Raw genomic sequence first — 118,997 nt, 5'->3', positions numbered from 1 at the left:
GTGGGCTACCCCGACGCGCCGGAGTACACGACGATTCCGCCGCTCAGTGGCGAGCTTCCTCACCGTGTCCGCTTGGAGGTCCATGGTTACGTGGGGACTTGCCTCGCTAACATGGCGGTCGAGGCATCTGGAGGCACAGCAGATCACGCCTGTCAGGAGGCAGCCTACTTGATGATGGCCAGACTACGGGAGCGCCACGACTACATCTTCCACGACACGGCGTACCGCTACCACCCCCGTCGAGCCCATGGTGATGGCGTCAGCTCCTTCCGTCCGACAGCTGGCGAGAACGACACCACCTTCGGTCACATGTGTACTGTGATGAGGGGATTGGACAGGATGCACTCGGACCTGCACAAGGCGACCAAGGCCTTGAATGATGGGAAGCTCATGAGGATCGTCGCTCTGAAGGACGAGATAGCGCGCCTGAAGAAGGAGAATGCTCAGTTGAAGGGTCTTCCAGCGCCAGGAGGAGTCCGGATCCGCACTACGCCCCGTAAGAGGACGACTGCACCCGTGCGCATCCAGCTTGCGCCCAGGAACCCACCTCCACCAGCAGCTCCCGCAGCACCTTCAGTTCCGCCCGCAGTTCCTGCAGCTCCAGTTCTAGCTCCCGCGTTCACTCTCTCCTTCGCTCCAGCATCAGCCGCCAGAGGTTCAGCCAGTGGTACCGGAGGTTGGCTGTCTACTACTCCCAGTGGCAGCGGCGAGACTGATCCGTCAGGCTCCAGGAGTCGCTCAGAGGGACCGGGTGACGAGCAGGAGGACGCCTTCGACTCCACCGACCGCAGGAGCCGTTCCGAGCATTAGGCTCGTTTTCCCATTAGTTTATCGATTGTCTAGTTTCTGCTTGTTAGTTTGTGTGTTTAGGTTGCTTGTTTGGGGTCAGTCGACGGTCGATATCATGTGCCTATGATATGGCTGTCTTAATAAGGATTTTTGTTTGCTCTTTTTAAGTGTTTTAATTCAGATCAGAACAATTGCAGTTTTAATTCCTATATAATAAAGCTTAGTTCTTGAGCATCTGTTTTTCTCCTTTTCCCCCGTCTGCTTTCCCCTCCAGATGGTCTACACCAGGACTGGCAACCGCACGACAGGCGAGGGCAGCAACGGTGAAGAACGCGCTGATGGTGTGCACCCCAACAGTGATTCTGGCAATGGTCCGCCACCACTTCCCGAGAATCCGACCCTTGCCCAAGTTATGGCACATCAGACTCAGATGATGGCAGCCATGATGCAGCAGATGCAGCAGCAGCACCAGCAGATGCACCAAAGGATGATGCAGCACGCCGAACAGCAGCACCAGCAGTTTGATCCCCCTCCCCCTCAGTCCAAGTTGCCGGAGTTTCTACGGGTCAGGCCACCCACCTTCTCCAGCACCACCAACCCTATGGAGGCGAACGACTGGCTCCATGCGATAGAGAAGAAGCTGAATCTCCTGCAGTGCAATGATCAGGAGAAGGTCGCTTTCGCCACACACCAGCTTCAGGGTCCTGCGTCAGCTTGGTGGGACAACCACATGGCCACCCGCCCACCGGGTACTGAAGTTACATGGGCAGAGTTCTGCCGTAGCTTCAGGAAGGCACAGGTGCCCGACGGGGTCGTGGCACAAAAGAAGAGGGAATTCCGGGCGCTCCATCAGGGCAACAGGACTGTGACAGAGTACCTCCATGAGTTCAATCGCCTCGCGCGATATGCACCAGAGGATGTCCGCACCGACGCTGAGAAGCAGGAGAAGTTCATGGCGGGTTTGGATGACGAGTTGACCAACCAACTGATATCCGGGGACTACGCTGACTTTGAAAGGTTGGTTGACAAGGCAATCCGTCAGGAGGATCAGCGCAACAAAATGGACAGGAAAAGAAAGGCGGCGCAGTTCCGGTCCAACCAAGGTAGTCAGCACCGACCGCGCCTCACTCCCGGACAGCAGGGTGGACCTACCACCATGATCGTCCGTCAGCACCGCCCGTTCAACTCCAGCAACTTCCACCAGGGCACTAGTGGCAGTCAGAACCACCATGGAAGTCAGCCCAACCGCGGTACAGCTCCACGCCCACCGATGGCACCGGCACAGTCAGGCCAGCCCGCACAAGCCAAGAAGGAGACGGGAGCAAAACCAGGGTCCTGCTTCAACTGTGGCGAGCTTGGCCACTTCGCTGACAAATGCCCGAAGCCCAGGCGTGCCGGACCAAGGTTTATCCAGGCTCGTGTCAACCACGCATCTGCGGAGGAGGCACAAGCAGCACCAGAGGTCGTACTGGGTACGTTTCCTGTTAACTCAATCCCTGCAACAGTACTTTTTGATTCTGGTGCAACGCATTCTTTCATCTCCAAGAAATTTGTCGGGATGCATGGGTTAATAAGAGAGGAACTTAGCACACCGATGCGGGTTCATACCCCAGGGAATAGCTCCACTTCGGTTCAATTCAGCCCTTCTATAACAATAGAAATTCAAAGGTCACCGTTTCTAGCCAACCTCATTCTTCTCGAATCCAAAGACCTAGATGTCATTCTTGGGATGGATTGGCTGACCAAGTTTAAGGGGGTCATTGATTGTGCGAATCGCACAGTCACCCTGACCAATGAGAAAGGAGAAACCGTGGTGTACAAATCTCTAGTCTCGCCAAAGAAAGGAGCCTCGTTGAATCAGATTGAGACGGAAATCCCAGTGGACGCCGAAGAGAAGAACTTGAGAAAATTGGAGGACATACCCATAGTCTGCGAGTATCCAGAGGTGTTCCCCGAAGACCTCACCACCATGCCACCCAAGAGGGAGATTGAATTCCGGATTGATTTGGCACCAGGAACCGCTCCAATCTATAAGAGACCGTACAGAATGGCGGCCAACGAATTAGCGGAGGTCAAGAAGCAAGTTGATGAACAGCTGCAGAAAGGGTACATACGACCAAGCACTTCACCTTGGGGCGCTCCGGTCATTTTTGTGGAGAAAAAGGATAAGACAAAGAGGATGTGCGTCGATTATCGCGCACTTAACGAGGTCACAATCAAGAATAAATATCCTTTGCCGCGAATCGACGATTTATTTGATCAACTGAAAGGAGCTAAAGTGTTCTCTAAGATAGACCTGCGATCAGGCTACCACCAGTTGAGAATCCGGGAAGAGGATATTCCGAAGACGGCCTTCACCACTCGGTACGGGCTATATGAGTGCACGGTTATGTCCTTCGGACTTACTAACACACCCGCATTCTTCATGAATCTGATGAACAAAGTGTTCATGGAATTTCTGGACAAGTTTGTTGTGGTATTCATCGACGACATTCTTATCTATTCAAAGTCCGAGGAAGAACATGAACAACATCTCCGTCTAGTACTCGAGAAGTTGAAGGAGCACCAGCTATACGCCAAGTTCAGCAAGTGTGACTTCTGGTTGATGGAAGTTAAATTTCTGGGCCATGTCATTACAGCTCAGGGTGTAGCAGTTGATCCATCGAATGTGGAGTCAGTTACCAAGTGGACCCCACCGAAGACAGTGTCGCAGATTCGAAGTTTTCTAGGACTGGCTGGTTATTACCGTCGTTTCATCGAAAACTTCTCAAGAATCGCCCGACCCATGACTCAGTTGCTTAAGAAAGACGAGAAGTTTAAATGGACAGCTGGGTGCGACAAGAGCTTTGAGGAGCTCAAAAGGAAATTAGTATCCGCACCGGTTTTGATCCTGCCCGACCAGACGAAAGACTTCCAAGTCTATTGCGATGCATCCCGTCACGGACTTGGATGTGTCCTAATGCAAGAGGGCAGAGTGGTTGCATATGCCTCGCGGCAGTTGCGTCCACACGAAGGAAATTATCCAACTCATGACTTGGAATTGGCAGCAGTGGTCCATGCTTTGAAGATCTGGAGGCACTATCTGATCGGCAACCGCTGCGAAGTATATACGGACCATAAAAGTCTGAAATACATCTTCACCCAACCAGACCTAAACCTTCGACAACGAAGATGGTTGGAACTAATCAAAGACTATGACATGAGTATTCACTACCACCCGGGTAAAGCCAATGTGGTGGCAGACGCTTTAAGCCGGAAAAGTTACTGCACTGCTCTATGCATCGAGGGCATGTGTAAGGAATTGCGACAGGAGCTTGAACATCTCAACATGGGAATTGTTGAACACGGGTTCGTAGCCGCTCTGGAGGCACGGCCTACGCTCGTGGATCAAGTTAGAGCCGCTCAAGTAAATGATCCGGAAATAGCAGAACTGAAAAAGAACATGAGAGTCGGAAAGGCTCGGGATTTCCTTGAGGATGAGCATGGCACAATCTGGATGGGAGAAAGATTGTGTGTACCGGACGACAAGGAATTGAAGGATCTGATACTTACCGAAGCTCATCAGACCCAGTACTCCATTCATCCAGGCAGCACTAAAATGTATCAAGACCTCAAAGAGAAATTTTGGTGGGTCAGCATGAGGAGAGAAATAGCTGAATTCGTCGCACTCTGCGATGTTTGCCAACGAGTGAAAGCAGAGCACCAAAGACCAGCAGGTTTACTCCAACCTCTCCAAATCCCGGAATGGAAATGGGAGGAGATTGGAATGGACTTTATAACAGGACTGCCCCGGACATCATCGGGACATGATTCAATCTGGGTAGTCGTGGATCGACTCACCAAGGTGGCTCACTTGATACCAGTACATACCACCTATACGGGAAAGAGATTGGCAGAATTGTACCTCGCAAGGATCATGTGTTTGCATGGGGTACCCAAGAAGATAGTATCCGACCGAGGTAGTCAGTTCACCTCAAAGTTCTGGCAGAAGCTGCAGGAAGAATTGGGGACCCGTTTAAACTTCAGCACGGCCTATCACCCGCAAACTGATGGTCAGACCGAGCGTGTCAATCAAATCTTGGAGGATATGTTGAGAGCTTGCGCTCTTGATTTTGGTGGAGCCTGGGACAAAAGCTTACCATATGCGGAATTCTCGTACAACAACAGCTACCAGGCCAGTCTACAGATGGCACCGTTTGAAGCTCTATACGGCCGGAAGTGCCGCACACCTCTTTTCTGGGATCAGACAGGCGAACGTCAACTGTTCGGAACAGAAGTATTAGCGGAAGCAGAAGAGAAAGTCAGAATCATCAGGGAGAGATTGAGGATTGCTCAGTCTCGACAGAAGAGCTACGCGGATAACCGTCGAAGGGAGCTAACTTTTGAGGCCGGAGACTACGTGTATCTTCGTGTCACTCCGCTCCGGGGAGTACACCGTTTCCAGACGAAAGGCAAGTTGGCACCACGCTTCGTGGGACCATACAAAATCTTGGAACGAAGGGGAGAAGTTGCTTATCAGCTAGAACTTCCATCCAATATGATCGGCATCCATGACGTGTTCCACGTTTCCCAGTTAAAGAAGTGCTTAAGGGTACCTGAAGAGCAGGCTGATTCGGAACACATCGATATCCAGGAGGACCTGACTTATGTGGAGAAGCCGGTTCGCATACTTGGTACCAGTGAAAGGAGAACCAGAAACAAGGTCACCCGGTTTTGCCGAGTTCAGTGGAGTCATCATTCGGAAGAGGAAGCGACCTGGGAAAGGGAAGATGAGTTGAAAGCCGCCCATCCGTACCTATTCACCAGCTCCTCCGAATCTCGGGGCCGAGATTCCGCTTAAGGGGGGTAGGTTTGTCACACCCCGAAGTTTTCCTCCCAAGCCAAATTGTAAATTACAAATGACCCCAAGAAAATGCAGAGGAAATCAGGATAAAACCCTAAGAAAACAATGCAAACAATAATCGGATTTGACATGTGGAATTTTTCTTGAATTCTACATGTCGAAATGCATTAACAGGATTTTTAGTGGAATTTTCAGAGCTCTAGAAATAATTTTAACCAATTAAAAATCACTAAAGTGCAATTTTTAATTCCAGGGAAAATCCTTTTCCTTTTTCTTTTTCTTTTCCCTCCCTTTTTCCTCCTTTCTCTTTTCGGATGGGCCGCCGGCCCATTCCCCTCCTTCCTCCCCCTCCTCCTTGCTGGGCCGGCCGCAGGCCGAGGGCCCAGCCTGGCAGCCGCCGCCCGCCTCCTCTCTCGGGGTCGCCGATAGGTGGGGCCCACCTGTCGGGTCCTTCCCCCACCTCCCGCCGATCCCGGCGCGCCGCCGCGCCGAAACCGCCGCCGCGCCCACGCCTCCGTCTCTCCCGGGCCACGTCGGCCACGCCCGCGCGTGCGCCGCGTCTCCCACGCCCTTTCCCCTCTCCCTCCCGTTCGCGCCCGCGCCCGAGATGGCCGGGATTCGAAAACCGAATCCCGCCTCTCTCTCCTCCCCACTCCCCCACGTCGGCCGTCGAATCCCGCCGCTCCCGGCCACGTCCGGCTCCCTCTCCCCCTTTTTAAGCATCGCCGTCCCCCTCTCTCGCTTTTTCCCCATTTCGCCGATCTCTCCCGAGCTCCCCATCGCCTCCGCGCCGTGCAACCACCCGCCGCCGCCGCTTTTGCTACTCCGGCCGCCGCTAGCCGCCGCTAGGCTCGTCGCCGTCTCGCGCCGTCGCCGCCGTTAGCTTCGCGGGGTCGAGATCTACCTCGGCCGCCCCTTCCCCGTCGAGGTTCGCCGCCGGAGACCCATCCCCGTCGTGTGCCGGCAAGTGGCACCATGGCCGCCGCCTTCGGCCGGCGCTCTCGCCCTCCCACGCTCTTTCCTCTCTCTCTAATCCCTCTCCTTTTGTTCGTTAGGAGGTTCCGGAGCTCGTCCCGCCGTCGTCGTCGTCCTCCGTCGGCCGCCGTCGTCGACCGTTGTCGGTGAGGCTTCCCCCTCCTCTTTCTCCTTTTCCCCGTACCGTGTAGCCGCGTGCGCGCCGCTTAGCCGCGTAGCCGCCGCTCCTCCTCTAGCCGCCGCTCCCCGCCGCCGGTCGGTCGCCTTCGGTCGCCGCCTTGCGCCGCTGCCGCATGCGTGCCGCCGCCGTGTGAGCGCCGCGCCGCCGGCGCCATGGTCGCCGCCGCCTCGCGCCGCGCCCGCGCGCCCCGGCCGCGAGGTCCCGCCGCCGTCCGATCTACCCTTGGGTAGATCGGGGCCGTCGGTTCGGCCGCCACGTGGCGCCGCCGCCCCTCCTTTCCCCCGTGCCGCTGACCCGTGGGCCCGCGCGCCGCCACCCCCTTTCTCTCTCTCCCGGTCGCTGACCGGTGGGCCCCGCCTGTCGGCGCCGCGCCCCCTCGCTGACGTCAGCCCTGGTTAATGTCACGTCCTGATAAATTCATCCCGAAATAAAAATCATTCTCTAAAAGGAATAATAGAATTAATTAAAATTCGAAAAGAAATTGGCAAACACTAAAATACGTACAAGAAAAATTCAAATGTGGCCCGGAGAATTTTTGTTAAATTCTCCTTGGTCTAAAAAGAGCCCTCAAATTTTAGTGGAATTTTCAGAGCACAAATAATAATTGAGAAGAAATAAACAAAGTGGAAAAGGTTTATAAAAAAAGAAAATCCTAAAAGAAGTTCTTTTTCCCCCCCTTCCCTCTTGGGCCGGCTCGGCCCACTTCTCCCTCCCTCTCTCTCTCTCCTCCCCCGCGGCCCATCGGCCTCCCCGCGCGCGCGCGCCGCTGACAGGCGGGCCCGCCCGCCACTCTCGCTGACGGGTGGGGCCCACCTGTCATCGCCTTCCTCCCGCTTCGCCCGCCGCCGCGCCCGTGCCCTAGCGCCGCCGCCGCGGCGGATTGCGCCGCATCCCGCCGTCCCCGCGCGCATTAAAGAGAGGGGAATCACTCCCCGTGATTCCCTCTCCCGTTTCCCCCGTTTTCCCCTCTCTCTCTCCCTCGGATTCGTCCGATTTCCTTCCCGCATTCATCGCCGGCGCATCTATGGCGGCCGAAATCTCCGCGACCGATTCCTCCCTCTCCGGCCGCTCTTTCCTTCCCCCGGCGCTATTTAAACGTTGCCCGAGCTCCGCTCTTCCGTTTCCGCCGCTCGCCGCTCGCTCTCGCCGTCGGATTCGTGCTCGCGCCGTGCTCCGCTCTCTCCGCCATCGCCGCCAAGCTCCGTTCCGCCGCCGCCGCCGCTCCGGACTTCCTCCTTACTCGGCGACACCTCCGTCCGCTTCGCCGTGTTGCCGCCGACCCCGTCCGCCGCTCCGCTCCGTCCGCCGACCGTCGGAGCGCCGTCGCCATCGTCATCCCGAGCCGCGCCGCCGTCTTCCTCCGCTCCGGCCGCCGTTCTCGTCGTCGTCGTTGTCCCGGGGTGAGCCGAGGACCGCCGTTCGCCTTCCCCCTTCCCTCCTCTCTCTCGGGCGCCGCTCCGCCGCGCCGGTGGTCGCCGGCGGTGACCATCGGGGCGCGGGCGCGCCGCTCCCGTCGGCCGCGCCGGCGAGGCCGCCCTCGGGCGCGCCCTCGCGGCTGCCAAGTGGGCCCGGCCGTCAGCCGCCCGCGCCCGCGGGTGCGGCTGACGCGCGGGACCCACGGCGCCGACCGCCGCCAGCCGCGTGCGCCCGGTCCACCGTGGACCGTGGGGCTGACGCGTGGGCCCCACTTCCCGTGGACCCGGTCCGCGCGTCCCCTCCCTCGGCTGACGCAATAAATAGGATTTTTAATTGAAAATTAAATGAAGAAATTCGCAAATATCCATTTAAAGAGCATATAAACTTCAAATGGCCATATCTTGGCCATTTGAACTCGGAATTGGACCGTTCAAGTCTCTAATTTTTCCTTAAGAAGTCAAGAACCTATTTTTGTGCTTTGTTCCTGCTTGTTGTATGGAGTTTATTAGAGTAAAAGCCTTTTCTTTTCCGTTGGTCGTGTAGACGCTGCAGCTTCGGAAGATCCGCTCTTCGCGGAAGTTGAAGCCGGCGTTTGGGAAAGCGAGCAAGGCAAGTCACATCATCCTTGAGCATATTGAATCCCAGTTTATAAAATTATTTTGATTTAAATTAATGCATTACCGCTTTATTTAAATTCCCGCGTTATCACTGTTTTATTTAGCCCTACCTATTTACCTTTGTTATGACCTTATTATTATTGCTATTGTTATTATTACCTTGTCCACCCTAGAATAAACAAAACCCTAACTAGTGGACATTATATTCATGGTTCCACTAGTATGAATTTAGGTAGATGCTTCGCTGATTAATTAGGCAACATTAGGAGGTTTTATAACTTTAGACTTTGGGAATTCTCATATCATTTGGACACTTTGGAATTGTTGGATTATGGTGGAATTGGACATACACCTCTCTTCCTCTTTCAAAACCCCTAAAACCTGTTTTCGGTGGGGTTTGGGTGCATGCCAGTTATGGGAAGTAGCACCCCGGCCACTATAAGGATTAAGCTCGGGCCTCTGTTGCAAAGCACTACCGTACTAACCACATGTCTAATGGGTAAGGCTTAACTCGGTGCTCAGTCTAGTCCTGAACAAAAGGACACGGATAGAGATGGATGAAGTCGTTGCGACGATGGATATCTCTGAGGCAAATGAAGGCTACGCGAGCTGCGGCTCGGTAATCGAGATGTCTAGGCAAATGAAGACTACACGGGTCGGTGCCCGTTAGTCGAGATGCCATGGCACTGGACTAGTACGCGGGTGGTCTCACCCCTATGTGTGTGGCGCACCCGGTCTAGATCTTGTTGCTAGGGGCTCAACCCTGGCCTGCCTGTCCCGGGATACCGGCCGTAGGCAGGGTTGGGTCGGTACTTTTGTTCACGGCTAGGATGGGTGAAGGGTTATGTCACATCTTTACGACGGGTTCCAAGGCCATGGAATGCGGAGTAAAGATGTGTCTTGTGGGTAAAGATGTACACCTCTGATCAGAGTAAATCTATTCGAATAGCCGAGCCCTCGGATATGGGCAAGCCGAGCAATGTACCCAAGTCAGTGTTTTAATTCTTAAAATTTGCTCAACAACTAAAATATGGAATGGTTGGCCTGGGTTGGCTTGGGACGAGCTGGAACCCAGGTCGGGTTGCCAGTTCGGTCCGAATCATCGTAGGCCTTGGGTTAAGGCAGGTTCGTGAGGGTTCACGGCCTTGTTTAATAATATTGTGTAGCTCTAGGATCGTCTTTATAAAATAACTTTGGGCAACTAAGTGACTTTTAAATGCTGTTTACTGCAAAACCTAACCCCTATATTATTATCTCCTTGTACCCCCTTGCATTAATCATGCATCCGCCGGTGTGGCTTGCTGAGTACTGTGGTTGTACTCATTCTTGCTCAATCCTTCCCCTCTTCAGTAAGAGAAGCTTTGGAGAAGATGTCTTAGGTGGAGTCCTGGCTTATACCCCAGTTGAGCGCCTGTGAAGATGGAGCCGTAGGCCCGCTAGTCCGCTGCTGTTTATTTTTGATTGTCAGGCCTTAAGTGCCTTTGTAATAATGTAAATATTATCGATATAATAAAGATGTGTCTTTTATATCATGTTTGTGTGGTGTACCCCGGCTTTTCCTGGGACGGGGATTAATACACTAGCGTTCGGGAAAAGGAAATTTTCCCGGTCGCGACAAGCTGGTATCAGAGCCATCTCGACTGTAGGATAAGCCAAGTGGATAAAACCTAAGGACATATTTTATAAATAAAACTATTTGCGAAAGTTCCTCTTTTTCTCCTTCCCCTAATGCTATTTGCAAAAGGTTTACTCTTTTCTTTCTTCGGATTTCAACTAAGTACTAGATGGTCAGCTTTGCGAAGAAGAAGATGTCGTCAGTCGTTTGCCGAAGCTCCGGAAGACTGCAGGATCCGCTAGCGAAGCGAAGGAAGCAGTGAAGCCAGCTGTGAAGCAGGAGTGAAGATCTTGGAGAACCCGTCGCAGAACCTAAGCCACCCTCTAGTGTTTCGTTTGTCGTGTGTTTCCTTGCTTGTGTGTGTAGCGCGTGGTTTGCATCGGTGGGTGGTGATGTAACCATGATAGGTTGTTTGCTTAATCAACTTGCAGAATAAGCCTAACATACATCATAACAGCAAAAGACTTAGATCTGTTAAGGTCCTATCCTTAGTTTCTAATCTGTCTCTCCCCTTTGTTTTCCCTCTCTCCCTCTCCAAACCTTTGCAACAGATGGCTGACAATGAGAAAGGCAATAAGGTCAGAAGTCAGGACATTGGTACCTCAAGCTCCCGAGTGAATGAAGCACCAGACACCAGTTGTGTGACACTAGTCCAACACCTGATTAACCAGAACCGATTGCTTATAGAGATACTACAGCAGCACCAGACGCCAATTCTGAACTTGAGTCAAATACAACCTCAAGTACAGTTGGAGGCAGTCCAAGCACTCACACCACAAGTCAGCGCACCGCCAACATCCCAGAAGGCCCCTCATGCCATGCCACATGTTGACCCAAAAGAAGCAAGTATCATCTGTTTTATGTGTGATGAGCAAGGGCACTACGCAAGGAACTGTCCTCAGCAGAAAAGAAAAGCACCAATGCGAACCGAAGATGAAGTCCGTAAGATGATCATTACCAGCACAGAATGGCCTCCACCAGGAATGACAAAACATCAGAGAAGAAATTCCTTCCGAGGTGCACAACAGTTGACAGAGCATCTTTTAGCTAATGGAGGTAGAGTGTCTGATAGTGAAGATTCAGATCAAGTCTCCTCAGATGATGAAGATGCGAAGTCTCCCCAAGATTTTAACCAGAATAAAATAGAACTTAAGGCATGCTCTCGTTGTGGAGAAATCGGTCATGTTGCCAGCTCGTGTGCCTTTACATGCGTTCGTTGTGAGGAAGACCATCCACCCGATAGGTGCCCTATGAGCAGGATCACTTGTTTCTTGTGTGAAGGAACTGATCATGTACCAAAAGATTGTCAACTCAGTTTTCTGCTGACGAAGAAGATGGCCGACCAACACGCCCATTCTAATGGAGAGAAGCATCAAGGAAGCACAAATCCTCGCCAAGATTACAGTTTCAGCCTAACTCCAGTGCCAGGACAGAGGAAACAAAATGAGAAAAGAAAATGCCGAGTCCGGGAAGATATCCGTTGCTTCAATTGTCAAGGAATGGGTCATTTCGCCGACAAGTGCCCAAAACCGAGAAACATAGCTGCCGGCACGTCAGTCCACGCAACTCCCTGCAATCAGCAGCTTGCTCCTCAACGAATTGTCATCCATGCATCCCGAAGCAGTCCTTTAGCCCGCGTTGCAACAACTCCAATTCCAATGAGTGCACTACCACAAGGTGTCAATGCTCAATTTCAGCCCCAGCCACCAGCTGACAAGACAGAGGCCAGTATCTGCGTTGTACCTTTGGAAGTTCCAATACAGCAGCTGAGAAATCAAGTACAAGATGAAGAACCCGAGTGTAAGAAAGTTATTGTTTGTTACAACTGCAGTGAAGAAGGGCATTACTCCAAAAACTGTCCCCAACCAAGGCAAAATCGACCTCCACATTACCGCCAATTTACACGAAGCAGACATTCCAATCGTATTGTGGTCACGGGAGCAAACGCCGTACCCGTAAGGCCTCGTGTTAATCAGAACCCATAGCAGAAACAATGCACCAATGCTCCTCCTGCTGCACCTGACTCTGCAATAAATCATAGCAACCATTCTCTGCACCGACAGCCTCAGCAAAGAATTGTCGTCGATGGAAGAAGTTGTGTCCCTCCCCTACCTACCCCAGGCCGAGCCAAGAGCAATCAACCTCCGGAGGGCGATACCAAGCAGAAGACCGTCATCCGCTTCAACCAGCAATCAGAAGGAAGCTTCTCCTGTGAATGATAGCATTATGCAGTCCTGTCACATCATCACAGAACCAATCAAGGATGCAGTCACTAGAACAATGCCAGCTATATCTCTCCAGAATCAAAATGAGTATCCATGTTTGTGATTTTCAGTTCGCTACTTGTCACTGTAACCGGGAGTTTGCAGCAATCATGTAATAAATAAATATATTTATGTCTATAAACAGTGAGTTTGTTATGTTTATGGAAGATTCATGTTGAGGATGCAATGTACTGATGTTAAGCACCTTCCCTTTTTGTTTAAGGCAGTGCCTTGTATTTGTGTAATCAGGGAGAAATGTGTAATACAGACAAGTTCTAAGAGGATTCTTTTGAAAGATGCGGATATGTGATCATGTGTATAATTGTTTACTGACAAAGGAGACCTAGGGTCTCGTGTCAGAGGAACTATATTCTAACCTCGAGTCAATAACCAACCTGTGGATGGAAAAGAAAAACAATTAAACTGTGTTGGGTTAAAAAGCCAACGAGACAGTAGTTGAGGATAGGAGTTTGGATACGCCTTTTACAGATCAAGATAAGGATTGTTGGATGAAACCCATAAGGGTACCTGCCATGCCTCTACATTGATAAGTTCGGATATACCTGCAAACAGTTAAGAAGATCCAGGAGACATCAATGTTTGAGAACATAGTAGTCGATGGTTGGTAATTAGTCTATCAAGTATCAGAAGAGGGTCAAAGGTGGTATGGCAGAAGAACAATTTGGATGCTCCCCACCTCGAGGAAGCACTAAGGATGATCATCGGCAATTAAACCCTAGTGGTATAGATACAAATAGCAGGCAATGTATTTCCCTGAAGGTAGTCAGTACAGCTTTTTGACGAACCACATCAAGGTTTCACCGAAAGGCAGCAAGCCAAAGGACCTCATCGTCCCCAGAAGCGTCCGCAATCCACATTAAAGAATACCACCTGTTAGAGATAGGCCGAAAGATGATTGATAAAAGAGATTGGCAAAGATGTTCTCTAGCATGAAAGAAGTAGGCCGAAAGGTGATTGATAAACAGAAACATGTTCTGCATCGCTCAAGGAAGACCCCTAATTGTAATTGCCCCGCAACAGTCACCTTGTCATTAAGTAAGCAAGATGACCTAGGTAAAAGTGTTTCTATGAAGGCAAAGAGTGAAATCTTCAACTCGGTATCAGATGCTACACGGAGTGAAAAATGCAAGCACCGGTTACCAGGCAACGCCATGTCCTGGGAGATGATCCAATGGGAAAGAACACATCAAGGTTAAATGTGTAAAGGAATACGTTGAATGCTAACTGAGGACCACATGAAGATAATAATAGGAAGTAAACTGAATGTAAAGAAAGTGAATCCAAGTTGCTTGTTCGTAAGAGCTATTCCCAGTTATGAACCAAGTGATATGTTCGAAGATAATCTACAGAGGTCAGATTAAAATCACATCTAACAACGAAGCCTCAGGTCTGGCAAGATAATGATTAGACAATAACAAATCCCGCAGTAAAGCCATTTGGAGAAGACGTCAAAGTATGTTAAGTGGGATAAATTGGTTCTCTTGGGAAGCATAACTTATAGTTAGAGTGGTTGACCCTTGCATCGAATAGCCGAAGTACCTAGCACCGGAGACCAGGAAAGCTAATATGAGACAGTTGATGGCAAGTTAGAAGTGAATGACAAGCATGATATTCTTATGATGACAAACATAGTATCCTAGTAATGACAAGCTAGTGTTGACGCATGACGTGAAGTGGTAACTTGTCTGAGGTTGACTCCGAAGATATGAATCATGAGAAGTTCCGGAACGGAAGCATCACTGAACTACCGCAACCTAGTCTGAGTCAGCCAAAAGGTGCGCCCTGGTCCAAGTCAGGTGAAGAGAAGATTCCATCCGCAACAGGAGGTCAAGCCAAGCAGTTCCGAGTGGTAAAGTTTTGCTGGAAGTTTGTCAAGACGCAACGAAAGAAGTCAGACAAGAAGAGAAGACCGCCCAATCTATCTTCTTGCTAGCCTCCTCGAATCTCGGGGACGAGATTCTTGTAAGGGGGGTGGATTTGTCACGTCCTGATAAATTCATCCCGAAATAAAAATCATTCTCTAAAAGGAATAATAGAATTAATTAAAATTCGAAAAGAAATTGGCAAACACTAAAATACGTACAAGAAAAATTCAAATGTGGCCCGGAGAATTTTTGTTAAATTCTCCTTGGTCTAAAAAGAGCCCTCAAATTTTAGTGGAATTTTCAGAGCACAAATAATAATTGAGAAGAAATAAACAAAGTGGAAAAGGTTTATAAAAAAAGAAAATCCTAAAAGAAGTTCTTTTTCCCCCCCCTTCCCTCTTGGGCCGGCTCGGCCCACTTCTCCCTCCCTCTCTCTCTCTCCTCCCCCGCGGCCCATCGGCCTCCCCGCGCGCGCGCGCCGCTGACAGGCGGGCCCGCCCGCCACTCTCGCTGACGGGTGGGGCCCACCTGTCATCGCCTTCCTCCCGCTTCGCCCGCCGCCGCGCCCGTGCCCTAGCGCCGCCGCCGCGGCGGATTGCGCCGCATCCCGCCGTCCCCGCGCGCATTAAAGAGAGGGGAATCACTCCCCGTGATTCCCTCTCCCGTTTCCCCCGTTTTCCCCTCTCTCTCTCCCTCGGATTCGTCCGATTTCCTTCCCGCATTCATCGCCGGCGCATCTATGGCGGCCGAAATCTCCGCGACCGATTCCTCCCTCTCCGGCCGCTCTTTCCTTCCCCCGGCGCTATTTAAACGTTGCCCGAGCTCCGCTCTTCCGTTTCCGCCGCTCGCCGCTCGCTCTCGCCGTCGGATTCGTGCTCGCGCCGTGCTCCGCTCTCTCCGCCATCGCCGCCAAGCTCCGTTCCGCCGCCGCCGCCGCTCCGGACTTCCTCCTTACTCGGCGACACCTCCGTCCGCTTCGCCGTGTTGCCGCCGACCCCGTCCGCCGCTCCGCTCCGTCCGCCGACCGTCGGAGCGCCGTCGCCATCGTCATCCCGAGCCGCGCCGCCGTCTTCCTCCGCTCCGGCCGCCGTTCTCGTCGTCGTCGTTGTCCCGGGGTGAGCCGAGGACCGCCATTCGCCTTCCCCCTTCCCTCCTCTCTCTCGGGCGCCGCTCCGCCGCGCCGGTGGTCGCCGGCGGTGACCATCGGGGCGCGGGCGCGCCGCTCCCGTCGGCCGCGCCGGCGAGGCCGCCCTCGGGCGCGCCCTCGCGGCTGCCAAGTGGGCCCGGCCGTCAGCCGCCCGCGCCCGCGGGTGCGGCTGACGCGCGGGACCCACGGCGCCGACCGCCGCCAGCCGCGTGCGCCCGGTCCACCGTGGACCGTGGGGCTGACGCGTGGGCCCCACTTCCCGTGGACCCGGTCCGCGCGTCCCCTCCCTCGGCTGACGCAATAAATAGGATTTTTAATTGAAAATTAAATGAAGAAATTCGCAAATATCCATTTAAAGAGCATATAAACTTCAAATGGCCATATCTTGGCCATTTGAACTCGGAATTGGACCGTTCAAGTCTCTAATTTTTCCTTAAGAAGTCAAGAACCTATTTTTGTGCTTTGTTCCTGCTTGTTGTATGGAGTTTATTAGAGTAAAAGCCTTTTCTTTTCCGTTGGTCGTGTAGACGCTGCAGCTTCGGAAGATCCGCTCTTCGCGGAAGTTGAAGCCGGCGTTTGGGAAAGCGAGCAAGGCAAGTCACATCATCCTTGAGCATATTGAATCCCAGTTTATAAAATTATTTTGATTTAAATTAATGCATTACCGCTTTATTTAAATTCCCGCGTTATCACTGTTTTATTTAGCCCTACCTATTTACCTTTGTTATGACCTTATTATTATTGCTATTGTTATTATTACCTTGTCCACCCTAGAATAAACAAAACCCTAACTAGTGGACATTATATTCATGGTTCCACTAGTATGAATTTAGGTAGATGCTTCGCTGATTAATTAGGCAACATTAGGAGGTTTTATAACTTTAGACTTTGGGAATTCTCATATCATTTGGACACTTTGGAATTGTTGGATTATGGTGGAATTGGACATACACCTCTCTTCCTCTTTCAAAACCCCTAAAACCTGTTTTCGGTGGGGTTTGGGTGCATGCCAGTTATGGGAAGTAGCACCCCGGCCACTATAAGGATTAAGCTCGGGCCTCTGTTGCAAAGCACTACCGTACTAACCACATGTCTAATGGGTAAGGCTTAACTCGGTGCTCAGTCTAGTCCTGAACAAAAGGACACGGATAGAGATGGATGAAGTCGTTGCGACGATGGATATCTCTGAGGCAAATGAAGGCTACGCGAGCTGCGGCTCGGTAATCGAGATGTCTAGGCAAATGAAGACTACACGGGTCGGTGCCCGTTAGTCGAGATGCCATGGCACTGGACTAGTACGCGGGTGGTCTCACCCCTATGTGTGTGGCGCACCCGGTCTAGATCTTGTTGCTAGGGGCTCAACCCTGGCCTGCCTGTCCCGGGATACCGGCCGTAGGCAGGGTTGGGTCGGTACTTTTGTTCACGGCTAGGATGGGTGAAGGGTTATGTCACATCTTTACGACGGGTTCCAAGGCCATGGAATGCGGAGTAAAGATGTGTCTTGTGGGTAAAGATGTACACCTCTGATCAGAGTAAATCTATTCGAATAGCCGAGCCCTCGGATATGGGCAAGCCGAGCAATGTACCCAAGTCAGTGTTTTAATTCTTAAAATTTGCTCAACAACTAAAATATGGAATGGTTGGCCTGGGTTGGCTTGGGACGAGCTGGAACCCAGGTCGGGTTGCCAGTTCGGTCCGAATCATCGTAGGCCTTGGGTTAAGGCAGGTTCGTGAGGGTTCACGGCCTTGTTTAATAATATTGTGTAGCTCTAGGATCGTCTTTATAAAATAACTTTGGGCAACTAAGTGACTTTTAAATGCTGTTTACTGCAAAACCTAACCCCTATATTATTATCTCCTTGTACCCCCTTGCATTAATCATGCATCCGCCGGTGTGGCTTGCTGAGTACTGTGGTTGTACTCATTCTTGCTCAATCCTTCCCCTCTTCAGTAAGAGAAGCTTTGGAGAAGATGTCTTAGGTGGAGTCCTGGCTTATACCCCAGTTGAGCGCCTGTGAAGATGGAGCCGTAGGCCCGCTAGTCCGCTGCTGTTTATTTTTGATTGTCAGGCCTTAAGTGCCTTTGTAATAATGTAAATATTATCGATATAATAAAGATGTGTCTTTTATATCATGTTTGTGTGGTGTACCCCGGCTTTTCCTGGGACGGGGATTAATACACTAGCGTTCGGGAAAAGGAAATTTTCCCGGTCGCGACAGTTAATATTGCGCAATAAATTATTTAAGGATTTCTTTTATAGTAATAAACACAGTGAATCTTCTAAAATTCATATCTAATTCATCCGAGCTCCGTTTAATCCCATTCAAGTCTCAGTAAATCAAGAAAAATGTGTAGAATCCATTAAAAATGGTTTTGTTCTCTGTTTCAGTAGTCTTATAGCCTGTTTGCAATGTTTGCTTTGTATGTCGCTAGATTCCGATCCCTCCGACGCTCCGGTGTACTTCGAGATAGTCGCCGAGGTTCCCCCAGCAGCAGAGCAAGGCAAGTCATGCTTGTCACTTGAACATGTTGATCCCATATTGCAAATGCTCTATTGTTTCCTTTCAAATATTGCATTGTTTTATAATATTACTATGGGATGGTTACCTATTGTTACAGCCATGCTTTTTGGATACCATGCTCCTTTGTTAGCTTGGGTTATAACATGATTAGAGTTTGGACTAGGAATTGCTTAGCCTTGCTTAGTTCAACTAGATCACAATGGGGAAAATCATATTAATGTTTAGACTGTTAGTTCTAATGGTAATGTTGGTTTAATACCACCGCTCTGGTGTTGGTTAAATAAAATGAACCACATGGTGGGCTGTGGGTGCATGGTTTTGCTAGTCGCACCCATGGCAGTTAAGGACCGGTTCGCGGGATGCCCTGGAAGAATTTATCGTACTTACCACAAGCCAGCGTGGGCAACGGCTGGGCTTGTAGTGTAGCTTTCCTCTAGTCGACGCATCCAGGCAAGGGTGGGCGTGATGGAGCGGGGCGGGCCCTGCGACGGCCTCTGTCGCTTCCGGATTCACCTAGGCACGAGAGGGGACTGCCCGTTGCCCGCTGGGGACGGGGGTGAAACCTGAGGTGTGGTGTGCTTGGCTAGAGGGGGTTATGCGAAGGGTCCTGTCACGGCCTCTTTCCGGTATGTCGTGGTGGCATGTCGGCGCACGGAAACGTGTCGTGGGGCTGTGTCTTGTGGGTACAGTTGTACACCTCTGATCAGAGTAAAACTATTCGAATAGCCGTGCCCGCGGTTATGGGCGGTCAACCAGATTCACCGTGATTAGTCTCACCCTAGTGTAATCGGTTGAATTTGGATAGTTTAGGTGGATGGTTGGGCCTGTCGCAACGTGGGTTAGCGTTGGACAGCGGATGTTTAATACTGCTTAATTATTACAACTGTTTTCGCATTCAATTCCTGCTTATAAATGCCAGTATTTATGCAAATGAACCTGCTTAGCTATCCCTTGTTAAATCCCTGCATCATACCTCTATTCCGGTATGACTTGCTGAGTACAGTGGGTAGTACTCAGTCTTGCTCTACTTTTCCCCCCAACCTCAGAGCTCGAGTATGTGTCCGATGGCGGGTTCTCCGAGGAGTAGGCTTCGTCCGTGCCGTCGAGGATGCCTGTGGAGTGGTGTTCCCGCTGCAGTTCAAGTCAAGGATTAGCTCCAGTTATCTTTTGTTTTCCGCTGCATTTCTGTAAGACCTTTATAATGTTTGTAAGACGTGGATCTGTATGTCAACATTGTCGTTTGTGTACCCCGGCTGGTCCTGGACGGGGGTTTTAATACACATTCTGCTTGGAATTCTATTCGGGAATTTCTGGGCGTGACACCCTAGCTAGTAAATAATTATATACTAAGTCTAATTACAAATAAAATAATCTTATATTAAAACTCAAATAATATTACATGCTAAGACTAAAGTAGTCATGTATATGCTAAGTGTTTCGTGCGTATATGCTAAGTCTAATTAAGACTACAATAGTCAATTGCTACTTGTCGCACCAATTCCGTAGTCAATAATTACATACTAAGTCTAATTACAAATAAAGTAATATTATATTAAAACTCAAATAATATTACATGCTAAGACTAAAATAGTCATGTATGCTAAGTGTTTCGTGCGTATATGCTAAGTCTAATTAAGACTACAATAGTCAATTGCTAGGAGTCGCACCAATTCCGTAGTCAATAATGTCATACTAAGTCTAATTTGCAATAAAATAATCTTATATTAAAACTCAAATAATATTAGAACACTACACAATCTTATATGATAAGTCTAATTACAGGTCTAATAATCTTAATTAATTGCATTACAAATATAACAATCATTTATATTATTACGTCACTTGCCTGCTCCAATTCCTTCTAGGGCTAGCTCTTCCACTCAGGCTTGACGGACGACTCCGACAACACGTCTTTTCTGCAAGATACAAAAAGATGTATTAGGATAAATGCGAAGTAACATATATATATATATATATATATATATATATATATATATATATATATATATATATATATATATATATATATATATATATATATATATATATATATATATATATATATATATATATATATATATATATATATATATATATATATATATATATATATATATATATATATATATATATATATATATATATATATATATATATATATATATATATATATATATATATATATATATATATATATATATTGCATTTCACGTTAACGTTCGTCCTCGTTCGTTCGCTCGTTCACGTTCCCTAGCTCGTTCACGTTCGTTCGCTCGTTCTCATTCACGTTCGTTCGCTTGTTCTCATTCACGTTCGTTCCCTCGTTCTCGCTTGTCTTCGTTCGATCGTTCTCGTTCTCGCTCTCGTTCGTTCGATCGTTCTCGTTCTTGTTCACGTTCTCGCGGCAACGTACGTTGACGTGTTCGTTCTCGCTCTCGTTCGTTCGATCGTTCTCGTTCTCGTTCACGTTGTCGCGGCAACGTACGTTGACGTGTTCGTTCTCGCTCTCGTTCGTTCGATCGTTCTCGTTCTCGTTCGTTAACGGCGGTGTGGCGGCATCGGGGTGGCGGTTGGCGCGGCGGCGTGGCGGCGGCGGCGGCGGCGTGGCGACGGCGGCGGCGGCGTAGCGTTGCGGGGCCGTGGCGGCGGCGGCGTGGCGTGGCGGCGGCAGCGTGGCGTGGCGTGGCGGCGGCGGCGTGGCGTGGCGTGGCGGCGGCGGCGTGGCGTGGCGCCGGCGGCGGCGGCGTGGCAGTGGCATGCGGCGGCGGCGTTGCGCGGCGGCGAAGGCGGCGGCGTGGCGCGTCGTCGTCGTGGCGCGGCGTCTCGTGGCGGGCGGCGCGACGGAGAGAGATCGAGATCGGAGAGATCGAGATGCATGAAAGGAGATCTGGCGGCGGCGGCTCTCACCCCAGAGATGCGGCGGCAGCGGAGGAGGCGGAGGCGGCGGCGAGGACGACGAGCTCGAGACGACGGCGAGATACGGCGGCGTCGGCGCGGGGATTTGCCCTAGGCAGTGGCGGCGAAGGAGAGAGGCCGAGAGAGATCGATCGGCCGAAAACGTCTAAGTGTTGGTGAAGAAGACGAGGGCGCACCGGGAATATATATACCCCCGGATCTTTACTCCCGGTTGTTCTCAACAACCGGGACTAAAGATATCTTTAGTCCCGGTTGTTGAGAACAACCGGGAGTAAAGAAAAGATCTTTACTCCCGGTTGTTGAGAACAACCGGGACAAAATATTTACTCCCGGTTGTTGAGAACAACCGGGAGTAAAGAAAAGATATTTACTCCCGGTTGTTCTCAACAACCGGGACTAAAGATATCTTTAGTCCCGGTTGTTCTCAACAACCGGGAGTAAATATCTTTTCCCGCTATTTCGAAATTCTTTTTAAACCCGGTTAGGGTTAAGAACCGGGACTAAAGATTATAGCACTGCATATGATTTTCGCTTACATATGTGTTTATAAAATAGAAGTTAATGCATTAACATTATTTAAAGTACAAAGATTAATGACAATTACTTCGAAAAATTATTTTTGTCTGTAATAAATTAAGTGGATAAATCGTAATAAGCAAATATAATTAATAAAAATTCCAATAATCATATATACTTAGCATATATATGAATGATATTATTATATTGGTAAAAACTCTAATTAAGATATGTATGTACATACTGCATGATTTAAAATTAATAAAAATTGTAATCATCATATGTACTTAGCGTAGGAATTATATTAAATTAAATGCTAAAAACTCTAATTAACATATGTAAATGCCACATGCATGATTTAAACCTTTTAAAAATTCGAATAGTCATATATAAGTAGCATATGAAAGATAGTAAATTAAATTGTGAAAAACTCTAATATATGAATGATAGTTTTAAAAATATATTAAATTTAATACTTTTAAAAATTCTCCAGTCAATTATAATTAGCATATGAATGATAGTAAATTAAATGTTAAAAACTCTAATTAACATATGAAATTGCCACTTGCGTGATTTAAAACTTTTAAAAATCCTCTAGTCAATTATAATTAGCATATGAATGCTAGTAAATTAAATGTTAAAAACTCTAATTAACATACATATGAAATTGCCACCTGTGTGATTTAAAACTTTTAAAAATTGTAAGTATCACATATAACTAGCATATACATGATTTAAACTTGTTGAAACCTCTAATAATCGTGCGTAATTAACATATGCCATACATCAATTGATTTATATGGATAATCAATACATCCAAAATAGTTTACATCGTGTACACAATAATTACGGCACGTACTTTCTCCTCACTATTGTTCCCTCCTTATGATCGCTGCGTGAGTAAGGGGTGTCTTCATTTGATAGGAGGATGCTAGGGTCAATCGTCACCGTGAAAGGGGGTTGCCCATCCAACTGATCGTAATCCTCGTCAGTCTTGTCCTCAACTCCGACGATTTTTCTTTTGCCTGGGAGAACCACTTGACGCTTAGGCTCATCAGGCCCTCTGCCCTTCTTTCCTTTGCTAGACATGTCCTTCACGAAAAAGACTTGCGTTACATCATTGGCAAGGACAAAAGGTTCGTCCGAGTATCCAACCTTGTTAAGGTCAACAGTTGTCATCCCACTGTCATCAATCATTACGCCTCCACCAGTCAACCTAACCCATTGGCACCGGAACAGAGGAACCTTGAGAGGACCATAGTCAAGTTCCCATATGTCCTCAATGGCACCGTAATACGTGGCAGTTGTTCCATCGTGTCCCATGGCATCGACACGAACAGCGCTGTTTTGGTTCGTGCTCTTCATGTCTTGGGCTCTCGTGTAGAATGTGTACCCATTGATCTCATATCCCTGGAATGTCGCGATCGACCCAGACGGTCCCCTCGCCAGGAAGGCAAGTTGTTGGTTGATCAACTCGTTACCCATGAGATGTTGTCGTAGCCACGCGGGGAAAGTATCAATGTGATGCCGTGTAATCCATGCATCGGACTTACCGATGTTCCTGGCGCAAACTAGAGCCAAGTGCTCCTCGATGTAAGGAGCTACCAATGAAGAGTGTTGCAGAACAGTGAAATGGGCTTTACGGAATAAATTGTTGTCTACCGTCGTTATTGCTTTCCTTCCGAGAGTTCCCTTTCCCCGTAGTCTCCCTTCATGGCGTGATTCAGGTACCTCGATTGGGCGAAGGTCTTCGATAAATTCTACGCAAAATTCGATGACCTCCTCTGTTCCATAACCCTTGGCGATGCTTGCCTCTGGACGAGCACGGTTACGAACATACTTCTTCAGAACGCCCATGTACCTCTCGAAAGGAAACATGTTGTGTAGGTACATAGGCCCGAGAATACGGATCTCTTTCACAAGGTGACAAAGCAGATGCGTCATTATATTGAAAAATGAAGGTGGAAATATCAACTCAAAACTGACGAGACATTGCACCACTTCATTCTGAAGGGCTTCTAATCTATCCGGATCGATGACCTTTTGCGAAATTGCGTTCATGAATGCACATATCTTTGTTATTGTTGCCCGGACATTGTCTGGAAGGATACCCCTTATTACAACTGGTAGCAGTTGTGTCATCAACACGTGACAGTCATGAGACTTTAGGTTTGTGAACTTCTTCTCCTTCGTGCTTATTATTCGCTTGATATTCGTGGAGTATCCAGACGGTACCTTTATGCTCTCCAAGCATTCAAACATACTTTCCTGCTCTGCCTTGCTAAGAGTGTAGCTGGCTGGACTCAAGTAATGGCTTCCTTTCTCCTTTGGTTCCGGGTGAAGGTCGCCGCGTTGTTCCATATGCTTCAGATCATTACGTGCTTCCAGTGTATCTTTCGACTTTCCGTATACACCTAGGAAGCCAAGAAGGTTTACGCAAAGGTTCTTAGTGAGGTGCATCACGTCGATTGAGTGGCGTACGTCCAAGAATTCCCAATATGGTAACTCCCAAAATATAGAGTTCTTTTTCCACATCGCCGCGTGACCATCTTCGCTCTCTATATGCTGGCTTCCAGGCCCCTTTCCGAACACTACTTTAAGATCTTTAACCATAGCAAACACTGTTTTCCCGCTGCGATGTTTAGGCTTCGTACGGTGGTCGGCCTTATGTTCGAAGTGCTTGCCTTTCTTCCGTACCGGGTGGTTTGCTGCAAGGAATCGACGATGACCCATGTATATAACCTTCCTACAGTGGTTAAGATACGTACTTTCTGTTTCATCCATACAGTGAGTGCAAGCCTTGTACCCCTTGTTGGACTGTCCGGATAGGTTGCTAAGTGCAGGCCAATCGTTGATGGTTACGAACAGCAGCGCTCGTAGGTTAAACTCCTCCTGTTTGTCCTCGTCCCACACGGGGACACCTTCCTTCTTCCACAACTGTTTAAGATCTTCGACCAGTGGTCTTAGGTACACGTCGATGTCGTTACCAGGTTGCTTGGGGCCTTGAATAATAATTGGCATCATTATGTACTTCCTCTTCATGCATAGCCAGGGGGGGAGGTTGTAGATACACATCGTAACGGGCCAAGTGCTATGGCCGCTGCTCATCTCTCCAAAAGGATTCATGCCATCCGTACTCAAACCAAACCGTATGTTTCGTGCGTCCTTTCCAAATTCTTTAAATTTTCTGTCGATGTTTCGCCATTGCGAACCATCGGCGGGGTGTCTCAGCATCCCGTCCTGTTGACGCTCTTCAGCGTGCCATCGCAACATTCTAGCATTCCCCTTGTTCCTGAACAAACGCCTTAGCCGTGGTATTATAGGGAAATACCACATCACCTTAGCAGGAATTCTCTTCTTTCTTAGCTGCCCGTCAACTTCTCCTGGATCGTCCCGTCTAATCTTGTATCGTAGTGCTTTGCAAACAGGGCATGCTTCTAGGTTCTCATACTCCTCACCGCGATATAGGATACAATCGTTCGGACATGCGTGAATCTTATGAACTTCCAGTCCTAACGGGCAGACTATCTTCTTAGCCTCGTACGTTGTCTCGGGCAATTTGTTTCCCCCCGGAAGAATGTTCTTGACGAGTTTCAATAAATCGCCAAATGCCTTGTCACTAACCCCATTTTTTGCCTTCCATTGCAACAACTCCAGAGTGGTATCTAACTTTTTGTGCCCCTGCTCGCAACCTGGGTACAACGAAGTTCTGTGGTCCTCCAACATCTTGTCCAATTTATGGGCCTCCTTTTCACTTTCGCAGTCTTCCCTAGCGTCCTGCAACATCTGACCAAGATCATCCGCAACGTCGTTACCATCAGCAGCTATTTCCTCCTCGCCCATTTGATTTCCTTCAAATCCAACATACTGAGCAAAGTCCGGAATATTGTCGTCTTCCACTTCATCTTCTTCCATTTCAACACCTTGCTCTCCGTGGGATGTCCAACAATTATAGCTTGGCATGAACCCCGACTCAAACAAGTGGAAATGAATAGTCCTGGATGCAGAATACTCCTTCTGATTCTTACACTTATTGCATGGACAACAAATAAAACCCATTTGCCTATTAGCTTCGGCCACTCTCAAAAAATAGTGCACGCCGTCAATAAACTCTTTGGACCGCCGGTCAGCGTACATCCATTGCCGATCCATCTACATGAGTCAAAAAAACCGTACACAAATAATTATTCTTACAATAATGACAGTCATACAATAATTATAAGATATCTTTATTCATACAAAAATCATAAAATATTACACCAAATAATTCTTAAAAACTATTTGTAAAGTTTTAAACTAATTTTAATGTGTTTTACTTCTTTTAATTTTCATTTTAGTTTGTTTTCTATTATTTAAGATTAACTTTCACTAGAGTTTTCCTTCTCAACTATTTTATAAAACCTTGTTTAGCAAATGAACTAAATTTCTATATATTCTTTCTTCCCCACACACATTTTCTCTCTCATCAACTTACAACTAAATTTTGGAGACAAAAAAAGTGTGCAAAACATAGGTGCAAATGTAGTATGACAAAAAAAAACATTGGAGGATGAAGTTGCAAACCTTTTAGGCACCTCCGATTTGTATGTAATCACCAAAATAAATTCAATAGAAATTTTGGCATGACCTCCCCTCTTTTTTGAAGAAATTTTGAAGCTTGCTCGGGCAGCTGGAGGAGGAAGAAGACATATATATAGGGGTGGGACTTTAGTCCCGGTTGGTAGCACCAACCGGGGCTAAAGATCACCGGGATCTTTAGTCCCGGTTGGTATTACCAACCGGGACTAAAGTTAAGATCTTTAGTCCCGGTTGGTGATCCCGGGGGGGGCCTGACAGGCCCTGACAGCATTCGAACCGGGACTAAAGATGATCTTTAGTCCCGGTTGGTAACACAAACCGGGACTAAAGATCAAATATGCCCGTTACCCTTTTGAACCGGGACTAAAGATCATCTTTAGCCCCGGTTTTTATTGCATCCGGGACTATTGTGGAAATCGGCCGACCGACGAAAGATGGTTTCTCCACCAGTGACCCACTCACTAATAAGGGCATCACCAGTAGAAAAAAAATTGAAAATATATCTTTTTTTATAATAATTCGCGTTTATATACATGCATGTGACGGAGTTACGAAAATATACCTAACCTGCGGCGCGGCGTGGCGATACGGGAGCGACGCGCAAGCGCAGATTAGAGGCACGGGACTGGTGGCCGGAGCAGTCCCGCAGGTTAGAGGAGCAGGACCGACGCGGTTCCGCATCTCGGGCATGCAGCACCGGCGCAGTCCCGCTGGGCAGCAGAGCGGCACGCGGGCGCAGATTAGAGGCGCGGGACTGGTGGCCGGAGCGGTCCCGCAGGTTAGAGGAGCAGGACCGACGCGGTTCCGCATCTCGGGCATGCAGCACTGGAGCAGTCCTGCTGGGCAGCAGAGCGGCACGCGGTGGAGTGCGGGACGGGCAAGCGGCATCGACTCGGTCCCGCACGCTACGGTGCCGCACACTGGAAGTATGGCACCGCTCTTTATCGCACAGTAAAAGCAAGTTCCCAGATCATATGAGTCCTAGGCTTTTGCGTACAGGAAAAATAAATCCAATCACTCCTAAACTTTTGCGCAAACTAAAAACAAATAGATGCTAAACTTTTGCGCACAGTTAAAACAAATCAACCACTGATTCACGTGAATTGTGCAGGACCTACACGGTCGCGCGGGTTGGAGAAGCAGGACCGACGCGGTCACGCGGGACCGAAGCACTCCTACACTTTGGGAGCACGAGACTGACACTCCCGCATGACCACCCTGTGGGACCGTGCCGCTCCCGCATGGGTGCTGCTTTGCGGTTCTGTCCTCTCTATCCCGCCCACGTGAAGTTGTCTGCCACGATGCCTACTGCTCTTAAGGGTAGACAAAATATGAATCTGTGCCGTCAATACTGTAAGCATAGTGAAAACGTCAATCATGTCGTTTCTTTTCATTTGGAGCTCACACCATAAGAGAAGAGGGAGGGTGGTGCGCCTGCAGAAGATAGAAGAGATGCGCAGAAGAGAGAAGAGATGCTGCTCCTGCAAAAGAGAGAGTAGCATTCTGGAAGAGAGGAGAGTTGCTGCTCCTGCAGAAGGGAGATCTGCACAGAAGAGAAAACATTTTGATGAGCTTGCAGCAAGAGAAGAAATAGAGGTAAATTAGTAATATAAATATTATTAAGTATAGATTTAGTGAAGTCTTATGTATTAGATGTAATTATTAGTGTATTGGATACGTAATAATTTAGACAGTGTGCATATATTACATGTAAATAGTTCGGTTATATGGTAAGTTTAGAAATTTTAGGTACCACTTAAGTTAGAAGTATATATAGTATGAATGTAGTTTGAATATAGAAAAAGTTTAGTATTATATTTTGTTGTACATAAGACGTGCATAAATTTTTTACTAGTGTGTTAGGCAGTAGGGAGAAATGTATATATTTCAAAATTTCTTTAGTTGTATGTACAATATCTGAATGAGATAGAGAAACGAGTAAAAAAATATATTAGTATGAAGATAGAATGGTTTTAGTATTATGATTTCGTGTACAATATAAGGGGAAAATTTTACTAGTATTTAGAGCCGTGCCGCGCGAGTAACTGAAAGTGGTAAGAATTTTTTTTAGTGCAGTGTACCATTTGAGAGTGAATAAGACAAATGAAAGAATACAATTTAGAGGTAATTTGCATGACGGTTGGGATTATTATAAATAGTATGGATTTTGCAAAATTTATTATTGAAATATCTTCATTATTTTGAAGGTTATAAGTGTGAACGTGGTGCATTAAATTTAGAAATTACAAGTTCAGAGAAGGAGGGGAAATAAATAGGAGATATAGAGGTAAGCATGTATATATTTTTATGTGTTTAAATTTGGTAATTATTATTATGTTTTTAAATTTGCTGTCATCTCTAGCAAAATTATTTTAGTATTATGTTTTATTGTACATAATACATGGATAAATTTCAATAGTATTTAGAGCCGCGCCACACGGAAAATAATATGTAAAAAAATTGGAATACATTAATATGTAGCCATGAACCATTTGTTACATTTGGATAGTAATAATATAATATTTTAATTGTTGCTTAACCTTTGAAATACCAAATTAAAAGTCAATTAAGGGATTCATTAAATGTGCAAATAATTTAGGGAATAAAATTTTCTTAAAAAATCATGGCGCGAGTTAATTTTCTGAAATTCTCCATGAACTAAAATACTCTATGGAATTTTCGAAGCTATATTGGTAATTTTAAAAGTGTAATAACAATTTCAGAAATTATTGAAAACATAAAAGCAAAGAAAATACCTCAATTAGTATTGGGCTGATTTCAACCCATTTGAGGAGGGTGTAGGAAAGTGGATAAAATCAGCCCACCTATTGGACTCTAGTCTTTGGTGATTTTAGCCCATTTTGATTTCAGCTCACTAGCTGATGAGTGTAGGAAATGGGCCGAAATCAGCCCAACAGTGATGGAGGGATTTGACGGAAAAGCTAATTGGCGCGTACGCGCCACCGGCGCGCACGCCGGCCCACTCGGCCCATCTTCGGAGCGCACGCGCTGGCCCTCACGGGTGCTTTTTTTTTTTTTTTTTGCAAGCGTCGCGTTTCTTTCTCTATTTTTTTTCTTGTTGACTATCGCACGCGTGTAGGAGTCAAGATTTAAAACTTTCAACTCAAGATTTTTTGAAATTTTAAACTCAGATTTAAAAACTTTTAACTCGGATTTGAAAACTTTCAAGTCGGATTTAAAAACTTTTAACTCGGTTTTGAAAATTTTCAACTTGGATTTAAAAGCTTTTAATTCAAGATTTAAAAACTTTCAACTTGGATTTGAAAATTTTCAAGTCGGATTTAAAAACTTTCAAGTCGAATTTGAAAACATTCAACTTGGATTTAAAAACTTTCAAGTCGAATTTGAAAACTTTCCACTTGGATTTGAAAACTTTCAACTCGGATTTAAAAACTTTCAATTCATACTTGAAAACTTTCAACTCGGATTTGAAAACTTTCAATTCAGACTTGAAAACTTTCAATTCGGATTTAAAAACTTTCAACTGAAGATTTGAAACTTTCAACTTAAATTTAAAAAAATTCAAGTCAAGATTTGAAAACTTAACTCGGGTTTGAAAACTTTTAACTTAAATTTAAAAACTTTCACCTTAAAATTCAAAATATTTGACTTAAATTTGAAAACTTCCATATCAAAATTCAAAACATTCAAAAAAAATACGCATGCTCACAATTAAAAAAAACTGAAAAGAAAATAGAAAAAAAGAAAACAGTGGCGTCAAAATAGGAGATTGAGAAAAAAAAAGAGAAAAAAGGAAATGCGTCAAAATAGGAGATTGAAAAAAAAGAAAAATGAAGGGACGCTAGTTGGCGCGCGCCAGCTCCTTTCCTGGCACGCATGCGCGCCCTAGCAACCCCCGAGATTTGATTTGTTTTTCATTTAAACTAATTCCTAAAATGATGTTTGCGATGTAAAAATTAATTGGTCGAACAATGGTCGAGGGCAACACTCGATATTGTTAACGAATCCAGACCGTACGACTGTCGTACATACGCGTTGTACATGTTGTGGTACACTGCACAAACATGTGTACGCCTTGTGACAATAGGGAATCCAGATATTTCTAAAATGGCTGACGTGGACGCGCTGTACCCTATGCAGTCAGCGCCAGTTACCCATCTGACGGTAACATATTATGCACTAAATTTTTAATGGAAACAATAATCTTACCGCAACCTGTAATCATTGTAATATTTATTTTCGTAGGGCGATATTGCAGAGGAACTATATGCTGACACAACCTCACTGTGGGAGAAGCTGTGTGACAATATAGCTAGGTCCCGCGAGGACATGATGTCTGCTCTGGACCGAATGCAATGGAAATTCAAACGTATTATGCGGGCGGCATCGTGTAGGCATGCATCAGAAGTCCACTATCCCATAGGACACAGGTTTACAGACCCCCTACCGGAACGACCATCTACCTCTTCTAGGCCTTCCACTTCTAGGGCTTCCACATCGGCAAAACCCTCAGCTTCCACACGTCCTAGGCCGTCGGCAAGGCCTGTAGCACCGTCTATGATAATCTGACCAAACAATGCAGGTAAAGCCTATTATGATACAAATAGTTTTCGAGCATACTACTTGTTAATTCGTAGTAAATAAATGATTCTTTACAGGTAGCACGCATGTGGTTAGGCCTATACCAACTACAACAGGAGGATCACAGTGGCATCAAGGGTTCACATCGGTACCAGATAGAAACTATTTCACAAAATATTTTTACACAGATGACTTACTAACATGTACTACTGTATATAGTCAAGCATTCACACGCCTCTAATAAACCTGTTACAAGATATGTATATGAAAACATATGAATTATATTAGGTGCACGAATTATTTTTAATCATTATAGTTATGGCAACCTTTCTCTAAATTAAACTAAAAGCTCTACGTATTATTATGAAAATTGTCCAAAAATTTAGCTCTTTTTCATGCACAATTTTTTAAGTACAAGTGGCCTAACTTATAGAATTAATTGTTGTACCCAATGCTAATTTAATTTAGGGACTTAAAAGTACAATACACACTATTTTTATGGACTAATTTTTGGAATATACCAAAATTAGGTGGTGGTTTTGCCTTTTGTTTTCTGAACAAAACTGGTGCTATTTTTGAATTTGAAAGTGCATCTAGGCCCCTAATGATTTTGGTGATTAATTACAATGCGATTAGAGAGGACTAACATTTTTATTTAAGCAAATGTGAAGGTTGTTATGTCCTCAATGAGTTAGCGTAATGCATATCCCGCCGAATACGTTGATGTGATGTGATGCGGCAAATGAGCAAATGGTATTTTGTACGTTTTCGTTTCCTTGAGTTAATAGGAAAGCCGCACTATTAAGAGGGATGATGCATTGACATACGAGGAGTGATCAAAGTGCTCAAAATCTATTTTTAAAAAAGTGTTTCTCAGTTTGGTGTGTTCTGGATTTTTTTGGAGTTTTCCGAAACTCATTTTCGGACTTTCCGAAAACACATAGAACCAGATTTTCGCTAAATTTTCGGATATGTCCGAAAGTGATTTTCGGACTTTCCGAAAAAGACTGCGAAGGCAAAAGTGGTTCCGTATATTTTCGGACTTGTCCGAAACTGATTTTCGGACAGTAGAGTCAATTTCGCTTCTGTATATTATCGGACTTGTCCGAAAGTTATTTTCGGACTTTTCCGAGAACATCCAGAAGGATGTTGTTGGTACTGGAAATTTTCGGACTTGTCCGAAAAGTTTTCGGAATGTCCGAAAAATCCTTCGTTGACTTTGCTGTTGGTGCTGAGCTGGAATTTTCGGACATGTCCGAAAATCTTTCGGAATATCCGAAAATCTCAATTATTGTGCATAACGGGCAGAATCTGGGCTGTGGCTATAAATAGCCCCCTCCCCTCACTTGTGAGGGCTGCTGGTTCCATTCCAATCATTTGTGCCCTTGGCTTGCTCTCTCTCTTGCACTTTTGAGCCTTGTTTTCTTGTTTCTCCTCTCACCCGTGTTCGATTTGGATTTGGTGTGTGTGTGAGAGTTGTGGATTCGAGTTTGTGGGAGTGCTTGTTGTTGACTTCGTGAAGATTTGTGAGCACTTTCATCATCTCTGGGAGTTCTTTGCTTCATTTGTTATTCTTGGAGGTTGAGGACTCCTAGGCGGCTAGGTGTCGCTCCCGAGCCACCGATCTACTTGTGGTTGGCCAGGAGAAGTTTGTGAAGGTCGGATCTCACCTCCGAAAGGGAAGAGATACCCTTAGTGGAAGGAGGAGTGCTTAGTGCAACCTCTTAAGGAAAGGGTTAGCTAAGACCCGGCTCTTAGTGAGCTCCTCAACGGAGAGTAGAATCCCCTCAAGGATTCGAACTTCGGGAACAACCTTGTGAGCTTCATCTTTGGTGACTTTACTTCCTCCCTCTCCACTAGCTTTGCTTGTTTGAGCCGCTACAGGTCTAGTTGCTGTTTGTGCTAGCATATTCTTGTTGTAGGCAGCTAGATCTAGGATTTACTTTGCTGTTTGTGCTGACTTCGAAAATTTTCGGATATATCCGAAAATTTCGGAAATATCCGAAAATTACTGCTTCCGCTTTTAATTGAATTTTTGAATTAGCCTATTCACCCCCCTTTAGGCCTAATTGACACTTTCAGAATTCAATATTCACCTATAGAGATTATTGTAGGTAGTACATCAGTGATCCCTTCTATTCCGCATGCAAGTACCACTAGTGAATGGCAGGGAGGGTTTGCGCGGTTCGCAGGATCCAGCCAAATGGTTCCCTCGATGCGTATAGAAGATGGAAGCTCGTAGTTCCTTGTAGGGTACACAACGTTTTTCGGTAGTTCAATAAACACACATGTTAATATTCATCATTTTGTAATTTACTGAGTCACAAACATATTTGCTTATTTTTGCAGGTGTACCTTAAGTTAACATGCCCATGTTTCCAACGGGTATGAACGATCAGTGGCATGAAGTTTCCACATACAACACTAGTTCATACATAATGTGTTTTATTTTTGACGATCTTTATGTTGCTATATTAAATTAGCGCTACACCTACAGGGGATGTACCAAATGTCCATAAATAAAAGCGCACAACCACAAGGACCAAGCTTTTTTTTGGAGATGTTAGGCCAAGGAGATTGTTTGTTAAGTCAACCACCTATCATGCAACCACAAACAACAGGTACAAATTATAATTTACTACAAAATATTTTAGTTCCAGTATGTGTGTACACTACAACTTTGGATTCAATGTTTTGTAGGAATGTACACCGCCGAACAAATGATGGGATATGCTGGCAGCACACAGTCATACGGAGAACCATGTAGCTACGGTTGGGGGTCGTCAATAGCACAGCACTAGTTAGGACCGTCGCAGCTTGATGACCCGCTTCCAATAACTCAGCCGACCCAAGATTACGGGCACGTTGATTTCAGCGGTGTTGAGGTGGCATGTAGGTTTGTCCGTGAGCGACATTCACCTGAAAGATTATCGTTGTCAGGACGCAGATCTCTAGCTGGTGCTAGAAGAAAGGGAAAGAAAAAAGACACTACCACATCAAGAAATTTCGATGATGAGGCTAATGAGTAGAATGATTTTATATTTTGCTTGTTCGAACTAATCTGTAATGTTGTGTGTTAAAACTTTTTCATGTGTCAGCTATGTTTCTAAATAAATAAATTCGAAATATTTACCTGCCTTTCCTTCACGAACACTTCCAAATATTTACCTTTACACAACACTTCAGTGGGTTTGAATGCTTGGCGAATTCACGACATTATCTTATGGTAAGCCGGCCCCCAATACGCACCATAAATCATCGCGTTCTCAGTTCATACCACAAGATAGGGCCTGTGAATTTGCCAAGCGCACTAACCTATTGAAGTTTACACCAATGATAAACTCTACGAATATGAGTTACATGCTATACTTGAGTCTGCTTCTTTCGTTTCGTAACGTTCCTTTTATAGGCACTCGACGAGTAGGCTCTATAACCAGACAACAAAAAATTTTCGGCAGGCAACACGTGAAAAAAAAATCTAGGACTAGAGGAGAGAATCACTCTCTCCTTTGTTTGTGCCTGAGGATGTCACATGGAGCCAGAGCCATGGGATAAAATAACTTTCGGCGGATAAAAATAACTTTTGGTACGGTCCCGCGCAATGGAGATGCGGAGAGCGTGCGATCTCGCGTGTTAGGAAAGCGGCACCGAAGCCCCAAGGGACCGGCTCGGTGCCGCAGCTTGGTAGTGCGGGACCGCTTTGGTCCCAGGCCACCACTCTGCGTGACCGGCCACGCCGGCAGCCGGTCCCGCGGGCTACAGGAACGCGCACAGCCACCGCATGGGACCAACTCGGTACCGCAGCCCTGGTCTGCGCGACCCAACCGGTCCCGCACTCCCATGCTGTGGTACCGTGCTCCCGTGCCGCCGGTCTGCGGTATCGTCTCGCTCCTGCATCCGGCATCTCCAACTCGCGGAATAGGTATATTTTTGATATACCTCACCACCCATGTATATAAACGCAAATTATGAAAAAAAATATATTTTCAAATTTAACACATCACCAGTATACTTTGGCCTTTTTTTAATAGATAATACCGTTATTTTTAAATACATGTTTGACCATTCATCCTATTCAAAATTTTGATGTAAACGTATAAAATGTAAATCATGATTAAAGTATTTTAAGTGATAAAATGACTTGCAATGAAAAAAAATAATAATTACTTAATTTTTTAAATAAGATGAATGGTCCAACGTGTGATAAAAAATTAACGGCGTCATCTATTAAAAAAATAGAGGTAGTATATGATAAAAATGATTCATATAGATGGACCACATACATAAACTTTAACTATACCCAATCCTCACATATATAAATACAAGATAGCATTAGAAAAAAAGAAAAAAGTAGAGATAAATAATATTATTTATTTCATATGGATAGTCTATGTGCATATGTATATCTTTTATTATTTTCTTTATATGGACTAGTCGCATAATAGTGGTTGAGTGAAATATCATATTACTTATGGAATATTTTTGCACCACATTGTGGATGTCATAAGAGTTTCCTTCGTCCATCCCATAAGATAAGACATTTCACCTTTTTCTTTCCTATAATATAAGATAATTTAATATGTTAGTAGCCACGTCAACTAGTTCTAATTTAATTTTTATTTATCTTACATTCAACGATCCATCCCCCATGACCAACACATATTTAATGGGAGAATTCTACTTTCTTTTGTTACTATCTTAATCTCTCTAAAAAAAATAGAATAATCTCTTGTATAGTGGGACGAAGGTAGTTAAAGAACATTCCCAATGTGCATGTAAAGGTGGCATTAACCAATAATTAACTTATTAGTACAACTTCATACATACAAAGGTGTGTTTAAAACTGAATTATTTTTATTTCAGCCAGATTTCTTTTTTCTAGGATGGACTTCTCATGTTTGATGAAGTTTATAAAAAAAGTAGAAAGATATACAATACCAAAATAGTTTCATTAAATTCACCATTGAATATATACTTTATAGTATATTTATTTTGTGTTAAAAATGCTACTATATTTTTCTATAATGTTAGATAAACATTAAAAAAGTTTGATTTAAGACAAACCAAAATAAGTTATTATATTATAAAACAGAGGAGTATATGCATCTTGAGTCTCTTTCTTATTGATATACACAACACTAATCGAGAAAATGTTTTTTTCCTCCTCAAGGGATGACTCTTTTTTCTTTCTTCAAATACATGCAAAAGTTATAATAAGTCGTGAAAAATTACCAATATTGGTACAATATATATCTATTACCATAGAAAGTTTCAAATACAAATGTGGGAGGAAAAAAAATCTAATCTATGCTCTGAACGTATTCCCTCCGTCCTATAATATAAGGGATTTTGAGTTTTTGCTTGCAACATTTGACCACTCGTCTTATTCAAATTTTTTTGAAATTATTATTTATTTTATTTGTGACTTACTTTATTATCTATAGTACTTTAAGCACAACTTTTTATTTTTTATATTTGCAAAAAAAATTAAATAAGACAAGTGATCAAATGTTACGAGAAAAACTCAAAATCGCTTATATTGTGAGATGGATTCTTACATTGTGAGATGGAGGGAGTACTTATTTGTGTTCTCACTCTGGAGTCTAGAGTTTCATTTAGATTTGAGTCAGTGGCGGAGCCAGTACTGTCGTAAAGCGCGAGGGACTGGGACCAACCGATTTATGTACGTGCCGGCAGCTAACGACAATGGAGACGGCAGCAGCAGAGCCCGAGCGGCTGCCCGACCTGCCCAGGAGCTATCTCCGCCACTGATTTGAGTTCTTGTGGCTGTGGAAAGCTGAGGGAGAGGCCAACGCACTACACTTCGGATTCGGATTTGGCGTGTTGGATTGGCGTGGCGAGCTCCCCGATGAAGCCGACGAGCCTCTTCAGCTCCATCGCCGACGAGCCACCCTCGGCGACGTCCCTCCTCAACTGCCGCGCCACCGACTGAGCCGACGCCCTGATCTCGCCGGACTCCATCGCCTCCCTCACCATCCTCGCCACGACGGCGGCGTCGCACACGTCCTTCATGTCCAGCCCCGTCCTCCACACGCCGCCCACGAACCGGCTGTTGATCTGCTGGTCGGTGAAGAACGGCCAGCACACCGTCGGCACGCCCTCGACGGCGGCCTCCAGCGTCGAGTTCCAGCCGGCGTGCGTCAGGAAGCACCCCACGGCGCGGTGGCGCAGCACGTCCCGCTGCGGCGCCCACCCCACGACGCGCGCCTTGCTGTCTCCCGCCGCCGCCGTGACAGATTCTTGGAGGTCGGCGTGCCGCCGCCTCGCCGTGACCATGTCCGGCCGGAGCACCCAGAGGAACGGGTTGCCGGCGGCGACGAGCCCGGACAGGAACTCCGTGAACTGCTCCGGCGAGATGACGGTGAGGCTCCCCAGGCTGACGTACACGACGGACCGGTCGGCTTGGCAGTCGAGCCACGCCATGCAGCCATCGTCCGCGCGCCACAGGCTGGTGGCCGCCGCCGGGGCGGGCGACATGGCGTGGAGAGGACCGACGGCGAAGACGTCGCGCATGCGCGGCGCGATGTGCGCCAGCGCTGGCGCCTCCAGCGACGCGGCGGTGTTGAGTATCAACGCACGTGCCTTGCTGCAGTGCACGGCGGCGTCGGCCAGACGTCCCAGCAGGGCCGCGGCGTCGTCGTTGTTGTTGGCACCGTGATGGCGGCAAGGACTCGGGAGATCTCGCCGGCGTAGGAATCCCTCCATGCCCGGAACGCCACGCACCGGCTCGTCGAGGTCGCCGCCCGGAGGGAACGGCAGCTCGCCGAGCTCGACAAGCCTCGGCACGGACATGTACGCCAAGAAGCTACACGCGCTCGCCGTGCGGAAGGCCAGCGCGGGCACGCCGAGCTCCTCGGCGACGTCGATGGCGAACGGCAGGAGGGCGTCCGCCACGACGGTGGTCACCGGCGGGAAGGCGCCGCCGCCAGCTGCGTCCGCGGGGACCAGCTGCGACGACGAGGCGAGCAGAGCACGGTACGCGGCGCGGCCAGCCGTATGGAGGGAGCGGCTGATCTCCCCGAGGTTGGCCACCGTGCGGGGGTGGTCGTCGGGGAGGCCGTCCGTGACGGACATGAACCGGAGCCATGGCGAGGCCACCGCGGCGGCGGCGGCGGCGCCAAGGCGGCGGAGGTTGTAGTCGGTGTGGAGGAAGGTGACGTGGACGCCGGCGCCGGCGAGCGCCACGGCGAGGTGGAGCATGACGTTGAGGTGGCCCTGAATCGGCCACGGGAACACGAGGACGTGCGCCGGCGCCGGCGCCGTGCCCATCGCCGGTGCGCCGCGACTCCTCGGTGCTCTCTGGCACTCTGCTCAGTCACAGGCTCGCTGGCACACGGCTCGGTAGTTGGAGATTTGGAGCCTTGGATTTGGAGGCGTTGGCAAAGAAACGAACAGTTTGTGGAACACATGCACATGCATTGATAAATTGCACCACTGTACCAATGTCGGGTAACTACTTTGATCTGGAAATGTCCGCTCATTATTTTTATGTCACTGAGATGGTTATGAGAAAAATTAAAAATATTTGAGAAGATGTATTAGCATGTGATATATCACTTCACAAATATGTAAGTTTAAATTCAACTTTTACATCTCGCAACGAAAAAAATAAATTAAACTACAACTAGTTAACATATATTCACAATCAAATTTGTTTTTCTCGTTGTGATATGTAGATGTTGAATTTTAACTTGCATGTTTATGGAGTGGTATATCACATGTTCATACATTTTCTTAATTTTTCATAACTATTTAAGTGATACGCAAACAACGAAGGGTATCCCTCGAGAGTTTAAAATCCACTGCCTACCATTGTCCCCTTGATTAAGTCCTTTTTAAGGAAGCAACATTTGTTTGTCACTGTCAGAACAGCTAGATAACAATTATCATCTCTCGTGTCATCTAATTTTGAGAAAAAAAGACTTATAAAGGCACCCATGTGGCCATATATGCCCTGGGACCGGACATAGCTTTTGGACATCCCTGGACCGATTTGGCCCTGGAGCTTGGTCCGTCTGGCCTTGTCCAAAAGGGCTAGCCAACCTTCTGGACCAGCCCAGACCGACTGGCCCAGTATCTCGGTCTGTCCAACCTCCAAAGAAAAGCAAGGGACCAAAGCCAAAACAAAGATACCCTCATACATATGCACTAATATGGTATTTTGACCACTTCTTTGCGAGGATTACTATCCCTCTTGATAGTACACTAGTACAACAAAGCTAGAAAGAAAACCTAGCAAAGTTGAGTACCCAACATGTCAATCAATAAAAACAAAACGCTAGATTTATCAACTTCATCTTGGTTTTTTTGTGCCATCAATTTTAATCTGCCATAATCACCCTTGGCATACACATCTTGTTGTCCTAACTCAAATTATCCCATTCAAATCAAATAAAATAGTTAGTCCACAACTTATCGTTAATTACCAAAATTAACAACAGGGGCTTGATGCTTCAGCATCCAAGTTGTACAATATGAGAACATATTTTGATATCATGTAATCAAATTTGGGAAAAAAGAGAAAATTTCTCAAACCTACAGATACTATGACTAAACTATCACAAATCTGTAGATTTAACTCGAGAGAATCTATTAAATACCACTGATTTTGTTCGAGTTCAATGAGTACCATCGACATTGTCGCTTTCTAAAATATACCGACGACTTTTTCAATTGTTCTACAATACGCTATTGGGCTAGGCCTTCTTTTCAAAAATACCCAAAATACCCTTATGGACATATAAGGTTATCTCATTAGAAGTTTCAAGAAAATATAAAAACTTTTATGTCGCCTCCTTACTCAACATGAAAATTTGTATACAAGTTTTAAGTTCTTTACATGTCTATTTTTTAAAAAGAAAATATAATTTATTTTCTATATGCTTTATAAATACTTTTTATTGTTGTTTTTAATATATATCATATTTCATAGACTACATAAGATATTTTTTGTGCTATTATCTCTTGTATAAGGAAATTCTCTCTCATATACCACATAAAAATATTTTTTCTAAAAACTAAATATACCAAAAAAAACTTGAAACTTGTACACAAACTTCCATGTTGTGTAAGGAGGCAACATAAAAGTTTTCATATTTTTTTGAAACTTCTAATGAGATATATCAATTGTTAATCTTATGTCTCTAAGGGTACTTTGGGTATTTTTGGAAAGAAGACCTAGCCCAATGGCGTATTGTAGAACAATTGATAAAGTCGTCGGTATATTATAGAAAGAGACAATGTCGATGGCAAATTATTGAACCCAAACAAATTCAGTGGTATAGAATAGATTCTCTCATTTAAGTTAGTGTATCACACAATTACGTATTTAACAGCAAATTTATCACAAAAGTACACATTTAATATAGAGTGTCACAAAACTATATATTCAGTAATAAAATTATAATGAAACTACAGATTTAGAACCAATCTAGTCACAAAACTACATATTTAGTAATAAAACTATCACAAAACTACAGATTTAGAACCAATTTAGTCACAAAACTACAATGTTTATAGCTCCAATATAACAATGGTGCTAGGGATTTAAATTCTAAAATATGTTGTTTTGTAATATAGTTTGGTCAACATATACCTATAGTTTTGTGAAATTGATTTTTTAAAAAGGAAACAATTGGCATCATACAATCTACAATCTGAGAACAAATTCTGGCATCATTTAGACATGATAGGGTAAAAATGGCACCATATGTACTCATAATGAAAAATTTTCAGCAACAACATCCAGATCAATAACAAATCAACAATTAAGATTACCAAAGCAATGAGTTAAGGGTCTTAGCATATCCAAGTGAATCACAAGCATCCAGGCCAACAACAATTTGAGTATAAAAGTATCAAGTTTCATGGTCGTCTGGACATGATGCACAAAAAGATATTCTTTCCTTCTACTACTCTCATGCATAATCGTGTATTCAAAAGTCAAACAATTAAGATTACATAACATCATTCATTTTTTGCCTTTCCCTCGTGCAGTCTTCTTTATAGTAGAATCTCATAGATGGAAAAACATTGAAAAGATAGATACTCCCTCCATTTCATATTATAAGACTTTCTAGCATTGCCCACATTCATATAGATGGTAATGAATCTAAACACATATATATGCCTAGATTCATTAACATATATATGAATGTGAGCAATGCTAGAAAGTCTTATAATACGAAACGGAGGAAGTATCTCTTATTAGGCCTAGGACTAGCATTGTATTAATAGAATCATTTGCCGCTGTAACACCCCAGGTAACCATGTACCTAGAGTGCCACACCAAAAACACTAAAAACCACTAACTCCCAAAATTATTAGAAATTTCGGTAGAGTCTCCCCTAAAAATACGGACATCCACGACAGGCAGTTATAAGATACTCAATAACGATATAACCCACACAATCCAAACCATCCTAGCTCCATGAATTCCCCGTGAAACTATGGACCGGAACTTTAAATGACCTTTACAAGTTCTACACAAAACTTATGCTAGGCAGAAACATAGTCTAAAACTAAATTTCAGTAGTGTGCAATAATAATGTGTAGTCCAAGGGTGCTACTCCTGTCCCATGCCGATCAATATCATTAGGTACCTAAAAACCAAATTAAACACAAGAGTGAGTAAAGAATACTCAGCAAGTATAATATTGAACTAGTAAAATATACACATGTTTAATGCAAGAAGAAACCAATATGAAACATTTGATTTCTTTTAATTTAATACGAAGGAGGCAAAAAGTAGTAGTTCCCTCCCGAGCAGGTGTGAATATCCTCTTAGCATTACCGGTAAGCCGAGCAAGCGTGATCAGCGCTTCTCAAGGATCATGAATAAAGATCCAAATTGCACTCCCATGGCTACGCATGGTACTTGAATAATGTAAACAAAAAAGATTCAAATTGCACTCCCATGACTACGCATGGTACTTAAATAACGTAAACAAAAACTTCCGGAGAAATGAAACATGAATAACGTCGTGAACTTGAACATAAAGTGAAATATGAATATGTATCATAATACCAAAACCACACAATTGATAATAGGAAGCTTCGAATAATAATTGGGTAAATGAAATCAAACAAAGTAACACAGTTTATCCATCACACAGGTCCGTCTTGTACTTGCCTTAACTCCTTCGATACTCCGACTTAACTCCTCCAACGTTGGAACCCTCCACACCTGTGAAGAAAAACTACGCATAAACCACTATATTCAACTAACGATGGTTACAAGGGATATTTACTAAAATCGAAACCTAGAACATATAAACCTTTTACCGATTTGTATTAAATAACCTATAGTTGTTCCATTACTGTTTTATGCGTAACTCACAAACCGTCTAACGGAAACTAGAAAATAATATAACTTCGGACATCTAGACAAAATTGTATACAACTTTCATGTTGAGCACAAAATCAGATTATGCCTCTGAAAATCCCAGATTAAGGAAAACAAATTGCTGTCCTGATTTCCAGACCCGGTCAGCAGTACTGTTTTTGTTGTTTCTCCCAAACCGTTTATCGGAATTGAGTGAAAACAGCAGCGTTAGAAAGATATCGACGATGACTACAAACTTTATTTATGACAACTAACCTGAATCCCGATGGTTTAATACCAGAATTGAAAATACGGTTTCAGCCTATATTCAAGCACCTCAAAAAATTGCACGAGCAGCTATCAAATCAATTTCTACTTGAATCTTATACTTCCAGGGACTAAAGAGAAGTTGCCTTTGCAGAGGAGGAACGCTACCTTGCGACAAATTTCTCTAATTTGAGAAATCGCTGAAATTTCTCAACGTTGCTCTGCCTTTTCCTTTCCTTCTTCCTCCTGTACAACCTCTCTGTACCCTTCTCTCTGATCAAGCAGCAGCAACAGCAGATTGGCTCAGCACCCAATAGCAGCAGCAACGCAGCCGCAGCAGCACAAGCAGCAGCAACAGCAGATCAGCAACGATAGAAGAAGCAGCAGCAGGAACTCACCGGGAAGAAAGAAAGGAAACACCGGTTGTGATGGATGACCACGGCTGTGGTCTCCGGCTATGGTCGTGGCGGCGATGCAAAGACGGCGGCGGCAACCAGGACGACGGCGGCGGCGGCAAGCGCGCAGGAGCGGTTAGGGCTGGCTGCTAGCGATACTTTTTTTTTCCTTTCTTTTTTTTTCTTCTGTTGGTTAAATAGAGAAAGGCTAATGAAGATCGAACGGCCCACATTAATTCGGTCACCGGGACTTTGTTCGGACTCCGATTACTATAAACTTATAGTCTATTTTGCACTACTCGGCGAGCTCTACGTGTTCACGGTTCCTGATCGCCTATTCGAACAACGGTTTAAAAGTTAAAATTTTGCGCGTTTATTCTAATATTCCCCGAAATATACTAATTCGAAATTCAGAGTATTACAGCCGCGGTCTTTCTTCTTTTTGGTGTGGTGTGCTAGTACCCACTGAAACTGGTTGAACCTAGTAGTCTCCCTTGTTTGGCTATATTTTTCCTGCAAATTTAAAACAGGTAAATAAAAACTGGAAAGGAAATGGACAACATCATAAAACTGAAAACAAGACAGTATATGGGTACTTTTTCTTCATTCAAAGAAAAGTTGGGAGAGATGTTGACCTATCACCCATGACAAGACATCTCTTATGCATTGAACTTTCCACTTAGCTTCGATCCTAGTCTTGCCTTCATGCCTTGTGCTTTCTCAAGAAAACCAATTATCATATTTTTCCTTTCTCGATCTACTTCTCTCTTATTAGAGGTTGCAACAACTTGAACACAAGATCTACTTTTGGCCATTGAGACTTGTCTAGGAATGGTTGAATAACACAAGCGTATGCAAGCCAATAATTGTGCACCGAATGGCAAGTTATATGTCGACAATAGGTACAGTACAATAAACGAGGACGTTCTAAGGCGAGGCATGAGTTTGTTCCTCTAATTTGATCCGGCCAATATACCCAAATAGAATATTCAGCTCACCAGTTGACGTGCTCGTTAATTTATAGTACGTGTATATTGGTTCAGGGTGTGTTGGAAAATGCATTTTTTATGTTGATGAATTAGATATCTCTAATATTACATACGCCTCCATCCCAATATACAGCTATATGTAGAATTCATTAATCCTAAAATTGCTAACTGTACACCTGCTCTCTCATATTAACCAATTTCAAAATCACCTATTTAATTTTATCATCTACATCCTCCTCTCAACTGATCACAGCTACCCATCAATTTATTTTACTATTCTCCTTAATGCCTAAGTCAAACTGTCCTTGTATATATTTTAGAACGGAGGGATAGAATATAAAATTTTGTATATTACTCCCTCTGTTTCAAAATGTTTGACACCGTTAATTTTGTAGTGCGTGTTTTACCATTCGTCTTATTAAAAAAATTTAAGTAATTACTTATTCTTCTCATATCATTTGATTCATTGTTAAATATATTTTCATGTACACATAGTTGTATATATTTCATAAATTTTTTTTAAATAAGACGAACAGTCAAACATGTGCTAAAGAGTCAACGGTGTCAAACATTTTGAAACGGAGGGAGTAGTTTGTAAACTTTATATCTGTAGATAAAATGGAGCAAATGCAATCCCAACTTTGTCATGGCAAAACAACGCTCACAACCTAACTAGGTTAATATTTTTCATCCACCCTACGTACATAGCTGCCGCACGAGCCACGAGCTGGCCGTCGTGCGTCCCGATGTCCCTCGCGCTTTCTGGCTGAGGTATCGGGCAAAATATTTTTGTACGAAATTATTTAAAATTTTAACAAATTTGACTGAATTTGGATAAATTTTGACCAAATTCATAAAGATTAATTTGGAAAAAAAATCCAAAAATCTTGGGCGAGATATTTGCTTGTGGGGGTCTGAGATTAGCGAATTTCAATCCCTGATTACACTCATGCTGACCATTTGGTAGCTACAGGAGACGTATACAATTTTACATGGAGTTTGGATGTACAGCATTAATCGTCTTCCAATGTTTCTTCTCCTGATCATGTGCTAGGCTCTCTCTCTTTTTCTCCATGGTCGGTGAAATTAATCTACTGTATTGCCGCCACACAGCAGCGCTAGTTAAAATTCAGCTACTTGTCCCACTCATGTATCTTCCACTCCGGCAATTGCTGAATGACCATCTGCATAATCAGGGTGTCAAGAACACACACCGTTATTACTGATGTGACTCTGAAAATACAGTAGTGCAATAAACTTTCAAGTACTTGCAAATTTCAAGATCGCCTATTGGTAATGTTCAGAAATTCGTGTGAGAATTATATATTCAGCGTGTAAATTAAAACTGCCAAGGAGCAGCATTAATTTGCAACAATTAAATTATGCATAGAGATCTTGTGAAATGGAGCACAAGACATACCTGTCCAGTTGAATCTGGATTGCCGACAGTAGCCTGGCACGCCAATCTCCATGTCTTTGGTTTCTGAACAATGCATATATTTCAAAAAAGATGTTTATTTTTTTGGGTCATATGAACAGTTGAACACACAGGAAATGAATCAAATACAGTTTGTGATTTGTCATGCGGGGGTAAGTGATGAACAAACCCTTTTCAGCAATTCCTTCTCAACATCAGTTTTGGGGGAAAGCAGTTCACCGCCTTCAACTACCTGAAGAAAAATCAAATGAGTTGAAAAGTCTAATCAGAAGTTGAAAACCAGTATTGGCATTTCTGAATCTCGCCTAGTATAGTACCTCGACGATGCAGGTCCCGCACTCTCCACCTCCCTCGCAGTTGAGCAGAAGCTTATCCTGCAGCAGCAGCAGCATCATCACTAGCAACAGGACAGCACGAAGAGCAAAGCGATGAAGCAATTAATTAACGATAATTAAAAGTTAAGCGCAGTAATATACGTAAGGCCCGTAGAGGTCGATGTAGTTGTCGAGCATGATGTCGCGGAGCTTCTGCCCGCCGCACGCCGTCCGGTAGTGCACGTCCGGCGTCCCGTCCGGCAGCAGCCGCGGCTGCACGCACGCACGCCATGCCCATTTTTGAGCTTCGCATCGATCAACCAACGAAACTACCAAAGCGAGGAATCACTGAATCGGGATAAGAGAGATTGGTGAACAAAACTCACGGCGACGAACGCGAAGTCGACGCTCGGCGGCTCCTCCGGTGCGGCCTTCGCCTCGCCGCCGGCGGCGGCGTCCGTCTCGACGGCGCGGACACGAATCCCGCACCTCCTCTGCTGTTTGTGCTGCAGCCGCCGTGGCAGATGGGCGGCGCCGCAGCAGCTGCAGCTCTGTTTCCTGACGCTGCAGCTGCTGGTGGTGGTGGCCGTGGCCACGGCGCAGTGTGGCGCGAGGCGGGGGGAGGAGGAGGCGACGCCGGCGAGGCCGACGACGAGCTGCATGGTCGCTCCCATCGCCGACGACGAGCTGCAGGTGTGCAGAGCTAAGCTATAGCTTTGGATGAGCCGCGATGGCAGCAGAGCACAGTGTGTGTGCGCTTGTATGTGGAAGTGTGATATTTTTGGGTTGGATTATCTCCTTATCTGACTGGGAACTGCAGCCTGTGGACAGGGGCCTGGAAGAGTGGGGCCCGGCGCCAGGTGAGCTGCACTTTTTGTGTCCATCAACTTTTGCCGCTTTGCGTCTAGTAGATTTTTCTCTTCAGCCTTGCTTGTTTGCTACTGTCTGTTTATAAATATTCGACGCTGTTGATTTTTTTAAATATATTTATCTATTCATTTTATTAAAAAAAATTAAGTAATTATTAATTCTTTTCCTATTATTTGATTCATTGTTAAATATACTTTCATGTATATATATAGTTTTATATATTTCATAAATTTTTTTTAATAAGATGAACGGTTAAACATGTGCTAAAAAGTCAACAATATTAAATATATAGAAACGGAGGGAGTATATTAAAACTGAATTGCTGAATGTCATTCGCCAGAGAATCAACCTCCAAATCTCGTAGATTTTGGATTATTATAAATACTTGTGATTCTTGTCCCTGTCCTTTTTCAGTTCTGATGACCTCCTCGTCTTCTTTCCCGATACTGGCGACACACCTAAACATGGGTAATTAGGGTCCTGGGGTGACTTCAAACAAATATCACCATATCGAACCCCCTAACCTTAGATTCATTCTCCTCCGTCTCCCCCGGACTCCTTCGGACCGAGCAAGAGCGGCGTTGGTGATTCCGCGGAGTGACCGCTTGTGCATCTGTGATGATCCTAAGAGCAAGTTCAATAGTATAGCCCATTACTAACTCCAATTTATCTATAGCCGATCTAATAGCCAATTCATATAATAGTTGCTTACTATACTATTAACATATGGTCTCAGTCCGTACTGCAGCTGACTATAGATCTGTAGCCCGCTACTCTTCTCTCTCATCTTTTATCTCATTAAAATATGTTTATAGCTGGCTAATAGCCCGCTATTATCCTTGCTCTAATAGCGGTCGTGCCCAGCATAGGGCCATCGTCCTTTCACTTCCCTCTTCCTCCCCTGTCAAAGGCTCTAAGCTCCTAAAGATATGTTTTTTCTCCTGTGCTGCCTTCACTTGGAAGAGCCCAATAAGTAACTTGCTTGGAGGCCACTCCATCTGTCCCAAAAAAAAAACTTAATCTGAGTGGAACCCCTTTTAATACAATGAATCAAAACATACCATATACATAATAGATTAGGAGCGAAAACGGTACGAAAATTTCCCAACTGTACCGATACTGTTTCCGGAAAACTAATATAATAATAATATTTTCATCGATGGTTACCGTTTTCAAAATCTAATTTTTTCTATTTCTGTTAGCGTGACATTGAAGTTGACACTAAGTAGTTAAATTCATAAATGGGAGTATTAAAATTTCCCGACCGTTTCGTTCTGTTTATTAAAAATAAAAAAATAACACAATCATTCCGTAAGCGGAAGCTGCGCCTACGCGTGGATGCCACACGATGCGTGTTGCGTTGCGTGCGAATGCGTCTGTGTAGTCGGCCCACTACACTTGCACGGCAGCTGCAGGAATAAGTTCACTTTGTGATCCTCAAAAGTGACTGGAATCTAATCCGTGACCCTAAACCGTGACCCTAAACCGTGACCCTAAACCACAAACAGGGGCGAAGTTACATTGGCTGGGGTGGGGGGGGGTGCACATGAAACCCCCTGCATCTCTGTTTACAGTGCTTGATATCCTGTTTTTGCCAATGTGCACCCCTCTCAGCTCCCTTACGTGTAGGGGTGGAAAAAAAGCTTGGGCTTGTGAGCTCGGCTCGGGCTTGGCTCGAGCTCGCTTAGCTCGGCTCGGCTTGAATGCCAAACGAGCCAAGCCCAAGCTTCCTTTTCAGCTCGGTTCTGAAACGAGCCGAGCCCGAGCTGGCTCGCGAGCCGCTTGATTTGGCTCGTGAGCCTAGCCATCATGTATTTATATTGACAATTTTATTTACTAGTGGAGTTATTATTTGTCAATATGTAATTTATCATCTATAATTTGATGAATTTAATATATAAAGTTATTTTAATTTTATATGTTGATGATTTGTTATTGCTTTTCTTAATGATTATAAATTATATAGCTTCAACGGAAGGCTCGCGAGCCAGCTCGAGCTGGCTCGAGCCAGGAAACGAGCCGAGCCGAGCTCATGTTTTAGCTCGTTTCCCTAACCGAGCCGAGCCAAGCCAAGCCTAGCTTGTTGCAAGCCATTGCAAGCCGAGCCGAGCCAGGCTTGGCTCGGCTCGTTTCCACCCCTACTTACGTGCACTCCCCGACGGCTGGCCAAAGCGCGGCAGGACGGACGCACGGCCACGAGGTCACTTGGCCGCACGCGTTCAGTTGGTACCCAATTTGCTGCATCAGCGTACTGCTTTGTTCTTTTGTTTTTTTTACTGATCATGTGTATCTCTCGTATGTGCTTATGTGAATGACATAGAGGCAAGGACATAGATCTTCCTCATCGTATTTCCTCAATTTGTCTGAATTCTTCACTTCAAACCTTAAAGAGTTAAAGTTTAAATATAGAGTTCAATTTCAGTTATTATTTTAATGGTTCTACATACTAGTTTAGGATTTAAATAATTATACTTTTACATTGGGATTTAGGAAAGTGGAGTAATTGTATATTGATCCTAAGTACTAAAATTTCAATATGAGAAGTTATGGCACTAGCTCCCTAACTTTTGAATTTTATCACATTCTAATATCTAGTACTCATACTCCACCAGTTTTAGGGTGAGTTGGTTTGAAGCATGGAGAAAAATCCCTCGTTTTTCGCGCACATACTTCCCCAACCGTGTGTATTTGCAAAGATCTTCTATAGAAAAGTTACTTTAAAAATTATATTAATTCATTTTCCAAGTTTAAAATAATTAATATTTAATTAATCATACGCTTTCTTCTACTTTCCTCACAAAAACACACCCTTATTCAATGGTTCGATGTGTCTTACAATACTGAGTATCTCTTTTATTATGGCTCCCTTTATTTTACATTTTTAAGTAGGAATTTTTAATCACATTTCCATCATACGCTTTGTATATCATGGCTTGAAAATTCTATGTGCCGCTACACGTACAGTTGAGTGGTGCACCCCCTTCAATTTGTTCTGGCTTCGCCACTGACCACAAAATCGGATATCTCGACCCCCCTAACTCTTAAAACCGATGCAATTTGACTCCCTCGGCGGTTTTGGAGGGCGGTTTCGCTGACGTGGCGCCTACGTGACATCCCAGTCATCAAATAAGTTTTAAAAAATAAGTGGGGCCCACCTGTCAGTGACCCCACCCCTATATTCTCTCTTTTCTCTCCTTCTCGATGGCAGCGGCGGCGGTTGGATGAGGGGAGCGGCGGTGGCCATCGGGGCGCAGCGGAACCGGACCGGGGGCGGCGGTTGGTAGCTAGGACGGCCCCAATCCAACAATGGAATCAATGGAAGCAGCGCAAGGAGCGCCAGCGCCACTTGGTGTAGGGGTCGTCGGGGCGGCCGTTCTCGGAGCAGCGGAAGCCAACGTAGAGCGGGTCAAACATGTCGCACTCCTCGCCGACGTCGCCGGCGCGCGGCTCCTCGATGGAGACCCTGCCATTGAGGAGCTTCTTGGGCGCCGCCAGCGCCGAGCCAACAGCGGTTGAGCAGCGAAGCGACGCAGCGCTGTTGATGGAAAACACAAGGCCTGGGAGATCTGCTTAACTCCAGTGCAGGTCCAAAACTCGCCTTCGGATGTATGAGAGTGCCAGTTGATTTTATCCTGCAATCAACAAGAAACAAAGACAAAGAAACCGTGATTAAATCCATAAATGATAGCCGATCGGGTAAATGCCGATGACATATCATTTATCTTTGAGCTGATGTCATATGTAAATCGATCAGCAATTGTTAAGGAAACAAATCAGAACTAAATCTACTCGATCGGCTGTAGATATCAATGATATATAATCCTTATATCAATATATACTTGAATCAAGTGATTGGGATAGATCGGTCACCTTGCCGAGACAATATAAATCACTTAGATCGAAATATATATTAATAATGAGATTATATACATATTCATAGCATAACCGATCAAATAGATCTAGCATGTATCAGCTAATACTCCGATACTACTTTATATTAAGATATTAAAGCAAATAGAATATACTAAACAGAAATCTAATATACTTAAATGCGATAAGATCTTAACATGAAAGACAAATCTAACATGTTAATTGAGCATGTAGAACAAAAGCAATTGGATTAGATAAGATCGGCTGAAACTCCGATACTACCCTAATCGGCAACCAGTAGGCAGGCTAGAGATTGAAATTCTAAGCACGACTTAATAGATCAAACTCAACTGATACAACATTAAGTATGAAAAGAAGAACAATATCTAGACAATCAAGCCGCTGGATGTTTCATAGAGTGGTGGATATCTTATATAATATAAGCCAACGTCGCTATTTAATCTAACCGGCTGCCTTCTAGTAACAGATGTTAGCCGATTGTAGGTTAAATGACAATATTGTCAAGGATTATGCAAGATATATGATAACTTGACGGATTACATAAAAAAGATTAGAGTATCATAAAGATGGAAGCACTAATCTCGAGAACACAAGCCGTCACAACAAGTTTTACCTCTTGTTGAAGATCGAAACCGATGCAGCTCAACCCGAAAGCAATAACTCGTCGAAATAAAACGAAAGCAAAAAGGGTGGCGATGCGCCGAAATTGTATTGAACGTGTGTGTTTTTTATTACATAGGGCTCGGGGTCTATTTATACCCGAGAAATACAAGATATGTCCATATTGGACACGACTCTTATCTCTAACAAACTCTAAGATACTATAAGTCTTTGCGGCAGACTTTTGCCCAAACATATCTCTAAGGAAATTACATAAAATATCCTAATTAATAGATACAATTGCCTTCTCAGGACTCTATCCATGCGTGGCAATCATCTTGAAGCATATCAACTCGAACCCAATGTCGCATACGGGTCGTATTGTCAGAATCGGCTGTATCACTTAACCAGTCCAACTCAGACTTAGCCGATCCCAGTCGTAGCCGATCCGGACTCCAGCCGATTCTTACTCTGTTTCCGGAAAAACCCTTATCTTCGATTCCGCTTCGATTTCATCTTCATCTCCGATGCTGATATTACCAAATTTGGTCGTTAACACATGCTCCCCAAGTCCGGGATATTTGGTAATGTTCCGGATTTGCCGTGTATCGACTCCGAACAAGTTTCGCACTCTGCCGTTTTCCCGATTGTTACTCTAGTGCTTCAAATACTAACCGTTATCCCCGAGATCTCACACCGTGACTTCCGTTTTCCCCGCTTAAGCAAAACTTTACCCTCTCTCTCTCCGGCGATTCCCCCGACGCTCAAGGCGATCCCCAGGCAACTTCATCTCCGGCCAGATCTCCGCCTACGACGATGTTGATCTCCGCCAGTCCATCTGCCGCACCATCAGCCGAATACGCTGAGGTAAGTTACCATCGGCTAGATCCCCTTTTTCATCATTGGATCAGTTTTCTCTCGCCTCTTACTGCTTTCTTCTCTCGGTTACTTTGAACTTGTAGCATCTCTCCAATTTGGTCGCAATTACCAGCTTGTCGCATGAAAACCACTACTTTCTCGGCCCAGTCGGCAACCCCGACCCCACTGAGTTCATCATCGGTGAGACCAATAGGATTCCTTTCAGACTGTCCAATCCAGATCTAGGTCATTGGAAGAACACCTTTAAATCTTGGCCGTCTCTAGAAAAAACTTCACCCGAGAAAAGTTGGATTACATGGTTCAAGCGCATGTCGGCTAGCAAAAGAGTTCATTGGGACGAAATCGGAATCAGCCAAGCACTTGACCTAACCATAGCAAACTTAGCCAAGGATGAACCTCTAATGGCAGCTGCCTCTTATTTCTGGTCCAACACCATCAACGCCTTCTTATTCAACCAAGGGCCGATGACCCCAACTCTCATAGACATCATTATGATCACGGGTCTGGATGTCACCTCAACAGCTAACCCCATGAATCTGAACATGAAGAACCAATACGACTTCAAAACCAAGAGCATAGGAGGTTGGTCAGGCTATGTAGCAGCATACATGGGCCAGGGTTCTGTCACCCCTCGAGAACATGTGGCCTTTTTTCTAATGTGGCTAGAAAAATTCCTCTTTTGTGGATCAAGCTGTGGCCCTACAACCAACTGGCAGTTCGTAGCCGAAGCCTTGGAAGCAAAGAAACAATTTCCTTTAGGCAAAATCCTCCTCGGCTACTTGTACCAAATGCTGAATAATGCTTCGGCTAAGTTAGCTGTCGGCTCAGTAGTCGGAGCAGGTGGTCCATGGTGGCTGCTGCAAACTTAGTTGAATCTAATAGTCACGAAAGTCGTTAATCGACCATCCGTCACAGAAGTTGAATTTCCAAGATTAGAGCCGATTATAGAAGATGACGAAGAACGCACTCATCGCCGATGTATGTCATATGGAGAATACGCATCCACACCGGCCGATGCTAGAGCAAAGTTATCAGCCGAATTGCTCAAAGATTGGTTCTGCAGTTTCTATGAAGGCTTTCAAAAAGATGCTCGAGTTTGGTTTCCCTATGAAGATTCAGCAGACTTCGAGCTCCCATCAGATTTCAGATTCGAAGACATTAACCATGAAAGATTCCAAACATCCAGAGAAGTCTTCACAGCTGCAATCAGTCCATGCATTCTTCCAGTCGGCATCCATCAAGGAAGAAACATCCAAGCCTCTTACGAATTCTATCACCCAACGAGTTTAGGTAGACAGCTTGGAATGGGCCAACTCCCAACCGGCTTATTCTTTGCTGACAAGATCCAATGTCGAGGAGAAATTTCGTCAACCTTGATGATGGATCGGCTGCTCAGCCTTCCAGGACCCCCTCTGGGCAGCATTGAAAACATAGAGCTAGCAATGTTCGGGAGCAAAAACTTTGATAGATGGTGGGGGTGAATGGAAGTTGCATCTATTCCACCAACCAGCTTCAATGTACATGACAGACCTCTTTCCAGATGTTGTCCCTCAGGTAAGTCTTTGACTTTACTTGATTTCATTTGAATAACTGCTTAGCCGATTTATCTTAACTAATCTTTTCTTTGATTTGTAGACAACAGAATCCTCTCCTCCTCGTCAAAGCAATAGTGGCAGGGATATCACCTACGCCCCAGGCTTAATTCCTAATGGAGGTGGGCCATCTCCTCCTGTCATCGGCTGTGATGCCCCCAAGACTTCAGCTCTTCTTCAAGGGCTTATCAGAGAACCATCCGATGTCGGTAAGAAACGGAAAACCAGATCATCGGCTGTAGATACTTTGGCCCCGGCTCCAAAGAAGAAGATCAAAAAGAAAGCTAAACCAGCTGATGATCTGCCTGCCCTAGATCCATCCATTGAACAAGCTCTGGATGAAGAAGAAATCGGAGAAGATGTTGATCAAGCCGCAGCCGAAGTAAGCGATACTGAAAGAATACCATCGGCTTTACCTAAGAAAACCCCTCCAACTCCTTCTTCTCCAACTCCTTTTACAAGAGTAAGCAACCTTCTCTAACCACTTTTGTAATCATCTCACTTTATGGCCGATTGCTCACATACTTGGTAATTGCAGAAATGGAAGGTTGCTGTGAAGAAGAAATCGGCTCCAATGACATCTAAACCAGCCCCACTGGTACAATAATCTTACTTCTTTCATTAGTTAACCTAAGCTGATTTTATATAACGCTTGTCTATTTTCAGCCTCCTTCCCCTCCTATTCAACAAGCATCAAGCGATCGGACCCCATCAGCTGTAGGGAGTCACCACATAGAAGAAGAAGTTCAACCAACTGCTCTGGCTATTCCAGTAAATTTCTTATAACCAATATATGCAGATTGGCTATGCCTATTTGATCTCTAACTCTCTTTAAATCATTACTGCAGGACTTAGCCGATCTTTTCTCTTTTGATATCAGAGATTATCTTGATGAGGAGACAGAGGTTGACACTACTAGCAAGGCTCTAGCTCCTTTGTCTGATGACGTGAAGAAAACTCTTGAAGATATCTCTCATCGGCTAGAGACATCATCACTAGACAGCCTAGTAGTCGACTGTGATTCAATTAGGACTCGGCTTCATGAGGTCCAGGCTCAAATCCCCGATGAGTTAGCCGATATCCTTACTCCAGCTGTTTATCTTGAGCAACATCAATTTAAGCTGGAAAAGGCCAAGCTGAGATTAGCCGAGCGTCAAGAGCGCAAAGACATCGAAGCAACAATCCAGGCCAATCGGCAACTTGTTCATGAAGAAAAAGCCAAGCTCGATCAACTATCTGAAGGCCCGATCAAATCCAATATTGACCGGCTTGAAGCTTGCAAGATCGAACTCCTAGCACAACTTCAAGAATGCAATGCTGAACTGGATCTAGAGAACAAGAAGTTAGCCGATCTCCCACAGTCTATCGAAGAACAAAAAGCAAGGTTAAAATCGGCTATCAAGAATGTTGCTGATATGACCAAATATTTGAAGGTCATTCCTGGAACCGACGCTCAAGATGCCCATGCCATAGAGGAAGTAGAACAGATTAGGCAAAGAGCTATATCGGCTATCCAGCGATACTTATCTCAATAATCTTTGTGTAATATGACTTGGAACATTCCGATTAATATGACGTATAAGCTTTGCTCAAAAAATTACTTGGAATTTTAATTTTTATATATATATGCCCCCCTAGTTTTACAATGTCAAGAGCATTGATAAAAATATGAAACCACTAAGGGCGATATAACAATATCGGCCATTGTACATCGGCAAACTGCAACTGATTACATTAAAACAACTAAGGGCGATATAACAATATCGGCCATTGTACATCGGCAAACTGCATCCGATTACATTAAAACAACTAAGGGCGATATATGCAATATCGGCCACCTCAAGGCGATGCAAACGCACTGGCTATCATGTATCAACAACACTAGTCGATTATGCGTTAACCCAAACACTTGGATAATATTTCTTCAAATACTTGCCATTAAGCGCTCGCCCAAAAACTTCTCCATCGAGTCCTTGCAACATGTATGCTCCTTTAGACACAACCTTGTGGACTTGAAACGGCCCTTCCCAATTTGGTGACCACTTGCCGAATTTGCTATCTCGGGTTCCAACCAGCAAAATCAATTTCCACACAAGCTCACCTTCCGAAAAGGTCTTAGGCACCACTTTTGTATTATAATGCCGAGCAACACGTTCCTTATCCCTAGTAACTTTTGCTAGTGCTCGTAATCGCGACTGAACCAAGTCCTCCCGTTCATCGGCCATAAGATTATAGTGCTCTTCGGCCGTCAAATCATTTTGCAATTCTATTCTTCTGGAGCCGATTCGAACTTCCCATGATAAAACAGCTTCATGTCCATAAACAAGCTTATAAGGAGGAACTTGGATTGATCCATGACAAGCCATCCGATAAGACCACAACGCTTCGGCTAAACGAGTATGCCACTGCCGAGGATAATCAGAAATTTTCCTTCTAATCAACTTGATCAAACTTTTGTTAGATGCTTCGGCTTGCCCATTAGCTTGTGCATAATACGGTGAAGAATTCAACAACTTTATACCCATACTATCGGCAAACTGAACAAACTCATCAGACACAAAGATGGAGCCTTGATCAGTCGTAATAGTTTGAGGAATACCAAATCGGTAGATTATATGTTCTTGGACAAACTGTATTGCATCCCCGGAATCAGCCTTCTTCAAAGGGATCGCCTCTACCCATTTGGTGAAATAATCGGTTGCCACTAATATAAACTTATGTCCTTTACTCGATGGTGGATTAATCATGCCGATCATATCAATTCCCCATCCTCTGAACGGCCATGGTTTAATGATAGGATGCATAGCCGACGCTGGCGCTCTCTGAATTGCACCAAATTTCTGACAATCTTGACAACGTTTGTAATATCTGAAACAATCTTCTAACATCGTCGGCCAAAAATACCCCGCATGCCGAAGTAACCACTTCATCTTATGAGCCGATTGATGAGTACCACAAATTCCTTCATGAACTTCGCCGATTGCAACTTTAGTCTGATCAGCACTCAAACACTTAAGCAATACTCCATCAATCGTTCGATAATAAAGCTCATCATCCAATAAAGCATATTTCAACGCCTTATATCTTAACTTCCTAGAAGCCGATTGAGATGGATTTTGTAAATAGTGATGCACATCATATCTCCAATCATCGACCGTCATGGCAGCAACTTCAATCTGAACATCCTTGATCATCGGCTTATATCCCGATGCCCCTTGAGCTAAATCATTGGCCTCAATATTCTGCTCTCGAGATACATGCTTTAAAGTCACTAGCCGAAACTTCTTCATCAGTTCTTGGCACTTCTCATTATAAACCATCAACGTATCATTCTTGCACTCATATTCTCCTGCCAACTGACTGATCACCAACAAAGTATCTCCCATGATTTCAACAGCATCGGCTTCAACCTCCTTGAGCAATTGCAACCCTTTAAGAACTGCCTCATACTCAGCTTGATTATTCGTCGCATAAGGTTTAATAGTATAAGCAAACTCAAAGCATGCCCCCCGAGGCGAAATTATAACTAAGCCGATACCACAACCATGAGCACAAACCGATCCATCAAAAAACAAAGTCCAGGGCACAATCTCAACCGAGCCGATTGAATCATCACGATAATCAACTATGAAATCGGCTATAGCTTGCCCTTTGATTGCCTTCGGCGATTCATACCGAAGATCAAATTCAGTTAAGGAAAATATCAATTTTTCAACCCTTCCTTTCAAAATTGGAGCCGACAACATGTATTTAACAACATCGGCCTTACATATGACAGTGCATTCATTGGACAACAGATAATGCCTTAACCTTGTGCATGAAAAATATAGGCACAAACATAACTTTTCCACAGAAGAATATCTAATCTCTGCATCCAAGAGCCTACGACTTAAATAAAACACAACTCTTTCTTTTCCTTCAAGCTCTTGAATCAAAACCGAGCCAATTGACTTCTCACCGGCCGACAAATATAACCGAAAAGGTACCCCTTTCTGTGGAGAAATTAAAACTGGAGGAGAACTCAAATATTCTTTAATATTATCCAAAGCTTTTTGCTGCTCTGCCCCCCAAGTAAACTGTTGATCGGCCTTTAATCGCAATAATGGTGTAAAAGGCTCTAACCTTCCAGACAAATTAGAAATAAACCTTCTAACGAAATTAATCTTGCCGATCATCTCTTGCAATTCTGTTTTATCCTCCGGAGGCTTAATCTTCTTGATCGCACTGATACTTCTTTGGGTAATCTCAATCCCCCTCTCATGAACAAGAAATCTCAGGAACTGACCAGCCGACACACCAAAAGCACATTTTGTCAGATTCATCTTCAAGCCATATTTCCTGGTTCTCTCAAAAACCTTCCTCAAATCGGCTATGTGGTCCTCTATCTCTTTAGACTTAACAACCACATCATCAATGTAGACTTCAACCAACCAGCCGATTAAATCATGGTATATATAATTCATAGCTCTTTGATACGTTGCCCCAGCACTTTTCAAGCCGAAAGTCATTACAACCCACTCAAACAATCCGATTGCACCGGGACACCTAAAAGCTGTCTTATGAATGTCTTCTTCAGCCATAAAAATTTGATTGTATCCAGCATTTCCATCCATAAAACTCAAAATCTTATGCCCTGACGCAACATCAACCAGTTGATCGGCCACTGGCATTGGATATTCGTCCTTTGGGGTAGCTTTACTCAAATCTCTAAAATCAATACATACCCTAACCTTGCCGTTTTTCTTGATAACAGGAACTATACTAGAAATCCACTTAGCATACCAGCAAGGACGAATAAAACCAGCATCATATAAGCGTTAAATCTCAGCCTTAACAGGTTCAAGCATATCGGCTTTGCATCTTCTCGGCGGTTGCTGATGTGGTCTAACCCCGAGTTTGATAGGTAGCCGATGCTCAACGATCGATCGGCTGAGTCCTGGCATTTCATAATATTCCCAAGCAAAGCAATCTCTAAATTCTTTTAAGAGCTCTATCAACTTGGTTCTCCTCGCCTTAGCCTCCTCCCCGCCCTCCTCGTCGGTGCTGAACGGCGCGAGTGGACGGAACGTCAGCCGAAAGTGGCCCCGACCCCGGCGAGCCGTCGGAGACCACGTCGGTAACCGTGAGGACGAGGACGATGAGCGGCAGCGCGGGCCGCCGCCGCCATTCCCTTCGCCCTCCCACTGCCGTGAGCCGCTGCCGCCGTTCCCCTCGTCCTCCCACTACCGCGAGCCACCACGGCCGAGCCGCCGCCATCCTAGCCGCCGACCGCCGCCCTCGGTCCGGTTCCGCTGCGTCCCGATGGCCGCCGCCGCTGCCATCGAGAAGGAGAGAAAAGAAAAAATATAGGGGTGGAGTCCCTGATAGGTGGGCCCCACTTAATTTTTTTTAATTTATTTGATGACTGGGATGCCTTGTAGGCCCACGTCAGCGAAACCGCCCTCCAAAACCGCCGAGGGATTCAAATTATACTGGTTTTAAGAGTTGGGGGTCGAGATATCCGGGGCTGCCTATGGCTCGGGCGCCCGACGATTTGGATAAAAATCGGGCACTGACATCAGCACCCGATTTACGTGCAAAACAACTTTAAACTGATTTTTCTCTTAAATTACTTATCCAAATCATGGTCCGATTGCACCATTAAATTCGTTGCAATTAAATCTTTAAAACAAGACTACACATGGATATATTCCAACGAAAAAAAATTAGCTTATTATTGAATTTTTTAAAAATGTTGCACGATATTCTACCAGGTATATAGGAATTGTCTCACTAAGTAGATCGAAAATGTTTCACTCGTTTAAATTGGGTGTTGTTTCACCTTATATAAAAACAATGTTTCAGCAAATAGTGAAAAAAATGTTTCAGTTCACTGCAACATTAGATCTATACATAGTGAAACATTGTGAGTACACTAGGTGAAATATTTTTTGGTGGAACAAAAGATAAACCAAATTCCCTTAATAGGAGGTTTCTAAAATATGTGGGTTTTTTGTTGCAATGGAATGTTTCGTTCACTGCAACATTAGATCTATGCATAGTGAAACATTATGAGTACACTAGATGAAACATTTTTTGTGGATAAAAAAATAAACCAAATTCCCTTAATAGAGAGTTTTCAAAATATATGGGTAATTTGTTGCAATAGAGTTGTGTGTATGGACACGTGGTGGGCCAGGGGAGGGGAGCGCGTGCATGCGGCGGGGGAGCGCCCGATTTCTCCTCCCCCGCCCGATCGCCCGACGGGCATCATTATCGCGAGATATCCAGTTTCGTGGTTTAGGGTAACGGATTAGATTCCGGTCAGTTTTGAGGGTCACAAAGTGAACTTATTCCGCAGCTGCATGGAGGTTCCTGGGATTAAATAACAAACGGGCCGCGTCACATATGCATGCAACATGCGGCCATGCAAGAATTGCAGTTGCAGGGGGATCCGATCCGATCCGATCCAACGCGCGCGGGGTACGTGTGGCCGCTGATCTCGCCGATGATGCCATGCATGCACTCGATTAATCCGGCAACCGTTCCGCCGCCGCCCGCCTCTTCCTCCTCCTGCGCCTGCGCAGCTAGGGTTTTGCTTGTCTCTCGTAACCCTATAAAAACTCTCGATCATCAGCTCATCTCATCCACAGGCCGCGCCACACACTTGTTGCCACACCACCGATATCGAATTAGCCAAAAGTTTGTTAGTACCACTGCCTTGCGAGATCCACGTCTCTGCAAGATGCAGATCTTCGTGAAGACCCTGACGGGGAAGACCATCACCCTCGAGGTCGAGAGCAGCGACACCATCGACAATGTCAAGGCCAAGATCCAGGACAAGGAAGGTATATATATATACCCACAACAATTAACATCTACCCATCCATTTTAATTTCATCATATATTCCATGCATGTTCGATCCCTCGCCTGTTTCTTAATTTCTTTTCTCTCTGTTTTTTTTTTCAATTCACTAGCTTTCTGCTGGATCGAAGGATATCTGATTAAATGATGTTATTCATGTGTTATATTATTAATTTGCAGGGATCCCGCCGGACCAGCAGCGGCTGATCTTCGCCGGGAAGCAGCTGGAGGACGGCCGGACGCTGGCCGACTACAACATCCAGAAGGAGTCGACGCTGCACCTCGTGCTTCGCCTCCGCGGCGGCGGCCGCCCGGGCTACCCGATGATCGAGCCCAACCTCCTCGCCCTCGCCCGCAGCAAGATGGAGAAGAAGATGATCTGCCGCAAGTACGTCCTCGATTGATCAATTGATGGATTATATATATATTCACAAATATTGTTAACTGAAATCGATCGCCCATTCAATCTCCATGTTTAATTTTCATTTTGATCTTGCGTCTATATATGCAGGTGCTACGCGCGCCTTCCCTACAAGGCTACCAACTGTCGCAAGAAGAAATGCGGCCACACCAACGAGGTGATCATCTCTATCCTTGTGTTTTTTATGGTGCATTTTGATTCCGGAAAGTAACTTTCGTATTGATCAACGCGCACTTGAATTATATTCATGTTCTTAGATTAGTTAGTTAGTGTAGTAGTACACTTAGTAGTGATATCTAAGATCCATGTTCTATTTTATTTTGGCCGTTTGATATATATAGATAATTAGATATCACCTGTAATGTTTGTCTTTTTTGGTCATGACCCAAATTATAGAAATGTACTCCCTCCGTTTCACAATGTAAGTCATTTTAGCATTTCCCGCATTCATTCATATAATTGTGGAAAATGCTAGAATGACTTACATTGTGAAACGGAGGAAGTATTAAAGAGATGTAGTCGAACCTTTTCATCAGATGTATATATATAACTTTATGCATGTTGCACTTTTGAATACTCCCGGCCTCTAGGTTGAAAATAATTATTGCTAATTGTTTGGATAAAACTGATGTCAATCTTTGTAAAGTTTTAAAATATTACCTTAGTAACATGAAGACAATAAGATTAATCTCAAAAGATACTTAAATTACTTTTATAAGTAATTAGGTTCAAAAGTTTCCCACTAGCACGTCCCCATCTAGCTCCATCCGTCCCTGAAAATTCCCTATACGATTTTGCATAGAGTACAATCGTTTAATTTACATGTAACTACCGTTTAATTTGCTTTAGAATTCATGCAAGGGAGATAGGTAAAAATCATAATCCACGCACATGTGAGTGGATTCGGTACAATTATCTTTGTTTTTACGGAATTAGCATGTCACTTAAGGATTTTTGAAAGTTACATAGATGTTTCACTATAATTACATGCAAATTACAATATAATAATATCATGATTGTACTATATTTATATTTGTCAAATTTTTTAGTTAAAATTTAACGATAAATATATAGCTAATCCCGTTGAATATTTGTTAACTATTTTGACGCGTATTTTTCCAACATTATTGCTTTTCAGCTGAGGCCAAAGAAGAAGCTGGTATCCAAGCTTTCTGTTTGAGACCACAATTTGCCATTGCTAAGCTTGCATGCAGACTCATTGTTCTATATATGGGGACGTATCGCGTATCGTCATGCATAGCCGAATAACTAAATTATTTATTATCTAGTAATTTAGTACCGTATCTGTGTTATTTGAGGTTTTTGTTAAGTCTGAAGCCCCTGCTGAATGCTGAACTATTATTATTATTATTATTATTATTATTATTATTATTATTATTATTATTATTATTATTATTATTGCTGCTGCTGCTGCTGCTGCTATTACTATTACTATTACATCAACTGAATAATTAATTAGTTCGTTGTGTTGATGCTCGATCGGCCGTACGTGGCATATGTGCTCATGTTATTAATATTGCTGGCCGGTTTATTGAAATCAAGCCAGAACTTTCATTAATACCCACTAGCTTTATGTAATTTTCATCTTTTGGTTGCAATTAACGACGACGTCGATTATAATATCGGGTCTTCGGTGGAATGGGCCTATACGTGCGTGAATCAGTCACTCTCTTTGCTCTAACAATCTCTTAATTGCGCAAGATGCAACACCCTACGTTCAACTATATATATTTTTTATCATTATTTTTTCATAATAACTATTATGCTGCATTAGTAATTTTATAAAATTCCAGAAGTTTGAGACTGAAATTACTTTATACGAAAAATCTATTGCATGACACACTCTAATATCTTCAGACATTGTACTTAAGAAAATGTCAATAGTATATTTTTTCAATTAATTATATAGAAGACTTGCACACTACTTAAAAAATCATTTTTAACACCACCCTTTTATTTTTATTGGCAAAATTAAAAAATACAGGCTTGTAAAAATATATTAGAGATTCTGATCAAGTGCTGTTACTTAGAACACCGTAAAAAAATTTTGCCATATTTTTTAAAAAAAGCCACAAACGACTCCCACCTCACCAATTTTCTCCGCAATATATTAGAGATTTTGATCAAGTGCTGTTACTTAGAACACCGTAAAAATTTTTTGCCATATTTTAAAAAAAAAGCCACAAATGACTCCCACCTCACCAATTTTCTCCGCCCTTCCGTGAGCCCTCCCTTGTCCCTTCTCCATAACCGGCAAAGCCATCCTGTGGCCCTCCCTCCGGCCCTCTGTCCAACCTCTCTTGTGTTCTTGATGTTTGTTGTTGGCTATCTTGAAATAATGTTGTTGTTTTGTTGTTTGCTGTTGTTGCGTTGATGTTGTTTGCTGTTGGAAGTCTAGATCCAAATCATTATTGTATTTTCTATTTTTATTTTTTTCGTCGAAAATACAACTTCATTGGCAGGTGTCGTAGGGGGCTGCCAGCAATTTTCACAAGCGGGTCTCTTAGACACCCACCTATGAAATTTGATCTTTATAAGGCATTTAGTTGCAGGCTGTTAGCCTGGCCGCTCTAGTAAAAAAACATTTTTTTTAAGTAGTGGCATGTATATATTTTTTTGGGTATTAGTATTTGAATCATGGTGATTGGACCCACTATTCCATCAACGTACTATACCACTGGTGTTTCCTCATAGAAGATGATCTAGCTAAATCGCTAGACACCAGACAAGCAAATGATTGTTAGGCTCCACGGAAGCTCCAAAATTAGCTAAAACATGGGCAATCCATTACAATTTCATGAAACAAGAGGAAATTATCATTAGTCTTCAGGAAAGCTCCAAAATTAGCTAAAACATGGGCAATACACTATCACAATTTCTAGGATAGAACCGGACACTAACATCATTATAACTAGATATATAGCAACAAAAGTTTGACAGCTCTAAAAATTACAGCATTAATACCATTATTTTCGTCAAGATCATTTATACCAAATACTAGATTGAGAGCATTAGATTCAGTAGTTAGCATTTCAATACCCAATTCCACTAGCAATATTATTGTTCTCTCTCCACACATGCCTTGGAATGTAAAGTATCTTGTAAATTTTCCAAATTTCCAGTTGCAGCCATCAACAAGTTCCCTAGTTCATCACATAGTAGACACACCCATCCTCCATTTCTTATATTTGGATCAAAAGCACCATCAATATTTGTTTTCAGGAAACCAGTCTCGGTTTTCTTCAAGACAAACATTTCATTGTCTTATGCATTAGATCATGGCTTTGATCTAGACAATTAAAATCCTCTAGGGTAAAACAAATTGTATTCATGATGGCTTGTTGTTGTACTCCCTCCGGGTTGACAATACTTGTTGTTTTGGACAAGAGTACAGTCTTCAAAAAACAACTTTGAGCATTATTTTCTATTATAATATGTAAAAAAGGTTAACAAATATATGATCTTATTAAAGTACTTTTTAAGACCAATCTATACATGTAGTCACCATATTTGAAAAACAAATATTTTAAAAATGATTCATAATCAAAGATTCTAAAGTTTGACCCCACTCTTGTCCAAAACGACAAGTATTATCAGCCCGGATGGAGTACTTAGACTTGTCGTGAATTTACTCTATTTCTTTCATCCCACCATTTCCAAAGGAAAGTAATTATCTTCAATTGTTTGTGATGAGAAAACTTCCAAATCTCCTCCATCACCTCTTTGGGTGAATTGCACAACATTAGTTTTGATCTTTCCTGCTCAAGATCTAGTTGACACCATCATTTTCGAACAATCTTACATTTGAAAAAAGAGTAACCGCCATCTTCGCCATACCTCCTACAAGATTGGCATATTTATATATCTTATATAGTTGGAAAAAACTAGGCATGCATTGAGCCACCTCATCTACATAATAGTAGTCTTTGGTCCCTCCCATGCTTTGATACCAACCATCCATTTCTCATATGCATTTACAACCCACTAAGTGCAGTTATTGCTATAAAGCTTAATGTGCATTGAACCATGACACCTAGAAAACTAATAGCCATTGGATCTCTCTCATGCTTGATACATAATTAAACATCTAAGTGTCATGTTGTATTGTTATTTCATATCAACTACTATAGAACTAATAATAACCATTTAGATATCTATATCAATATATCCTATATAGTTGGAAATAATCATTGGATTCCTCTCATGATTTGATACATAACCATCCATGTGCCATATACAATTGCAATTTTATATCAATTACTATAGAGCTCAAAATATTTTACATCTAGACAATACAAGCCTGCGATTTACACATTTTTCTTCGAGCAAACTTTGAAATATTTCTAAATTCCTTGCTGCAACGCGCGGGGTATCCACTAATAGTATCTATTTGTACACCACGTCTCCTAATGTTAACTTTTAGAGGAAGGCTATTATGCGTAAACCTCCATAGGAAGTGCTTTGTCTTATTTGCTATATTATTATCCTAAATTTTCCTTTAGTTGAATCCAGGACCAATTGTTGAACAACCTGGTTGTCCTTCCTTGTGAGCTTGTTCCTGCAAATAATGTAAGCCGATCTAACAAAAAAGCAACACTTGGGTCATAATGCCAAGAAATGATGTGTTCCATATAATCACGAAGCCAAATACGGTGTACCATACTACCATTTCAGCCCATGTAAATCCCAATTGTATGTTACCGAGTCAATTAATTCATTAACAATACCAAATCAATTTTCTCTACTAGCAAATAGTACTTTTCTTGAGCTGTCTATGTGTATGATGAGGAGAAATAGGTACAACGCACTGTTTGCAAAAAAAGCTGCCTCTATTTTTACCACTGCATATTGCCTGTCTGGTTATTTCTTACATCATCATATGTTTAACTTGCCTTCTCTACAAGTAATGATGCCCAACCCAGCCACACACAGTCATCACCCTCACTTGAAATAAGTCCACTTTGACTCCCTAAATTATAGGTTTAATCTAATTCGTATCACTCAAACAGAATACAATTTGACTCGCTCGATTATTTTGTAGACGATTTTCGCTAACGTGGCTCATTGATATGGTGATTCGAACACACTCGCGAGGGGTGGCCCAATCTTCATGGCAGTAGGTTCAAGACAGAGAGTGCCAGTGTAAACCGAAACACAAGAGGGTAACTAGCTGCGAGCAGCAAGAGGATAACTAGCTTTATACTTGCCAAGGTCGGATGCGACCAAGTGGTGAGGGTGAGAACGATCCGAAGCCTCCTGGACTCTGACCCGTCACACTGAGAAATCGCAGAACCACGATTCGGAATAACTAGCTTTATACCTGCCAAAGTTGGTTGCGACCAAGTGGTGAGGGTGAGAACGATCCGAAGCTTCCTGGACTCCGACCCGTCAAACTGAGCAATCACAGAACCACAATCTGAGACTAATCCACACAATACAGTGCAGCCGAACTGAAAGCCGTAGAGCACGAACTAGGGGGCACCAGAGGAGCCTTCTCACAAGTACAAAAGAATTCACAAGAACAAAGGGGTAAGACACTTATGCAGTCTTCAGCAATCTCTCATACATTAGGTTTTTGGTTGAACAAAAGTTATCTAATGGATGGAGTAGAGAGGTATTTATACTAGGAACATCCCTCCTAGCTGAGGTGTGAACATAAGAAGCCACGTTCTGGTGGTCAAGGCTTCAGTAAAAATGCCATCACTTCTTCTTGGAAAATGATATTGAGGTGGGGTTTGATACGTTGGAAACTAGACGTGTCCCTCTTTCCAACCATGTATGCCATGCAACCCGTCTCTTGACTGGCTGGGTCGCACAAGCCTTGTAAGTTGAGCCTTTGCAGCGTAAACCATCTTCTTGTTGGCGTAGACAGCTGCTGGTTGGGCATGGGCTGATTCCTCCTCAACGTAACCCTTGTCGTCCTCAATGTAACCCTTGTCGTCCTCAACGTAACCCATCCTTCTTGGCATAGTGATGACGTCCTCGGGCGTAAACCTTAGCAATAAAAAGGTAGAGCATTTAGGTAGTATAAAATTCTCACTAAAATTTGGGTTAAGCTGAGCAAAGAGAGAGTTCACCTCTTGTTGTATTTTCCTAGAACGGTTGCGCGTAATTGGACCAATATGCTTGATCGTTCTTGCTGAGATGTAATCTATCAACTTGGTTTACATCATCTTCATTTTCTTCATGTGATGTATGACGTAAACCATTGCCCTTGTTTGCGTCAAGTGTAACTGGGATGTGCTCATCATATGGTCCAACCAACTAAGTCAGCTTGTAGTCTGTAGAGCCCACATGTCAGTGACCCCTCTCTTTCTCCACCCCTAGCTCCCCTTTCCCCCCATCATCACATGAGCGAGGACGGCAGGCGGCGACAGCACGGTGATCAGTGTCCTTCCCCCACACCGCTACACGAGCTCTTGAATTTCTTAGTATTACATAACATCTAAATCTAAATGGATATCCACATGTAAATTAAATTAATGTGAGTATTCTCTATAAAAAATGAGTAGCATGTTTCGTGAAAAATCTGCTTTTATATTATTACAGTCAATATTATGATATTTTTTTCCGTAGCAGAGCAATAGACATTTAGCTAGTATGACCCAAATGTGGTACAACCCAACATGGGGAAGATTGGTGTGACACTACTACAGAGAAGAGATTTAGTGCCGGTTGGAAAACCCCCTTCGGTGCCAGTTTTCCCAATCGGCACAAGGGAGGCGGCACTGATTTGCAAATCAAAAGGGTACGACACAAAATACAATAGGGGTCGGTTTTATTTAGAACCGACACCTATAATTACTTAAAGGTGCCGGTTTTTTACGATTTCAACCCGCGAAGGTGGGAAAAGGCCTATATGTGCCGGTTTTAGCATTATCGGCACCTATAGTGGTGACACCTATTTAATATTTTGTAGTAGTGTGAGCATCGTGAATTCTTGACACTACAACAGATTTGTCCTTCCGTGATGAATTTCCTAAGAGAATAGAAATCCGTATCTATGATTGATTCTTAATAAATCATCACAAAGTTCTCTGATGACTTGAGTTTGAGGTAATAAATAATGGCGAAAAGTAGTCTCTAAATATGTGATGATGAAGGAGTAGGAGCCGTATGATAACAACTCGATGGAGAAGGGCGGGAAAAGGTCTATAGTATTGGTTTAATAATACATGTTAACTCTAATATAAGTTATAAGCTTATAGTTGGCTCTATTATTAAATTTGTTTTAAGCTTAGAGCTAGCCATAAGGAATATAAAATTATTTTATGTCTTCACAATGTGTATGTTAGCTTTGAATCTTAATGCTAAAGTGGATGAATAGAATTTGTTTTTCTTGTGGGCCCCACCTTAAGGTAAAAAAAAAGATGTTATACATTATAGCATTTGCTAGTTGCTGCAAGTAAAATGACATATGGTTTTAGGTCTTACCTTATATTTGTGGTGTATCTCAACACTGGTTAGAGCAACGAGGAGCAATTGGTGGCCGGAAAATAAGGAGTGATGGGTGATGGGTGAAGCGGGAAAAGGTTGGTGATGGGTTGAGCGTGGAAGCATCACCGTCAATATTGTTGATTTCCTCGATATGGACCCGGAATAGACATCGAAGAAGAAAGATTATAAATATAAGTGGTTGTCAAGTGGGCCAAATGCTATTAATGCAATTTTCTTGGTGGTTCTAGAGGTTGTTTTGCATATTTAATATAAAAACATGTGTATAAAGACATCAGTGGTTCTAAGGCAGTAGCTAAGTTTGTGGACTTAATTAAAAATAATTAAAAGGCTGAAATACAAATTATTTTGGTCCCCAATCAAAGGCTCAAAGCCACTGTGCATTGTCAGAAGGGTACATCCTAGTTTAAGATGGGACTACTTATACATGTATTGATAAATTTTCTTTCACAAATTTGACAAAAGTAATTATAGTACAATCGTGATGTAATTACATTGTAACTACAACTTTCAAAAATTCCTCCGTAACATTCTATTTCCGTGAAACAAAAGTCATGAGACCAAATCCTCTCACACATGCATATACTGTGATTTATTTTTCTTCCTCACTGAAATATTGAAACAAATCTAACGGTTTAAAATTATATATGAAAGTTTTATACATGTTATATTATATTATAGTTACATACAACTATGTTTGTGTTATAATCATATTCGTCAAGTTTTTATGAGAAGATTTGTCCATAAATAACAAAATTGGGTTTGGATGCATGGAGGTATACGTAATTAATTATCTTCCTCCGACAGGGCGACACACTCCTAAATTGAGTGTTAATGCCCTAATAAACTGAGTGAGAGCGCCTACCAACTACAGAGAGAGGGTTAACGTTGTCGAGGGCAGCGCGCTGCAGGCCGCGAGCTTAGCAACCCGGCTTGCGAGAGAACGAACATGGCGGCGGCGGCGGCGGCGGCGCACGTGCTCGTCTTCCCGTTCCCAGCGCAGGGGCACATCAACTGCATGATGCACTTCGCCACCGGCCTCCTCGGCGCCGGCCTGCACGTCACCTTCCTTCACTCCGACCGCAGCCTCCGCCGCCTCGGTGGCGCCGCGGCCGCGCTGGCCGCCGGCTCGCCGCGCCTCCGCTTCCTGTCCATCCCCGACGGCCTCCCCGACGACCACGCGCGCGCCGCCGGCGACCTCCTGGAGCACATGGAGTCGATCCGGACCAAGGGCAGCGTCGCGTACCGCCGCGTCTTGCTCGCCTCGCTTGTGCGTGCAGGTGACGATGGCAGCACCGGCGTCCAGTTCCCTCCGGTGACCTGCGTCGTCGCCGACGGCATCATGCCGCTCGCCATCGACATCGCTGAGGAGATCGGCGTCCCGGCGCTAGGCTTCCGCACGGTCAGCGCGTGCAGCTTCTTGGCCTACCTGTCGATTCCAAGGCTGTTCGAGCTCGGCGAGCTGCCGTTCCCGGCCGGCGGCGACCTCGACGAGCCGGTACGCGGCGTCCCGGGCATGGAGACCTTCCTTCGCCGACGGGATCTTCCGAGCTTCTGCCGAGGCGGCGGCGGCGGCGACAGCCAGAACGATCCCATGCTGCAAACGGTGAACGAGGTCACCGCGCACAGCCGCAAGGCGCGGGCGCTCGTGCTCAACACGTCCGCGTCCATGGAGGGGCCAGCGCTCGCGCACATCGCGCCGCACATGCGCGACGTCTTCGCCATCGGCCCCCTCCACACCATGTTCCCGGCGCCGGCGGCCGCGGGCAGCCTGTGGCGCGCGGACGACGGCTGCATGGCGTGGCTCGACGGGCAGCCGGACCGGTCGGTCGTCTACGTGAGCCTAGGCAGCTTCACCGTCATCTCGCTGGAGCAGTTCACGGAGTTCCTCCACGGGCTCGTCGCCGCCGGGCACGCCTTCCTGTGGGTGCTCCGGCCGGACATGGTCGGGGCGAGCCAGAGCGCCGCCCTCCGCGAGGCCGCCGCGGCGGCGGGGGACAGCAGGGCGCGCGTCGTGGAGTGGGCGCCGCAGCTGGACGTGCTGCGCCACCGCGCCGTGGGGTGCTTCCTGACGCACGCCGGCTGGAACTCGACGCTGGAGGCCGCCGGCGAGGGCGTGCCGACGGTGTGCTGGCCGTTCTTCGCCGACCAGCAGATCAACAGCAGGTTCGTGGGCGGCGTGTGGAGGACGGGGCTGGACATGAAGGACGTGTGCGACGCCGCCGTCGTGGAGAGGATGGTGAGGGAGGCGATGGAGTCCGCGGAGATCAGGGCGTCGGCTCAGGCGCTGGCGCGGCAGCTGAGGCGGGACATCGCCGATGACGGTGGGTCATCGGCGGCAGAGTTCCAGCGGCTCGTCGGTTTCATCAAGGAGCTAAGCCAGAGCATGGCGGACAGTAAGTCTGACGACCTCTTAACGGCGGGTATCAGGAATGCACTTAATTAACATTGTGTTAAGATGTACTTAATAATACTTGTCGTTACATACAAGTACACGGTCTCAAAAAAACAATCTTGATTATTATTTTCTATATATATATGCACGTGTGTATGACTGTATGTACATATATATCAACAAATATATAATTTTATATTGAAGTACTTTTTAAGACTAATTTATACCTATGGTCTCCATATCTATAAGATAAATATTTTAAAAATAATTAATGGTTAAAGATGTTAAAGTTTAACCTTAAATTTGTTCAAAATGACAGTCTTATAAGCCCGGTTGGAGTAAACATGCTGTTTAGGTTTTTCTCTTGTCGGACGTGCTACAGTAGTGGCCGTGGGATGGCACGACACGACGAAAACTACGGCGCAGGAGTCGGGCAAAGCTGTATGCCCAGGCCCGGCGAAAAAAAAAAGCTGTTTGCCAACGTTTACGTGTTGGGGACGGAGGTAGAGTATCCTAGAGGGTGTGCAGAAACCGGTTAAGAAATCTTTTTAGCTATATCTTATCTATTTTTAACATGTGTGAATAGTGGTGGAGCCAGGGCCAGTGACCCTGGGCAGCTGCTCAGGCTCCGCCGGCTGCAAACCATGTCCCATTATATTAATCCTAATTACCTTGCTAATCATCTTTCTTAATCACCGTATGAATTGAAGCAGCAGCAGTATATACACAGTACTACATACTTATAACGGTTTCGTGTAAAATAGCAAAGCATATGCTAACTCTAAAATGATCTACAGATCTATATACACTGGTGGAGAAACTATCTTTGGTCGGTCGGCCAAATTCCACAATAGTCCTGATTCTAATAAAAACCGGGACTAAAAAGCATCTTTTGTCCCGGTTTAAAAGTTGAAGGGCACTTTTTGATCTTTAGTCCCGGTTGGTGGTAACACCAACCGGGACTAAAGATCATTTTTAGTCCCGGTTCAAGAAGTTGTCAGGTTTAAAACAGATCCCAATTATTTTTACTACCGGTTGGTATAAACAACCGGGACTAAAAATAGATCTTTAGTCCCGGTTGTTTATACCAACCGGGAGTAAAGAGTAACCCAAGCCGCTGCCATCTCGATAATATCCGCGCACAGACCTCTCGATCTCCTCCCCTCTCATTAACTCCTCCATCCCTTCCTCTCCCCTTCCCCTCTGTTCGTTCCTCCCCTTCCCCTCCCCTTCCCCTCTCTGTATTCCTCCTGTTCCTCCCCTTCCCCTCTCTGTATTCTTCTGTAGCTGCGGCCGAGCGGGAGCGGCGGCGCCCGGGCGGGTGGGCGCGGCGGCCGGGCGGGCGGGGGGGCGCGGCGGCGCCCGGGCGGGCAGGAGGGCGGGCGGGGCGGGCAGGAGGGCATGCGCGGCGGAGGCCGAGCGGGCGGCGCGGCTGTCGGGCTGTCGCGGCGGGCAGGAGGGCGTGCGCGGCGGAGGCCGAGCTGGCGCGGGGTGGAGGCCGGGCTGGCGCGGCGGCAGCCGGGCGGGCGGGGCGGAGGCCGGGCTGGCGCGGCGGCAGCCGGGCGGGCGCGGCGGAGGCCAAGCTGGCGCGGAGGCCGAGAGGATGGAGACCAGGAGGCCGGCAACGCCCTCTCATCTGCTGCCGGATTTTTTTTTAATTTGTGATTTTTTTTTGAATTTGTGATTCATTGGATTTGATCTGTGATGTATGTGATATTGGATCTGATCTGTGATGTATTTGAGTTGTGATGTATTTCTTTTAGGATTTGTGATATATTTTTTGTTTGAGATTTTGTGATGTGATGTATTTGTAATCTGTGATGCATTTCTTCCAGATCTGTGATGCTACTTTGATTTGTGGATGATTTGGGGATATGATTAGTGATATTTTGGAAGTAGATCGATTTGAGCAAAAAAAAAAATCAACCGGACTGCTCCCACCATCTTTAGTCCCGGTTGGTATTACCAACCGGGGCTAAAGATGGATTTTTAGTCCCGGTTATTTCACCCGGGACTAAAGATACCCATCTTTAGTCCCGGATTCGTAGTCCCGGTTGTATAACCGGGACTATAGGGGGGCTCCCAACCGGGAGTAAAGCCCCTTTCTCCACCAGTGATAGTCTTATGTATACTATATTTGTTGTTAAACTTGCCCAGGCTCACGAAAGTTTCTGGATCCGCCATTGTGTGTGCGCCCTCTTCAATACAAACTTAGGCATCCATGTGAGTTTAAACTCGATGTAAAGTAGAGTAAATTAAGTAAAGTGGCACCCTTTTATATTTCGTTCTAGCTCCATCCCTTTTGGTCGACTATAATAAGGCTGCGTTCGGGAGGAGGGGTTGCCCTCCTCCCCGACACGCAAAACGGAGCATGCATTATTGCATAATTAATTCAGTATTAACTTTTATTAAAAAAATGGATTAGTATGATTTTTTAAAACAACTTTCGTATATAATTTTTTTTTGCAAAAAAACACACTGTTTAGCAGTTTGAAAAACGTGCTTGTGAAAAATGAGAGATATGAGTTGGGAAAAGGGAGAGGGGGGAGGACACAGCCTAAGAGAAGAAAACATAGGGAAGCTGTCGCATGTCATTACGCGGGGCCAAAAAGGCTATTTCTCGGCTCGCACTCTGTTTTGTGTTCACAATGTTCGAGTTACCACTGAAAACAATCGGAAATGGTACTATTTTCTTACTACTCTTATGAAAACCGTTCGGAATTGTTTATATTTATATTAATTATACGTAATGTTTTCTGAATTAAATTTTAAAAATGATACTCCCTCTGTCCCAAAATAACTGTAGTTTTACACTATTCACGTTCAATGTTTGACCGTTCGTTTTATTTAAAAAAATTTTATGATTAGTATTTTTATTGCTATTAGATGATAAAACATGAATAGTACTTTATGTGTGACTAAATATTTTCAAATTTTTCACATAAGACGGATGGTCAAACGTTGGGCACGGATATTCATGACTGCACTTATTTTGAGACGGAGGTAGTAATAATCAGTAAATATATTATTATTTTTTTAGATAATGGAATAGAATCCTAGTCTTTGCTCAATGAGCTACAGTCAATTATTATACCGATTCATGCAAATAAAAATGTATGACAAAAAAAAAATCATAAAAACACATGTCTAAAAGGACATGAAAGTAGTAGTTGTGTGGAAACGGTATTGGTATAGCCGGGTAATTTGAGTGTCTTCGCTCATTTATTCAGCAATGTAGACATGTAATTATAATGGCAGCCACCTGCAGAGCAACCTCTTCTTAATTGGAACCTGTGAGCCTGAGACATGTCATCTTGCGGGGTAGCGCCGCGGAACCTGGTGTAAAGCATGTCCGTGAGATCACACAAGAATCTTGGCCAAAAATTTTAAAACATGTTATAAATTATAAATGCAGGTATACTCATCCGCCCTCACTAAATTTTATGAATCATATATGCACACAATATTCCTATAAACACTTTGAAGAGACTAGGAACTATGAACATATATATCTTGTCACTATGAACTTCTCAAAATTAACGGATATGTTTTGTATACCACCGAAATAATATTATCCATGTTAAGTCTAGAAATTAAACCCAATAAGTAGGATCAACCAAAAGGAACCTAACTACACTTTCTGCAGGCCCCTTTGAAACAAAGCAAAAACATAAGAATTCCAAAGGATTTATACCTCATGGTAAAAAAAAATTCCTACGAGACCCCCTGAAACAAAGAATTGATTCCTATCCATTCCTTTTAAATTCCTATAAAATATTGTACACGAATTTTCGAGAAAAAAATTAGCATAAGATCTTACCTCATGTTTCTTCTTCCCGTGTCTTGAATTTCTACGTTTTTGCTATGTGACTATCAAACGGTAGTTTTGAAACTTTCCGGTGCTTTCAAATACCATAGTAATCCAATAAAGATTCTTTTAGAGAAGGGTATTTTTTTTACCCGGCCTCTATATCCAACCGGATATATGCAGCCTTTTAAATTAAGAACTTAGCCCCTCAAACATGATATTCTATTCATGCGTTTTTCCTATTTTTGTTTTTTAACAATCATGCGTTTTAAAGGGGCACTCAGTATCTATTGTAATGAGGGCAGAAAAGATAAAGGCAGGGAGGAACCTGGAGACTCAAACAACAAAAGGTACTTTTCAGGGCAACGTATTGGCTCCGGTGTTGGGTTCAATTACAAAGGTGTGAAGAAGATATCAGCCTAATTAATGATGCATGTCGTAAACTTGAGTCAACGATTATGCAACTCTTCGCCAACTTCGAATAGAGGTTCTTAAATAGAATTCAATAGTTATGGGATCTTTATCTTGTGTTGGTGTTTATTAGTTTGGGGTTGTTTAAAATTTTCATTATGTGGTTCTGGATTCACTGTGAGTTTGCTATTGTGTGAACTATGTAATAATTGGTTGTAACTCGTTTAAGCAAAGGCCGGGATATTTTATTCCATTATCTAAAAAAAACTCAGCATCTATTGTAATCGACCGAACCTGTAACACTTCTCATTTTGGCCCTGTTCTTTCCTGTTTTTCCTTCAGATCTTTATCACGGATTATTTGTTACAAGTATAATCAAACAACAAGAACTAAGTATATCAAAGGGGTGAATGGTAGGAACACCAAGAACTGAAAACTTTAAGCGGAATTAAAAGTTACCCTCGAAAACGATGGAGATTAGTCTGACCGGTCTAACTGCCCGCTCTTACCTCTGATTTGACTGGTGTAGATCGGCCAGTCCGACTGCCCTTCGCGTCATCGTCGCTTGTCGCTTTTGCCGGCCCAACCGCCTAGAAGTCGCTAGTCTGACCGCTTTATTGCTGCCAGTCAAACTGTCATTATCTCGCCGGTGTGACCGCGTAAGAAAAAATAAATCGAAGAACTCTTAAAAGTAAATTCAATTTTATTAATTCTATTCGTGTTTACAAAGTGCAACAATAGCACTCATCTCTCAAAATTCAATTAAACTCGAAACCCTAACTTCTTCTCTCAACTCACTCTAAAAAAATCGATACCAAGAGGTTTCAACCCTCTCTTCTATTTATACCCGAGGTAGGCAGCCTAAAAGTCACGAATCTAACTTGTACAAGTAGTCCTAATCTATTGGAAAATCTTCCTATGTAGGAAACAAACTTAACAAACTCCAATCTTCTCAAATTTGGACTCTTTCCAAATTCGACTCTGCTTTCCATATGCACACAATCTTCCATCTTATGCCGCATGGAATTTCCATTAACCACGTGCATTGTTCTTTAGTTTAAGCATCCCACATGATATCCCTATCGTCCGGACGTTATTTTCTCCCATGTTGACTCCCAATTCATCACCGACAATACTCTTCTGATGCATCAAGATACATATACGCATGAATCAAACAATAAACCATATCCGAGCAAAAATTTCTATCTACATTAGCACACAACAGTATTACACATGTATAGAAATCATCTAAAAGTCATAATCATGAGTATCCAAATTAACAACCCAAAACCGATACCAACATACGGTCGATTGGTCAGACTGTCGAGCTAGCATACTGACCGCACACACCATGCCAATATGAGGGCCTATCTTGTTCGGTCTTACCAGCTCCATACAGAGAGGACAACCATTTCACCAATTATCAAAACCAATTGTCTATCATGCCAATTGTTCATCATAAATTAATAATCGAACACAATTTGATTTCACATTGCACTATTCTAAAAATACAATTTCTCAAAAAAAGAAAAACTTTTATCTTCTACTACATTGATTAAACCACTTATTATAAAAGTTATTTGCAAAGTTTGTTTTGTGAAATATTAATTGATCACCTTAATCAAACATCAATCATCGAGGAAACAAATTGTCTCAAATGGGGATAATACTTTGGATTAATTGTAGAAGAGGAATGGATATTAAACCCTAATATATAACGCCACTTTACATTTCCAACTCTTATGAAAGTTTACAATTCATCCCTAAAGTTTGGAACAAAAAATTATTTAACCCTAAACTTTGTATATACCATTTTCAGTTCATCATTTGACCAACTTGAAAGTTGCAGCCACTTTTTGCTGCTCCTGTTTTTAGGAGCATGCGATTTATCCAAATAATAAATACATGTTCAAAAGTTAATATCATCGTATATTTCAAAACAAGGAGTATCTTATAAGAGCAGGTACAATAACAGGGTATAAACCAGCTATAAACACATTTCAATGAGATAAAAGAGAAGAGAGAGGAGAAGCGGGCTAAAGATTTGTAGCCAGCTGCAGCACGGACTCCAAAATACGTGTGTGTATGACAGGTGAGATAAGATATTAATTATGTAATATATGTTTATAGATAACTATTGTACGAATTAGTTATTAAATTGGTTATAGATGATTTAGAGACGACAATTGGCTATACTATTAAACTTGTTGTAAGGGCTGATATATTATATTGCAACCATTTGTTTACATCCATGCTTGAGATTTGTGCAAGATAATGCTTGTTTTTTTACAGTGCTAGCTACATTGTAGAGCGCGCGGAGCACTGGTTGCGTTTAGAACAGTAAATTAATAAGCAAGATGAATATATGTATATAGTCACTGTACAGATCCAGCTTGAATTTCTAAGGCAAATTTCACAGCATCATTTGTACCGTGTGGCAGTAAATTTAAGCCATTCATCGTAAATCCAACCGGTTTATGTACAAATCCAGTAAATTTAATTCCGTACTCTCTGTAGCTCTCTGCAGAAGATCCAAATCTGCACGTACTCCCTCTCTCCCAAACTTAATTTTTGGGTTCCATGTCCAACGTTTGACTATCCGTCTTATATAAAATTTTTTATGATTAGTATTTTATTATTGTTAGATGATAAAACATGAATAATACTTTATGCATGACTTATCTTTTTAATTTTTTTAATTTTTTTTAAATAAAACAGACGGTCAAATGTTAAACATGTAAACTCAGAAATTGAGTTTTTTTTTTGGGACAGAGAGAGTAGTTGGTGGGCACGTAGTACGGAGTACTAGATTAATTACTGTAGTAGATTATTTTGGAAATGGCCCACTTTCCGTTTGATAAGCAAAGGTAACTCAGCGTGTTCAGCCCTGCCACTTCCTTGGAACGTTGAAACCGAGTCAAAAAAGTATAAATTCTGCCGCCGACAATTAAATACTCCCATAAAATTTGGACGATACTATCGAGCAAGAATATATAGGTCTACTTCTGCGACGAGCAAGATCTACCAATAACGTTATTATTGTCTTTTCTCCGTCCCCAAATATAAAGTTTTACAGTCAGATACGGTTATTAAGAAAGTTGGTAGAAGTGAATGGTGAAGGGTTTTGATTGGATGAATAGTGGAAGTAGGTGGTAAAAAATGAATGGTGGAGGGTTATGATTGGTTGGGAAGAGAATATTGGTGGAGAAGTTATTGTATTTTGGAACAAATCCTAAGGGCTAAAAGTTGTTATATTTTGGAACGGAGTGAGTACATGTTAGTTAAAGGTACAACTTCTAGGATCCTGTTTAGCATAGCTCCAGCTCAGCCAAATAGTTTAAGCTCCGCCTAAAAGGAGCGGAGTTAGGTGGAGCGCTCTCACAAAATAAACTAGAAATATAGAGCTAGGTTTTGGCTGCTTCACAACTCTACTCCAAACCCAACTCCTGAAGCTAAATTTAGGAGTTGGAGCTCTACCAAATATGAAATTCCTAATGAGCGATCAATCGCTGCCAGCAATCGTTTTTTTTCCTTTTTATTTTTATACACCTAAAATTTACACATCTAAAAATTTATCCACCTAAAGTTTGTAAAGCGAATGTTTATAAATCAAAAGTTTATATACCCGATTCAAATTCAAATTCGAATTCAAATATTTTATATTTTTCCTCTTTTAGTAAGTTTATACACCTAAAGTTTACACATCTAAAGTTTATCCACCTAAAGTTTGTAGAGCGAATGTTTATAAGTCAAAAGTTTATATACCCGATTCAAATTCAAATTTGGATTCAAATATTTTATATATAAAATATTTCTGTACATAAAATTTATGCGTGCAAAGCTTACGGTATAAAGTCTATGCACATGAATGAGAGTATTAGATTTTTTTTCTAAATTTTTTGAGTGACATGCAACCAACGAGAGAGTATCCCCTTGAGAGTTTAGAATATTTTACCATAAATGTAATGACTTTTAATTATGAACCGTTACATATGATTCTCGCCACATCTGTAGAATAGACGTTACAGATACTCTCCATCCCAAAATATAAGAATTAATTTAGTATTCAATGAAACATATTCTATTACTGTAAATCTGGACAGACTTCTATCTAAATTTATGACAGAAGAATAAATCACATTCAATATTATATTCTTATATTTTATGACGGATCAGTAGTTATTACTTTCATTTGTTAGCCTCTACTGATATTTAGCTGTGATATATATACACAGCCATTACTGATATTGTTATCTGGAGTACTACAACGGATCTCTTTGAGCGGTTACAAATGACCCGTCAGAGAGACGTGATGTTTGCTTCGCGCGCGCACCACTGATTTCTTCTTCAGTCGAGTAAGAGCAAAGAGCGCGACCGATAGGCATAATTGTAAGCTCCAATAATTGCCACAAACGACGTACTCCCTCTGTCTAGTGGCACAGAGCTAGGATTTCAAACTTAGGTATTCAATTCCCATCTAACAAAAAAAAGTTCATAGTAAAAAAATCAATGGTTCACAATATGTCAATACCGATAATCGAAAAAATAAAACTACAAATTATTACATGGTATCTCTAATTTTTTATTTCGGTTTTTTCATAGCTTGTAAGAGTAGTTTTAATTATGCGTTCCTTCATGACTTGAAAGTGGTTTATAATATCACGGTACTTGACTTTCAAAACATCTCACGCTCAATAAATGCGACCAAGCAATCATTCAAGTATTGATCCCTAGTCTGTTTCTTAATTTATTTTTTACATAATTCATGGCAGAAAAGATTATTTCAACACTAATTGTTGCTACTGGAACTACTAGAACCAATTTGAGAAGCTTGCAAACAATCTCATGTCTATTGTGCAACTTTGTTTCAACGATCATAATGGAAAAATTAGCAAGATTTTTCACCTTTCTAAACCTTTCATCTATACGCATCTCAGTGAGGAAGAGTACTTGGCTAACTAATATGTGTACATTTGTATATATTGAAGTATACTTGTTTCTTGATTAAAAAAGTTGGGTACTTCTAGGAATACATAGGAATCATTGTAGCTCCGCCCCTGCCTCCATCCCAAAATAAAACTCAATCTAGAAGGAGATGTGAGGGGATATGACCCCCCCACATTCTCTCCTAGAACAACGAATCTGGACTATCCTTAGGCTGTGTTTAGTTCTATGTCAAAATTGGAAGTTTGACTAAAATTGAAAGTTTAAAGAAAAAAGTTAGAAGTTTATGTGTATATGAAAGTTTTGATGTGATGGAAAAGTTGGAAGTTTTAAGAAAAAGTTAAGAACTAAACTAGGCTTTAGTCCAAATTTTTATCCAGATTCGTTGTCTCATGAGATATCACATCTTTTTCTAAATTGAATTTTTCCTGGACGAAGGGAGAGCTAGAACGGTATGACGCACGCCTATTACGCTGTATTGATCTGCAGGTTCATTATATCGATTCGTATATATTAGAGCTAGCTAGCTGCTGCCGCTCGTAGGGACGACGGACATGGCGGCCGCGCACGTGCTCGTCTTCCCGTGGCCGGTGCAGGGCCACATCAACTGCATGCTCCACTTCGCCACCGGCCTCCTCCGAGCAGGCCTCCACGTCACCTTCCTCCACAGCGACCACACCCTCCCCGCCGCCGGCGACGACGACGACGACGCGCTGGCCGCCGCCTCGCCGCGGCTCCGTTACGCGTCCATCCCCGACGGCCTCCCCGACGGCCACCCACGCCACGCGGGCGCAGCCGTGCGGCTCATGGAGTCCGTGCAGACACAGTCCAGCGCGTACCGCTCCCTGCTCGCGGAGCTGGCTCGTGGTGATGGCGATGGCGGCGGCTTCCCTCCGGTGACCTGCGTCGTCGCCGATGGCCTCTTGCCGTTCGCGGTTGATGTCGCCGAGGAGCTCGGCGTCCCGGCGCTCAGCTTCCGCACGGCGAGCGCGTGCAGCTTCCTCGCCTACCTGTCCGTGCCCAGGCTGTTCGAGCTCGGCGAGCTCCCCTTCCCGGCCGGTGGCGACCTCGACGAGCCGGTGCGCGGCGTCCCGGGCATGGAGAGCTTCCTGCGCCGGCGGGATCTTCCAGGCCAGTGCCGCAACTGCACCGAGCTTCAGAACGACCCGCTGCTGGAGATGGTGATCGATTTCACGGCGCGCAGCCGGCACGCGCGGGCGCTCGTGCTGAACACGGCGGCGTCCATGGAGCGCGCCGCGCTCGACCACATCGCGCGCAACATGCGCGACGTCTTCGCCGTCGGACCGCTCCACGTCATGTCCCCGGCGCCGGCCGCCGCCTTGGCCAGCCAGTGGAGGGAGGACGACGGCTGCATGGCGTGGCTGGACGGCCAGGCGGACCGGTCCGTCGTGTACGTCAGCCTGGGGAGCCTCACCGTCATCTCGCCGGAGCAGTTCACGGAGTTCCTGTCCGGGCTCGTCGCCGCCGGCCACCCGTTCCTCTGGGTGCTCCGGCCGGACATGGTCACGGCGAGGCTGCAGCACGCCGACCTCCAAGAAGCCGTCGTGGCGGCGGCGGCGGGAGACAGCAAGGCGCGCGTCGTGCGGTGGGCGCCGCAGCGGGACGTGCTGCGGCACCGCGCCGTGGGGTGCTTCCTGACGCACGCCGGCTGGAACTCGACGCTGGAGGCTGCCGTCGAGGGCGTGCCGACGGTGTGCTGGCCGTTCTTCGTCGACCAGCAGATCAACAGCAGGCTCGTCGGCGCCGTGTGGAGGACGGGGCTGGACATGAAGGACGTGTGCGACGCCGCCGTCTTGGCGAGGATGGTGAGGGAGGCGATGGAGTCCGGCGAGATCAGGGCGTCGGCACAAGCTCTGTCGCAGCAGTTGGGACGGGACGTCGCCGACGGCGGCTCGTCGGCGACGGAGTTCAAGAGGCTCATCGCGTTCATCGAGCAGCTGAGCACGACGGCCCAGAACGGCGGCTGCAGCGATGGAGGATGAAGGTACAAAAAAAAGAAATGCTATAGCTAGTAGCTCACCCTTATGTTGAACTCATGAATTCTGATTTCACACAATGTAATACGAACATCTTTTTTTTTCCAGTTTGTGTTAGTATCCTTTTGGTTTTGATTTGGTCAGAGTCTGATGATGTAATCTTTCAAACATGTAAGGCTTCATAGCAGCCATCACATCATCAGTTGCGAGAAATTTGCTGGTTACCGGATTTGCTAAGCAAACAAATGTTAGTAATGATGTGATATTGTGATTTCCTTTTTCTTTTTCTTTCTCCTGATTGGACTAGTTGCGCGATCTTGAGCTAGCCACCGAATGAGGCGGTCACCCTAACAGAACGGCTGTGTTTAGTAAGACAAACTATGGAGTAGGTTTGGTGCGATTCATGTCGATTCATGCAGATGATACGATTCTGATTTAGTGTCAGTTGATAGTAATTTAAATATTCAAATCACATGAGACAGATGTTTGCCTCCTCCACTATCCACCCCTATAGATGGGCATATGGCCCGAAGCTCGACGGCCCGCCCAAGGCACGGCAATTTGGCCCGGCCCAAACACGGCATGGCCCGACTGGGGTCGTGCCTATGTTGGCCTGGCCCGATAGCCGGGCCGTGCCTAGGCTACTCCCTCGGCACAGTGGGCCGGCACGGCCCAGCATGACCAAAGAAAAATAGTTGGGGGATCTATTATAGACTTAATTCAGCCATTTGAGATACAACCCAAAGACATGAGGTATACCAAATAGACTTATTTCAGCCATATAATACACAAACCAAAGAGACAAGGGAGAAAAAATAGACTTATTCTAGCCATAGAAGACATAGCCAAGATAGATGAGGGAGTATAGACTTATTTAATAGAGAAGCACAACAGGCTATCGTGCCTTTGGGCCAACACGGCACGACCCGAGTGCTAGTGGGCCATGCCTGAGCCTGATGTGTAGCCCGTGGGTTGGCACGGCACGGCACGAAGTGCCAATCATGCTGTGCTGGCCCGACTGCCCTCAGCACAGGCCCAATTGTGCTTGGGCCCTGTTGTGCCGAGCGGCCCATTTGGCCTTCTATGTCCACCCCTTACCGAGACATTATTGAAAATAGACTGCTAACCATATACTACTCGCTCTATCTAATACTATATATAGTAGTAAAGTCTATTTCTCGCCTCACAAAACTTACTCCAAAACAGTCAGATTTATACTATAATTTCATTATACTTTAATTACACTCTAATTATATTATACTTATACATTCTAGTTACATTTGTAGAATTGTAGTTAAAGTATAACTTGCGTGTAACTAGGGTGTAATCATCTGTCAGACTGTTGACAGATGCAGGCATCCAACGGGTAAACAGCAAGGAGCACCTTCGGATCTGCCGCCGCTAACCTCCCCACCATCGGATTTGCCGTCGCGAGCCCCCCACCTCCAGATCCGCCGCCACCGAATTCTCTACCTCTGGATCTGCTACTGCTGCCGTTGCCCGAGTTGCCTACCATCGCTCGAGCCCGTCGTTGTTGCCCATCGCAGGCATTCTGAGGGCGGTGGATCCGGCAACGCCGCCATCGGGAGAGCCGGATCTGCCGCCCGCTGCAGCTGCTCCCGAGGACAGGGGCGCTAGATCCGCCGCCCTCACTGCCTGTCGTCGCTGTTGGCTCTCGTCGTGCAAGCGCCACCGCGCACCGCTCGGGAGGGGGAGGTGAGGGAGAGACAAAGGAAGAGAGGAAATGAGAGGGGGAGGTAACTTAGAAATTTTTTAAGATGGTGAGGGGTAAGGGGAGGACGGTTAGACATGTATGCGGGCTTTTAAGAGGCCTGTCTGAAAAATCAATTTTCACATGCTACCGCTTAAGAGATCCGTCTGTGAAAATAGATTTATTTTAGCATGCGGGCTTGTTAAGAGACCCATTTACAAAAATTGATTTTTGCATGGGGTTTTATAAGGGGCCGTATGCGAAAATAGAGTCTGTATACAGAAATTTATGTAGTAGTTTATTTTTTTCAGATCTTTTTGCGCCTACACAAATAAAATACTATAAATTCAGTTTCATGGTCCTTAAATTCTCGACTTTTACAAGCCCTTACAAGAGGTTCGAAAAAGGGCCATATAAAAGGTCGCCCAAAAAATGTTTTCAGTATCGGTGTTGGTATCGTTATAAAATATTCCCATATAGAAATTAACACATACAGCATGTGTCATGTTTCGTAACACACCAACCCACGAGTTACAAAGAAATGGATGGCATTTTTAATCATGTGATGTTTAATTGTTCCTTCTACACTGCTGGGCAGCTTATTATATATAATCTCTGCTTCTCAAAAGCGACAACATAATGATCTTATTCACACACACTCACTCGCGCGCACACACAGACATAGCTCGATTGGTGATATTTTCTGCGTCTGGTAGATCAGCTTGATCGACCGATTTTGTTTTGTTGGGCTTACACTACTTTTTGTGGGCATACTTCATAACGCCAGGTATGTGGCTGTTGTACAGATAGTACTCCCAGTCAATGGACTTGGGATCAAAATTAAGCACACAGGCTTCTTTGCTCTGGTCTTGAGTTGTCGCCGTCTGCAGTCTTGCCAAGTTTGTGCCATTGAAGCTACGCGTGCGCATGAAAAACAAAAGAATGATAAGAAGATTGACAATGAAAATCAGAGCTATTTCTAATTTACTGTAGAATGATTTGCTTTCAAATTTCACACCTAAACTTTCACTTGTAAATTGACATTTTTTTCTCTACGAACATGTGATTCTTTGGGTACTGATCGACATGGCACCAAAAAGTACTGATCAACTTGGCACTTAAAAGACAAATTAAACCAGTAATTTCTATACTACTATATCTGCAAAAACCATATAATTAATTAAGTTACTTTTAGAGAATATATATCTATTGATCATCTTATTTGTCTGTCAAACATGTTGATATCTGAAAATTATAAAAGCCTGCATTATAAGTATGCCTGTAACTTTTTTATTCAAATGGGTTAATCAATTAATAACTGGGTAGCATAAGGAAGCAATATGTAAAACATATTTATTATTTGCTCACATAATAACTTTGTTATGTCATGATTTATCTTCTAGCTATCTACCTAGCACTAGCAGCAGAAAAGAAAAGGTTGTGAAATAATATACCAGGCGTTGAAGAAAGCATATGGCATGTATAACTTGGCCAGAAGAACGAAATATCTGTAGCTTCTTATGGATTTATTGTAATACTGAGAAAAATATCCACCCAATAGTGGATTCACCAAATGCAGAACCTGGGTAACAAAGGATCGATATAGTCAAGTCATGCACCGGCCGGATTCATGTGTTAGCCATATATTGAGATTAAAACTGCTATAAATTATATTTTACACCGGGTAAAATGTATCTTGTTTCACTTTAAACTGGGTTTACTGCATACTTTCACTTTTACAACAGAGATATCAAAATAATTTTCACTTAATTTGCACTAGATTGCATCATATAAGTGAATGAAAATCTTATAAACCATGACCGAAACTTATGAAACTATTTAAATTTAAACCACATTTCACAAAGTTTCATCAACAATTTATAAAATTTGATGAAATTTCGATAGGTTAATTAATTTGATAATGCAGCCTGGTCATGGTTTAAATTTAAATAGTCTAACTGGAAATATGTGTTAAATCTGATGCAAAGTGAAACTAGTTATGCTTTACCCGGTGCAAAGTGTAATTTACTCGTTATATTTGTTAGAAAAAAAAAGAGCCTGGTGTGATCTAAAAGACAAAAAGAGTCTGACCTCTAAAGGTAGCTTGTATTTAAGAAACATGTATGCTCGGAAACCTGTTTTATTGGTAATGTTGAGCCTTTTGGTTTTGACGACTTTTCCGTTCTTTCCCATTGTCTGTGGATTAGCAGTAAAATAGCGATACATCAAGTCCAGCATGGTAGAGGTTGACAACGGGTTCTGCTGGGATGATGTCACATGGATGATAACTTGGCCTCTCTCACTCCAGTGAACGGCCATGGCTACCAACATCGCATTCACCACCATATCACCGGGAATCTATATATTTAAATAGAACACGACGTTGTTTATAAGCTTATTGAATTCGATCTAGAAGAGAGGGAATTAATTAAAATGAGTAAATTTCAGAAAAAAAAACAAAGGTATTATGATTTGTTGCATATACCTTATGTATTATAGTTCAAACGTTTTACAAAACCCCATCATTGTACATGTTGAGCGTGAATTTACTTATAATTCTAAAATATATACGGAAATTTTAATTATTAAGTTTTTGACTAAGGATGATAAGGTTCATAGTTTAACTCTTTGCTACTTTGAAACAATATTTCAAGTATGTCAAAATTAATCAATATTTTAATAAAGGTGGTGTTTTACAAAACATATAGACAAAAGAAAAACATATGGTTACATGCCATAATACCTGTGCTTTTATGCACTTTTATCATAAAACACGGGTTTTCCTCAAATTTACTCAATTAAAATTAATAGCACATCTGTTTTTATATATGATACCATTACTTTTCACATTATGTTTAAGCATTCTTCTTATTTAAAAATTTAATGTAAATATCTAAAAATATAAGTTAATGTCAGAGTTTGTTTGATGATAACACAAGTCACTAAAATGCAATATTTATATAATTGTTTAATAAAACAAATGGTTGAAAATCAATAAAAAATAATGTCGTTGTATATTAAAAAAAGGAGTATTTGTTGGGCATTACTGTAGTTCTTACCACATCAAGGATGACATGACCAGCACCGATGAAATGTGGAATAGTTTGCTTGGCGTAAGCAGAAATTATACTGTCAATTGTCCTACAAAAGACACGCATAACATATTTTTGGTCATGTAGAGTTACTAATTATGTAAACATAATTTGCGGTTTGGTGAACCAGTTATTAGAGTATATTTCTATTAATAAATATGAGGTATACCTAGTTCCTTCTATCCACCCAGGGAGCGGATCATGGTAAATGCTGGATACAATACTTGGGCGAATAATCACAACCGGAAGTTCACGCCCAAAGTGTCCAACTAGCATCTCACCCATTGCCTTTGTGAACACATACGTGTTGGGCCACCCAAATTGTCTAGCTCTTAACAAAAAGAACAAGTTTCACATGTCAGTATTAAATGCCAAAGAAAAAAATTAATATCCTTGCTTACATATATATATAAAAATTCAACTGTTATATATATTTTTAGACCTCTTCAATCCAAGTTTCTTCATGGTTATCTTTTCTGTTTGCTCCGATTTACCATTGGTGGAGTGCGTAAGTTCTGCCTTGACAGACTCAACCAATTGTAATTCAGCTGCAATGTCTAAATGGCATCCTTCCTTCAGTGTTTCCCCAATCTGAAATACCTTCTCCAATAAAAGTCCTTCTTGCTCTCCAGATACAAATGCTGTTCAGTCAAAAACATTCAATAGATCATAACTTTTATTCACACAAAAATTTTGCTTATATATATGTCACAGTGATTCTTGCAAGTAGTACATGCATGGTACGTTATGTATGCATGCATATTGAGGGACAAACTGATTTATACTATATTTAGTTATTTACATTGTACATACCAGTGGAAATATGGAGGAACATTTTCAGATTTGCACACTTCTTTGCAAATTTGCAAACATATTTTGCTCCTAAGACATTGGATGCCAAGGAAACATCATATCTGCATGCATTTTAATAAATATAAGTTGAATTACCAAAATTTATTGGCTTTTCCTCTTTTGTGGATAATATTCACTGTTGATGAAATGTTTACCTTTCATAAAAATTTGTTGTTGCAGCTCCATTAACAATGATATCAATCTCCTTTGACAATTTTAATATTTCCAAGCTCTCAAGGCCTAAATTCTCATTAATGATATCTCCGGCTAAAGGTGATATCTTTTCCTTCATGAAGCTATAGAAATTAGATCCATAGTTTTCTCGCAAGGGCCCAAAGAGTTCGTTCCCTATAACCTACAGGAAAAACATTACAATCTTAGTACTTGATGACTACTTAAATAATTTTTTACAGGGTCAGATAAAAGGGTCCAAAGAAAGGGAATTGAATTTTAAGTAGTCCTCGATGGTATAGGTTCTTGTTAGTTCCATCTAGTCAAAATAGTCATGACAAATGAGGGGCAAAATTAGATATATATTTGTTCATAATTAATAACTCATTAGTTTATATATGTTCATAATTAAGATATATATAAGTAATTAGCTAGGCTACCATAAGGGGTTCTTTATCAAGATGCCCCTTTTTTTTCGGGGAAAGATGCCCTTTTTTGAGAGGCTAAATCCCAAGTCAAAAGTTAGAATACGCTATAAAAGGAGACAAACCCTGTTCTCCAAAGTACTTTCATAGAGACGTGCGACCGCGCGTTGTACGCGTCATGCAAACGGTTGGACCTCACATAGATCCCATATGCGCTAGACTTTTAGACGTATGTATCTCTATTCACAAACTTTATTTAAAAAAAATTCTCTAATTGGAAACTAATTTTTTTAAAAAAATTCTCTAACGAGAGCACATGACAGGTTTGATGGTCATAACTAATTTGAGCCGATTCAGGATGTCCTTGGAACAATCCGCAACCTCCAGAACCAATCCGTACTATATCAACAATTGGAGGATCTCGTCTTCCAACTCCAGTTCACTCTCAATGCAGGCATCGCATCCATGCATCAAGTTGGTCCCAGTTTAATTCATGTAAATCACGATTTCTAATTCCGCTTTATTGACACCTATTCTTGATTAATCAGAGATTAATTTGAATAAGATCCTATAATAATTTTCGTTCTTAGCACTAACAAACTAAGACTAATTAAACGGCCACAGTACAAGTGTCCTAGGAAGAACCAAAACGATCACACTACGCCAGATCAGCCCTGATTGGTTAAACTGGAGGCTGTTAATTCTACTAATCAAAGAAAAAAAAATAGGACCAGTAATTCTCTACAGGAAACCATCAGCTTGGAGTAGTAATTAATTAAGCACCTCATTCAGCACACGCTGCTCCGCGGATGATGTATCGGCGGCCCTCACCAGGAGAAAAATCTTCTTCACATCAGGCTGAATTCTCAGTATCTTCTCCACGAATACTGCAGCGTATGTCCAAGAAAATCAGACAGAACATGGCGGATTAATTAACCAACAAATGAAATTAAAACAATTAATCATCGTGATGACATAGATATGAATGAACAAAAAATAACATATAAATATAACATGTAAATGAACTTGTTTATGCCAAAGAAGTTGATGTATAAGTTAGACTTGATTTGAGTGTGTGTAGAAGTTCTTTCTATATGAAATGTGTGGTTTTAAGTTGTACTGCAAGTTTAAAATGCTTTATGGGTTGTTGGGTGTAGGAGTACTTTTTCCAAGAAATCCAGTTGAGCCAGTGATCAAAATGCTCTTGTCCTTGAAATATCCTGCAACTGTAGCCGCGTCCATATTGCTCTCGTTACTCTTCTCACTGTTGCTATATATGCAAGAGAGATCGATCCAGGAGCTAGTAGCTACAATGTTAATAAAGTGAAGTAACCCAGCTGGCTATAGCTTGTGTTGCGCACCTCGAAAGACAGTGGATGGCTGTATTTATAGGCTCGTATGCCCTTTCATGAAACAAATGATACAGCATATTTTTCTTTTATTCCGAATATTGATACAAATTTTTTACCAACTGACTATTCAGAGTCAGGACAGACAGTTAGTTTGATTGGGACTACGTAGCAAAAACCTTGGAACCTAGCTTACTAGTAAAATTGCAGTCTACATACGTAAGCAAATGGGTCTCGTACGTTGCAATTAGTATGACTGTTTCTTTTCCATCGGTATCACTTCGCTAATTAATCGCTATCAGATACGCAGGGTTAATTTAATTAGTTGTGTTTTTATGGATTAGGTTATATAGTATAAGATAGTTGTTGTTTTTTTTCCTTGATGCATCCATATAATATGATGATTAATTGGTAAAGGAGTGAGTATTAGATACTAAGGGGTACATGCGCGATGCCCTTAGAATTTTTTTCTCCGTCGGCCGGAATCCCACTCCAATAAGACAATCACTAAGTCGGATCGGCCCACCTGTGATAGCCCAAAGTGCTTGTTATGGATGACTTCACCAGTGGCAGGTCCAACAGAATGTCGTAATAACAGGTGAGGTCATCGTCCGAGACTCGACCTCTGTCGGGGTGCAAATGGCGGCCCGTCATATATAGGTGGCCACCTACCTGTGACGGGTGGAATTATAGCAACCATTAGACATATCCGAGACCCAATAAATACCCTCAACAACCAACTGTTTTCCATCCCAACCCTGTACACTGTTCACATTTCGGTTGGAAGGGTAGGGGCATTTTTTTTTTTGAAATTGGAGTTAAAGAAAAACTTTGATAATTGTGTGATGAAGTTTTGTGTATTTGTGTATCTTCTATCGCAGATGGAACGAAATTGGATGTACGGTAATTCTTGTAGGAACCAAGAGTATAGGGATGGGGTTGTTGAATTCATGAATATAGCGGACAATGATAAAAGAACTAGGATGAGCGAATATATGCTATGTCCATATGCAAACTGCAAAAACGAGAAGATGTTCTCTCATAGTTCAGGGGTGCAATCTCACCTGATCCATAGAGGATTTGTGGAGCATTATAGTTGTTGGACCAGGCATGGAGAGCAAGAGACACCGGATGTTGTGATTGATGAAGTACCAGATATAAGCAACGAGCCAAATTGAGATGGTATGTTTGTCCCTTCTCCATTAGGTGCTGATACCATAGATTTCGACCCTATCACAAATGTTACATGATATTGAAGAGCCAACCATAATGAGAGGGATTTTAAGAAGTTTAGCAAGTTGTGGTATATTTTGAGATGCCTTTGTATCTCGAGTGCAAGCCGAAGCACACCAAGTTATCATCTATCTTAGAACTCATGAAACTTAGGGTAAGTAATAGTCGGTCAGACAAGAGTCGCAAAACTTTTCGAGTTTCTGAATGACTTGTTGCCAGAGGGGAACGAAATAAAAGACAACATATGAAACAAATCAAGTATTATGCCCATTGGATCTGGAAGTCAGAAGAATTCATGCTTATCAAAACAACTACATATTATGTTACAAAAAGCACACCAACTTGGATGCTTTCCCTGTTTGTGGAGCTTCTAGATACATGCGAGACATTAGTGAAGATGAAGGTCGTAAGTCAAAGAGGGGTGGCCTCACAAATGTGATGTGGTATGTTCCTATGCTAAGCGCATGAAGAGAATGTTTATGAATCCTAAGCAAGCTTAGTACATTGGGATGTTGAAGAATTTAAGGTCGACGGTAAGGTAAGGCACCCAACAAATTTAGTATAGTGGTAAGGTAAGACACAATAAATAGAGAATTTACAAAGGACCCGAGAAAGCTATGTGTATGGATGTCATTAATCCATTTGATGATTTGAGTAGTTGTCATAGCACAGGGCAAATGCTTCTTGGGAACTACAAGCTTCCTCCCTGGTAGTGCTTCAAGAGGAAGTATATTATGCTTGTCATGCTCGTTCAAGGATCGAGGTAGCCTGGTAACAATATCGATATATTCATTGAACTGATAATCAATGAGAAAGGACTATATTTATACGATATCTATGAGAAGAGGTTCAGCATGCACGCGTAGACCATGAGGAAGGACTATATTTGTAACTTTGGTCCAGAATGATTATATGTGTAATTTTACCGCAAACCTGTTTTTGTCTAATATATATATATGTGTTATATTTCAATTAAAATGAAATTGCAGTGTGCGGGTAAACCTGCCAGATATTTTGAAAGGAAAGAGTATTGCCGGGGTTGCAGCGACAGCGATGGTTGCTTGGCGAGTTGCCATGCTGCTGCTACTTGTGTACTTCTACCTTACAGAAGATCTTCATTAATTCTATAAAGCAGACACTATAAATAGACAAAATACTTGGCTATACCTCTACCTCTCCCACGAGCTAGTATTGGCAAGAAACCTAGCTCATCAGTCATCACGTAAATAAATTAAAACCAACAAGTCATACGATCTCCATCCATCTCACACGATGCAGCGCGGCGCCGCCACTGCCATGCCCACGCTCTTGATGACCATCTTCCTCGTGGCTCTCGTATCCGGTGGCCGGGTAGCGTCGCAGCCGCAGCCGCAGGAGGCGCCAGCGCCGGCGCCGGAGGGCACCGGGAGCAGTAGCGGCGCCTGCACCGCCGTGCTAGCCAAGCTGGCGGACTGCGTGCAGTACGCCACCGCGGGCAGCCCGCTGAGGCAGCCGCCGGGGAGCTGCTGCACCGAGGTGGAGCGCGGCGTGAAGGACCCCGCCGCCGTCGGCTGCGTCTGCACCCTCCTCGCCGGCAACACCTACGGCCTCCCTCTCAACCTCACGCGCGCCGCTGGCCTCCCCGCCGCCTGCGGCGCCCCGCCCACCGCCCTCAGCAACTGCAATGGTACACACATGTCTTGAATGCATGTTACGTTTTCCCTTTAATTTCTTCCTGTTTTTTATATATAATCCATTCTTTTCATAATATAAGTTGTTTTGACTTTCTTTTTTATCAATCTTTGTTAAATTTAATTAAGTTTATAGAAAAAAAATAGTAATATTTGGGCCGGTTTGTTTGGCAGAGCTCTAAATCTGATACGAAATCAGAATTAATTATATTCTTTAGTCCCAGTTTCTATTCAAACGGGGACAAATGTGATTTTTGGCATCAGGGTAAAGATCAGTTCTATGGTAGTGTATAAAGATGAAAATGCATGCTTTAAATTTAAATCTCTAATTTGGTCCTCGTCGTTTTATGCAGTGCCTTCACCAAAAGGTGGAGACAGATCTGGTTCATCACCCAAGTCCACGGCCACTCCAGCCCCGATCACAATAGTCGTCTTCGTCGCCACAGTAGTAGCTGTCTTCTGCTACCTCTAAGAATTTATTGAACTTCATGATGCCATGCCAAATTACGTACCGACAACCATTTTGTACTTATAGGGGATCAACTTTTCGTCGAATTTGTGTAATTTAATTTTTTTTTGCAAAATTCATGTCTTACAGCTGTAATGTGTACTCTATTGTAATCTTGTTGTGGAATAAACTACATGATGTTCAGCAGTTGGAATAGTATTCATTGAATTGGTCGAAATGACGATATTCGATCGGTACAATTTCTGTTGAGTCAACTAGCTAGCATGGTGTTACCATGTGTGTTGCGATAGAATTTATATCTAAATAACTACAAGAATAAATTAAGAACAGTTATGGTCAAATCTAAAATATTTCTAAATTTAAATGAGAACAATTTAATCAACCATTATATATCCACAACAAATTTTTAAACAAACACGGAAAAATTTGTGAGCATAAACCAAGGGTATATAAAAATCAAGGATTTGTGCGGACGAATTCCATGACCGTCCGAGAAAATTGATTTTGATCACTGGAGGCTCTATTAAGGAACCGTGAATTTCATGATTTTGATTTTTGTATGCGCAAAAAAATCCTAAACATATACTCCCTCTATCTATCTACTTTTGATAGTAATATTTCATCTTGGCACATAGACCAAGGATAAGTAATTCTATCCATTTAAATATGCTACTAGTTATTCCTCGTAAACAAGCGATTCATTAATATTTATATTTCTCGATGCCCATGTAGCCAATCTTGTGTGGAAGAATGGAGATTAACGCATTAAATACGAGAAAGTTACTAAAAGGATATGTTGTTGGATTGAAATATACTTATCAAAAATAATTTTTTCAGATTTGAAAATATGTCTATCAAAAGTAGATGGAGGGAGTATTTTGTATCTTAGTAGATATATAAACACAAATCACATGATTCATACTAAGTATGAGTGTGCGCGGTATATAGTTTGTGACTGTGAAATGGAGGCTATTTTTTTAACTTCACCTCTCTCAAAACTTGTGTGACATATTTTTGCACATTAAATGACATCAAACAAAGAAATGATCAATCAACTACAATTCTACAAACATGTAGATCACGTTGAGAACAACAACTTTGATATAGGGCAAGATATAGGGCAAATTATTGTCCATCCGAGCTCATTTTAAAAAACTAAAAAAAATCCTTTTTTTTTGTAAAAATAGATGTGAGAGTTAGTAACGCATATTTGGGCATGTAAATAATTTCAAATAAATAAATAATCAACTATAGAGTTGTAGGTCTCATTGAGTGCAACAATTTTTATATAAAGTTTATCATCATCCGACTTCATACGAAAGAATTATAATTTTTATTTTCATATTTTAAAGGTGCAAAACTTGATTTTTACAGGCCTTCTGTATGAGAACCACTCGTAAAAAGAATATTTTAAGAGTTGCTCTTTAAGAAGTCCATCTATAAAAATCATTTCAAAGTGTGGTTATTTAATAGTCCGCTTAGAAAAACCTTTTTCCTTGATCTTAGCTAACTACTATTTTAAGTCCAATTGAGGTTAACCATAATTCTCTATGATCTTCACATTCTTTAATATTGCTAGGTCCATATTTCCTTAAATTAGTATTTTTTTAATACAATTGTTCACTTATGTCATATAGTCTCTATATGAGTATATGTTATGTAACCAATAGTGAATGTCCATACTAAAGAAAATATTAATTGGGTCATATTAAAAGAAATATTGTAAGGATTTCATATCACTTAGGTGTATCTCAATCATACTTAATATGAATTTTCTATTCTTTTTGAAAGTATGGACTTCCGAATGAAGGCATGCCCCTAATGAACCGCTTGTAAAAAAAATAGATACTAGAACTTGTAACAAATATTTATGCACCTATTTTTAAGAGCAGCTTGTTAAGAAAACCGCTCATGAATATAGATTTTTATAATTAGAAGAACTCTCCAAAAAATTATCCCATTTTTTCATGCATTTTTCTTAACAAACCACCCCCCCCAAAAAAAATCATGATTTTCACATGTGGTTCCTTAAAAACCGCCTGCGATAATAGATTTGTTTTTGCATGCGTTTTTCTTAATGACCTAGCCATAAAAATAGGTTTTCATTGACGGTTTTGTGAACCTGAGGAAGCATCGGCCATTTTAATAGGCGTTGTTCTTTTATGTCTGCTTGTGAAAAAAAATTCAAGGGAGAACTGAAAGATTATTCATGAGCTTGGAGAGGACGCGTGGGGGGTGGGGGAGGGGGTGGAGGGGGTGGTTAATAGGCAGTTTAATAGGAAATACGGAAGCTAGAGCGAGATAGGGTTGGATTGTCTGATAACGGGGTAAACAGTCCGATGTAAATAGGATTTGTTCAAATTAAGATCGGAATATCTAACCAACGTACCAGAAACACTAGCAAGCCAACACCTAAAGATCTAGATGCAACGCACAAGAAAGTAGATAACCCCAAACAACAACTAGTTTAGAGCGGCACAAAAGCAAAGCAACAAGGTGGTCAAGAGAAAGTATATCACAGAGGTTTGTGTGATAATATATTTCCCGGAGCTCAAAACTTTGAGGCAGTGGCGGAGGCAGCGTGGGGGCTGGGGGGGGGGGTCTTTTAGACCCCCCCAACCCCCTAATGAATCATTAGAGCCCCCATTAAGACCCCCCTAAAATTTAAATCCATATATCTATTGTAAGAGGGCTAAAATAGACTTTGACAGAGATTGTTAGAAGGCCCAAAAGGCTAAGGAGCCCCCACTATAATTTTATCCTAGCTTCGCCACTACTTTGAGGGGATTCTAGTCTCTCTTGAGGAGCGGACAAAGAGCTAGATCTTTTTCAACTGTTCCTCATGAGGTTGCATAAATGCACTCCTCCACTAAAGGTATCTCTTTCCTTTTAGGGACGAGATCCGGCCTTCACAAACTTTCCTTAGCTAATCACAAGTAGATTCGTGGTTAAAGAGCGATGCCTAGCCATCTTGGAAGCCTTAACCTCCAAGAGTAATAAGTACCACACAACTCTTAAATGAACCCTAGTGCTTAAAATCGACAGCAACGCACACTAGGCTCGCAAACTCCAAATCCTTAACCACACAGATCCAGGTCATAAAGAGCAAGAGACATTTGAGAGAGAGAGAAGGCACAAAAATCCAAAGCAACATAGCACAAACCTCAATTCTAAGAAAGATGTGAGTAAATGAATTGGGTAATCCATTTGAGAGAGAGAGAAGGCACAAAAATCCAAAGCAACATAGCACAAACCTCAATCCTAAGAAAGATGTGAGTAAATGAATTGGGTAATCCTAGAAGACACATTTTTACTATTATAAGTCTTCTTAGGCCAAGATGTTTCAAACCAAAGGCCAAAATATTAGCTTAAAATTTGAAATAGCCAAAATATATGAACATTTGATACCATGTTTAAATTTCAAGACAAATTTCAAATTAAAATAATTAAATCACTCTAATTTATTCGGTTTGTCCATAGCTGATAACATTAATTCACGCAAAAATAATTAAGTAAAACAATGGATGTTTAGGAAATATATCTTCCCTTGCAACGCACAGACATAATTGGCTAATTGCTAGTAATAAACAAATTAAAATAAATCAATTCTAAACAATTCTCGGTACAAATCAACATATGTGGAGATTATGGATATCCCATATCTACACGGCGATGGTATTTGGACTGAATATAGGATACCAAATATAGGTAGAATATCTTATTTGTGTCTCGGGTTTGTTTCTCAACTTGTACATCAAGGAAATACCTTGAGACTTAGTCGGTTACGACTGTATTTTATCTATATCTACATATTCCGTTAGGAATATAGATTATCTTTTGTAACACGGACTCCTTCCCATATATAAGGGGGGTCCGGGTGCCTCTAGGGGCATATGTTGATTTTCTCCAAATCATATAATCAATAAGACACTCGGCGGATTCATCCCCGGACAGGAGTAGGGTATTACTTCTTCAATAAGAAGGCCTGAACCTGTATAAATCCTTTGTCTCCAAACCCATACACTTTTCCAGCTTGATAGCCACCCCCTTTTATTATTGCCGAAATCTAGTTTCGACAGTTGGCGCGCCAGGTAGGGGTTGCGTCAAGCTTTTCGCCGATCAGTGCAATGGGTTCCGTCTCCGGCATCGACGACCTCGTCTTCCCACCCGGGCAGACGTTTCGGTTCGGCAGCCTCGACTTCGTCACCAACAACTTCGGCAAGATCTCTCTCCTTGACTCGGTGTCAGACCAGTCGGGAGAGAACCGGATTTCAGCCCCGTTTGGACTCCCAAACGCGGCTGAAAGTTACTTCAAGACCATCTCAATCGAGTTGGCTTCAAACCACTCGGGTGAGATCGCATCTTCTCCAACGTCACCAGATCAAGATGATGGGGCTTACCCACCGATCCTGATGAAGCTCCCCGACGATTTGGCGGCCGTCTCCATCACGACAGCGTCTCCATCCCGTAGGCCTAGGCGGAAGTCGGCTTCAACACCGATTTCGCCTAACTTCAGGGAAGTCGGCGTCATCCTCCAACCACTCGGCACGGTTTCGACGGATCAGCTGGATGGCTACTACAGCTCTCCCACCGTCGACTCGCGCCCCACCGACATCGTGGAGTACGACGAGTTTAGCTCTCGCTACAACGACCCGGATCTCGACGACTTCGACGGAAGCCTAGATGACAACTACACCCCTCTCTACTTCGGCGTCTTCATGGCCGATAACGAGACGGAGGAGCAACGCCAAGCCCGGGAGACCGAAGCACGTTGCGAGACTGAGCGTCGCCGACTGGAGGAGGAGCATCAAGCACAAGAACAAGAACGGCTACGGCGTGAGCAGCAGGAGCGTGAGCGGACCGCGAAGGAGGCTGAAGATCGACGGCAGCGAGCTTTGGAAGCAGGGCGCCGAGCGCGTGATCTCATCGGCCAACAAGATGTTGAAGGGACACCGGTTTTCCGCACCCCTCAACAGAATGCGATTGCCGCGATCACCCTCCTCGACACCCTCCTCAAGGAAAACGAGCTCAATCAATCTGATCACGTCGTCAACATCTTGAACCAGACGAAGACCATGATTGCGGCTTCGGTCCCAGTTAACTCCGAAAGCGTCCACACGCCGACTGGCAGCCGAGTCCCCCACTTCCGATCTCATGACTACCGTCATCCAAGCCTCAGCATCACCGGCGCAGGATCCAATCGCAGGAGCAGGGGTCACGACGAGCGGTCCGTTCACTCACCTCCCGACCATCATAGGGAGCGCCGAGTGGAACGGCCTCGCTCACCACCTCGTCGCCGCCCCGTCGATCTTCGCGACACAATCATACAGCGCCGAGCAGCTCGAGGCCATCATCATTCGCCGGACCGCCACGACGACGACCTCGACGGAGTAGCAGCCTTCACCGACGACCTGCGTCGAGTGGATTGGCCAGCCGGCTTCAAGCCGACTGGAATAGAGAAGTATGACGGTACCACTAACCCAGAATCGTGGCTTACCGTCTACGGTCTCGCAATCCGCGCAGCAGGAGGAGACAGCAAGGCCATGGCGAACTATTTACCAGTGGCTTTAGCGGATTCCGCCCGATCTTGGCTCCATGGATTGCCCCGTGGTACAATTGGATCTTGGGCTGAATTACGCGACCACTTCATCGCCAACTTTCAAGGCACCTTCGAGCGTCCCGGCACACAATACGACCTTTACAACGTTATTCAGAAGTCCGGAGAATCCCTTCGAGATTACATCCGACGATTTTCCGAACAACGTAACAAGATCTCCGACATCACCGACGACGTTATCATCGCCGCATTCACCAAAGGGATTCGCCACGAAGAATTGGTCGGCAAGTTCGGGCGTAAGCCTCCCAAGACAGTCAAGCTTATGTTCGAAAAAGCCAACGAGTACGCCAAGGCCGAAGACGCCGTCACCGCATCAAAGCAGTCAGGTCCCAGTTGGAAGCCAAACAAGGGTACGCCGGCTAAGGGAGGAGGTGGAAGTAACAATCATAAGGACCGCAAGCGTAAGCCTGAGGAACTTGTTGCAACCGCCACTCACTCTTCTCGACAGCGTTCGCGCGTCAACACGTTCGACAAGATCATGAACTCCCAATGCCCGCACCATCCTAACTCCAACCACGTGGCCAAAGATTGTTTCGTCTACAAGCAGTTTGCGGAGCAATACACCAAGACTACACGGAAGAACTCCGACGAAGAACAAAGTACGTCGAGGAAGAAGGACGACGGCGACACCCCGGCAGGATTTCAAGACCACCGCAAGGAGCTCAACCATATCTTCGGCGGCCCCCTGGCTTATGAGTCTAAAAGGAAGCAAAAGTTGACTGAACGGGAGATCAATGCTGTTCAGCCCGACACGCCCCAGTATCTTCGATGGTCAGAAATTGCAATCAAGTTTGACCGCTCGGATCATCCTGACCGAGTGGTCCACCCGGGGCGGTACCCCCTGGTACTAGACCCAGTGGTCCGTAATGTCAAGCTTCGCAGAACCCTCATCGACGGCGGCAGTGCACTCAATATCCTCTTCGCCAAGACCTTGGATGATATGCAGATTCCTCGCTCCGAGCTAAAACCAAGCAATGCGCCTTTTCACGGAGTAATTCCATGATTATCCGCAACTCCACTCGGCCAGATCACCCTCCCGGTCACTTTTGGCACTCGGGAAAACTTCCGCATAGAGAATATCAGCTTTGAAGTCGCCGATTTCGAGACAGCATACCATGCCATACTCGGACGCCCGGCGTTAGCCAAGTTTATGGCCGTCCCGCACTACACTTACATGATGATGAAGATGCCTGGTCCCCGAGGAGTCCTATCCCTACGGAGCGACATCAAGCAAGCCGTCACATGCGACAAGGAGAGTTGCGACATGGCCCAAACCCGCGAGATGACGTCAGCCCGAGAGGATATCCGACTGGCTGCAGCCACGGCGAGCGAAGGAGAAGTGCCCGCTACCAAGATTTCAAAAAGTGGAGAAAGCGAAGCCAAGACTAAAAAGATTCCCTTAGATCCTTCTGATTCTACTAAAACTGCTGTAATAGGCGCCGAGTTAGATTGTAAATAGGAAAGCGCGCTCATCACCTTTCTTCAGAACAATAAAGATATCTTTGCGTGGAAACCATCTGATATGCCCGGTATTCCTAGAGAGGTGATTGAGCACTCCTTACATGTCAAAGAAGATGCCAAGCCTATCAAACAACGACTCCGCCGATTCGCACAAGACAGAAAAGACGCGATCAAGGAGGAATTAACCAAGCTGTTAGCAGCAGGCTTCATTAAAGAAGTCCTTCATCCCGACTGGCTGGCAAACCCGGTTCTAGTTCGGAAGAAAACGGGGCAATGGCGCATGTGTGTTGATTATACTGACCTCAACAAATCTTGCCCTAAAGATCCTTTTGGGTTGCCTCGCATTGACCAGGTAGTCGACTCGACCGCCGGCTGTGAGCTTCTCAGTTTTTTGGACTGCTACTCGGGGTATCATCAGATCCGACTGAAGGAATTCGACTGCTTGAAGACTTCATTCATCACGCCCTTTGGAGCATACTGCTATGTCACCATGCCGTTTGGACTAAAAAACGCAGGAGCAACTTATCAACGTATGATCCAGAGATGCTTCTCAACGCAGATCGGCCGCAACGTTGAAGCCTATGTGGATGATGTAGTTGTCAAGACCAAGCAAAAGGATGATTTGATCTCGGATCTAGAAGAAACCTTCGCGAGCATCCGCGCTTTCAGGATGAAATTAAACCCTGAAAAGTGCACCTTCGGAGTACCGTCAGGGAAGCTGCTTGGTTTTATGGTGTCTCATAGGGGCATCCAAGCCAACCCGGAGAAAATTACTGCTATCCTCAACATGAAACCGCCAAGTACCCAGAAAGATGTTCAGAAGCTGACTGGATGCATGGCGGCGCTCAGCCGATTTGTTTCAAGACTTGGCGAGCGGGGGATGCCCTTCTTTAAGCTACTAAAGAAAACAGACGACTTCCAGTGGGGACCCGAAGCATAGAAGGCCTTCGAAGATTTCAAGAAACTCCTCACCGAGCCACCGGTCTTAGCCTCACCACACCCGCAGGAGCCGTTGTTGTTGTATATAGCAGCCACCTCCCAGGTTGTGAGCACAGTCTTGGTCGTTGAGCGCGAGGAAGAAGGCCATGTCCAGAAAGTCCAGCGACCGATTTACTTTGTCAGCGAAGTCCTAGCCGACTCCAAAACGAGGTACCCTCAGGTTCAGAAGCTGTTATATGGTATTCTAATTACTACCAGGAAGCTATCTCACTACTTTCATAGTCACTCGGTAACGGTGGTCACATCATTTCCACTCGGTGATATACTACACAACCGCGAAGCAAACGGGCGGATTGCTAAGTGGGCTTTGGAGTTGATGTCTTTGGACATATCATTCAAGCCCCGAATTTCAATTAAGTCCCAAGCGTTAGCTGATTTTGTCGCCGAATGGACCGAGTGCCAGGAGGATACCCCCGCGGAGAAGATGGAGCACTGGACCATGCATTTTGACGGATCAAAACGACTTTCGGGCACTGGAGCAGGAGTGGTTTTGATTTCCCCAACTGGACAAAGATTAAGCTATGTGCTTTGGATACATTTTTCGGCATCCCACAACGTCGCCGAGTATGAGGCGCTCCTTCATGGACTGCGGATTGCAATTTCCCTAGGAATAAAGCGTCTAATAGTTCGAGGCGATTCACAGCTGGTTGTCAACCAGGTTATGAAAGAGTGGTCCTGCCTTGACGACAATATGATGGCATATCGACAAGAGGTACGCAAATTGGAAGACAAGTTCGATGGACTCGAGCTCAGTCACGTTCTTCGACACAACAATGAAGCCGCCGACAGACTTGCCAACTTTGGATCCAAGCGCGAGGTGGCGCCCTCTGATGTTTTCGTCGAACACCTTTATACGCCGACCGTACCTCACAAGGATACTACTCAAATTGCGGGCACTCATGACGTAGCTCTGGTTGAAGCCGATTGGCGAGAGCCCCTCATACGATTTTTGACTTCTCAAGAACTCCCACAAGACAAAGATGAAGCCGAGCGGATTTCAAGGCGGAGCAAACTTTACGTTATGCATGAAGCTGAGTTGTACAAGAAAAGCCCTTCAGGGATTCTGCAACGCTGCGTATCTTTAGAGGAAGGGAGGCAATTGCTGAAAGACATACATTCTGGGATATGCGGAAACCATGCTGCCGCACGCACCATTGTCGGCAAAGCTTACCGGCAGGGTTTTTTCTGGCCTACTGCAGTGTCCGACGCCGACAAAATTGTGCGCACGTGCGAAGGTTGCCAATTTTTCGCCAGACAAATTCATCTACCAGCTCAAGAGTTGCAGACCATCCCACTGTCTTGGCCGTTTGCGGTTTGGGGGCTCGACATGGTTGGCCCATTTAAAAAGGCAGTCGGCGGTTACACGCACCTTTTTGTGGCCATTGACAAATTCTCCAGGTGGATTGAAGCTAAACCGGTTGTCACAATCACAGCAGATAACGCTCGAGACTTCTTCATCAACATTGTGCATAGATTTGGAGTGCCCAATCGGATCATCACTGACAATGGCAGACAATTCACCGGCGGAGTTTTTAAAGACTTTTGTGAAGACTTTGGAATCAAGATTTGCTATGCCTCAGTGGCACATCCCATGAGCAATGGACAGGTGGAGCGAGCCAATGGCATGATACTTCAAGGGATTAAAGCGCGTGTTTTTGACCGGCTAAAACCCTATGCCGGCAAATGGGTGAAACAGCTGCCATCAGTACTTTGGTCTTTGCGAACTACACCCAGTCGGGCCACAGGCCAGTCACCTTTTTTCCTTGTCTATGGGGCAGAAGCAATGTTGCCGAGTGAAGTTGAATTCGAGTCTTTGCGCTTTCGAAATTTCCGTGAAGAACGCTACGAAGAGGACCGAGTGGATGACTTGCACCGATTGGAAGAAGTCCGCGAAGCAGCTTTGATTCAGTCGGCTCGATACTTACAAGGGCTGCGACGTTATCATAATCGCAATGTTCGATCCCGTGCCTTTCTAGTCGGCGACCTGGTTTTGAGGAAAATTCAAACTACACGAGATCGGCACAAATTATCTCCTCTATGGGAAGGGCCATTTATCATCTCTGAAGTCACCCGACCAGGTTCCTATCGACTCAAGCGCGAAGACGGTACACTCGTTGACAACTCTTGGAACATTGAACATCTTCGTCGTTTCTACGCTTAAGCTTATCATTGTACTTCCCTATCTTGACTGTCAACATCAAGTTTTCTTCTTGACGTTGTCAGTCGGGGGCTATCATCATAATAATGGAGTGTGATTTTTTATCAATTTAATTTGCTTACTTGGTCTATCATTGCCTTGTTTGGTTTTCCTACTTAGTCTGCGAGGACTGAAAGTTTTTAATAGCTTCTTTGGGTTTTAGGCTCAACAAAGCTTGATAAAAGCTTTTAAGAAATCAAAGACTTGGCTAGAATTATCAAACACAGCATAAATACACCAGTATTGTACAAGTTGAACCTCCATTTGTTACATTCATACTCAGTCAGAATCAGTTTTTTCATCATCAGAGTTATTACTACTCGGCTGAAGGTCGGTATTGCGGAATTGCTCTACAACGTCACTTGCAATCTTGTCAGCCGCGTTTTAAGCATTGCTGATAAGATCAAGAGCAGCTTCTTCGCTTGTCCCGTCTGCAAAGCCATCAATGGCGTCAATTTCAATCCTTGGGTACAAGGATTTGGTCATCGCCAATGCCATGCTAGCTCCCATACTTCCAGCTTTCTTGATATTCTTGAAATATACATCCGGAGCAACTCTCAGCTTGTCGAAGATTTCGGTTGCGTCGAGTGCACTCGGACCACTGTTATTGAGGAACATAGCTTGGACAAGTGGTGTAGCGACATTAGCGACTTCATCTCTTGCTCCTTCAAGCCTCTTGATCTTACCAACCAGGACGTCAAATTGAGCTTGAGATTTGATTTTGCGGTCTACAAAACACATTTATGATCAAAATCTACTGCCTTAAAAAGAGAGAAATTCAGATTGTCAGCTGGCGGTACCTTCAACCTCCTTCAAGGCCGAGTCCCTTTGCGCAGCCAGTTCTACTTTGTCTCTTTTCAAGGCTTCAATTTGTTTCTCCATCTGAGCCATCCTGGTGGCTTGCGCTGTTTGAAATCCAAATGTTTGAGGATACAGTTATGACAGCATAAATTAATGGGACAGATCTAGAAGATTACCTTTTGATGAACCACTCAGCTCGAAGTTTGAATCCTGGAGCTGAGCAATTCGGTCCCTTAATTCCTTCTCTGTCTTTTTGGCAAGCTCCTTGGCCTCGTGTAGCTGGTCCCTGACTGCTTCAAGAGTTCCCAAATGAGGAACCAGCTTTTCTAAAGTTGCTGTCTTGGCCTCATTGCGAAGATAGATTCTCTGCATGATGGTTCATGGTTTAGTTCTGCTAAAGAGAAAACAAAGTCATCAAAGGCAGTCACCCAGAGGATTTACATTCACAATGCGAGTGGCTTCTCCAAGTGCCTTCTTCAGCTGGCACACTTCCTCATCTTCTTTTTGACGATTTATGACGATGCCGGCAGCTTGTGAGTTCTCGTCCCACCATTTGAGCAAGATAGGAGGACGAGAGTCGTCAGCCGCCTTTATGCGAGGGATTTCTTCTTCGTCATCGCCTGGTGGTCCTGATGTATTTCCAAGATATTAGACGAATAAGCTGGAGTTATTCAAATCGGCATCACTTGAGAAGATGAGTTACCTGAGGATGTTCCTAGCTGAGCGTGAGGTGATTCTTGTTCTTTATTTGAAGACCCAATCATAGCGTTGTTACCAGCCTCTGGTCCTTGAGAAGTCGTCGTCTGCGCTTCAACTTCGGGAATTTCTTGGTCTGGACCTACGTCCGACTGGTTTCCAGTCGGGGGCTCTTGGGTTGTTGTAGTTTCAGTTGCTGCCGACTGGTCTCCAGTCGGAGGCTGGTCACTCGGATCGGCTGTATCACCTGAAGTATGAGCGCCAGTCGGCTGGTTCTCGGCAGTCGGCTCAGAATCCTTGGATGAACTTGGCTCTGTCACAGCCGGATCAGGATCTTTTCCAGTTGGATCTATGTCGGATGGTTTCCTGCAAAGTGTCCTTTCAATATTCAGTATTATTTTCATGAGAGAAGCATACCGAAGCGAAATGGTACCAAGAGGTTTATGCCTGGAAGATGTTCTGATCTTTGGCGTTGGACGGCCAGCCAGTTTTTTCCTGGGAGTGGTATGCTTTGGGAGTTTATTGGGTAGGCCTTTGTTCCCAGATTTGTTGCCGTCGTCGCCTTCGTCGTCGTTAAGCATCAGCTTTCTCTTGCGAGAACCTGTTTGCCCAGTCGGATTGGAGGTTTGAGGTTGCGAGTCCGATCTGATTGTCGGCCCTCCACCTCCCTTAACGGTGTGCTGGCGAGGAGACCGGCGCTGAGTAATTGGGGGGTCAGACTTCATCAATACATATTCCTGAATGAGATGCCTCCACGGTTAGTTAACTCAACATGAAGACAAGATTATGTTTTGGTCATGGGTTGAAGGTTTCAGATACATACCTGCGGAGGCGGATTGAATGCATTATATGGCACAACTGGTAGCTGATGTGAGTAGCTGACGACAATAGCATTTGAGAAGATTTTATACATTCTCTCCTTCATGATTTTAAAATCCAGAGAGTCTGGTTCTTCGCGATTAGGATCATGCTTGCCGTCAAACTCGAATGCCGTACGGGATCTTTCTTTAATTGGTGCCAATCGGCATTTGATGAAATGCCGAGTAATCTGCTCTCCTTGTAAGCCTTGTTCTTTGAGTTTTAGCATGCGATCCATCAACTCCAAGGCTTGGGCAGCTTCATCTCCGATCGGAAGAGAGTTCCAAGTATCTTGGTACATCGGAGGAAGACAAGAGTACTCGGGAAGAGCAGGCTCAGGATTCTGAACATAAAACCAGTTCGCATGCCACCCTTTGTTTGAAGTCTTGAAAGGCATTGAGAAGTACTTCTGGCTCAGAGTCCCCCTCAGCTGGAATCCGGCCCCTCCGACTACACATGGCTTACTCTTGTTCGGTTGGGGTTTGAGAAAGAAGATTCGGCGAAACAGAGCGAAGTGGGGTTTAATTCCCAAGAAGGCTTCACAAACATGGATGAAATTGGCGATGTGGACTATGGAATTTGGATTTAGGTGATGCAAGCTGATTCCATAGAAGCTTAATATCCCGCGGAAAAATTTTGAGGTCGGAAGAGCGAAGCCGCCATAGAAGAAATAGGAAAAGACTACAACCTCGTGTGTATCGGGGGACGGAAAAGCCTCACCGCACGCTGGCCGCCACCCGATGATCTCTTTGGCAGGGAGAACGCCGTGCGCCACCATCTCCTTCAGGTTCTCCTCCGTCACGTCGGATGGCACCCATTGGCCTTCAAAGCTTTCCTTCTCTTCCGCCATTAATTTTACCCGAATGCGCTGATTTGATTCGAGGGATGGTTGGGGAGAAGTGAGGGATTGAGGCGGTGGATCACGGGAAGGATTTTGATGAACTTTTCGAAGGTGGATTTGAGTGGAATGGTGAACCCTAGTTTGCCGGCGCAGTTCTTTACTGTAGCAGGGAGTGGGGAAAATGGCGATAGTTCCGGCGGGGAAGACGAATCGACGCTTGGATCTCGGAATTTCTTGTTAAGGGTATCGGAGGTGCGAATGGGCTTAGGCCTGAACAGTACCTCAGCCCAATACTTTTAACAGCGTGGCCCATTGTGCTCCTTAGGGACTTAGGCATTTTTTGCTTTGGCAATTTATGTGCACAATAGTGTTGCCCAATGCTGATAAAATCCTTTTTACGCGGTCATATAATTCTTTGGAATTATTGCAGTGCAAATTAAAAGGTGCCCGACAGAAAGGTGTTATGCTGTTTTTGTAAGCTTTTTTAGGCTACAAAAGCTGTCTGGGTTAACTTGGAATGACTTGTTTTTACCATAGTCATTTCCTTGGTATGTTATATGCCTGTTTTCATTATGGTAAGTAAGTCATAGCCTAGGCTATTAGACTTATTCATTACCATAATTTTTATAATTTTTGGTGGGTAATCTTTAGAGTTTTTCTATTCGGATACCCGTCAAGTGTGTTCATTCGTGAACCTTTTAGAGTGTTAACCACTCGGATTATTTTTATTATGACTAAAAAGCAGTCGGCTAGAATGCCTCTTTAGGCGCCGCGTATGCTTTTGTCATACGATGCACGATTGTGCTATTATTTTGTTCTCAACTATATGTTTAGTCTGTTAACTAATTACATAGTTGGGGGCTACACCTAATTAGGTGCATCTATTCGATGCACCATATTCTTTATCTTTTCGCCCTTTACAGTCTTCGTCTTTGCTACTCGGCAGATCTTGGTATGAAAGGTTTGAAGCACTCGGATTATTATCTTTGAGAAGGCTATGATGGTTGACTGCAAAGGTCTCGGGGGCTACTGTGGAGATTATGGATATCCCATATCTATACGGCGATGGTATTTGGACTGAATATAGGATACCAAATATAGGTAGAATATCTTATTTGTGTCTCGGGTTTGTTTCTCAACTTGTACATCAAGGAAATACCTTGAGACTTAGTCGGTTACGACTGTATTTTATCTATATCTACATATTCCGTTAGGAATATAGATTATCTTTTGTAACACGGACTCCTTCCCATATATAAGGGGGGTCTGGGTGCCTCTAGGGGCATATGTTGATTTTCTCCAAATCATATAATCAATAAGACACTCGGCGGATTCATCCCCGGACAGGAGTAGGGTATTACTTCTTCAATAAGAAGGCCTGAACCTGTATAAATCCTTTGTCTCCAAACCCATACACTTTTCCAGTTTGATAGCCACCCCCTTTTATTATTGCCGAAATCTAGTTTCGACAACATATATACACCCCTAGAACGACACATTGCTGCCACACATTCGCAGCGCCACCTTGCATGAAACATTCCAGAGGGATTATATGCAGGTCGAGATACGTCGGTCCGTCAAAGCGAGCGACGGACAAGTCAGTACTCCCTCCGTCAAGTTTACTTTTCATGCACTAATCTCGTACGTAACAATACGAAACCAATAAAAGACTGGAATACTACTATTAATTTTATCAAACCGTAATACAACTGTCTACTTGTAATACAATTATTCTTTATATTTACTTTCACAAACTACAATACAATAATTATGTAAAAATAAATTTATTTTGGGATAAATGAGAGGAGCCTAAAAAAATAGCCCCCTTAATTTGAAAAAAAAAACATATGAATTTCAAAGGATTTATATCCTATGGAAAATAATATCCTATGAGACCCTTTTGAAACAAAGGATTGATTCTTATCAATTCTTTTGAAATTCCTATGGAATGGACTATTGTAAAGAAATTTTAGAGAAAAATTAACATGTGGTCTTACCTCATATTTTTTTTCTTCCCGTGTCTGGAATTCCTACATTTGTTCTGTATAACTATCAAACGGTAGTTTGAAACTTTCCTGTGTTTTCATATCCCATAGGAATACAATGAACATGATTTTCTATTCTTATATTTTTTTCTATTCCCGCGTTTTGACCATCCTATGTTTCAAAGGGACGACCGAGGAAGTACGTAGCTAGGTAGCTTAATTTGGTCACGTGCAGGGTAAGGATTATATCGGATATACACTCCCAAGAGACCATCCACTTCACAAGATCTACTTTCCTTGGCCCTAGCTTGTTTAGGTGGAAACGACTAAGACCATCGTATATATTGCGGAGGTTAGGCCAGTATAAGATGTTGATGTATGAGTACAACGAACTTCTCGATGCACATAAATTCTAGGCGTGGGCGGACCGCATGCAGCAGAGCTAGCTCGATCGATCGGCAACAGCTGCACCCCATCCAAGCCGTCGATCTGTATGACGACAAAAATATACAAAATCGATCAGATATAACAGCTGAGGGCGTTGATTAAACAGCTGATGATCGATCTGTTAGGATGAAAAGTTAATTTTCCATGACCGGCAAAGGGCTAATCACAATCGCTACGTGGTTGGGCGAGACCTGTTCAAATTAACACCGGTTAATTGGATCTACTTGGCTGAACCCTGCAAATCGACCAAACAAAAAGGTAGGAGTCAAATTTGTGATATGTATGACTGTTCTATATATAGTGTGGACTGGGGAGGACGTACGACGATGGTTTCCACTAGAGTTTTATTATGAATACTGTTTTCCGTTAGATATTTTGCAGGAGATATTTTGCCCTAGACCCATACTATGTTTTTTCAAAGAGCAAATTTTAGAAAACTGTAACTTTAGTGACAAAATTATCAGTTTGCTGCAATATTAGGGGCATATGTTTCAGTTTGCTGTAATAATAGCGCAGAAAATTATCATAAAACTGCAACTTTTACGTTATATGCTATTACAGCTGTCACTTATATGTATTATAGCAGCATATAATATAAAAGTTGTAGTTTTGTAATAATTTCGCACACTATTGTTGCAGCAAACTGAAACATGTCGCTAATGTTGCAGCAAACTGATAGTTTTGTCACTAAAATTTTAGTTTTCTAAAATTTACTCTGGTTCAAATGATATACTAGAAACAGAATGCATTGTTTGCTCACCTTTTACTACAGTACATTAATTTACTTAGCACTAGCTTATTAGTCGTAAAACAAGGGTGTAGTATGACTTCTATAATCTGAACTTAATAAGAAGTAATTCAGATGTCCTCGCCAAAAAGAAAAAAAAAGCAGAGAGAGAAGAAACTATACAGATGTACTGCTGTCGTTCATTTTGGCTGGAGGTTCAGATAGGATTCAATAAGTTTGTGCTTATTTATTTTTTTTTCTACTGGTGTTAATGCCGGTGTACACCTCTGTCGGTCGTTTTGGATGTGTCCTTTTATGTCTTTATGTCTTCGTTTGAGGTGTGTTTGTGTTTGGAACTTTTTTAATAATTGGCTGTAGCTCTACGAGTAAAGATCGAGATTTTATTTCATTATCAAAAATAAAACTACTATCGTTCACTCGTTCTCACATTTTGGGCTGTTGAACACTACATTTTGGAGTTTGGACTGACGACACTCGATGACGACTCTCATGCTTGTTGATACTAGTATCTATCTATTATGTTATTCAGACAATTTTAAAAATAGGTACCACGTTCGTTGTGGGGGCTTCAAATTCTCATATTAATTAAAAAATTAAGTTGAAATACAAATTAAAAATAACTGAAATTCTGAATTAAAAATAAGCAATACTGAGAGAAAGAGTCTATATAAGAACCCAATATGATATTAATTAAATTTGAAATAAAAAATAAAATAAATTCCAAAATTAAAAAAGAAGAGTTTAAATATGAATACAATTGAAAGATAAATGAAATTTAGAATTAAAAGTAAGCAATATTGAAATAAGAGTACATATAAGAACCCACTACGAGCTTAATTAAAACTCGAAAATAAAAAATAAAATAAAATCTGAAATTAGAAAAATAATTAGTAGGAATACAATTTATAAATAACTATAATTCTTAATAAAAATAAATATTATTCAAAGAAGAGACCATCTAGAACACATGACGAGATTAATTAAAATTCGGAATAACAAATAAAATAAATTCTAAAAATAGAAAAATAGTTATAAGAGTTCAAGTAGGAATAATTTATAAATAAAAAATATTGGAACGAATAGTATGGAACTTACAAAAAAAATCATCTATATCACAAGATGACAAATGACACGGAGAGAAGAAGCAACATGCCTGTCAAGAAACACAATGGTGGCGGTGACGAGACATAAAAAACTATTAATTAACAACACCTAAAATGGAATCCCAATAACGATTAAAAGGAGGATGACAGACATGCCGTTAAGCAACATGGTGATGGTAATTGCGGGACTTCTGAAATGTAAAAATAAACCCCAATGATAATCATATTCGATTTTGAATATCTCAATGATAAAAAGAGAGTAGGTAGTAGTAGATCGAGCAAGCAAATAAAGGTTTTAAGAAAAATGAATGGAAGCAATGATAGATCGAACAGGCAAATAAAGGAGGGGTCATAAGGAAGTAAGGGATAGCAATTGTCATGACTTTCAAAAACTGAAAAATTAGAAGCGCGAGGATGATAAGATTTGGCTATTTAACAAATTTTAAGTAAAAACATATAGAAAATAGATAATTTTATATAGGTGCTAGCCGAACAATCGCGCGGGTCACCTAGTTGTATTAAAGCGCTCCCAAGATGGAACGTACTCCTTCCTATAAGACAAATCAAGTCAAAGTCAGTCAGTTAGTGGCACCACAACAGATCTATTCCTACTACATAGTACTCCCGCTGTCCCAAATTAAGCGCAGTTATGTGTTTCAGTGCCCAACTTTGATGGTCCCTCTTATTTAAATTTTTTTTATGATTAGTATTTTTATTGTTATTAGATGATAAAACATGAATATACTTTATGCGTGATAATAAAACATGAATAATACTTTATTTATGCGTGACTTAATTTTTTTACAAACTTTTTAAAATAAGACGAATAGTTAAACGTTGGACACGGAAATTGATGGCTGCACTTGAAATGTAATGGAGGGAGCAGTACTATACTAAGAGTCAAAGTCAATTTTTGATCGACTCGTCGTGAGCTTTACGTACAGTAACACTAACTATTTCACATGTGCGCCATGCTAGCTTCGTTTTCCAGTCATGTTACATTTTACAACTCCACAGGGTTAGGAAACAATTTCTCAATACAAATTTGTGACAATTCCAAATAGAAAATTTTGATGACTGTCAATATAAATATGTGATGAATTGGGATGAATATCTAGTGAAACAGTACGGAAATTTCAATTAGAAACAGTACGCTATAGAAATTGAAACTCCAGATTGAAAATCGGAAATCGCGCGCTACGATCAGGAATTTCCGTACTGTTTTTCACGTTATAGCATCACGTTCGCAATAGCCTATAGGACCCATTTTTTCGCACATGCAACGCTATGATTTCAAATGTGAGCAACCCAAATCCAGATTTTAGTATATTGGCAGGATTCTGATGTGCAGTATAGTTCCATTGAACCGGATGTCCAACAATATGATGGGCAATTGAATTGCAAATTGAATTGAGTTTTCCCGGCGAAAAATTGAATGGAGTTTTGTTTTTTTAATAATGTTTTGACATACTTAACTGAGCAAATTTTACAGTCCTTGAAGAGCTACCATGAGGTACCACTTTTTCTAGGTATCAAGAGGTACCAAATTTTGCACTAAAATTTTGGTACTTCATACTACCTTCTCAAGGATTGTACAATTGCTCTACTTAATCAGGCGAATTGTTCACAGCTTATGTGTCTAAATAGGTTTAAGGCCCTGAAGGATTGTACAATTGCTCTACTTAATCAGGCGAATTGTTCACAGCTTATGTGTCTAAATAGGTTTAAGGCCCTGTTTGTTTCAGCTTATGATTATTATAATCTAGATTATTAAGCTAGATTACAATAAGCTGGATTATAATAAGTTGACATATAATAAGCTATGAGTTGTTTGTTTGTCTGGATTATCGGAGGTATGGATTATTGGGTTTGAAAGGCTCAAGTCTATAATGCCCTCAGCTATCTGTTCGGTTGATGGTATAGGTGGGTAATTTTTCTCAAGTATGTAGGGGTAGTAGGTCTTTAGCTACTCAATAATCTAAAAAAAGCTCTTCTAGAGCAGCTTATTAGATTATAATAATTTGGCTTATAGATTATAATAATCTTCTATAATAATCTAATTGTTTATTTCAGCTTACTACTAATAAGCTAGATTATAATAATCCTAAGCTGAATCAAACAGGGCCTAAATTGTGTTGATTTGATTACAAATCAGCTTCCATATGTATTTCTTTCTGTAATCTGAATAGCAAGCTAAGAGATTGGCCTAAACAATTGTTATTGGCTGATAAATAAGAGAGTATACTCTATTGTACTGGTAGGTTTTGCATGTTATTGCTAGAAACAAGGGAGGAAGAAAGCCCAATATTTTGTTAGGCATCAGGTTGAAGGATCGATTGACGTGGTCACGTGAACATTTAGTCTAGAAATAGAATTCCATACATAGCTTGCTCATATTAAAAAATAAGCAAATAGTCCATATAGAACACAATATGAAATTAATTAAAATTCGAAATAAAAAATAAAAAAAATTATGAAATTAAAAAAGAATAACAAGAGTTTAAAAGAAGAGACTATCTAGAACGCATGACGATATTAATTAAAATTCTGAATAAAAAAATAAACGAAATTCCGAAAATATAAAAATAATTATAAGAGTTCAAGTAGGCATAATTTATAAAAAAAATATTGGAATGAAAAATATGAAATTTTCAAACAAAAAATTTCGTCTAGAACACAGATGACAAATGATAATTAATAAGGTTGAGAAAAAACAACATGCCTGTAAAGGTAAAGGAATAGAGTGGTGATGGTTGATGGGACATCCAAAAACTATTAGCAAAACCCCAAATAGAATCCCAATAACGATTAAAAGAAGGGATGACGGACATGTTGTTAAGCAATACGGTCACAGCGGTTGGCAGGACTTCTCAAAAGTAAAAAATAAACCATAAATGATAATTATATTTGATTTTAAAATCTCAATGACAGTAGAGAGAAGAGGCAGCGGGCGAGCCATAGAGGAGTATAATGGCAAAACCGCTAATGGTTTGGTGGGACTTCTAGAAAGTAAAAAATAAACCCAAACGCTAATTATGTTTGATTTTTAAATCCTAGGGCAGCGGCTGAACCGTACAGGAGTATAGTGGCAGCCTTTGACAAGGCTTCTAAAACTTATATAAAAATAAAACCCAACAAGACAATAAACTCTAAAAACACATGGTCTAATTTTTAAAGGTTCGGGACTTCTAAAAAGTAAAAAAATAAACAATGATAATCATGTTTGATTTTGAAATCTCAATGACAATAAACTAAAAAGGGTAGGCAGCGGGCTAGCCGTAGAAGAGTACAGCAGCAAAGCCGCTAACGGTTTGGCGGGACTTCTAGAAAGTAAAAATGAACCTAAACAATAATTATTTTTGATTTTTGAAATTACAATGACAATAAAGAGAGGAGGCAGCAGACGGAGGCAGCAGACGGGCCGTAGAGTATAGTGGTAGCGCTTGACGAGACTTCTAAAAATATTATAAAAATGAATCACAACGAGATAATAAACTCTAAACACTACAAAGGTCTAATTTTTAAAGGTTCGGGAATTAAAAAAATATAAAAAATAAACCCAATGATAATAATGTTCGATTTTAAAATCACAATAACAATAAAGTGGGGAGACAGTGGTGAGCTGTAGAAGAGTATTGTGGAAAAGACGCTAACTGTTTGGCAGGACTAATAGAAAGTAAAAAAAATGAACCACAACAACAATTATGTTCGATTTTTCAAATCCCAACGACAATAAAGAGATAAGGCAGCGATCGAGTTGTAGAGGAGTACAGTGGCATCGTTTGATGGGACTTCTAAGAACTATAAAAATGAAACCCAATGAGACAATAAACTCTAAAAGCTATAAGATCTAATTTTTAAAGGTTCCATGGAGAATGAATATAAATAGTGGTAGATCGAGCAAGCAAATAAATAAGGGGTAACTTTTGAAAACAATAAAGTTAAACACAGGGATGATAATATTTGATCTTTCAAAGTCTTAAGATATCGAGATAACTATTTAATAAATTTAAGTAAAATCATATGAAAAATAGATAATTTTATATGGATGATAGCTGCGAAATTGTGCGGGCCACCCAACTAGTTCATAAATAAAGAAGGGAGCAAAATCGCGTCCACGTTGCTCTCCCCGGGGTGACACATACGGCACTTAGCACCAGCTGCCGCCACCTTCCTCCCTCCTCTTCCCGCGCCTATCGTTGCCTGAGTGGCCGTCGGCAAAGCCGGCTGCCTGCTAGGATGGCAGCGGCGGGGTTTCTTCCCCCCTCGGTGCCGCTGCACGGCTAGGGACCAAGACACGCTTTGGAGGTGGAGAGTCGCCACGCCGTATTGATCCGAGCCTGCATGGCTGGATCCGGACAGGAAGAGACTGGCAAGCGTCCGTGGAGGTGCTAGCAGGGTGGCTGGCGGCGGTGGAGGTGTGGACAGATGATGGCTGCGACAGAAGTAGAGGAAAGGCGGTGGCAAGAGAGGACGATGGTACGTGGGACAGCAGGCGGCGGCCCTCGGCAGATCTAGCGCTCCGGCGCTCCACTGGCCTGATCCGGTGCCCTCTTCCATCTCCGGCAAGGGATGTCGGATCCCCTCGGTGGTGACGTCAAAGGAAGCTTTGGCAGCGGGGAAGAGTGCGAGGAGGCGCGCGACGGGCAAGACCAGCGGGCGGAGGTGCCAACGCTGAGGAGGACAGCGGCAAGCCCGTGGCGATGGCGGCCCAATGAAGGCACGATAGCTGTGGCCGGTAGCGGAGATGGCCGTTGTCGAGCCGGACAGCGGCAGAGCTCATGGCTATGACAATGGCAGCGTCGAGGTTAGCGGCGGCACTGCCGAGGCAGAGAACAGCACGCGAGGAAGTGCGGGGCGGCGGCGGAGGCCGGTGTGGTGTGTGCGAGGAGGCGCGGGTGCCCATGCGCCGGCGGAGGTTAGACGGCGGTTGGAGCATTGGTGCGTTAGCGATGGATAAGCAGGCGGCGAACGGCAGGTAAAAACCTAGCCCGGTCTTAGCCAGGCCGGCAACGATGGCGTTTAGAGCATCACTCCTTCTTTTGGGCACTGTCGTGCCATCCCATGCCCTTTAGTGAGGCTGCCGGGTGAAAAGCCAGTCTCGGTTCTCTTTGAGACCTTGACAGACAGCGGCGGCGGTGCTTTCATCATTTATCTCCTTGGAGGCGTTGTCTAGGCAGCCCCCTTGCCGAAACCTCTGAAACAACCGGTGCAAGCTTACTCTAGATTCTTGTCCCCTTGTGTCGGTGCCTAGCTTACGCTACTAGGCCACGTTGCATGACCTAGGGGGAAAGCGGTTCCACTCTTCTTTGTCACCTTCTCTCCCTCAATCCCAAAGACATAGATAGAGTAGGGTTCTGTGTCGGTTGTAAGGGTTGGGTTTTGGGAGATCCCGGCTATACGTCCTTTGTTGGCCTAGCGCTGGCCGGTCTGGTGCTAGCCTTCTCCGGGGTCTGTGTTGGTGTTGTCGGTGTGTGGGTAGTGGTAATGTTTTCTTTGTTCTCCTGATTACGACATTCCACACTTGTAATCATGTATTTTTTTTCCTGATTTATCAATGTGAACTTTGCATTGTCTGGTACGAGTTGTTAAAAAAATATTCATAATTAAAAGCTTGCATGTGCTTAGATTTTTAAAAATGGGCCTATAGAATGATCCAATGAGAATTGGAAACCGTGCAGCTCGTATGCTCCACGTCCGAAGTATTCGTCCGAGAAGCACGCTTATTAGCTTATTTTATTACACATGTGCCCTTTCCTAGTTCATATTGCTACCAATTGTTATAAAAATATATAAAAATAGAAGATGTTTCCGTTATAATTTTGATACGTTATCCGTGTTTGAATCGGTTTTAATTTTATGTTTCTGTCAAATCCTTTCCTTTTTTTTCTTACACCAGAGTGTCCCTCTTATCCGAGACGCGTGCAAATTAATTGGGCCCGCACATTTTCACACGCCTCTTGTTGCATGGAGCGATCGGGCCTGCCCCTGAGTCTGTTTTCCACACATGCCTTTGTGCGCCGCTGTGATTGGGCCCGCAACGCCCTCGTGCATGCAATTTTTCACATGCCCGATTGGGTCACGACACCCTTGCACATGCGATTTGCCCTTGCCGCATGCCTGATTGGGACTGCGTCGCCCTCGCCTGCGATTTAAAAATTAAAAATGGTTTTGGTATACTGTCTGTATCCAATTCTCATCACGCATAACATTCATTGCGAAGTTACGACTCACGAGTGAACTACGATAGAGAGTCTGTGTGATGTGGATACCAAGCGAATGAAACTCGCAGAGTCCATGTGGATATGACGTACATTGTTGCCCAGATCATCTGATTTTATTTGTATTACACGACACAATTCCTGGGACATGTTAGCATGATTTCAAGTTAGTCTTCACACATGCTCATATGTACTACCAGTGATACCGCTACAATAATCCATAAGAATCAGTTTTACTTTCGAAAAGAACATACAACCGAAATAAAGAATGCTTAAAATCGTTGATTCCATCCGTCATCAATTTTTATCCGACTTGAGATAAAGCTGGAGGACAAATCGAGCTCATGTTTGAAGGCCTCATTTTTTTGGCTTATGTTATTCCTATAAGCCAAAATTTAAATTTTAGAACTTAATTTTGAATTTGATTTTTTGATTTTTTTTTATCATACTTTATTTTACAACATTTGCTTTTAGGTCGCTAAGAACATGTATATAAAATATTTGCACAAAAATAGTCTTTTATTCAGAAATAAGTAATTCGGATAAGCATATGAATAAACGAAACAATGGGCTATGATTATTTATCCACCGATACATATGTACAAATTAAATTGGCTCTATCCATTGCAACCTACGGGTATCTTTTCTAGTAAATAATAAATTAAAGATGTCTCTGAATTGTGACGAAGAAAATATCGATCAATGTTTCATTCATATTTCCAATCAGTGCCTATGAATAATTTTGCATTCAGTGGGAAGGCATCATATAGATAAAAATATTTGGTTTTTGATTGATGATTACATGCTGGTAAATTTTAACTTAATTTTATAGTTATTCTGAACCATGCAATTAAATAAATTCAACTTATCAACTGCTCTAATTATATTATCCTAAATAAAAGGGAATATGGCACCCTTGATTATCAATATGTATGAAGGGTGAAGACTAAAGCATATCGGGACAAAAATTCCATATTTGTTCGTTAAGAATACTACATATTCAGTAGTGCACAGCTGGTCATTTTGTGATGGATCAACATTACTGTCGATGCTAGGAATCCGCAATATGAAAAGGGTGTAGCGCATGAGAACTAAAGTACGTGAGTTGGATGACAAAAGATTTATACAAGTTTACGACCTTATCGAGAGGTAATATCATACTCATGATGTTAAGGGATTTTTATATATGAGGTGCTGTATCTCTTCTTCCTATATAGTTGGTACCCACTAGAGAAGTTATTACTATAAAGCTTGCACCATGTTGCGCCACATCATCGTTTATTTTCAGCCGTTGGATTGGTCTGCATGTTTCCAGATGAACGATGTTGATATCTTGGGCCAACTTCCCATCATTTTTTTTTCCGTTGGCCCAGCCCACCCTGCACACGCTCCTTAAATTCTTGGAAAAAAGTTAATCATATTGCCAAGAGGCTAATATGACAAACGATGTTTTTATAAAGTTTTGAACTTACTCAATTAATCATAGGCTAATCCTGTTTTTTACACCTAACATATCTTCACAGCAATCAACCAAATCGACCAGCTCGGTACGCTAGAATACCATGTACCTTGAATTGGGTTTCCTGATTGAATTGTACTTGTTCAAACGAACATTTAGGCGCATCTCTATCTCAACATTGTAAATCTCCTTTTCTTCGTATGCTGATTCAGTGACCAATTTACATCAATTTTATGCACTTAGAAAATTTTATAGTGTGCCCGCTGCAACGCGCGGGGTATGAACTGGTTGATATAATGATCTTGGGTGTGATTATGCCCTTGAGGGGCCTCTACCTGCCTTATGTAGGTCGGGGGCAAGATTATAGATAAAACCTAACTAAACCTGGTATCTATTTGACAATATTCCGGAGTCAGAGCTATAGGCCGTATCCCTTAATACTCAGGGAAACATAATACTCAAGGCTTAATCCTTTACATATTCTAGAGATATAAACTATCTCATATAATCAGTCGATAAACTAACCGTATGGGTATATGATACCTGTAATCTCCACAGTAGTCCATGAGCCCTTCACACTCGAAAATACGGTCGCATCGGCTACTTTGATAATACTGTCTTAAATCAATTTGTTAAATTCTATAGACAGCCGATTGGTCATGTTTAGGGTTTATTATTCTTTGATATATCCAGTCCATACCGATTTGGTCTAACTCTATCGACTGAGACCATCAACGATATGCTATCGGCCTATCGATCGATCGGCTATCGATCGACTGACTCTGCTTTTTATCCTTTCTTGCTGATTGCAGGATCAAAACAGCTGGTACGCCCTAGACACACTCGAGGCTAACCTTGGACCTGCACTGGAGTTAAGCAGATCTCCTAG

General features: G+C 43.3%; 8 protein-coding genes and 2 long non-coding RNA genes across 10 annotated transcripts; 6 read left to right on the top strand and 4 right to left on the bottom strand.

Moving 5' to 3' along the window:
• Window positions 1-31,750: 31,750 nt before the first annotated feature.
• On the top strand, window positions 31,751-33,946 carry LOC136357150 (uncharacterized). The gene is made up of 3 exons (XR_010742283.1): window positions 31,751-33,213; window positions 33,326-33,449; window positions 33,529-33,946. It is a non-coding gene; the product is annotated as an uncharacterized lncRNA (long non-coding RNA).
• Window positions 33,947-36,337: 2,391 nt separating this feature from the next.
• LOC9267967 (myricetin 3-O-rhamnoside 1,2-glucosyltransferase UGT709G2) lies at window positions 36,338-38,481 on the bottom strand. Its single transcript, XM_015790883.3, has one exon. It carries the CDS (start codon window positions 38,116-38,118, stop codon window positions 36,646-36,648), a length of 1,473 nt encoding a protein of 490 aa, XP_015646369.1. The 5' UTR covers window positions 38,119-38,481; the 3' UTR covers window positions 36,338-36,645.
• Window positions 38,482-41,219: 2,738 nt separating this feature from the next.
• On the bottom strand, window positions 41,220-43,004 carry LOC107281554 (uncharacterized). The gene is made up of 4 exons (XR_001547401.3): window positions 42,838-43,004; window positions 42,608-42,712; window positions 41,981-42,034; window positions 41,220-41,450 (listed from the first exon to the last, which is right to left on the bottom strand). It is a non-coding gene; the product is annotated as an uncharacterized lncRNA (long non-coding RNA).
• A 1,718-nt stretch (window positions 43,005-44,722) lies between these two features.
• LOC4343262 (photosynthetic NDH subunit of subcomplex B 3, chloroplastic) lies at window positions 44,723-46,371 on the bottom strand. Its single transcript, XM_015790273.3, has 6 exons — window positions 45,962-46,371; window positions 45,738-45,848; window positions 45,579-45,635; window positions 45,431-45,493; window positions 45,244-45,306; window positions 44,723-45,007 (listed from the first exon to the last, which is right to left on the bottom strand). The coding sequence occupies exons 1-6, from the start codon at window positions 46,247-46,249 to the stop codon at window positions 44,957-44,959; spliced, it is 633 nt and encodes a 210-aa protein (XP_015645759.1). The 5' UTR covers window positions 46,250-46,371; the 3' UTR covers window positions 44,723-44,956.
• Window positions 46,372-53,330: 6,959 nt separating this feature from the next.
• On the top strand, window positions 53,331-54,942 carry LOC136357433 (uncharacterized). Its single transcript, XM_066312691.1, has 4 exons — window positions 53,331-53,369; window positions 53,451-53,789; window positions 53,946-54,005; window positions 54,256-54,942. The coding sequence occupies exons 1-4, from the start codon at window positions 53,331-53,333 to the stop codon at window positions 54,940-54,942; spliced, it is 1,125 nt and encodes a 374-aa protein (XP_066168788.1).
• A 4,999-nt stretch (window positions 54,943-59,941) lies between these two features.
• Window positions 59,942-62,076, top strand: LOC4343261 (ubiquitin-ribosomal protein eL40 fusion protein). The gene is made up of 4 exons (XM_015790668.3): window positions 59,942-60,234; window positions 60,432-60,639; window positions 60,763-60,829; window positions 61,811-62,076. The coding sequence occupies exons 1-4, from the start codon at window positions 60,132-60,134 to the stop codon at window positions 61,850-61,852; spliced, it is 420 nt and encodes a 139-aa protein (XP_015646154.1). The 5' UTR covers window positions 59,942-60,131; the 3' UTR covers window positions 61,853-62,076.
• A 6,855-nt stretch (window positions 62,077-68,931) lies between these two features.
• LOC4343260 (myricetin 3-O-rhamnoside 1,2-glucosyltransferase UGT709G2) lies at window positions 68,932-70,767 on the top strand. Its single transcript, XM_015790125.3, has one exon. It carries the CDS (start codon window positions 69,098-69,100, stop codon window positions 70,592-70,594), a length of 1,497 nt encoding a protein of 498 aa, XP_015645611.1. The 5' UTR covers window positions 68,932-69,097; the 3' UTR covers window positions 70,595-70,767.
• Window positions 70,768-80,175: 9,408 nt separating this feature from the next.
• Window positions 80,176-81,978, top strand: LOC9271101 (myricetin 3-O-rhamnoside 1,2-glucosyltransferase UGT709G2). Its single transcript, XM_015790073.3, has one exon. The coding sequence runs from the start codon at window positions 80,261-80,263 to the stop codon at window positions 81,707-81,709; it is 1,449 nt and encodes a 482-aa protein (XP_015645559.1). The 5' UTR covers window positions 80,176-80,260; the 3' UTR covers window positions 81,710-81,978.
• A 1,893-nt stretch (window positions 81,979-83,871) lies between these two features.
• On the bottom strand, window positions 83,872-89,295 carry LOC107276319 (alcohol-forming fatty acyl-CoA reductase). The gene is made up of 10 exons (XM_015790236.2): window positions 89,118-89,295; window positions 88,738-88,841; window positions 87,514-87,713; window positions 87,320-87,420; window positions 86,949-87,147; window positions 86,676-86,837; window positions 86,474-86,555; window positions 85,506-85,772; window positions 84,869-84,996; window positions 83,872-84,329 (listed from the first exon to the last, which is right to left on the bottom strand). Exons 1-10 carry the CDS (start codon window positions 89,194-89,196, stop codon window positions 84,170-84,172), a joined length of 1,482 nt encoding a protein of 493 aa, XP_015645722.1. The 5' UTR covers window positions 89,197-89,295; the 3' UTR covers window positions 83,872-84,169.
• A 2,499-nt stretch (window positions 89,296-91,794) lies between these two features.
• LOC9269508 (non-specific lipid transfer protein-like 1) lies at window positions 91,795-92,861 on the top strand. The gene is made up of 2 exons (XM_015790769.3): window positions 91,795-92,202; window positions 92,560-92,861. Exons 1-2 carry the CDS (start codon window positions 91,809-91,811, stop codon window positions 92,676-92,678), a joined length of 513 nt encoding a protein of 170 aa, XP_015646255.1. The 5' UTR covers window positions 91,795-91,808; the 3' UTR covers window positions 92,679-92,861.
• The last annotated feature ends 26,136 nt before the right edge of the window (window positions 92,862-118,997 follow it).

Source organism: Oryza sativa, chromosome 7 (assembly GCF_034140825.1).
Source record: "Oryza sativa Japonica Group chromosome 7, ASM3414082v1".
Classification (NCBI taxonomy): domain Eukaryota; kingdom Viridiplantae; phylum Streptophyta; class Magnoliopsida; order Poales; family Poaceae; genus Oryza; species Oryza sativa.
Note: the sequence above shows the minus strand (reverse complement) of the source record. Positions and strands in the feature narration are given on the sequence as shown.

Bases quoted from the DNA above. Each gene is read 5' to 3' on its own strand.
- LOC4343261 (XM_015790668.3), top strand. From the start codon at position 60,132: ATGCAGATCTTCGTGAAGACCCTGACGGGGAAGACCATCACCCTCGAG. The intron at 60,640-60,762 runs GTACGTCCTCGA...CTATATATGCAG, and splicing joins AAGAAGATGATCTGCCGCAA to GTGCTACGCGCGCCTTCCCT. The intron at 60,830-61,810 runs GTGATCATCTCT...ATTGCTTTTCAG, and splicing joins AATGCGGCCACACCAACGAG to CTGAGGCCAAAGAAGAAGCT.
- LOC9269508 (XM_015790769.3), top strand. From the start codon at position 91,809: ATGCAGCGCGGCGCCGCCACTGCCATGCCCACGCTCTTGATGACCATC. The intron at 92,203-92,559 runs GTACACACATGT...CGTTTTATGCAG, and splicing joins CGCCCTCAGCAACTGCAATG to TGCCTTCACCAAAAGGTGGA.
- LOC4343260 (XM_015790125.3), top strand. From the start codon at position 69,098: ATGGCGGCGGCGGCGGCGGCGGCGCACGTGCTCGTCTTCCCGTTCCCA.
- LOC4343262 (XM_015790273.3), bottom strand. From the start codon at position 46,249: ATGGGAGCGACCATGCAGCTCGTCGTCGGCCTCGCCGGCGTCGCCTCC. The intron at 45,636-45,737 runs GTATATTACTGC...CTGCTGCTGCAG, and splicing joins TCGACCTCTACGGGCCTTAC to GATAAGCTTCTGCTCAACTG. The intron at 45,008-45,243 runs GTATGTCTTGTG...CTGATTATGCAG, and splicing joins ATCCAGATTCAACTGGACAG to ATGGTCATTCAGCAATTGCC.
- LOC107276319 (XM_015790236.2), bottom strand. From the start codon at position 89,196: ATGGACGCGGCTACAGTTGCAGGATATTTCAAGGACAAGAGCATTTTG. The intron at 84,997-85,505 runs GTCAGACTCTTT...TTTGTTACCCAG, and splicing joins AATACAAGCTACCTTTAGAG to GTTCTGCATTTGGTGAATCC. The intron at 84,330-84,868 runs GTATATTATTTC...GCGCACGCGTAG, and splicing joins TATGCTTTCTTCAACGCCTG to CTTCAATGGCACAAACTTGG.
- LOC136357433 (XM_066312691.1), top strand. From the start codon at position 53,331: ATGTACATGACAGACCTCTTTCCAGATGTTGTCCCTCAG. The intron at 53,370-53,450 runs GTAAGTCTTTGA...TTTGATTTGTAG, and splicing joins TTCCAGATGTTGTCCCTCAG to ACAACAGAATCCTCTCCTCC. The intron at 53,790-53,945 runs GTAAGCGATACT...TGGTAATTGCAG, and splicing joins TTGATCAAGCCGCAGCCGAA to AAATGGAAGGTTGCTGTGAA.
- LOC9267967 (XM_015790883.3), bottom strand. From the start codon at position 38,118: ATGGGCACGGCGCCGGCGCCGGCGCACGTCCTCGTGTTCCCGTGGCCG.
- LOC9271101 (XM_015790073.3), top strand. From the start codon at position 80,261: ATGGCGGCCGCGCACGTGCTCGTCTTCCCGTGGCCGGTGCAGGGCCAC.